Consider the following 144,179-nt stretch of genomic DNA (forward strand, 5'->3'; position numbering starts at 1 on the left):
ATGTGAGAGGGAAATGGGGCACCTCGATGCTCCTCCAGGTGCTCCTTCCCCTCAAGGAGCCAGGCCGGAGCCCTTGGGCACCCAAAGGGAGAAGGAGTGGTAGCTGGACACCCCGGGTCATCCACTCAGGAATCTGAGACTGTCCTCTCCCTTCGAGCCCTCTTTGCCGTAACCCCCTCAACCTCATCCTCTGTCACCACAGAGGGAGCAGCTGAACCACAGGAGGGCAGCCAAAGCAAGCCAGGGCCCCCAAGGTCTCGGCTCTCCAGAGGACCCACATGAAAGTCATCAGAGGCACTAGGGTCAACCAGTGCACAGGCTGTCTCCACCCCTGCTGTGGATGTCAGGGCAGCACCTAAAAAAATTAAGAAATTCTGATTACAGTTGGTTGCAAGGATGAACACATGTCACTTAATAATCTGAAAATATATTCACTTTCACTGAAATAATGTGTAATGTCTTTCAGCTTCATTTACAGGCTTTGCGAGTCACTTGGCTGCATCCACCTCTCCCCCCACCCTAGCAGTTCAGCTGCATGCAGCTGGCTCACAAGTGATTCTGGAGGGAGAAGTGTATGTGTGGTAGGGCCTTTTAGAGCCTCTTGCAAACACTCACACACATGCGGATCCTCCCCCCCATCACACTCACCTCAATGTTCTGAGCATTTTCTATGATGCCTACTGGGGTTCACTTTGTTGTCTGCCTGAGCTGACCTGCATCTCCACCCACCCACTGATCATACTCCCATGCAGCACTGATCTTGCCCACCACAAGCTTCCTTTCACTTTCAGATTTGTTCTTTAGGTCTCCCATCCTTTGCCCTCCCCCAGTCACCCATGTCCCCCCCCCCACCCCACCACCCGACCCTGGCATCACATTCCACCTCTCCACAGCCCTTTTCTTTCAGGAATGCCCAGGTGAATGTGTACATTCCCTACATTCTCAAATCCCACCCCCTTCCACATTTACCTCCCCCACTACCTCCTTCCTATCCCCAGCTGAAGACAGCTATCCCCAGACAGCTCATGTCTGCCTCCACGTCCTCACTATTGCACCCTCACCCTCCTACCCTACCACCTCACCCTGCTGTCATTTTCACCATTTTCTTTTACTATGCCCACCCTCATTTTGCTCCCCAGGAGGCAGTCATTGACTCCACAGACCATTCCCTTGCGTGTTTACCTGGACGTTGCTCCCCCGCTCCAGATTCCTTCACCCTTGCTCTGCAGTCCTCCACCCTCCCTGCTCCCGGTACGGACTCCTTCTCCTCCCCCTCCCGCCGCATTCGGACTCTTCCTCCTTCCTCCCCAACCCCCATGCTCCAGACTCCTTCCCCCTCCCCCCACCCACTATTCAATCTGCACTCTTTCCTCCCCCTGGTGCCTGACTCTCCTCCCATCCCCCTCCCCCTCCCCCTCCCTTTGGAACTCCTTCCTGCAACCTTGCTTCTTTTCCCTTACTCCTTCCCCCATTTAGGTCTCCTTTGTCCAACCTTAGTTCTTCCTCCGGCCTTACTCCTTTCCCCTTTCTTCTCCACCACCCCCCACCCCTTACACTTACCTCCCTGTTATGACACAGCAGTCGGTAAAGGCTGAGTTATTTAAAATCCCAGAAGGAAACTTTAAACAACTGTCATAACCTATATTTTCAATTGGTATATTTGAGATGCAGCTCTGAATTCAGAAATGAAACCGCCAAGTGTCCAGAGGTTTTTATATAAATTAAACATTTATTAATTCAACAAGGAGTTAAACACACACACATGTCTACAAATTACTACCATAATAACTATTAAACAAATCCCCAAATTAATCACTCCTAGGTAAATCTTCACCAAGGCAACAATAACCCACAGACTTAAACAGGCACCTGGCAAAGCACATTTTATCTTACAAATTCAAAATGACGTTCTTTTCAATTTGGTTCCTTTTCCGACTGTTGTAGGCTTGCAGGCGGCATACCTCTAAACCCCACACAACATTTTTCTGTACATACTAGCCTTCCCTTACAATGAAAATTTACATTCAATCACCCCAGGCCCTTTGAACTCCATCTCTACTAATACTAAAAGCCCTTTCATAGTACCAATTTTATCACTAATATAAACGTATTGCTTGGTGTCTCCTCGCAAGGTGCAAAATTTCACCCCTAGTCTTTGAATGGTTTATTCAACAAAATGTAAATATACCCTCTACCTTACTGTTTAACACCTCAAAATGACTGTACATCAAAGCATCCAGACTATCTGGCTTTAATCCAATTAAGACACACACACACTCACACCCACAGACACAGACCTTACTACAAGTCCAAATTAAAAAATTTCCATTACCATATATACTTTAATATCTTCATGAAATTCCCCAGTTGCTGTATTCTCTCCCATTACCCTCACCCCATCCCAACATTTTTGTTCCCCCCCCCCAACCTCACACCGTCCACCGCCCTCAACTCCCCCAACACCGACAACACACCTTCCTCTCCCAGCCAACCCTAGATCTTCCTCCTGCCACCTGATACATCTTCCTCTCCCCCTCACAGCTTAACCTTCCATTCCACCCCCTCAATGATCATTCATAACAGACCATGGCCAAGACACTGAAGTTTCAAACCAGACCCTCAATGGTGATTTTCCACCTTTTTGTGAGCAGCTTTGCAGCTGCGCCATGTCCATGAGAATCCACCCAGCATGTGATGGACATTCCTCCAGGGTCATGTTGATGACGAGCTCCAGCATTTTGTCCTCGGATGTCCATAATATGAGCAAGGCCCTAACGATAAGTCTTGACTTCTGCATGTCCCACTTTCTGGTGCAGGGACACATCTTGATGTGTTTTCCCACCAACGTGGGTGGTAAATTTGATGTAAGGGGATGATTCTGGCAAGAGGGCTTATAATATTAAAAACAAAAAAACTGCGGATGCCGGAAATTCAAAGCAAAAACAGAATTACCTGGAAAAACTCAGCAAGTCTGGCAGCATCGGCGGAGAAGAAAAGAGTTGACGTTTCGAGTCCTCATGACCCTTCGACAGAACTGATAATATTGTTATGACACAGCAGTTGGTAAGGCGGAGTTATTTAAAATCCCAGAGGGAAACTTTAAACAACTGTCATAACCTATATTTTCAATTGGTATGTTTGAGATGCAGCTCTGAATTCAGGAATAAAAACCACCAGGCCTCGAGAGGTTTTCTCATATACATTATTAATTTAACAAGGTATTAAACACATACACATATTTCTAAATTACTATCATTACAACTATTAAACAAATCCCCAAATTTCACTCCCAGGTAAATCTTCAAGGCAACAATAACCCAGAGACTTAAACAGACACCAGGCAAAGCACATTTCATCTTACAAATTTTAAATGTGGTTCCTTTCAATTTGGTTCTTTTTCAGACCATTGTAGGCCTACAGGCCTTTGACCTCCCCCACCCCCCCACCCCATAACATTTTTCTGTCTATACCCAGCATTACAATGAGAATTTACATTCAAAGGTATCACCAGGCCCTTTGAACTCTACCACTTCCAACAATAAAGCTCCTTTCGTCATACCAATTTTATTAGTAACATAACACCTCAAAACTACTGTACATCAAATCACCCAGACTAGCTGGCTTTAATCCAATTAAGACACACACACCCACAGACACAGACCCTACTAGAAGTCTAATTTAAAATAATTTCCAATAACATTAAAGACATTAATATCTTCATGACAGATATGCAGATGTATTAAAATGAAGTTCCTGACATCTGGCGGTGGGAAACGTGGCCCACCATTGATGGGCAGAGTGTACAATTGCAAATGTGTTTCATGACGGTGTGAAACTGATTTTTGGCCTTCCTGCCATGTTGCCCACTCATGCTCACCATGACACCTGCTGCCAATGGGAACAGATGATGCTGCCCATTATAACAATCGGGTCTGTTCGGATTTTTTGGAGGTTATAAACAAACAATAAATAAGATGATTGGGAATGATACTTAGCCACTGCTTACCAGTGAGGATTTGTTTTCTAATTTAACCAATGGGAAGGTTTTCAGCAAGATAGATTTGTCAAATGCATACCTGCAATTAAAATTAACTGCCAAGAACAACGAACCACTAACCATTCATATAAAGGGTTTTACCAGGATTTAGATTACCATTTGGGATGTCTACTCCCACAGTTTTCGAGGGTATCACAGATCAGGTCCCAAGTGGGATGAAAGGAGTTTCTTAGATGACATTCTAATTAGCAGTAAGACAGAGAAAGAACACATTTTAAGGTTGAATGAGGTCCTAGTTCAACTTCAGGAGTATGCCATCAAAGCCAAAGAATACAAGTGTTGCTTCTTGGTATCAAGTATAACACACCTGGATCACTAAATAGATCGTGAAGGATCTACCCAATGCAGGAGAAGGTTGAGAGGATTTTGAAAACAAAGAGAAAGAGAACAAAGAAGAACTTACAGAACAATCCCTATGAATGTTCTATCATTCCAAGTTCATCCCTAACTTATGTAACGGATGGGGAGAGGTGGCGAGATAACATTTATACTTTCTCTTCATCTCTTGGTTGTCTACAACAAGATGTATTTCAGAGAGACTGTTTTAAGCCTTTTTGTGTCGTGATTTTTAATAACAAACACAAAGAGTCTTTTGGGCAAGTTTAAATCAAAAGAAAGGATGATGTTTATTCACACAACTACCCAAAATGTAAACACAATGGAACACACTCACTGCCTCAGGCGCACTGATATACAAGTAAAGATGGATTCTAGAGACAAAGCATGCGTGAGGTTATTAGCAAAAGAAAATACAAGAAGTAAATCACGTGTTCAAATTTCATTCCTTTAAAAGATGCACTCATAGCAGGCCTGGACGTGTTCTCTCTCATGGTTCTTGGATTAATGGAATTTGGAAGCCTCTGGCTTGCCAGATGAAGTCATAGTCAAGGTTTGTGGAGGCAAAGTCTTGCAGGTGAAAATGAATTAGTCCCTCTCTCTCACTGTCTGAGTTGACTGGTTGTTCTGTTTTTCTTGCTCGAGAATGATCTCTCTTGCCCTGTTTGTTTGCAGGCTGATCTGCTCCCTGGTTCTTGGATTAAGATAATTTGTGATCTGATGTCAGTTTAAGTCATGTGTCCCCACCCCCCCCCATCTTAACATTATCAATATTGTCCACATAACTGATTCAAGGCCATAAGCCACAGCTACGCAATATGGTTTTGATGGTAGCTGTTCACATCTGCTTGAGATGAATTAGTTTCTTCGCATCTTCTTTAAGAGTCAAGTTCGCAGACACTGCTTCTGGCAGCACTTCTGACTTGGTGTTTTGGTATATATCCAGTTAATAGGAGGTGTAAATGTACAAGGATGGCGACGACACACTCATTTCATGGTGAATGGTATCATTTATCTTGCCATTCATGTACCTGCTGTCGACCTCATAGCTCCAACCCTGCTGGTTGCTTGCTCAAAAGTTAAATCAAGTCCTGTGAAATTAAGTGAGGTGTATCCCATGTAGTGGTGGGGGGGTGGATGGGGTGGGTGGGGTAAGAGGCTGTACATTTCAAATTGGGAAAACAGAATATGCAAATTTTACAATGGCTTGATTCTTAAATGTGGCCATGGACTTCTTTACATATCTGACACCAACTAATCAAACAATTTTTAATTAAAGTTGATATGAATAGTAATCATGGAAAAAATGTCTGCTATATTCTTTTCAGCTTTATAGGTGGATTGATAATACTTGTTAAATGTATTTATTCCTACTCCAAAATATTGGAAGCTATTTTTAAGACAGAGATCTTGTGGTATAGTGGGTAGTGTCCCTCCCTCTAAACCAGAAGCTCTGGGTTCAAGTCCCACTCCAGACCTTGATGAAGGAATGTGCATTCATAATGTGGCCAAACAGGTTGTGTATCAACTTGTAAATCCTTCCAACATATCCCAATGCCAGCTGGTAAGGGTGGGGGATATTCTTTGTCAACCATGTGATGAAAAGAAAATTGAAGCCTTTACCATTTCAGCTGGGGTGGACCTGCCTCCTAGCCCTATTCATGGTGGAGGTTGTGGCACTGGAGGTTGGACCTGCCTTTGGGCAGGGAACTGAAAAAGATGATAATTTTTAAGGAGATTGTGGTGAATTGAATACATTTTTAAAAGCATAATATAGTCAAAATGCTATGCTGATGACTCAAAAGACAGAAAATAGATTTCCTGGACCACCTGGAATAGTGTGATCGATATATTTTGATTCCTGAATTGCTTATATTGGCCAAAAATAATCACAGTTCTAAAGAAATGAAACAGTAAACCTAGGGTCAAATGCACAGCTCACATTTAATGTTTTTCAAAAAGAACCTTGCTGGTAAGTCAAATAGGAGATGTCCATGCTCCCTGGGGCCTGTCCAACGCTTGGCTGAACTCTGAGGATTCCTTTCATTTTATACCTCCGCCGTACAAAAGGTTTGACAATTAAACTTTTGGTGTCTGTGGTTTTGATAGAGAGGCTCAGACTTTACAGAAAACAGTTTCTCACACTCATTATCTGAAATGGCTTTGTGACAATCTTTCTCCCACTTATTTTTTGAGCTTCACAGTGATCACTGGATACATGCCAACAGAATTGTGAAGCTGCCTTAATCTCCATGTGATTATTATTCTAAAAAGAATCCAGAACAGTGAGTCAGTATGAAATGAAAGATGACAAAACAGCAGTAAATATTTTGCTTGTCCAGGTTTCATGATTAAAGCAGAGTCCAACTCCTGGAAATAAAAGATGATGAATTAAAGACAAAAGGTCATTGGAGAGATGCCAAAAGAGCAAGAGCTTCAACATTATGACCAGATTTTTCATGCAGCTCCCTGTATTATTATACCTACTTTACTCAAGTACAAAAATAACATAGACATTCCAGGAATAACCATAGAACTGTATCCCCATATTGGTAATGTAACAGGCCATTTGTCCCAACTGTTTTTTTTAATTGTTCATGGGATGTGGGTGTCATTGGCTAGGCCAGCATTTATTACCCATCCCTAATTCGGAGGGTGTTTAAGAGTCAATCACATTACTGTGGGTCTGATGTCACATAGGCCAGATTAGGTAAGGAAGGTGGATTTCCTTCCCTAAAGGATATTAGTGAACCAGCTGGGTTTTTTTTTTACAACAATTGACAATGGCTTCATGGTCATCATTAGACTTTTAATTCCAGATTTTTATTGAATTCAAATTCCACCATCTGCAGGATTCAAACCTGGGTCCACAGATCATTACTCTGGGTCTCTAGATTACTAGTGCAGTGACAATACCACTACGCCAATGCCTCCCCCTATGCCAGTGTTTACGCTCCACAGGTGTCTCTACACACCACATCAGCATATTCTTATATTCTTTTCTCCCTCGTGCTTATCTAGCTTTCCCTTACATGCATCCATGCTATTTGCCAAAACCACTTCATGATGTAATGATTTTCACAGTCACAGGATTCACTGCATAATGAAGTTGCTCCTGAATCCCTTATAAGAATAAATTAAATATAACAGGAAGGTTTATTAAATGGGTTGAATTATTCTTCCCTAGTATAAAATCCATTGCACCATACCCCCAACAAAGAATAACAGGGGCATATTTCTGCATTCTGTCAGTTGACTCTTCCTATGTTCCCAGATGAAGCCAGCAGAGACTGGAGACTGATCTTGAGAGGCACATATTTGAATGATATTGTTCTCTGGCCTAATCTGCTAAGATGCCAACTCACTGTTCCACCTTGCTGATTTAACATCATGGCCCAGATTTGTGGTCAGTGACAAAGCAGCTATAAAATGTGTACTTATCCAGCTCATCTGGGGCAAGAACTTTAAGTTGTTCCTGTGACATGACCTGCAACCTGAGCTATGGCGAGGCCCTTCAGTGAAGCAAATCCTGGCAAAGCTACACCGACTGATGATTTCAAGCCCCGAAGACATGACCATTAAGGCCAGGCGGAAGCTGAAAGGTAGGCGAGTGTTTTCTGTTGATCTCTTAATTTTTAAAAAACACTTTAAAGTTTTTCTAAAAGCTTGTGAAACCTTTGAAATAATACAATAAGCATGCAAAACTTTTCTTTAAATAAATGGGAAAGCGCACCATTTTGTCTATAAAAAGACAAGCTAAGTACAATTAACAGTTTTCTAAAAAATCACTCACTCACTTGCCTACTGAAAAGAAGGTGGCAGTGCAAAAGGCAGATGAGAGGAAGAGGTGTCATAACTTTACAGATGAAGACCTCAACACATTTGTCAATGAGTTTGAGGCAAAGTGTTCCCGGCTTATCAGTAAGGATAAGTGTAGGGTGCCTAGAAAAATTAGCATCTTGGTGTGGAAGGAGGTCACTGAGACTATGACTGCCAACAGCAGCGTTCCAAAGACCACTGAGCAATGTCGCAAAAAAACCCAAATCATTTAATGTAATCTGCCAGCACTTGTAGAGCTGGTGGGAATCTTTTTTCTTTGAAGCTCCATTTTATACTTAAAAGGTTATGATGCAGAGATTGTTTGTGGATGAGATGTTTGTGGTTAGATGAAGTCAAGTGGTCATAACGTTTATGTAAGCGGAATTTTAAAATGTCATACAAGTTTTTAAAAAGTCACTTCAATCTTGTCTGAGTCTTTCATATTCAATATCAAGGAAGAACAATCTCCTTTGGTGGAAGGATCGACAATTGGAGGACACTAATTTAAGGTGCTTGGCAAAAGAAGCAGCAGCTTCATGAGGAAAAACGTTTTTATGCAGCAAGCTCTTAGGGCCTGGAATGTTCTGTCTTTGATTTTCCTTATTTTACTTCTAAATCTTTTTTCCGCTTTTCACCCGCTCTTAACTATTTCTCTCTATCTCATTCAGCCATTGTGCCCATCACCATTTTTTCTAGTTATAAAATGTGATTATTGTGCAGTTTAAAGATGGACAGGTCGCACCTTAGCAGGACCAAGACTGATATCCTTGCAGGGAAATTCGCTAGTGCTGCTGGGGAGGTTTTAAACCGGCTTGACAGGGGGACGGGAAATTGCGAGGGGGTTCAGAGTGGAGAGGAGCAAAACTACTAACAAGAAGTAGAAAAGTAGCAAGTGAAATCAGAAGGCAGATAAAGCAAAGGCTCGTATCAAATAGGATCAACATACAAAATAATGTTAAAAAGACAAAGTTAAGGGCACTCTACCTGAATGCATGCAGCATTAACAGCAAGGTTGCTGATTTGAAGGCACAAATAGAAGTAAATGGGTATGATTTATTTGTCATTATGGAGACATGGCTACAGGGTGACCAAGACTGGGAAATGATATTCAAGGATGTTCAACATTTAAGAAGGATGGGCCAAAAGGAAAAGGAGGTGGGGTTAATAAAGGAAGAAATCTGTACATTAGTGAGAGGGGATTCTAGATCAAGATGTAGAATCAGTTTGGGTGGAGCTAAGAAACAGCAAGGAGCTCTAAACATTGCTGGGAGTTGGTTATAGGGCATCAAACAGTATTGGTAATGTTGGATAGGAAATTAGAGGTGCATATAACATGGATAATATAGTAATCATAGAATCACAGAATTGTTATCGCACAGGAGGCGCCAGCTGGCTTGTTATATCTGCATTGGCCCTCTGAGCGGATCACTTAGTGTCATCCCCTGCCTTCTCCCTATACCTTGTACATTGTTCCATTTCAGATAACAGCCTAGTTCGCTCTTGAACCTGGTGAATCCACCACGCTTTCAGGTAGGACATTCCAAACCCTAAGCACTTGCTGCATAAAAAAAATTCTTCTTATATCACTTTAGCTCCTTTTACTGATTACTTTAAATCTGAATCCTCGTCCCCGATCCTTTCATGAGTGGGAACAGTTTTTCCCTATCTACTCTGTCCACACCCCTCACGATTTTGAATATCTCCATCAAATATCCTCTCTGCCTTCTCTTTTCCAAGGAAAACAGTCCTAACTTCCCCAATCTATCTTCATAACTGAAGTTCCTCATCTCTGGAACATTCTCGTGAATCTTTTCTGCACTCTCTCTGATGCCTTCAAATCATTTCTCAAGTTCAGCACCCAGAACTGGATGCAATACCCGAGCTGAGATCAAAGTAGTGTCTTATACAAGTTCAACATAACCTCCTTATTGTACATGATGTCCCTATAAATAAAGCCCAGGATACTGTATGACTTTTTAACTGCTCTCTCAACCTGTTCTGCCACCTTCAATGATTTATGCACATATACACCCAGGTCCCTCTGTCCTGCACCTTCTTTAGAGTTGTACCCTTGTTTTAGATTGTCTCTCCATCTTCTTCCTATCAAAGTGAATCAGTTCACGTTTCTCTGCTTGAACTTCATCTGCCACCTCTCCACCCTTCCAACAACTTGTCTATGTCCCTTTGAAGCTACACTATCCTCCTCACGGTTCACAATGCTCCCAAGTTTTTTAAAATGCACAAACTTTGAAATTGTGCATTGTATACCAAGGGCTAGGTAATTAATATATATCAGGAAAAGCAAGGGTCCCAACACTGTCCACTGGGGAACTTCAAACTACAGGAAGACTAGGTAAACCTAATTAGCATTAATGCTGTGGAAGATAAATTCCTGGGGTGTGTTCAAGATGGGTTTCTGGAGCAGCACATTGAAGAATCAACTAGGGATCAGGCTTTTTTAGATTTAATATTGTGTAATGAGAAAGGGCTAACTAATAACCTTGTTGTAAAGGAACCTTTGGGAAATAGTGATACTAATGTGATAGAATTTAACATTAAGTTTGAAAGTGATATAGCTCATTCCGAAACTAGAGTATTAAATCTGAACAAAGGAAACTATAAAGGCATGAGGGGCAAGTTGGCTATGGTGGATTGGGAAAATACATTAAAAGATTTGATGGCAGACAGACAATGGCTAGTATTTAAATACATTTTTTATTATTATTCTTTCTTGGGATGTGGATGAGACCAGCATTTGTTTTCCATTCCTAATTGTCCCTGACCTGAATGCTTTCTCAGCCATTTCAGAGGGCAGTTAAGAGTCAACTACATTGCTGTGGGTCTGGAGTCACACAAATGGGTAAGTATGACAGATTTCTTTCCCTAAAGAACATTAGTGAACCAGAACATTTTACGACAATTAACAACAGTTTTGTGGTCACCATTACTGAGACTAGCTTTTGAATTCCAGATCTTTGCTTAATTCACCAGATGTCATGGTGGGATTTGAACCCATGTCCTCAGAACATTAGCCTAGCCTCTGAAGTAATAGTCCAGTGGCATTACCACTACACCACCATCTTCCCCTGATATTATATTGTCTACAACAAATATATATTCTTCTAAGGCACAAAAATCAAACAGGAAAGGTGAATCAGCCATGGCTGACAAAAGAAGTTAGAGTTTGCATAAGATCAAACAAAGAGGCTTATAAGGTTGCCAGAAAAAGAAACATAAAAGTGGACTGTAAAATCTTCTTTATGTGAAAAGGAAAAAAATTAGCAAAGACAAGTGTGGGTCTACTGCAGTTGGAAACAGGAGAATTTATAATAGAGAATAGGGAAATGGTACAGAAACTAAACAATAACTTTGCATCTGTCTTCACAGAGGAAGATACAGAAAATACCAGAAATACCAGGGAACCAAGGGACTTGTGAAAATGAGGAACCAAAAGAAATTAATATTAATAAAGAGGTAGTACTCAAAAAATGGGATTGAAGGTCGATAAATCCCCTGGAACAAATGAGCCAAATACCAATGTGTTGAAGGAGGTGGCTATAGAGATAAAGAAGCTTCTTTCATTGTTTTGCCCTTTAATATTTTTCAATCCCACTTTTGTTTTACTATACTAAAGTAAACTGATAACAGAGAAGTGTTTTATGTAAAATTAGGGGAAGAGAACCAAATAACTAGATTATAATCCAATGAAACCGTTGGGTAAATGTAAAGAATAATTTTTTCACATCTAATCTGATTATCCAAATAACTATCACCAAAATATTAGGTGCTAGCTGAGTTGAAGCATTTCAAGAGGAACCAGATCAAAAGTGGAGTTATATGGATTACAGATTAGGAAACACATGAAAAAGTAAGGCATAGCTTGGAAACAGGAATGGATATCGGAGCAAACTTGGTCTAGCTGTACCTTAGTTGGTAGCATCCCTTACTTCTCAGGAAGATCATAGGTTTAAGTCTCATGCACTCCAGGACTTGAACACAAAAATCAAGCTGACACTCCATTGCAGTATTGAAGGTGTACTACCATGTTGGTGGTGTCACCATTCAAGTCAGATGTTAAACTAAGGCCCTGTCTGCCCCCTCAGGTGGTTGCAACAGATCTCATGGCATTATTTCAAAGAAGAGCAGGGAGTTATCCCTGGTGTCCTGACCTGTGCCCTTTTCCTAGTACTTGCCACTGCATTTGTGCTTTGGGCAGAATGGTTAAAACATCTGCCTCCAGTTCTTTATATATGATTTCAATAATGTTTGCAAGATACTGGATGTTATTTTCTTTGGAGTTAAATTCTACTTGTACAAAAATATTTTCGATGACTCAACAAAGTACTTGTAATTTTTTAATCATTTATATTTCTAATAATAGATTTAGAATGTGTAATATTACAATTTCCCAATGTTAAAATTAATTAATTGTTGAAAATTGTTTTTGCCCATTGATCTTTTAAAATTTTATCCTTTGAAAACGTTCCATTTTCCTACACAACTTGGAATTGCCCTCATTTCTATCGATGCTTTGCAAAAGCTGGATTAAAATGGAAACTGTCTTTCCTAAGCAAATTTCAAAATGGAGGACGAATCCTTCTCATGTAAGAAGACTTAGATTTATATAGCTGCTTATAACTCTGAGAAATCGTTAAAAGCAGCTCACACAAATTACTTCCCAGGTGCAGTTGCTATTATGTTGGCAATAGGTGACGTGGCTGTTGGAAATCAAAACAAAGCAACTATTAAATGTTTGCTGGAACATAGCGTCACCTAAACATTAACACCCAAGGTGTGATGGTGGCATTCAAAGGTCTGACTGTAACATGAAAGAATTGTCATGATGTAAATCATTGCACAGATTGCTCAAATCATTAATTTTGGATGAGAGAATTTGAACTCTCCAAAATGGCTGAGAAACACATTGGCATTTTATTACACAATGTTATAAAGGGCACAAAAGGCTGCTCCACCTAAAAGTAAGTCCTAGCAATTATATTGTTGTGTAAGGAATAAATTTAAATATGCACTTTAACCCCCATAAAGATTAATTCTCTCTTTTTTGCATATTGTATTTCCAGTATCTCATTGTGTACTTGTGCTTATGTGTATTAAATAAATCCGGTGGAAAACATTGTCTGAATATATGCCGTTCACTGCTGTTTCAAGAAAAGAGGAGATTTCAGTGGACAAGGAAGTAGGTTATAGTTCAGTATGCTCTGAAAACTGCTATTCTTCTCCAGGTATAACACAAAACTATTGGAAGAAAGTCTAACTTGTAACAATAGGATCTGTACTGCCTGCCCAATTGTAAGGCTCTGAAATCCTGGTAATCAACTTTATAATATTAATGGAATGAGTCACCAATTGAGACTTAATAGAATTTTGTCTCATCATCTTACCTCATTGCTTCTCAACTCCATGATGTATGGCTATGACAATTGCAGATTATAAATTCCATGGACTTGAAGTGATGTGAAGTGGAAGACTGATTCACTCTGATTGGACCTTTATTGACAGACATCCCAGCTGCCACCAGTTTTAATTGGTCTATTATCATGTCAATCTTCTTGTACATTTTTGGCAGACCACTTGAACTCTTCTTGCAGATCCCTAGGGGACTGCAGACCCCAGGTAGGGAACTCCTGCTCTTTACAGCAACCCTGCCACTGAAGTCAGTGCTGCACCCAGAAACAGCGTTAAAGGGTTCAACATGCCATTCATTCTGTTTTCTTTAATTCCTCTAGCTAAACTGCTATAATATATTTAGATGAGCTTTCTTTGATGCAGAATTCCTTGAATTCCTCTATAATATTGTGTAAGTAAATCCTTTGTTATGAAAATTCTTTACTAATGCCAGCACCAGCTTTTGATAAGGTTTCTTCTATCCTGGTCAACAAGGAAACTACTAAACACTGAATAGGGAACAGCCACACATCCACTGATCCTTTCCATTAGTCATAACAGTGCTGGGTAATGAATCTGATCCAACAAGAAATCAAACCATCGAATGAATTTCACTAGTAGAATCAGATCCACTACAATTTGCAATTGCTTGTTTCTTGTTCCTTGGATCCATGTATCTTCCCAGATTGCTTGACCATTCTGATCCAGGCAGAAACTACAACCAGGCTTTCTAATGCTGACTGATTTTCCTGGTAAACAATGACTAGGTTTAGATACTTTGGCAGATTGTGAATTTGAAGCTAACTAATTTGATTTTATTCAAGATAAATTCATGAAATTATGGTCCCACTTTACTTTAGAATATTTCTCTGATGGCACTAGTTTGGAACTCTCATGATGCATTAAGTGTGTTGGGAAAATCTCCATATGTTGCATTTTTTTTCTAACAGTAGGACAATAACAAGAAATGGATGTGTTGTATAGGTTACTTTAGCTTTTCCAATGGAAGCGAGGAATTGCAAATTTTTAACCCACTTTGGACTTCGTAAGCTGTCAGAATGGAAAAAGAATATTAATCTTGTTAAATAGAGTGGAGGAAGGGCGGGGTTGAGGGGGGTGGATGGAAATAAACCAATTCAATGGATAGTATTGCAGCACCTAAGGTGCCAGTTGACCTATTATACGTAAGATAAACTCTGATTTCAAACAACAAAAAAGGAAGTTTTTGCCAAACTTAGCACCAAGACTGCAAGCTAAGTTTGTGTAACGGAAACTACCATCGACTCTTCATTTAAGCATAGAGGAGCAGAAGGTTCAGGAAAGCATTTGAGGCGGGGGTGAGGGAAGTTCATGATAGATTAATCATGAATGGCTAAAGTGTGTTTAATGACTAAATGGCCTTTTCTTACTCCAAATTTTATATTCCAATGGCTTTTCCTCCTGCCATGCGCCATTATCTCTGGAAACCCCAAAGATCCATCCTAGGCCCCTTCCTCGACAAGCATCTTCCTCACCAGGCCTCTTTCTTGACCTGCCCCTTAGCAACACTATCCAAGATGGGTGATCAACTTTCACGTTTCTGACACTTGGCTCCAGCACCTCGTTCAACCCCTCCACTGTCTCTGTGCTGTGACACTGCTTTTCTAACATCCAGTCTTGCTGAGCTACTTCCTCCAATTAAACTTTGGAAAGACCAAATCATTTGTCCTTGGCCCCCGCCACGTGATATCAAGAAATGGCCAAAGGCACTGGATACTGTAAGGGCTTTGGGCCCTGACAATATTCCGAAAGAGTTGTGCTACAGAACTTGCCATGCCCCTAACTAAGCTGTTCCGGTACAGTGACAATACTGGCATCTACCTGGCAATGTGGAAAATTGCTCAGGTATGTCCTTGTCACAAAAAGCAGGACAAATCCAACCCAGCCAATTATCACTCCATCAGTCTTTTTTTAATTATTCATTCACAGAATGTAGGCTTCACTGGCTGGGCCAGCATTTATTGCCCATCCCTAGTTGCCCTTGAGAAGGTGGTGGTGACAACTGAGTGGCTTGCTAGGCCTTTCAGAGGGCATTTTTAAGAGTCAACCACATTGCTGTGGGTCTGGAGTCACATGTGGGCCAGACCCGGTAAGGATGGCAGATTTCCTTCTCTAAAGGGCATTAGTGAACCAGATGGGTTTTTACAACAATTGACTGCTTTCACAGTCATCATTAGACTTTTAATTCCAGGTTTTTTTTATTAAATTCGAAGTTCACTCTCTGCCATGGTGGGATTCAAATCCAGGTCCCCAGAGCCTACTCTACTCTCAATCATCAGAAAAGTGATGCAAGGGGTCATCAACAGTGCTATCAAGCTGCACTTTCTTAGCGATAACCTGCTCACTGACACTCAGTTTGGGTTCCGCCGGGGCCACTCATCTTCTGACCTCATTACAGTCTTGGTTCAAACATGGATAAAAGAGCTGAACCCCCAAGGTGAGGCGAGAGTGACTGCCCTTGACATCAAGGCAGAATTTGACCATATGTGGCATCAAGGAGCCCCAGCAAAACTGGAGTCAATGGAAATCAGGGGGAAAACTCTCCGCTGGTTGGAGTCATACCTAGCACAAAGGAGGATGGTTGTGGTTGTTGGAGGTCAATCATCTCAGTTCCAGGGCATCACTGCAGGAGTTCCTAAAGGTAGTGGCCTAGGCACAACCATCTTTAGCTGCTTCATCAATGACCTTCCTTCCACCATAAGGTCAGAAGTGGGGACGTTCACTGATTATTGCACAATGTTCAGCACTATTCACAACTCCTCGGATACTGAAGCAGTCCATGTCCAAATGCAGCAAGACCTGGACAATATCCAGGCTTGGGCTGACAAATGACAAGTAACATTCATGCCACACAAGTGCCAGGCAATGACCATCTCCAACAAGAGAGAATCCAACCATTGCCCCTTGACATTCAATGGTATTACCATCACTGAATCCCCCATTATCAACATCCTGGGAGTTACATTGATCAGAAACTGAACTGGACTAGCCATATAAATACTGTGGCTACAAGAGCAGGTCAGAGGCTAGGAATTCTGTGGTGAGGAACTCACCTCCTGACTCCCCAAAGCCTGTCCCCCATCTACAAGGCCGGTCAGGAGTGTAATGGATACTGTCCACTTGCTGGATAAGTATACGTCCAACAACACTCAAAAAGCTTGACACCATCCTGGACAAAGCAGCCCACTTTATTGGCATTCCATCCACAAACATTCACTCCCTCAACCACCGATGAACATTGGCAGCAGTGTGTACCATCTACAAGGTACAATGCAGGAACTCACCAAGCTCCCTTAGTGCCTTCCAGACCATGACCACCACCATCTAGAACGACAAGGGCAGCAGATAGATGGGAACACCAACACCTAGAATTTCCGCTCCAAGCCACACACCATCCTGACTAGGAAATAAATCCCTGTTCTTTCACTGTCGCTGGCTCAAAATCCCTCCCTAACAGCACTATGGGTGTACCTACACCACATGGACTGCAGTGGTTTAAGAAGGCAGCTCACCCCCACCTTCTCGAGGGCAATTAGGGAGGGCAATAAATACTGGCCTAGCCAGCAATGCCCACATCCTGTGAACAAATATAAAAAAAACATTGATTCCATTTCGCTCTCATGCTACTGTCTCAAGCTGAACTAGACTGCTCACATTTTCAGTGCCCTATTTCACCCCAAGCTGAACTTCTGATCCCATATCCTTTTCGTTACAAAGATCACCTCCTTCAATTTCTGTAACATTACATACCTGCAAACCTGACTCAGTCCATCTGCTGCTGATACTCTCCTATATGCTTTTGTCAATTTCATACTTGACAATTGCAATGCTCTTCTGACTATCCCCATATTATCTATGCTTTGTAAATCTTAGCTGATCCAAAACTCTGCTGACTTTATCCCATCCTGCAACAAGTCGCACTCATCCATGCTGACCTACATTGACTCTATCCTCTAATGTTTCCAACTTAAAATTGTAATCCTTGTGTATAAATTATTTAATGGCCTTGCCTCTCCTTATTTCTTTAACCACCTAGAGCTTGGCAATCCCCAGATTCTTAACTCGTCTCTCTGGCCTTTATGCATCCCTCCCTTCTCCCTATCATTGAGGACGTGCCTTCGGATGTCTCAACCCACCATACTAAAATTAGTTTCCTAAATCCCTTGCTTCCTCACTCTCTCCTCCTAAGACCCTCCTTAAAACCCACCTCTTTGATAAAGCTTTTATCACCCCTCTTTAAAATCTGCTTCTTCAGCTTGGTGTCCATTCTTTGTTTGATGGCTCCTCTTTGAGGCGCCTTGGGGTGTTTTTCTACATTTAAGGGCATTATACTCTGTAGGGAAAGAAATCTGCCGTCCTTACCTGGTCAGGCCTACATGTGACTCCAGAACAACTGCAATGTGGTTGACTCTTAACTGCCCTCTGAAGTGGCCTAGCAAGCCATCAGTTCAAGGGCAATTAGGGAATGGGCAACAAACGCTGGTGTTGCCAGTGACGCTCACACCCCACGAAAGAACAAATTTTAAAAATATATATAAATGCAAGCTGTCATTATGAAATACTATTTTCTATCTATGTTGGATTAACAAATCTCCTATGCCAGGCAGATAACTTGAGATACAAAAGCAGAAAGCGCTGGCGAAACTCAGAAGGTCTGGCAGCAACTGTGGAGAGAGAAACAGAGTTAAGGTTTTGAGTCGAACATGACTCTACTTCAGGACTTCTTTGGAACTTCGTTCTGAAGATGAGTCATACTGGACTCCAAGCATTGGCTCTGTTTCTCTCTCCACAAATGCTGCCAGACCTGCTGAGCTTTTCCAGCATTTTCTGTTTATATTTCAGATTTCCTGCATCTGTCATATTTTGCTTCTATTTTAGTAGATAATTTCAGATTGATCTGGCTGCATGTTCGATCACATATACTTAGCTATCAAAAAAATAATCTAACAATTTAAACGCTTGAGCTTTGCAAGAAAGGATACACCAATAGAATTGATGCCTTTCCATAGTTGAAGGGTCTCGGATGAGGGGGCCATAGTTGCAAGATTTAATGTAACAGATTTAGAACAAAAGGCAGGGGAAATTTTTCCACATAGTGTTGAGTGTTTGTGAAATTAATTTTTAGGGTTAGTACTTGAGGCAGAAACTATGTTAACATTCAAGTTTTGATTGATAGGTGGACGGAGTAAAAAGTGATGAAAGGATATGGTAAAAAGACAAGCAGCTGTGATTAGGATTAGTTGCTCACGTGGAGGGTAAACACCAATATGGACTGATTGGGCTATATGGCCTGCTCAAGTTTTTTAACTTCTATGAGGGTGACCAGCTTTCTGTATTTTAAGGATTTTCACTTATTTTAACTCTTATCACCCCTCCCATAAAGTATGCCCTTTTGTGCCATATTTCTAGGACAGTACCCATGGGAAATTGAGCCTGAGATTCTCAGTTGAGTGAGTTGAGCAGGACTACATGTCTGTGAGTCTGCTAGCCAACAGATGATAATGTTGTGGCTCCTCAAGATAAGTTGTAAGTTTTGGTTGCTTTCAAGACCACCCCTCACTGCTCTCCTGGTCACAAGAACCCTGCCACATATTCACCTCACACCGCCTTTGATCTCACATTCACCAGTAACCCACACCAACTCTTCTGGCCACCAGCAATCCCCACCCTCCCAGTCCCTTATTTTATTTTGTAAGAGTTGGTCACCATTACTTCTATGTATTTCTGTGTAGTAATCTTTTGACACTCTATGATTCACTGCTTATGCTACTGTTCAGTATGCATTTCATTCTGCCTGTGCTCATATGCTCAGAACAGAATAATGTGTATCAAGAAGATGCACAAAACCCTCCCTTATGGCAGACAGTGTCCTTTTCCCAAGCCTGTTTTTTTTCAAACATGTAACAAATGTTACCTTCAAAAAAAAACAAATAATTTTTTCTTCCTGTCTTGAAGTTGTTGTTGAACAGGCATATGCTAGATATCTTGTACAATGCTGCCCTTTGACATATCCAAATGCAGTACTTCATGTGTAAACCTGGATAGTGAGCAAGTGAAGACCATTTGTTCATCTGGGACCAGTTTTGGGCTGTTAGTTAAACTCAGTAGGGGCTGCAGTTAGGGGCCTAAGTGCCCCTGAACTAGGAAGTGGAGAAAGCAGTCAGTAAACCAGAAATTATTCGTCAGTAACCCATGCTGGGAAGTGTACTGGTATTGTTATTGCATGAGGTCTGACTCAGGCTCTGCCCTTCATCTATACTCACAAAGGAAGCCACATGGAGCTGTGCCCGTATAGCAGGAGCCAAGGTACTCTGGAGAAAAGGTAAGAAAATCACAGGCTTTATAAAGAAATTTGATTAGAAGGATGACTAAGTGGTATATTTAATTTAACATGTTGTCATACGTAAGTCTGAAACTCTTTCCATGATATATCAATCCACAGTATTCTTTAAACTTGGGTAATAGTTGTCATGCTTTTAGAACACTAGATTTATAAAAGGAAGAATATAGTTTTGGGCTTTTCTAAGTAAGCAAACTTATAAAGTCAAAGGCAAATTGCCATACTGATTAAAGTGTTTTCCTAGTAGCCTTGCAGTTGTAGATCTTGTCCAAATTTTCTGAATTATCAATGTTATAATTACATCACTTTTATAGCACTTTTATTGTACTTTGCCCAGTTACACATGTGGCATAATAAAAAATCATAAAATCTCTGTACTCTGTACTGTGTTGTTGCAGAGAAATCCGGAACGATCTTTGATTGTCACATTTAGGGTTATAAGTGGAGAGTGTTGATCTAATTTCACCTTTATTTCAATAAAAAAGTTTACTGACCATTATTTCTCTCTTTAATGGGTATTTGTGCCTGTATTCATCAACTTGAAGGGTGACAATGTTTGGAAATTGAACAGGCTTTTCTGAGATATTTCTGGCAATATCCATATATCTCCCAAGCACATGATAGTATCGTCTTTCTGAGGAAGATTGCCAAATCAGTGCAGATTGTTGCTGTGTGAGCAGGAGACATGCTGCTAAATAACAGCAGGTCAATATTAGCCATAACAGAGGAAGCTTTGATTCTGTTTTCTGTCTGGTGAAAATCAGTTTGTTATGCAGAAGTATGACTTGGGCTATTTGTTTCCCTCAAAAGTTTCTGTCACTTCAAAAGGTCACTGTGAACTGAACACTGTCCATTGGACAGAGTGAACTCAGTGGCTTAGTTTAATCCAGTACATCTGTGTTTAAAACAAAGAGCTCCTGAGGAACAACGCTTCAATCAGACCTCTGTCTAGTTTAAAATTTATTTAAGGTTGATGTATTTGCTTTTCTTTTGTAATTAAAATGTTTAAAAGGCTTTATCATAAAGATTGGTGGCCATGGTGGTCAACTCTGTGTTAAGCATTGCCTGGTGTGACTCAGGAATCCAACTGTGGCATGGCAGTCTCTGCTGCATTTGCTGTAGATGAAGACAGTGGGCTGATAAGGTGCACGATTCGCTAGCTTCTGTTTTCTCTGGGACCTCTTCTTGGGCAGCTGAGCCATGCCTCATGATCCATGCCCACTATTGTGTTGAAGTCCTTCAGTAGGTAAAGATATTCTGTTTTAGGGATTCTGCTGGTAGCAGTGTCAAGCTCCTGACAGAACAAATCTTTTACCTCTATGATGGAGCACACTGTTGGAGCATAGATACTCATGAGATTAACCAGTCCTGTTTGAGTTGAGAGGCAGATGAGAGAACAAGGTCTGAACCATTGTTGGGGGTCGGTGGTTCTATCATCAAGAGTAGTGAGAGATCCTTACAATGAAGCCTACACCTTGCTCACACATTAACCGCTGAACTCTTCCCCTGCCAGATGTAGAGTGATGTTTTCTTATAGTGACCCACTCTTGGAGAGCCTGTGCTTTTGTAGGGAAGCTATTTCAGTGTTTGGTCTTTTACTATCTTTCACACATTGATGACCAGCTGCAAGTCATCTCTCAATCCTGTGCAAATGGTTCTGATGTTGCAGCTTGCCAATCAAAGAGTTGGCGTCTTCTTTCTCTTTGTTTGTTTTGTTTGTTTACCCGGTGCGATGGATTCTATCCACTTGTTGAGTGGAAATTCTAAGCTCCAAGCTCCCAGTGCAGCACATGGTGGGTCAGCACCTTACTAATTGGGACCTAACGGTTATTTTAAAAATTTGTTCTCGGGATATAGTTGCCCTGCGAAAGCATTTTCCTCAAATCACTGAAGACTTTGTGGTAAAAGTTCCCACATGATAGTGTTAGGTAGGGAATTCAAGCAATTCAATGGATTGAGCAATGATGAAGGAATGGCGATATATGTCTAATTCAGGATGCTGTGTGACTTGGAGAGGAATTTGGTGGTTGATGAATGTTCCCGCAATATTGATGCTCATATGTTCTCATCATTATAAAGGGCATGGATTAGAGAGGTGCTTTTGAAGTAAGCTTGATAAGCTGCTGAAGCTGCATCCTGCAGACCGTACATATTGCAGCCATAATGGAGGAGGAGGATATGGAGTCCAGTGGTAGGGACACACATCAAGCAAATGACTCTGTGCTGCATGGTTTCAACCTTCTTAAGTGTTGGAAAGGATAGATCCTTTATGTGTCCCAAGGATTCTTTCTATCCCCTGCCCCTAGACCATGTTATTGAAAAACTGGATGTCAGGTTTCACATGTCCATTGATTGCACCCAGCTTTACCTTAACATCATCTGTTTCTACCCCTCCAATGCCTCTAGATTATCAGACTGCTTGTCCCATATCTAGTACAGGATGGACTGAAATTTCCTCCCAACTAACTACTGGGAAGACTCAAGCTACTCTCTTCGGTTTCTGCCACAAATTCTCTCCCCTAACCATCGAGTCCATCCCTTTCCATGGCAACTGACTGTACTGAACAGGATGTTTGCAACCTTGGTGTCATACTTGACCCCAAGATGACCTGTCAACCATATATTCACACCATCAGACCTCCTATTTGCACCCCTATAACATTACTCAACTCCATCCAAAGTGAAGTTATTCACTTTGGCAAGAAGGTTAAAAAAGCAGGGTGTTACTTACACAGAGAACAACTGCAGAATTCCATGGTGCAGAACGACCTAGGTGTTCTAGTGCATGAGTCACAAAAAGTTAGCATGCAGGTGCAGCATGTAATCAAGAGAGCAATTTTGGTCTCCTTATTTAAGGAAGGATGTTATTGCATTGAAGGCCATTCAGAGTAGGTTTACGAGATTGAGAACTGAAATGAACATGCTGTCTTATAAGGAAAGGTTGGACAGGCTGGGTTTGTTTCCATTGGAGTTTAGAAGAGTGAGGGGTGAGTTGATTGAAGTATATAAGATCCTGAATGGCCTTGACAAGGTGTCCCTGGAAAGGACATTTCCTCCTGTGGGTGAATCCAGAGCTAGGGGGCACCGAGTTAAAATTAGGGGTTGCACTTTTAGGACAGAGATGAAGAGAGAATTTTTCTCTGAGGGTTGTGCGATTTTGCAACTCTGCCTCAGAAGGCAGTGGAAGTGGCGTCATTGAATATTTTTAAGGCAGAGGTAGATAGATTCATGTTAGGCAAGGGAATCAAAGGTTATCAAGGGTAGATGGTGATGTAGAATTTTAAACAAACAGATCAGCTATTATCTTACTGAATGGCAGAGCAGGCTCAAGGGTCTGAATTGCCTACTTCTGCTCCTATTTTGTATTTTCATATGTTCATATCCCCGCCTCAGCTCATCTGCTGCTGAAACCTTCATCCATACCTATGTTACCTCAGGACTTGACTATTCGAATGCACTTCTTCCAGCTGACCTCCCATTTTCAAACTTCCATAAACTTGAGGTCATTCAAAACACCAGCCCAGCTTACAGTCATGAGAAGTGATGATCACTGATGTCCTTGTTATTCAAGACCTCCTCCCACTTCATTGCAAGGTTTTATAGAAAACGTAAGAATAAGAAATAGGAGCAGGAGTAGGTTATTTGGCTTCTTGAGCCTACTCCACAATAAGATCATGGCTGATCTGATTGTGACTTTGACTCCACTCTCTGGCCTGCCCCTAATAACCCTTGACCCTCTTGTCAATCAAAAATCTGACTCAGCCTTGGAAATATTCAATGACCCAGCCTCCACTGCTCTCTGTGGAAGAGGATTCCAAAGACTAATGACCCAGGAAGAGAAGAAATTCCTCCTCATTTTTGTCTTAAATAGTGGAGCCCTTATTTTGAAACTGTGCCCCCTAGCTCTAGATTCCCCCTCTCGGCATCCATCCTATCAAGTGCCCTCAGATTCTTATATGTTTCAATAAGGTCATCTCTCATTCTTCTATTCTTTCTAATGAATACAGGCTCAACCTGCTCAACTTTTCCTCTATACGACAATTTCTTCATGCCAGGAATCAACCTGGTGAACCTTCTCTGAACTGACTCCAATGCATGTATATCCCACCTCAAGTGAGAAGACCAAAACTGTATTCAATACTCTAGGTATCATCTAACCAATGCTATGGTCAGCACTTGTAGCAAGACTTCACTACTTATATACTTTATTCATCTTGCAATAAAGGCTAACATTCCATTTGCCTGCTTTCTGTACCTGCATGCTAACTTTTTGAGAATCATGCACCAGGACACCCATCTATACAGCAGCATTCTGTAGTCTCTTCATGTAGTCTCTTCATTTAAATAATAGCTATGAGCTGATGCTATCCCAGCTGAGGTCTGAAAGGATGGAGGTCAAAACCTGTTCAAGAAGCTCACTGAACTCTTTCAGTCTATGTGGGAGCAAGGAACCATCCTGTAAGGATACAACAGATGCCTCCATTGTCCACCTGTACATGTGGAAAGGAACTTGCCAATCTTGTGACAATCATAGAGGAATCACATTCTCCTCCATCACCAGCAAAATCTTTGATAGAGTCCTTCTGTGACACTTAATGCAACATCTCAACCAGGATCTGCTGCCAGAGAGTCAATGGAATTTCAGAAAAGGGCAAGGAACAACTGGTATGATGTTTGCAATTAGACAGCTCCAGGAGAAATGCCAAGATCAAAACGTGATCCTCTACACCATGTTTGTTGACCTGACCAAAGCATTTGACACAGTCAGCCGTGGAAGGTAACGGAGAAATTTGGTTGCACTGAAGCATTCATCAAGATGGTTTAACAATTCCATGACTGCGTGCTCACGCATGTCCTGGATGATGATGTGTCTTCTGACTCACTCCCAGTCACTAATGGAGTTACTTAGGGCTGTGTGCTAGTGCAACCCTCTTCAGCATGTTTTTCTCTGCCTTGCTCTCTAATATCTTCCATGATAGTGATCCTGGCATTGAAATCAGGTATCGTATGGACAGGAAGCTGCTCAATCTGAGTTAACTGCAGGCACAGACCATGATCTCCAAAGACATACTTCACGATTTCCTGTTTCCCAATAATGGTGCACTATCTGCTGGCTCAGAGCTGGACATGCAGCGTAGCCCGGACTTGTTCTCCAGTGCATGTGACAACTTCGGCCTTACAATCAGCACAATGAAAACTGAAGTAATGTACCAGCCTTCCACAGGAAAGCCCAAATTTGAACCCAAGGCTTCAGTCTTTGAGCAGAACCTGTCAGCAGTGGATGAGTTCACTTATCTCAGTACTACAATCCCTTGAGCTGTCTATATTGATGACATGACACATGCAAGAATTGCCAAAACAAATGTAGCCTTCAGCAGACTTTGAACATCAATTTGGGAATGACGAGGAGTAAGTCTGCCTACCAAACTGAAAGTGTGTAGAGCAATAGTCTTACCCATTCTGCTCTATGTATGTAAGTCTTGGACTGTGTACCAGCATCATGACAAGAAGCTCAACCACTTTCACTTCAGCTGCCTTTGGAAACTTCTGAAGATCAGATGGCAGGATAGGATACCAGATGCTGAGGTGCTCACCTGAGCTGTCATGCCAAGCATCCACACCATATTGAAAAAGCCACAGCTGAGTTGGACTGGACATGTAGCCAGAATGCCTGTCACTTGCTTACCATAGCAAATCTTCTATGGAGGGCTTGAGTCTGGGGTGCACTCTCATGATGGTGAAAGGAAACGCTACAATGACACTCTGAAGGCTTCACTTAAGAGTTTTGATATCGACTTTGAGTCCTGGCAGATGCTCGCCCAGGATTGCTGCACCTCATGCAACCAAATAAAGAAACAATGCAGCCTCCTTCGAAAGCAAGTGCATAACAGAGGCAGAGGGAACATCAAGGAGAGGAAACCTGAGCCAGCAATTCATCCCAAACTCAAGCGCCTGCAGTGTCCTATTGTTACAACCAGGCGCAGAGGGATAGACTGGTTTTCCTCTTTTCCCATTCCCTGTATGTTATAGCAGAGGTTTTGGATTTTAACAGGATGTTGTATTGCCAATTCAGTGTGTATCTGAGTGTGTGCAGTTTATAAGAATTATGCCAGACAGGTATTCTTGATTTAAACACATAAGCAGTTAGTTTTATTGTGCTAAAACCCACCCAGGAAAAAAAAATTAAAGTTGTCAAAAATACACAAATACATCCTAATTCTCACTAACACATACAAACACACACTCAAACACTGACAATATGAGGTCTTAGCCTGTGGATTAATCTTTTATGTGGCACCCTATCAAAGGCCTTTTGGAAATCCAAATACACAACATCTACTGGTTCCCCTTTGTCCATCCTGCTTGTTACATCCTCAAAGAATGCTGATAAATTTGTCAAACATGATTTTCCTTTTATGAAAACATGTTGACTCCACCTAGTTGTTATGATTTTCTAAATTTCTATAATTTCCTTAATGATGGACTCCAGTATTTTCCCAGTGACAAATGTTCAGCTACCTGTGCTATACTCTCTTGCTTTCTGTCTCCTCCCTTTCCTGAACAGAGGTGTGTGTTTTCCAATCCACTGGATCTTTCCAGAATCTAGAGTTTGGAAGATTACAACCATGCATCTACTGTCTCTGCAGCCACTTCTTTTAAGACCCTAGGATGCAGGCCATCAGGTCCAGGGGACTTGTCAGTTGTTAGTCCCATTAATTTACAAAGTACTTTTTCTCTAATGGTAGTGATTGTTTTCCTTTCTCTCTCCCTTTTGGTCCTTCATTTTCTACTATTCTTGGGTGCTTTCTGTCTTTTACTATGAAGACAGATACAAGATACTTGCTTAAAATCTCTACCATTTCCTTGTTTCCATTATTAATTCCCCTAATCTCACCCTATATCAGACTAACGTTTACTTCAGCTACTCTTCCATTTTTATAAACCTGTAGAAGCTCTTACTGTCTGTCTTTATATTTCTTGTTAGTTTACTCTCATACTCTAATTTATGCCACTTTATTCCTTTTTTGTCATCCTTTGCTGGTTTCTAAAATTTTCCTAATCTTCTGGCCTACCACTAAACTTTGCAGCATTGTATGTCTTATCTGTCAATTTGATGACGCACTTAACTTTCTTGGCTAGCCATGGATGGTACATTATTCTTGCAGAGTCTTTCTTTCTTGCAATGGAATACATCTTTGTTGAGAGTTTTGAAATATTTCCTTAAATGTCGGCACGCTTATTTACCATCTTATCTTTTAACCTACTTTCCAAGTACACTGTAGCTAACTCTGCCTTCACACCATTGTAATTGTATTTATTTAAGTTTAAGATACCAGTTTCAGACTCAGGTTTCTCATGCTCAATCTGAATATGAAATTCTATCATGTTATGATCACTCTTATCTCGAGAATCCTATACTTTGACATCATTATGGTATCATTAATTACTCCTGTCTCATTATACATGACCGTTACTCATTACACATGACTAAAATAGCCTGTCCTCTGATTGGTTCCAGAAAATATTGTTCTAAATACACTATGAATTCATCTTCATAGTTACCTTTCCAATCTATTAGTCCGATCTATACGAAGATTAAAATCGCCCATGATCATAGCAGTTTCCTTCTTACAAGCCCCCATTATTTATTGATGTATACTTTGTCCTACATTGTGGCCACTATTAGTGTGTGGGGCGGGTGGGCAGGCGGAGTGGGGAGTTCCAGCAGATTGGAAAAAATACACGTCTGTTCAGGAAAGGGAGGAGACAGAAAGCAGGAGAGTATAGCACAGTTAGCTTAATATTTGTCACTGGGAAAATGCTGGAGTCCATCATTAAGGGAATTATAGAAATTTAGAAAATCATAATACAACCAGGCAGAGTCAGTACTACTACCTGCTCCCACCAGTGACTGTTTCCCTTGCTATTTCTTATCTCTATCCAAACCTATTCTACATATTGATCTTCTGAGCCAAGAGCACAGCAGTCCCCCAGGACTTATAATGCCCTTGCTGGGGCACACAGATGTGTTCCACCTGAGTGATCTAGGTACCTGAATTATATCTTCAGCACCCAATGACCAGTTTGATTGTCACTTGGCTGGACCTATGGCAGGTATTATTCCTCTCTTCTGCTACAGTGTGCTGGTTCCTCACAGGCCATGAGCAACTATGTCTTCAGTGGGTATCCCTTGTCCCTGAGAATCCATCCCTGAAGCTCAAACAGCTCTGGAATACTAGAGAATTTGTGTGCTGTGGCTGCTACCATGGAGCTTTGCACACACCTGAAATATCCAGTTTTGTTGGTCAGAGACAAGCTGGACACTGTTGCAATGGAAGTTCTTCATAATAATGAAGGCCATTGGCTGGTCCTGGGAAGTCATGATGGCCACATGCATGGAGTTGATGACAGCCTGCATCTGGGGAAATCCAATGATGGCCCTGAACCCAATGGACCTCTCTTCCAGACTGTTTGAGTTGGAGTGGTAGCATACATAGTCACCTGCCCTCTTGAATAGGTCATTGGTTGCCTGATGCATCAATAGACTGCAGCCTGTAGTGGATCCTTGGAAAGACCCAGAGGCATAGAAGTTGAAAGCCACTGTAGTGTTCAGAGATACTGGCACTGCGCTGACACTACTGCTTGGCCATCTGCAGATAGTATGGTTGGCTCACTCAGGGATAGACCTGTCTTTACACAGGAGGCAGATGGTGCCCCTCTCTGTGCACTTCTTCAGCGTACCCAATTAGCAGCTTCTAATGTTCTAGATGTTCCCCTACTGGTGCCTGAACCTCCCTCCCTCTGAGCTGCTTCTCCTGTTCAGTCAGTGACCACAAAGACTGGGTGGATTAGGCCCATGAAAGGTGGGCTGTCTCATAGACCTGTCTGTTCTGTTCAGCCCATCTCCACCCACACCTTTCCCTGACTAGTCCCTTGGGAGCAAGTGCCTCTGCCCCTCTGTGACCCCGACAGCATGTCTCCTCCATCATCACTGGCAGCTTTATCCCCTTCTGCCGATACCCAGCAATTCCATCCATTCACTGCCCTCTCTTGCACATCACGTTGGCCCTCTGGATGTCTGGCTGATGCAGGGAGCACTGAATGTTTGTCTGCTTACTGTTTCCTTTAACCAGGCAATGCTCTGAAACCCCATGATTCACGTGAGCCATTGATAATATTTAAAATTCACCACAAAGTTTGGGTTAATTGACATTTTAAATACTTTAATTGATGTCCCACCACATCAATGTGAGAAGTCTGCCCTCCATGATTCCCACTGCTCATAACATCTGTCACAGTGTTCGACTTCTGGCTGAATGAGTCCCGGCCACACTTTACAGCACACCCCACCTCCCCAACTGCCTTAGAACTTGCTATTAATACCCCAGCCTATGAGTGTGCAGTTGATATGCAACAATAGAAATAGAGTTATGCACATCCATACTTCTTATCCTACAGCTCTAATGATTCTTTTATTCTCAGAAAGACAATGGCATCAGCATTATCTGAGGAGGTGGGAAGATTGCAGAGATGGTTTTGAGGAAATCAAATGAGAAGTACAAACCAGCTATAATTAGGATCCTAGCAGTATAGAGCTTTGGTTATTTGGCCAAAGCAGAGATGTACTACAGTACATCTTAACCTAGCCAAGGTCTCCAAGAATATAGTAGACCACAAGTTCCTGTTCCTTAGCCATTGACTCCATCACCCTCCTTGTCCTGGTCAGAGGCTGAACTATATCATTCACAACCTTGGCATCCTATTTGATCCTAAGCTGAGCTTCTGACTCCATATCCCCTTCAGTACCAAAACTGGCTACTTCCTACCTCTGTACTTTCTCTGCAGTGTTGCTCTTCTCCTCCCCTGCATGAGCTGATTTGCTGCAGAAACCCTCATCTATGACTATGTTATCACTAGACTCAACTATTTCAATGTTCTCCTTGCTAGCCTCCGTAAACTTAAACATCTCCAAAGCTCTGTTGCCCTTATCCTAACCTGCACTAACTCCTCTTCACCTAGTATTCCTGTGCTCGCTGACCTATATTGGCTTCCAGCTTGGCAATACTTCTATTTAAATATTCTTATCCTTGTTTCAAATCCATCCATGCCTCATCCTCCTTATCCCTGTAAATTGCTCCAGCCCAACAACATTCCAAGATCTCTGCACTTCTCCGATTCTAGACTCTTATGCATTCCTGATTTTAACCACTCCACCATCGTGACCATGCCTTCAGCTGTTAAGGTCCTAAGCTCAACACCATCTCTACAGTCTTCCCACCCCTTCAGATAATGCTGATGCCATTGTCTTTCTACGTCCCTCTCTACCTCCCTCCTCCTTTATGATGCTATTTAAAACCTATCTCTTTCATAAAAGATTTGGTCACCTTTCCTATCATCTGCTTATGAGACTCAGTATTAAGTTTTGTTTAATAATGCTCTTGTGTAGCATTTAGGGACATTTTACTATATTAAAGCCCTATATGAATACAAGTTATTGTTGTTGCTCGCTTTGTCCAGCAAATGGGATTAAACCTATGGAAAAATCAAGATGAAGGAAGACATCAACAGGCATAAAAAAGGGTCATTGCTGGATAAAAATCAATGGTAGCAGAAGTTTTCCACCTGGAGTTATTCTGCTGTCATATGTAGCACAGAGAACCTTGTGGAATATATCATGTGTGGTATAGCAGGTATAAATACAAGACTTGAACCATATATGAACATTGTTGGCATTTTTCATTATATATATATATTGTATAAAATGGCAGCAAATGTTGAACTGGTACTTAACAGATTAAAAACAGTGCTTCCAAAATCACCATCAGACTCCTCCAGACATCAGGTTGTCTAAAAGATCTGGAAGCCAACTCACTTTAGTTAAAAGGGCTATAGATGCAAGATTAAATATAAGAAATTTAGACCAGACAGCATGAGAACTGTGTCTCACGAGTTGTAAGGATGTGAAATTCACTTCCAGTTTGGTGGTTGAGGAAGAAACTATGTCAACATTCAAAATCAGATTTTATATGTGGATTGAAGGAATGTAGGAGAAGGATGGACAATTGTTATTATAACTATTTGTCCATGCTAAGTGTAAATGTTGACAAAAGCTGGCAGGTTGACTGGCCTGTTTCTCTGTTGTACCTTCTATATATTCCTATGTATAACCCATGGTTCTGCTAATGTCAATTACTTCAGACTTGTTGATTCATGCCTAGTTAATTTTTTGGTTTGGTATTAAACACATTCTTATTGAATCTCTTTCCAATTTCTTACAGGTCATTTTTATTCCCGGAGTTAACTACCAAGAAATTCCTGAGTTGCTCCAACACCACCAATGTGACTTCATTGGAGGTGCAGCAGAAAACCCACATGTGCCAAAACAAAGGCCCAGTTATTAATGGGGATGTGGGTAGGGTATTGGGAAGCCAAAAACGGATGAAGAATATAACAAGGCAAAGGATGTGAAGGATGTGCTGAACTTAGCAGCAATGCCTCATTTAAATTAATCAGTGACAATCTGAAACATTGATAGGAGCAGAAATTTAGTGGCAGGGGGCTGCAGTCAAGAAGGCTGAGACTACAGTTGGGAGCAAGAGGGCGAGGGGAGGAAGGCTGCTGGCTACAATTTGGAGGAAAGATCCTGTTGATGATAGCAATCAGGAAGATTGGGGAGGCCAAAGACTACCTTTGGAGGCCTGGGGGAGCAGCCCTGCTCCTCGTGGCCCACAAAGAGCTCATAAATATGCACAATTCTAAAATGTATTTTTTGGCTCCTTACATCATGCTGCCATTGCCAGGCAACAGCAGACTGCTGAGTTGAGATTAAGAATAATTTGCCATGCTGATATTCCCACTAAAAGGCTTTAAGCCTCGGCTTGCTCTTAGCAAAAGCCTCATCCAGAGCACAAATTGCCACGGAAGTATTGCGCTGATTGTGTTGGTGTCAGTTTACACAATTATTGATACCTTAATCTACTCCCTGACCCTCCCTGCAGGGTTGGGGAGGTAGAGGGTTAAGTTAATATTGAGGTCAAGGTTGCCACTGTACCATGTAATGCAAGCAGAGTTGGAGCAGTTCTAAGAATCTCTTTGACTACCTTTCTTCACAGCAATCCTGGGATTGGGTAGATCTTCCTTCTGGGTTGCTATATTCTACACTATGACCTGTTCCACTTTTACCTTTACATTCTAGCAATGACTTTTAGGATTTAGTTTGATATGACATTTACTGATGTTGTGTTACCACCCAGATACTCTTGGATTCAAAAACCTTGCTTCTTGCTTCTGGACATACATAATGATGATTGTTGTTGGTCTGTAGTAATTGGATGATTTAATAAGTTCGGTGTGTTAAAAATTCATGAAATCTAAAAGGTAGTACTATTGCCTCAGAGATGACTGCAAAAATATTTAAAATGCCTTAATCTGACAATCAATACAGAGCACTATTGATCCCTGCACCTTCCTGTTTATATTTCTGAACAGCTTATTTTCAAAAAATCTGTTATCTTTTTAACATTGTTAGTTAACATTAAAATTTTAACACTGCTGGCACTGTGATACTGCAATTAGGACTCTGAACAGCTTGGCTGCTCCATTTATCAGAGCACTCATATACGAACATATGAATTTTGAGCAGGAGTAGGCCACTTAGCCCCTTGAGCCTGCTCCACCATTCAATAAGATCATGGCTAAACTGATTTTAACCTCATTCCTACCTATCTCCAATAACCTTTAACCTCCTTGCTTACCAAAAATCTATCTAACTCTGTCTTAAAGATATTCAAGGGCTCTGCTTCAACCATCTTTTAAGGAGAGAATTCCAAAGTCCCTCAACCATCAGAATTTTTTTTTCCTCATCTCTGTTTTAAATGGGCAATCCCTTATTTTGAAACAGTGACCCCAAGTTCTAGATTCTCCCACAAGAGGAAACATCCTTTCCACGTTCACCCTGTCAAGTGCCCTCGGGATCTTATATGTTTCAATCAAGTCACCTCTTACTCCTCTAAACTCCAGCAGATACAAGCCTAGCCTGTCTAACCTTTCCTCATAAGACAGCCTGCCCATTCCTGGTATTAGTCTAGTAAACCTTCTCTGAACTGCTCATGCATTTACGTCTTTCCTTAAATAAGGAGGCCAATACTGTACACAGTACTCCAGATGTGGTCTCACCAATGCCCTATATAAATGAAGCATAACCTCCCCACACTTGTATTTAATTCCCCTTGTAATAAATGATCACATTCTATTAGCTTTAGTAATTACTTGCTAAGTAATAGCAGCATACTAACCTTATGAGATTCATGCACTAGGATACCCAGATCCCTCTGCATCTCAAGCTCTGCAATCTCTAACCGTTTAGATAATATGTTTTTTTATTCATCCTGCCAAATTTGGCCTCAGCAAATTTAGCAACTATACCATCGGTCCCTTCATATAAATCATTGATATAGATTGTAAAGAGTTGAGGCCCCAGCACTGAGCCCTGTGGCATACCACTTGTCACATCGAGCTAACCAAAAAATAACCCATTTATGCTTACACTCTGTTTCCTGTTAGCTAGCCAGTCTTCTATCCATGTCAATATGTTACCCTCTATATAATAAGCTTTTATTTTCCGCAATAACCTTTGATGAGGCACTTTATCAAATGCCTTCTGAAAATCTAAGTAAAGTACATCCACCGGTTCTCCTTTATCCACAGCACCTGTTAATTCTTCAAAGAACTCCAACAAATTGGTTAAACATGATTTCCCTTCCACAAAGCCATGTTGACCCTGCTTGATTACCTTGACTTTATCTGAGTGAAAAAAACAAAAAAACTGCGGATGCTGGAAATCCAAAACAAAAACAAAAACAGAATTACCTGGAAAAACTCAGCAGGTCTGGCAGCATCGGCGGAGAAGAAAAGAGTTGACGTTTCGAGTCCTCATGAGGACTCGAAACGTCAACTCTTTTCTTTATCTGAGTGCCCTGTTGTAACATCTTTTAGCTTCTTATTCTCTATGACAGATGTTAATTAAACTGGCCTGTAGCTTCCTGTTTTCTGTCTCCTTTCCTTTTTGGAGAAAAGGAATTGCACTAACTATCTTCCAATCTAATGGAACCTTCCTGAATCTAGTTTATTTTGGAAAATTAAAACCAACGCATCGACAATCTCACTAGCCACTTCTTTTAAGAGGATGAAATCTATCAAGATCCAGGGACTTGGCAGCCCGCAGTTCCAATAATTTACTAAGTATCATTTCCCTTGTGATTGTAATTTTTCGGAGTTCCTCCCTCCCTTCCAATTCCTGATGTATAACTATTTCTGGGATATTACTTACATCCTCAATAGTGAAGGCTGATGCAATATATCGATTCATCTGCCAACTCCTTATTTTCCATTATTAATTCCACAGACTTACTTTCTCCAGGACCAATGCTCACTTTGTTAACTCTTTCCTTTTTTAATTATCTATAGAAACTCTTACTATCTGTCTTTATATTTCTAGCTAGCTTTCTCTTGTACGCTAATTTTTCCCTCCTTTTTAATCTTATAGTCATTCTTTGTTTTTTTTATATTCTGTCCAATCTTCTGACCTGCCACCCATCTTTGTACAATTATATGCTTTTTCTTTAAGTTTGATATTATGTTCAACGTTTTTAGTTAACTACGGATGGTGGATCCTCCCTTGGAATTTTTCTTTTTCTTAAAGATGGAAAAATGTTACAAAAAGCAGCACGTCCTCTAGCATCAGCATTAAGTAACATTTTAAACGTAAACGATCAGTCCTAACCGACTCTACATCATAAACCTGTCTTTTCTCTTCACAATTGCCAACGGACCTGCTATGCTTTTCCAGCATTTGGATTCCAAATGCAGACTTTTCATTTTTTTTACTGTAATCACCCAAAAGCCAGTTTTGTAAACCAAAACACTTAAAAACACCTTTGCTGTTGGGGAATGCTGGATTAAACTCTGTGGGCCTCCGGTAGGGGAAAGGGCAATGAGCCAGTGCCGTTTAGAGCATCTTTTTAAGAAATGGTTGGCGAATGAAGCCTTGCGTAAAATAGATGACTAGTAATAGTACGAGTGTTTTGAACTGAGGGCGTTATTGAACCGAAGGCTCTGTTGCCATTGGATGGCATGGGGGCGGAGGCAAGCTGGGTTTCCAATCACATTCTTTATGCTTATTGGTAAAGACGTCACGAATGTCATATATTTACCGCACATCCTCTAGCTGCGCACAGAGTTCCGTTTTTGAGAGCTGTTAGTTGGGGCTTTTAAACAGGAAGAAAATTACTATTACTGTTTTGCTGCAATTAACTGTAGGAAATCATTGACAAATTAATCTTCTCAAGATCTGTAGATTTCTTTTATCTGCTGACGTTTACATTTAATTATATATATTAAAGTTGTATTTTTTGACATAGTTCGAAAGAAATAATTTTAAATTATTGATTTTTTTCTCCCGCAGAGATACTAGCTTTTAGGTGTGGTTGTTTTAGTAGACTTTGATTTTCTTTCTTTCCCTCCCTTTGTCTTCCAGCTTTGAGAACCTTTGTTGCTGGAGTAATAGTGAGGGAGATTTATTCCAACCGTTAGGTGGGGTTTTTTCCGCGTTAAGTGATAATTGCAATTTTATTCTTTCCGTCAATATAAATGAAAACCAAATTCTCCAGCGCAGTGGACACTCTTGGGATGGGGCTGCTAATCGCACAGAATGGGATCCGCGTTCAGCATGAAGAAACCACAGAATACAAAGCGGGAAGACAAGACGCACCAGATTCGCAAACCAAGCATAAAGCTTATCTTTGGTGCAAAGAGTTTCTTCGAGGTGCTTGGAAAACCTTGTCAGAGGACGAATTTCAAATTAGCATCATAAGGTTGGTGTGTGTATGTATGCTTAAAATATATTATTTTCTTCATTATTGCATTTTAGACATTTTGTGTTGTGGCTGATTGTTATTTCTTTAAAAAAAAACTGAGTAGCCTTGAATCTAATGACTGAATTCATGACGGGGCATGAAAAGGAGAAAAAAATTAAACGACTTGATTAAAAATGGAGGCTATGCGACATCCTTCGGAAGGGGCGAACGATCCCAGATGAGCTGCAGTATAATCCAGACCAATAATTTTTGTTCAATATCCAAATTTGCACAGTTACGATTTTCAAACGGAGCTATCAGTAAAAAAAAAACCGGGAAAACTGAGTGGTTGGGAAGGCTTCCGATAGCTCCATGGTAACACGATCAACGTTTTACCTTGTTTAAATGGTGAAAGAAATGAGTAAATATCTTGGTTGGGGGGAGGGGGGGGGGAAGAGATAACATTTTTTTTGAAAGTTAAGTGGTGTAGTGGAGGAGAGGGTTTGAAATAATATAGAATTAATTAAATGCAGATTTACCAAGAAAGGATATCTTTTGAGGAGAATTTGAACCATCATTGTTCTATCTCAGAATCTCAGAATTGGTACGGAGCAGCAGGAGGCCATTTGGCCCATCGTGTCTGCACCGGTTTCCGAAAGAGCCGCCCACCTGCATCCGTTCTCCCGCCTTCTCCCTCTAACCTTGCAAATTCTTCCATTTCAGATAATTGTACAATTCCCCGTTGAATGCTTCAGTTGCCTCCACCACACTGTCAAACAGAGCATTCCAGACCCTACCCACTTGCTGCATAAAAAAGTTTTACCTCATGTCACTATTAACTAAAGCTGACACTGAACTAGTGACTTTTAAAAGTTCAACATCATCACCTCCTTGCTCTTGTACTCTATGCCCCTGTTAATAAAACCCGGGATACTCTATGCCCCTATTAATAAAATCCAGCATAACTGCGCTGTCAACCTGTCTTGCCACCTTCAATGCCTTATGTCCATATACATCCAGATTCCTCTGTTCCTGCATCTCCTTAAAAATTATACTCACTATTTTGTACGGCCTCTCCCTGTTCTTATTACTAAAATGAACCATTTCACATTTATCTACATTGAACTTAATGTGCCACCTGTCTGCCCATTCCACCAACTTGCCTATGTCCTTTTGAAGTTCTACGCTATCCTCCTCACTGTTCACAATGCTTCCGAGTTTTGTATCATCCCGCAACTTTGAAATTGTGCCTAGGATCTAGGTCATTACTATATATCAGGGAAAGGAAGGATCCCATCGCTGACCCCTGGGGAACTCCACTACAAACCTTCCTCCAGCCTGAAAAACATCTCTTAACCATGACACTCTTTCCTGCCACTCAGCCAATTTCATATCCATACTGTCCCTTTTATTTCATGAGCTGTAACTTTACTCAAGTCTATTGTGTGGTACTGTATGAAATGCCTTTTGGAAGTCCATGTACACTACATCAACAGCATTGCCCTCATCAACTCTCTCTATTGTCCCTTCAAAAAACTCCCAACAAGTTAGTTACATGAGATTTTCCCTTAAGAAATCCATGTTGGCTTTCCTTAGTTAACCTGCATTTGTCCATGTGATTGTTAACTTTGCCCTGAAATACTGATTTTAGAAGTTTCCCCACCATTGAATTTAAACTGACTGGCCAGTAGTTGCTTGGCTTATCCTTGCATTTTTTTTTGAACAAGGGTGTAACATTTCCAATTCTCCAGTCCTCTGGCACCACCTTGGACTCTAAGAAGGACTGAAAAATTATGGCCAGTGCCTCAGCAATTTCCACACTCACTTCTTGCAGTATCCTTGGGTGCATCTCATCTGGCTCTGACGCCTTATCAAAAGTGCAAATAACCTATCCAATACCTCTTTTTCAATTTCAAACTCCTCAAGTGTCTGAATTACCTTCTCTTTACCATGGCCTGGATAGCAACTTCTTCCTCGGTAAAGACAGATGCAAAGTATTCACATAATACCTCAGCTACGCTCTCTGTCTCCATGTGTAAATTCTATTTTTGGTCACTCATTAGCCCTACTCCTCCTCTTATCACTCTTCTACTACTTATCTGCCTATAAAAGACTTTGAGATTCCCATTTATGTTAGCTGCCAGTCTCTTTTCATACTACCTCTTTGCTTCTCTTACTTGCTCATTCACCTCTCCTCTGAACCTTCTGTATTAAGCCTGGTTCTTAGTTGTAGTTTCTACTTGACACCTGTCATAAGCACACCTTTTCTTCTTTATGTTAATTTCCATCTCTCTTGTCAGCCAGGGGGACTCTGGATTTGTTTGCCCTACCTTTCCCTTTTGAGAGAATATACATTTATTGTGCTCAAATTCTTTGTAGGTAGCCCATTGATCAGCACCTGCATTTCCTGCCAACATTTGACTCCAGTTTATTTGGCCCAGATCCTTTCTCGTCCTATTGAAGTTGGTTTTCTTACTCCGCACTGATTTTTGTCCTTTTCTATAGTTGGCCTGAACCTTATGATACAATGATCACTGTCCTCGAAATGCTCTCCACCTGACGCCCCTTATTTCCAGGAACCAGGTCTATTAGTGCCTCCTTTCTTGTTGCATTGGAAACATAGTGCTGAAGAAAATTTTCCTGAATGCACTCTAGGAACCCTTGATGGTCTCTGCCTATTACCCTAACACTATATCCCAGTCTATATTTGGATAATTAAAGTCCCCCATTATAAGTACTCTATATTTTTTGCACCTCTGTAATTTCCTTGCAAATTTGTTCCTCTACATCCTTCTCACTAGTTGGTGGCCTGTAGACTACACCAAGCAATATAATTGCACCTTTATGTTGCTTATCTCTAGCCAAATAAATTCTGTCCTTGATTCCTCTGGGTCATCCTTTTTCTCCAGCACTGCAATGCCCTCCTTAATTAATATCTCCACCCCTCTTCCTTTTTGTCCTTTGCTATCTTTCTTGAACACCTTGTATTCTGGAGTATTTAACATCCAGTCCTGCCCTTCGTTGAGCCAGGTCACTGTTATAGCCACAACATAATGGGCAGGATTTTCACGTTGGTGTTGGCGTCCAGCACACCAATGTGTAAAATGACGCGCAGTGATGTCGGGCGTGTGTCCCGATGTCATCGTGCGTCATTCAGATCTTTCGTTCAGCGGATGCGCTTGCTGAACTGACAAAGGCCTGTTAAGGCCATTAAAAATCCAATTACAGTAATTATCAACACTGCCCATCTAACCTTAAGTTTGGTGGGCAGGCAAAGAGTCCAAGAGGCCTTCGCATTTTTCAGGAAACCTTATCCATGAGCGGGATGGGGTTTCCTGAAAGTTTTATTGAATAAATAAATAGTTTTTTTCCACAATTCATAAACATGTCCCAGCTCATGTGACACTGTCACATGAGGGGAGATATCTAAATATTTTTTATCTTTCTTTATTTGAAACCTTCAATTTTAACTTAATCTTCCTGAGACAGCTCTGTGCCTCGTATACTTCTGCTGAAAAGAGCGCAGGCCCTGACTTGCTCTCCCTCCCCCTGGCCTGTACAGGTAGTGCAGAGCACTATCGACCATGCATCACGCTAGTTGGGCCTTAATTGGCCCGCCCACATAAAATGGCAGCGCACAGCCAATCACGGGCGGTGATCGGCTCCGCCTGCATCCGCTCCTGACCAGCCCATCCAAAAGGCAGAAAATTCTGCCCACTGTTTCCACACGCGTCTGTAACTTACCAATCTTATTCAGCACACTCCGTGCATTCATATACATGCAGAGTAACCCTGATTTCAACTCGACAATCTTCCCTTTTTCTCTGACCCCGCCTATGAATTTACTATTCTCTACTCTGGTGCTATCTATCTTTTCCAATATTCTGTGCACCTTGGTATTCCTCTATTATATTATCTCCTGGTTCCCACAACCCTGCCAAGTTAATTTAAAACCTCTCTGACAGCACTAGCAAAATGCCCAAGAAGAAACTTATTCCCAGCTCTGTTCAGGTGCAACCCATCCGGCAAGAATGCTGAATGTTCAGTATGCATTCCATTTGAAGCCAATTTCCATTAGACTTGCAGATACTTATTTGATGGGCACTTAAAGCTTATCTGTTTAAGTCAATTCTAAATACAAATGTTGTGGAGTTAATTAGTCTCATTCTAATTTGGAATGAAAAGTTCCACACAGGTTTGGGCTAGATAGTATTACCAAGTAATGATTTGGGGTGTAAGTAGAATAAATATATTGTATAAATCTCATTTGATTGTCTTTGCAGCAAGTAAAAACTTAACAGATATATCAGCCTGGTTACAGGAGCAGGAGTGGACCATTCAGCTCCTTGGCCTTTTTCTACTTTTCAACCAGATCATGCAAATTGGCTCCATTTTACAACCTTTATTTCATATCCCATAAACACCCTTACCAAAAAAAAGGCTAACTGTCTCAGTCTTGAAAGCTCCAATTTGTTCTAGCATTCACATCAATTTTGGGGAAGAAGTTCCAAATTTCTACTCCCTTTGAGAGGAACTTCCTGATTTTGCTGTTGCATTGGCCTAGCTCTAATGTTAAGCTTGATTCCACCATCAGAGGAAATGGTTTCTCCACATCTATCCTGTGAAATCCTTTTAATATTATAAACATCTCAATCACATATCAGCCCTAAATCTGCTATACTCAAGGGAATACATCCCAAGTTCATGCAATCTGTTTTCATAATTTAATCCTCTAAGTCCCACTAATTTTCTGCCATTGACATAAAAAACACTACTTAGGTAAGTGGAAATGCTTAACATTCCGCTCTAGAAAATTACCTGGCATGGTTATGGAGCATTTAACATGCATGCTATGGAGAATATATTGTAGCAACATGCACTTGGGAATATTTGCAGGGTTAAATTACTCAGTATGGATGGCTCAAAGCTTGGTATGCTGACTATAGTCTGTTGTATATGTTGTAAAACATCAATTGTGTTAATGCATACTTCATATTGCCAGGTTGACAGATCACAAAAAAATGCATCAAGTTGTGACTTCACCAGAGTTGTTTTTTCAGTAGCAGAGCATTCACTTTTAACATGCTCAAGCTTGAAACAGGAGTTCTTTTAGAGAAGGTCAGAAACCATGTTTGAACATTGTAACAGTTCAGGTTTTCTCCCAGTGCTTTTTTCTTACAACCACAATAGAGAGACTTTCCATAAGAATGCCAAGTCTCTTTTGAATTGAGACCTGCAATCTTATCCATGTTGTGTGCCAGAGAACCACCAATTATTTCTGAATTCTGTTAAAACATTATGTGGACACCAGTTATATTCTCTTACATAATAAAGCAAAATACTCCAAATGCTTTAAATCTGAAATAAAAACAGAAAGTGCTGAAAAAACTCAGCAGGTCTGGCAGCATCTGTGGACAGAGAAACAATTAACATTTTGAGTCCAATATGAGTCTTATTTGGTGACAAAAGGAGATAAATACCATAATAATATAAATATTATCGGTCTGCCATATCCATCTTTACAAGCAAGGTTTTACACAGAAGTAGTAAGAAACTAAAATAATACAATATTAGACTTAAATACTATATAAACTATTTAAAAAGAAGAGAGTCCCAAAGCTGCTTAGTGTTTTTTTTTGAGTCTCCAGCTTGTTACATGGGATATAACCCCAGTGATTCCCTCTTAGCTTTTCCAAATGGTATAAGCAGTGGGAAAATGCAGACCACACGGCTGCTCCCTAATGATATGTCCATTGTTTTGATGCTGAAGCAGATGCACTGGACTGTCCAAATTAATTATCCTCAATGGTAAGGGTGATTGGGATATTAATTTCTACACTGAAGTAAATAAGGTGTGATGAGCAGTCTCCTGCCACACGTGGTCCATTTGTTTTAACAGCTGTCAACATGTCAAATTTCGCCTTATCTAGTTTTTGCATATCTGTCACTTCCCTTGGAATGAAATTTTCCTGATAGTTCAATAACTAAAGATAATAAACTTTGTCTATGTCCCTAGTCTTTCGATTTGCATCTGTTAGCATTTCAAACAAGGGTTGTGCAGCCAATAGGCTAATTTTAATTCACTTTAGTTGTTAAGCAGTGCTGAGGTGCCAAAAAAGAATATTCATTCCTGGTTCCAAAGGAATTAGCTCAAATAATTGCTGTTCCTCTTATGAACATTTTAAAGAGTCCCTTTCGCTCAGGCCAAATTCTAGTGACTTCAGAGGTAGCAAATGTCACCCTCCTGTTCAAAAAGTGGCAAGGGATCAAGCATCAAATTGTTAGCTTTATTCTCCTGTTGGAAAAGTATCAAGCGGGAGCACCTTGAGGAGCATGGGCTGATCATGGTCATAGGAGTGGGAGGTCCGAGCCAACTCATTGCATTTCTTTGAGGAGATGATGGACTTAGTAGATAGGGAAGAGGCAGTTGATGTTATCTACCCTGATTTCAAAAGGTATTTGACACTATACTAAAAAATAGGTTTGAACCCATGAGACAGATGGAAGTGTATTAAAATGGTTGCTGGACCACGACAATAGTCCCAGGCTACATTTTTTAAAGCAGCAGATGGAATGCATTGCAAGGGGTATAAATCCTAAGAGGCCATTTTACGAATAAATTTGGCCCTGGTGAGACTGAATTTGGAGTCATGCATGCAATTTTTCTATTTCAAGTTATTTGAGGGTTTACGTAGTTGAATCCATAATTTAAGGGAATAACATATGAGGAAAGATGAACAATCCTCAAAGAGAAGACTGAGAGGAAATATGAAAGATTTGTTTTAAAAAAAAAATAAGAATGGTTTGGACCAATTTGATTGAATTAAGAATTTAAGAACAAAGTTTTTTTACACTTATTTACAAATTCAGGACAGTTTAAAAAAAAAAGGAAATACAGGATTAATCATTTTATTAAAAGAATGGTAACTGGTGGTGGAACAACAAAGAGGAGACAGTGGTGTCGTGGTATTATCACTGTACTGGTAATCCAGAGACCCAGAGTAATTCTCTGGGGACCCGGGTTTGAATCCTGCCATGGTAGATGGTGGAATTTGAATTCAATAAAAATCTAGAGTTACAAGTTCAATGTCCACAAGTACAAGGCTATGTTACCATTGTCGATTGCTGTAAAAACCCATCTGATACACTAATGTCTTTTAGGGATGGAATCTGCTGTCCTTACCTGTTCTGGACTACAGACCCACAGCAATGCGGTTTACTCTTAAATGCCCTCTGAAATGTCCTAGCAAGCCCCTCAGTTTTATCAAACTGCTACAGATCCTCAAAAAAAGGAATGAAACTGGATGGACCACCCAGTGTCGACCTAGGCATCAGAAATGACAACGGCAAACTCAGCCCTGTCAACCCTGCAAAGTCCTTCTTACTAACATCTGGGAGCTAATCTCAAAATTGGGAGAGCTGTCTCACAGGCTAGTCAAGCAACAGCCTGACATAGTCATTCTCATGGAATTATATCTTACAGATAATGTCCCAGACACCACCATCACCATTCTTGCAAAGGTTGTGGCACAGTGGTATACAGGCAGGAGGGAGTCCTCAACATTGAGTCCGGATCCCATAAAGTCTCGTGGCATCAGATCAAACATGGACAAGGAAACCACCTGCTGATTACCACGTCCTGCCCTCCCTCAACTGATGAATCACTGCTGCTCCATGTTGAACACCACTTGGAGGAAGCACTGAGGATGGCAAGGACGCAGACTGTACTCTGGATAGGGGACTTCAATGTCCAACACCAAGAGTGGCTCAGTAGCACCACTCCTGATGGAGCTGGTTGAGTCCTAAAGGACATAGCTGCTAGATTGGGTCTGCAGCAGATGGTGAGGGAACCAATAAGAGGGAAAAACATACTTGACCTCACCCTCACCAACCTGCCTGCCACAGATGCATCTGTCCATGACACTATCGGTAGGAGTGACCACCGCGCAGTCCTTGTGGAAACGAAGTCCCGCCTTCACATTGAGGATACCCTTCATTGGGTTGTATGGCACTATCACCGAGCTAAATGGGATAGATTTCCAACAGATCTAGCAAGTCAAGACTGGGCATCCATGAGGCACTGTGGGCCATCAGCAGCAGCAGCAGAATTGTACTCAAAACACAATCTGTAACCTCATGGTCCGGCATATCCCCCACTCTACCATTACCATCAAGCCAGGGGATCAACCCTGGCTTAATGAAGAGCACAGGACGGCATGCGAGGAGCAGCACCAGGCATACCCAAAAATGAGGTGTCAACCTGGTGAAGCTATAACACAGGACTACTTGCATCCTAAACAGCATAAGCAGCAAGTGATAGACAAAGCTAAGCAATCCCACAGCCAATGGATTAGATCTAAACTCTGCAGTGCTGCCACATCCAGTCATGAATGGTGGTGGACAATTAAACAATTCACTGGAGAAGGAGGCTCCACAAATATCCCCATCCTCAATGATGGAGGAGCCCAGCTACAATCTTCAGCCAGAAGTGCCGAGTGGATCATCCATCTTGGCCTCCTCTGGAGGTCCCAGCATCACAGATGCCAGTCTTCAGCCAGTTTGATTCACGTCACGTGATATCAAGAAATGGCTGAAGACACTGGATACTGCAAAAGCTATGGGGCCTGACAATATTCCAGCAATATTACTGAAGACTTGTGCTCCAGAACTTGCTGCGCCCCTAGCCAAGCTGTTCCATTACAGCTACAACACTGGCATCTAAAATTGCCCAGGTATGTCCTGTACACACAAAGCAGGAAAAATCTAACCCAGCCAATTACCGCCACATCAGTCTACTCTTTATCATCAGTAAAGTAATGGAAGGGGTTATCAACAGTGCTATGAAGAGGCATTTGCTCAGCAATAACCTGCTCACTGATGTCCATTTTGCCAGGGCCACTCAGCTCCTGACCTCATTACAGCCTTGGTTCAAACATTGACAAAAGTGCTGATCTCCTGAGGTGAGAGTGACAGCCCTTGACATCAAGGCTGCATTTGATTGAGTGTGGCATCAAGGAGCCCTAGCAAAACTGGAGTCAATTGGAATCAGGGAGAAACTCTTCACAGGCTGGAGTTATACCTAGCACAAAGGAAGATGGCTGTGGTTGTTGGAGGTCCATCATCTCAGCTCCAGGACATCACTGCAGGAGTTCCTCAGGATAGTGTACTAGGTCCAACTATCTTCAGCTGCTTCATCAATGACTTTCCTTCAATTATAAGGTCAGAAATGGGGATGTTCGCTGATGATTGTACAATGTTCAGCACCATTCATGACTCCTCAGATACTAAAACAGTCCATGTCCAAATGCAGCAAGACCTAGACAATATCCAGAGTTCGGATGACAAGTGGCAAGTAACATTCGCGCCACAAGTGCCAGGCAATGACCATCTCCAACAAGAGAGAATCTCACCATCACCCCTTGATGTTCAATGGCATTACCTTCACTGGAGCCCCCACTATCAATATCCTGGGGGCTATCATTGACTAGAAACTGAACTGGACTAGTTGTATAAATACTGTGGCTACAAGAGCAGGTCAGAGGCTGGGAATCCTGCGATGAGTAACTCACCACCTGACTCCCCAAAGCCTGTCCACCATCTACAAGGCACAAATCAGGAATGTGATGGAATACTCACCACTTGCCAGGATGAGTGCAGCTCCCATAACATTCAAGAAGCTTGACACTGTCCAGGACAAATCAGCCCGCTTGACTGGTACCACATCCATACCGACGCAGAGTAGCAGCAGTGTGTACCATCTACAAGATACACTGCAAGAATTCACCAAGGTTCCTTAGACAGCACCTTCCAAACCCACAATCACTACCATCGAGAAGGACAAGGGCAGCAGACAGATGGGAACACCCCACTTGGAAGTTCCCCTCCAAGTCACTCACCATCCTGACTTGGAAATATATTGCTGTTTCTTCACCGTCGCTGGGTCAAAATCCTGGAACTCCCTTCATAACAGCACTGTAGGTGTACCTACACCACATGGACTGCAGTGGTTCAATAAGGCAGCTCACCACCACCTTCTCAAGTGCAACTAGGGATGGGCAATGAATGCTGGCCCTGCAGTGAAGCCCACATCCCATGAATGAATAAAAAAAAATGTTAATAAATTTCGGGAAGGAACTAAGAAGGTTCTAGCCTTGGAGACACTCCGTGCTGATTTACCTGCATACCAATAGGTAAACAACACCTTCAGGAGGGGTTGGAGGCCAGAAAATTGATAAGAAAAGAAAGTCTTTAAAAATGAACCAGAGCAATCATAGTAAAAAAAAAAGTAAGTTTAAATATATTGATTCAATATAAATTTATAATTTTGTGATTATTCGTGTGGGTTAAGCTGATTTTTGGTCAAATTGCACTGAAAAAAACCAGAGCAACTGTGGAGAAACTCTACCCCAAGATACTTAGACCATGTACAGGAAGTGACTACTTCCACAGCTAGTGTTGCTGTGCCTATGAGAATATCTGAGGCAAGATCTGAATTTGTAACAACTAAATAATGTTTCTTGGCCTAGCATATGATTTTGTAACTAACTTGGCTCCAAATCTTGAACCATTCCATTTTTGACTTTGTGTTTGTATTATTTGTAATATTATCTTTGTTCTTATTATTTTGCAGGGGTGGTCTTAGTAATCTACTTTTTCAATGCTCATTGCCTGATACTAAAAGCTGTGTAAAGGATGAACCACGGTGTGTTCTCCTTCGATTGTATGGTGCAATTCTTCAGGTGAGACTGTGTTTCCGGAGGTGGGATGTTCATTTATGATGTATGTCTGTCTGTGAGAGCTAAAGATGTTTCCATTAAGTATTAGAAATTAGTGAGAAATTATAATGGAATAAATGATTTGTTTGAATAATCAATTTTCATTTTGAGCACCATTTTTATAAACTAAGATTGTTTATTAATGTGTCTCCATGTGAATTAAAACCATTCTGCATCATCAATAAAGCTTTAAAATGTTGCGGTGTTAAAATTGCACTAATCTTGCTTTGTTCTGAGCAAGAGTAAATGACTTTTACCCAATAAATTGATACAAATGTTTCTTGTTGTTGAAATTCCTTGTAAAAGAACATACTGAGCTCCAGTTCTTGTTTAATCTACAATGTAAGCAGAAACAGATGTAATACATTGAGATGCTCAAAATAGCTTTATAATTAAAGATTTTAATGTTCTAGTTTGCAGATAAGTGCGTAGAAAAGTAATGCAGATTAGTCATTTTGTGTGATATGGAATATATTAATATCTAGTAACTGGTGAAAGTGTAGAATAGAGTAAATGGCAATCTAGGTTAATGTAAAGCTTAATGAAACATTTAATAGTTAACTGGAATTGAGAAATATAGTAGCTAATAAGAAATTTGCTTCTTTTCAGAAAATGTGCAACTGAAAATGACCACTTTCCCAGCAGATTACTGAAACATTAATCATGAAAATGCATATAAAGGAAAATCATTTTTTTAACATTTTATTTTGAATACTGTAAACTGCTAGACATGTCACTGATTGGCATTGCAAACTTCAGGTCATTATGATAGAACTGTTTGGTTTAGTTCATGTTCTTTAGAACAGACTCGTAAACAAATGCTTAAGAATTTAGAAGAAACACCTGTTACAAATGGTCAAAAGGTAGGACTCTACATTTATACGTCACACTGTGTTAAACTTTATGCTGAGTGTTCTAAAAATTTATGGTAGTCATGCGCTTATTATTGGATATGTGAAGATTGAAAACATCAAGGACAATGCAATCTTCTAAGTTCCTTCCACCTGATGACCTTCGTGTATGACTATGGTAGTTAATCATTACAAGGAGTGCAAATTGCCTTTAACTTGCAGTCTATTACAGTAAGCAACTAATGAGAAAAGATGAAATTTGACGTGATTTTGAATGTTCTCCTTGTAGGGTAAAATTATCTGCAGACCACCAAGCATGCAATCCTTAAAACCCTAACAATAATGCGCACAGATCCTATTTATCCCTATATATTACTGATGGAAACAATGATAACAGAATGATTGTATTGTTTATACACACAAATATAATACATTGAAGTTAATTGTTAACTGTTAATTACAACTGTTTGTAGCTGTTGTAATTGACCAAATTAAAGCACTGATTGCTGAGTGATAAAACAAATTATTTTCAAGTAGAGATTGGATGAACTTTGTACTAATCATTATAAAAATTATCTTCTTGCAATATACAATCATCTTTTTCCTCAAATTTTCTCTCTTATCCCTCTTTTCCTGAACTTAAAAAAAGAATTATATGGAATATGCAATACATAAGCAGGCCATTCAGCCTAACTAATTCAGGCTGGCGTTTATGCTCTGCATGAGCTTCCTCTCATCTTTTCTCATTTAACTCTATTAGAATGGCCTGCTATTTCCTTCTCCCTCATATGCATATCTACCCTCCCCTTAAATGTATTTAACTATTCACCTCCAACACTTTATGTGGTAGGGTATTCCATGTTCGCATCAATCTCCAAGTAAAGAAGTTTCTTCTGAATGCTCTATTTGATGTCTTGGCAACCTATGGTGATGGCCTCTAGGTTTGCTCTTCCCCTTCAGCCTTCTGTTTTCAAGATAGGATGTCTGTTCATCCTTCCTTGATATGTATATCCATGCATTTCTGGTATCATCCTTGTAAATCTTTTTTGCATCCTCTTCAATGCCTTTATATACTTTCCACATTATGGTGGCTAGAACTATACACAGTACTCTAACAAGTGTAGTCTAACCAAAGTTTGATAAAGGTTTAGCATAAATTTTCTACTTTTTCAATTCTGTCCCTCTAGAAATAACCTCTGTGCTTGGTTTGCTTTTTTTTGGACTTATTGACCCTAATCAGAATTTAGTGATTTGTATATTTGTACTCCCAGATCCCTTTGCTTTTCTACCCCGTTTAGATTCTTATTTTACTAGTAATATGTGATTTCCTTATTTTTCTTACCAGAATGTTGATATTCATTTGATAGGTATATTATTGATGTCTGCTTCTAATTGATTGCAGTCCTCTTCAGTATTGACCATCCCTTCCATTTAGTGTTGTCCATTTAGTGTTAATCCAAAGTCTGAATTGTGAGTATAAGTAGTGAACAAGAGGTCCCAACATTGATCCTTGTATGATCCACTTTCTGTCTTTTGCCACTGTAACCATTACCCTCTTCTTTGCTTCCTGTCTTGCAGCCAAGTAGCTATACTTCCAATTTGTTGACTCATGCTGAGATGCAAGCATAAATTCAGTGACACTCCACTCGAGCCTCACTTGACAGAAATGCAGGTTGGAAATCTGGTGTAGAGTCCACTGTGCCCAAGTCATGTCACTCCTGATTGATGATTTGATGTAATACAGAGGTGGTCTTGCTGAGTATGGCTGAGACCTATGTTACTTGGTAAATTTTCACCTTTTAATGTCCTGGGGTGGAGTGTCCATGTTGGAGTACATAAATGAGAATTTAGATTCCTGTAGTGTACGTTCAGCATGCACGTGTTCCAAGGTGAAAATATAAACTTTGTCATATAAGGCTGATCATCAAAGGAGCTCTCTATTCACATTTATCCTCATTTCTATTGCATCTAACTTTGGTGGACTGCAAAAATAACTATCTGTTACTTTCACAAGACTTTTCTCATATGAGTCACAGAAATAGAAGTTATATTTTACATGATCCCAAAATTATAGTTTCATAATTTGATTACTGCAGTCCACATTAAGCCTAAATATCACAATTACTTTGGTAGTAACTCTGTTAGTAATAGAAGCAGGATTAGGTCATTCAGACTCCTGAGCCTGTTCTGCTATTCAGTTTGATCGAGGCTGATCTGTACCTCAACTACATTCAGCAATCTTTGCTCCATATTCCTTGACACCTTTGCCTAGCAAAAATCTGTCAATCTCAGTCATGAAAATTTCAATTAACTCAGCACCTACAGCCACTTGGGGGGCAGAATTCCAAATTTCCCCTTGCAGCAAAGAGATCTTTATTTATGGCAAATTATTGAAAAAGTAGCTGCTTTGCTTCATATTAGCAAATTAACATTACCTATGAAAGCATACATACCTATATAAATTGAACGATATGTACTTTTGCTGATGTGGATGATTTTTGGTAATGGCTTATGTTTTGGTGGCTATATGCATTGAGGTGTTAAAAATTATGACCTACATAGATGAAATTAATTATTTCAAAGAAATGGAGAAACAGTCAATGGATAAACTCTTCAAAATATTGAATGGCAATGTACACATTATCAAAAAATTGAGTCATCCAGTCAGAAGATAAAATCATCAACCACATCATCCATTTTGTAGCAGAAAAATATTGGAAACAGCTATTTCACATACAATTGCAATATGATTCATCAAATGGAGTGTTTCAAATATAAGCAGGATCAGTTTTAAAAGTTAAACTTCACTTCTTGAAGCGATTGGGCTAGTACACCCATCATGTAAGATAGTGTGGCTTATTTAAATTGTAGAGCACTAAATATTATAAAAGCAAAGTTACCAAATCATGCAAAATAGATAACACTGGGGACTGGGTGGAGGGGAAGGAAAGCTGCTTAGTTTCAACCTTTGAATAAAGCAGTGGGACTTGGAATATGCCTAAGGGTACACAACTGCACCTGCACTTTTGATAAACAAATCTTGTCTTTAAAAACATTTGTGGCAACACAATACTTATTGCAGTAGAATGAAGGTAAGAATTCTATATTCAAATTATAGAGCAGAAAAATATTTTTGTGGGACATACTGAAATGTAGTAATCTTCACAAAACTTTCTTCAGTAATTTAGAAGGAAGAACATTTAATCCTTATAGAACTGTGCAGAACAGTCTTATTAATCATAAGCACAGTTGTCTTTCAAACTTTTAACAATCTATTTACTGATGTAAGTGGAAAGTTTATTTCTGTAAATTGTTATCATTTTAATGTGATGATATGGATTCAGAATAGAATGTTTTCAATTAATGCTTAATGACATTGGGAAATGTTTAAATCCACATTTTATCTACATGAGGTTCAAAACTATGATCCTCTCCAACCCCGTTATCTTTAGCGTGATCAAAATAATTAACATGCTGATGATTTTCCCCACAGTTTATGAAGAATTTTGATTTTGATATTGATTATTAGTAAGCCAGTGTGTTTGTGTGTGTAAATTTACTGTGACTTTTGTTTATCTATTAGCAAAAACACTGTGCTGAATGTTTACATAGCAATGACAGTACAAACCTTCCCTGAATGACCTAACTTATGCCCCCTTGTTCTGGATTCCCCACCAGAGGAAATAGTTCTGCTCTATCTGCATAGTGAATCTTTTAATCACCTTAAATACTTCAATTAGATCCCTTACCCTGTTGTAATTAAATGAATACAGGCCTATCCGAAGCAACCTGTCTTCATAATTTTACCCTTTTAACCCATTATCATTCCGGTGAATCTGTGGCACCCACATCCCAAGACCAATATATTCTTCCTGAGGTGCAATGCCAGAACTGAATGCAGTTTATTATAAACTTGTGGAAGTTCGGTACTGCTTGGATTCAGGTTTGGGGTTAACTTACTAATATTTTGTTTTGAAGGCAATTAAAACTAAAGGCAGACCTTTAATTGATTCTCTGTGCCTAGTTTTTTCACTGCCATCTACCAACTTTATTTTCATTTGTACATGATGAACAGTAGACTGCAATGCTTACAAGAATTGTGTACAACAAAATGTCAAACAGAGGTAATTAACTAATTGGTTAGCACTTTTCAGTAAGATTTTGGATTTTTAAGTAAATGATCATTTTTATTTAAGAGAGCTGAGTCCTGTATTTCTATCTTTCTATCTATCGTTGCCTAAGTGTGTAAAGCACAATAAATTGAACAAACTTTGTTTCCCTGCTCAAATATTATACAGAATAAAGCAAAGTCTTTGCTGACAATTCTTATTTCCCCTGATAGTTTGAAAAAACTGAATATTAACGGGTGATTGTAATTTATTGCCGCCTGTTCATACTGATTTTTCAAATGGGCTACAGAGTTTTCATTCTCTGATTCTAACCAGTGCCTTATTTAGTTCACTAAGAATTAAGTAGACAGTGAAACCAAAAGGTAAAGTAACTTAGACATTCTTGTTGTAAATTACAATTTATAAGTGAAACAATTGTATCAGTGCATATGTGAGGCAGTGAAACCAAAAGGTAAAGTAACTTAGACATTCTTGTTGTAAATTACAATTTATAAGTGAAACAATTGTATCTTAAAATTCTTACATGTTCCATCTAAAAGAATGCATGGGGTTTAATAATTAGCTTGGAAGAAATGCCTATGGCATTTACTTGCTTAATTGTTTCACTTCATTCTCTCTAGGTGAAGATTTGCACAGTTCACAAACATTGCCCACATTAGAAATCTGTGGTTCTTTTCTTGTATTTCAGTATGCTTTAACAGTTTAAATCTTTACTACCAATTATCTTTTAATACAGTTTTTGATAAAATTTTAAAATGTGAGTTGGATGAAGTGCCAAGTTTCTGATTGTCCCTGTCAAAGTACCAGATCTGTATGACCATTGCCACTTATTTATTCATTCTGTATCTTTGTAGAAATTTTGCTGTTAATTTCCTTCAAACACATTCCAAGTGATGTATATGAACCATGTTCAAGCATGTTTGTTGGAAAGCTTAATTTGTTCAGCATCTTCACACCCACAGAAAAGCTGCATAAGCACTGAACTTTTTATTGGGACCTAAAATTAATTTGTGAGACTGCTGCAGCTTAGTTCTTCCGAACACAGAGCTCCTGTTCACCATTTAGACTGGACCTTGCCAACAAAAACAGATATGCACTAGAGAAAACACTTCCTCTGTGGGGGAGGAGGCAGGGAGAGAACATCATATGACCAAGTGAAGGTGCCATAACCTGAAGCTTTATTATAAGTAGATTATATTATTGTGCAAGATAGTACTAATAAGAAAGATGAAATGAACTAATGTACAACATACGTCCAAAAATCTTAACAGACCTTTTTAGTTGTCATGAATGTACTGATCCATTTTAAATTTACTCAAACTTGCTACAAAAACTTGACAGTTGTGCCCTAGCCAAAGTGTGAGGTAGTCCAGATAGCAACACAAATTGTTCCTGTGCAGTAGTCCAAAACAGTTAGCTGACAATTCATATGATAGGGCTACTGAATGAACAGTTATATTTGAGTCATATTTGTGGAAACTTTAAGAAGATTATCTTGGTTAACTGACAGCTATTAGAAATTCCATAGAAATTAAATACAAAATTGGTGACAATGATATACTGAAGCTGTGTCATTGGAGTGAATCATATTTGGTAAATTTACAATCATTGAGTAGATGCAAAAGACAGTTTTGTAATGGTAAACTTCTCAAAACCAACATTCAGTTTTTCAATTTGTTTACAGATCCATTTTCAGTTTTGCTCATGTTTCTTGTAATCAAACGAAACATTGACAGTAAAATAAAAACAAGTCAGCATGCCCCAACTTTGTAAATGCTGCTCTAGATTCTATTTTATGTTGATACTTCTGATTGCATTCTCTACAGAATGATGCAGTAAGTATTTAACAATATGTCTTTTTTCTTTTTTTTAATCATTTTACAGAAATTCTGGATATTATCAGAACCTCATGTGCCAAAGCTGACATGACATGTCTCATGCATGCTTGCAGTTCCAATTGCACATTTCTTTTGATTTGTCTAATGCACTTGAAAACAAGTTGAATGCAGTGTGATGCAGGCTTTATTTTTTTAAAGATGTATACTTTCCCCATATTCCTTTTCAGTAAATGTCTGATCTTAGTTGCTGTGTTTAGGGAGGTGTACATTGAAAACAAGATGGTTGTCCAGAGGAATGGAAAATGTTAGGGTCTGTGACCAAGCCTTTGCCTCCCACTCCTGGCCTCACCATCCATTATTGTGCACCCAATTTTGAGTATTGAGGAAGCATAGGAGCGAAGTGCCTACCAGTCCTTTTACTCATTAATTGTGTTGATTGGTATGAGAATGTAAAGAAAGAGACCTTTTTTATATTTTGAAAAAAGTACCAAGATGACAATTTTTTCCCAAATATAAATGGTAAATTATACATACTACACGCTTACAATGTTGGAGCACGTACTGAATAGAATGATGCATAACGTACTATAACTTATTTCAAATTGGGCTTGGAAGGTTCAAATTATATAGAAACATTGGAAATTTATGGCACAGAAGGTGGCCGTTCAGCCAATTGTGTCTGTGCTAGCCAAAAGGAACGGTCCTTCTAATCCTACTTTCCAGCTATTGGTCAATAGCCTTGTAGGTTACAGCCTTTGAATTGCATTTCAAAGTATTTTTTAAATGTGATGAGGGGTTCTTCCTCTACCCCCACTTTCAGGCAATGAGTTTCAGACCCACAACAACCTCTGAATGAAAACAATTTTCCTCAGTTCCCCTCTAATCCTGCTAATTATTTTAAATTTATGCCAGCCTGGTTATGATCTCTCTGTCAAAGGATATAGGTTCTTCCTACACACTCTATCTAGGTCCCTTAGAATCTTATACACCAATGGAATCTCTCTTCAGCATCTTCTGTGCCAAAAGAAACATATGCAGCCTATACAGCCTTTTCTTATAAACAAATTCCTCATTCCTGCCAACATCCTCTTAAATCTCCTCTGTATCCTCTCCATTGCAATAATCAGACCCTTGCTGTAATTTGATGACCAGAACTGTACTCAGTAGGCTAGCTGTGGTCTAGCTAGTGCTTTATACAATTTTAGCATAACTTTCCTGCCCTATATTTTACGTCTTGACTAATAACAATGACAACAAGTATTTATATAACACCTTTTAAGATAATGAATCATCTCAAGGTGGTTCATAGGGGCATTAGAAAACAAAATATGATACCAAGCCACATAAGGCAAAAGGTCAAATGACCAAAAGCTTGGTCAAGGAGGTAGGCTTTAAGGTGTGTCTCAAAGGAGGAAAGTAAGGTCTAGGGAGGGTATTGCAGAGCTTAGGGTCAAGGCAGCTGAAGATGCAACTACCAGTGGCGGTGTGATTAAAATTTGGGATGCCCAAGGGGCCAGAATTAGAGGAGCACAGATATCGGAAGGTTGTGAGCATGGAGGAGATTACAGAAATATGGAACGGTGAGACCATGGAGAAATTTGAAAATAACACTCTCAATTTTAAAACCAAGTTGTTGCTTGACTGCTAGCCAGCATTAGGTCAGTGAGCACAGGGTGCTAGGTGAATGGGACTTAGTGTAAACTAGGGCAGCAGCATTTTGGATGACCTCAAGTTTATGGAGGATATAATGTGGGAGGCCAGGCAGAATTGCCTTGGAATAGTGAATTTTTGAAGTAATAAAGACATGAATGAGGGTTTCATTAGCAGATGAGCTGAGTTGTTGAAGTTATGGGCATGGAAATAGGCAGTATTATTGAAGGCACGAATATGGAATTGGCAGCTCATCTCTGGGTCAAATATGACACACAGATTGTGAACAGGCAAAGTCTAAGACTGTTGCCAAGGAGAGGAATGGAGTCGGTAGCTAGGGAATGTAGTTTTAAGTGGGGACCACAAACAATGGCTTCAGTCTTCCCAACATTTAATTGGAGAAATTTCTGTTCATCCAGTACTGGATGGTGGAAAGATGAGGTAAAGAGAAAAGAAGTTTTTAAAAAAGCAAAAGTGGAAATCGAGTGAAAAGTATGCCTTATGTATGCCTAGCCACCTTTACTTACCTGTCCAGCTATCTTCCGGGATCTTTTGGACTTGCCCTCCAAGATCCCTCTGTCCTTTACATTTCTCAGTATGCTATGATTTATTGTTTATTCCCTTGCTTTGTTTGCCCTCACCAAATGCATTACCTCACACTTGTTTGGATTGTGTTCCATTTGTCACTTTTCTGCCCACCTGGCCAGTTCAGGGTCATGAGGACTCGAAACGTCAACTCTTTTCTTCTCCGCCGATGCTGCCAGATCTGCTGAGTTTTTCCAGGTAATTCTGTTTTTGTTTTGGCCAGTTCATTGTTATCTTCCTGGAGCCTATAGCTTTCTTCCTCGCTATCAACCACACAACCAACTTTTGCATCAACTGCAAACTTCTTAACTATTCTGCACCACCACCCCCCCCCCCCCCCCCCCCCCCACCACCCCCACCACCCCCACCTACATTGAAGGAAATATCAATGATTTAGACTTAATATTCCTCCTTAACTACAATGTCTGCATCGTCTGTCTTTTTTTTTCTGTTTGCAGATGTAAAGCATTCATTAAGAACCATGCTCACATCATCTGTCTCCGCATACAGGTTACCTTTTGGTCTCTAATAAGTCCTAGCCCTGAATTTTTGCTTCCAATTTGGGTTTGCAGAATCGGGACAGTTCCTGGCTCCACAAACCCAATCCAAGAGAAAATGCCCCAGAACATTGGATTTTTGGTTTGGGGTGGGGGGTTACGTGAAAATGGGAGTTCTGGCAGGCAATCTCGGAAACAGTATAGAGGCTGCTGGATGGAAAGCCTCCCTCGGTGTACTGGCACTTTGTTTTATTTCTTTTTTAAAAAATCTTGCACAAAAAACAGCCCTCAACCCCTCACTCCCCAACACACTTCCAATGCCCCATCCATGCCACCACATGTCCTCTACCCACCCCATGGCCCCTTATATCTTCCATGCCAACCTATGCCCCTCTACCTACCCCACATAGCCCTTTATAGTCCTATGCCAACTCATGCCAAATCCCATGTTCCCCCACCAACCATCACTTATACCGTTCTTTTCCCCTGCTCCCTCCATGCCAACTCACCTAGTATCCGCCGTAGGCAGACCTTGCAGCCCATGCTGAGATTAAATAACATAAAGTTCTAAGTGGTTAATGCCGACTATTTCTTTTTAAAAATCACTCTCATTCATAAAAAAGCATTTACTACATTTACATTCCTTCAACTACATATTCCCTTATTAAAACAAACATTTCATTTAAGTACTTAATCCCTCATAAAAACAAACATTGGAATTCATAGTAAAAACAAAAATACATGGAAAAACTCAGCAGGTCTGGCAGCATCTGTGGATAGGAGCATAGTTAACATTTCGAGTCCAAATGACCCTTCAACAGAACTGTTCTGTTGAAGGGTCATTCGGAATTGAAATGTTAACTGTGCACCTATCCACAGATGCTGCCAGACTTGCTGAGTTTTTCCAGGTATTTTTGTTTTTGTTTTGGATTTCCAGCATCTGCAGTTTTTTGCTTTTATATTATATTGGAATTCATAGTCCCACTTCAAAGAATCTATAACCGCTTGTTGCTGTTAATCACACTCTGAAATGGAAGGCACCCCACTGTGAAAATTTAAAGTTGTGAAATCAGTCATGCAGCACAAATTCAGTAATGAAAGCCCTCAGGTTTATGCCAACATATAGAGTGAAATAGCAATGTTTTTTTTAACACCGCATTTTCTTTTCAATGATTTGAAACATAGAAACTAGGAGCAGGAGTAGGCCATTCAGCCCTTTGAGCCTGCTCCACCATTCATTATGATCATGGCTGATCATCCAACTCAGCCTTCTCCCGCTTTCTCCCCATATCTTTTGATCCCTTTTGTCCCAAGAGCTATATCTAACTCCTTCTTGAAAACATACAATGTTTTGGCCTCAGCTGCTTACTGTGGTAACAAATTCCACAGGCTCACCACTCTCTGGGTGAAGAAATTTCTCCTCTTCTCAGTCCTAAATGGTTTACCCTGTATCCTCAGACTGTGACCCTGGTTCTAGACTTCCCCACCATCGGGAACATCCTTCCTACATCTACCCTGTCTAGTCCTGTCAGAATTTTATAGGTTTCTATGAGATTTCCACTCATTCTTCTGAACTCCAGAGAATATAATCCTAAAAGACTCAATCTATCCTCATATGTTAGTCTCGCCATCCCAGGAATCAGTCGGTAAACCTTCACTGCACTCCATCTATAGCAAGTATAGAGACCTCAGATAAAGAGACCAAAACTGCACACAGTATTCCAGGTGTGGTCTCACCAAGGCCCTGTACAATTGCAGCAAGACATCCCTGTTCCTGTACTCAAATCCTCTCGGCAGGAGTTTCAAATACCTTGACAACTGCTTTTGACACTTTTGATAGTTGCTTTTGACATTTTTGACAGTTTTTTTTTGACCTTTAACACACATTCATATCCACTTTTAACAATTCCAAAAGGCACCTGACCTCCCCCCAAAGCTGTCCCAGGACCTTATCCAAAGGGGTACACTACCTCACCAATAGGCTCTGCAAACTTTACATTTGTTCCTATCAGGTTTAATCTGTATATGTCATGTTTTCCAGTCCTGACTAATGAAAATCAGAGGCAGCTGCTGTTTTATTTGGGCAGCTGACTCTGTGAAGCAGGCATGTGCAAATCCTGATCCAGCCCTATTTGTGCCCCTGCGAGAATGGTAGGTACCATGTTCAGTGGTGGGGGTTTCCAGATTTTGGGCTCGTCTACCATTTTTGTAATGATGGAGAGGCTTCTTGCCATTGTGAAAATCCAGGCCCTACTTTTATCCTCTTGCTCTTTCTGTACCCATAAAACATCTTTGGATTTTCTTAGCTTTTACTTGCCGATATTCTTTACTTTCCTAATTTCCTTTCTAATTTCGTCCCTGCATTATCCATGTTTTTTTTTGCAGTATTGAGCTTTCAGTTTCTGACACAAGCTTTTTTTTTGCCTTATCTTGATCTCTGTGCTCTTTGACATCCAGGAGAGCTATATTTAGGAGTCCTACCCTGATCCTTTGTGGGGACTCTGTGTCATCACCTTGAATGCTTCCCACTGCTCTGACATTGATTTACTTTCAAGTGGCTATTTCCAATCAACTTTTGCCAAATCGCATCTCAGCTTAGTAAAATTGGTTGGCTTATCCTGCATTGAAAATTTTTACTCCTGGTATGTTGTTGCCCTTTTCTATGACTGTGCTAAATCAACTGAATTACAATCACCATCATCAAAATGCTGAGATAAAAACAAAAAACTGTGAATACTGGAAATCCAAAACAAAAACAGAATTACCTGGAAAAACTGAGCATGTCTGGCAGCATCGGCGGAGAAGAACAAAGTTGACGTTTCGAGTCCTCATGACCCTTCAACAGAACTGAGTAAAATTAGGAGAGGTGTGAAATATAAACTGGTTTAAGGTGGGGTGGGGGGAGAGAAATGGGGGGGGTGGTGGTTCTAGGGACAAGCAAGCAGTGATAGGAGCAGATAATCACATCAGATAATCAGATAGTGACATCTTTTGATTATCTGCTCCTATCACTACTTGCTTGTCCCTACAACCACCCCCCCCACCTTAAACCAGTTTATATTTCACCCCTCTCGTAATTTTACTCAGTTCTGTTGAAAGGTCATGAGGACTCAAAACGTCAACTTTGTTCTTCTCTGCCGATGCTGCCAGACCTGCTCAGTTTTTCCAGGTAATTTTGTTTTTATCATCAAAATGCTTACCACGGATCCCCATTCCCATCTTCATTCCCTAAAACTAAGTCCAGAACTGTTGTGCTTACAACATAATGGCTACAAAAGTGCTCCTGAATATATGTTAAGAATTCTGCACTCTCTATAGCTTTACACTGATTTTATCCCAGTTAATATTAGGGCAATTGAAATCCTCTACTTTTACTGCCCTATTGTTTCAGTGCTTCTCAGCAATTTGCATACATCTTCTATCTTCCGCTGACTGAGATCTATTGTATTGTCCCAGCAGTGTGATTTCCCCCTGTTTTGTCCCTTAGTTCAACTCATTTTTTAAATGTTTTCCTCTGACCTCATTTTATGCTTCTTTGAGCACATGATCCCTCCTCACAGCTGTAATTGTTTCTTCAACCAGTATTGCATTCTGCCCTTTTTTTAGGCTCCTCTTGAACCCTTCTCATTCCTGTAACCAAGAATCTTGAGCTACCATCCCTGTTCTTTAAATCATGTCAGTGCAAAGTCAATGGACTTTTGGCTAGGCTGCTGTATCTCCCGCGGAGGAACCATCATAGCAGGGCTGGAAAATCCCAGCTCATGTTTCACTAATAGCTACAATCTCATACTTGAGGTGCCAGTGCCCTCAGCTTATCTGCTTTATTCACTAGACTTCTTTAGCGAGGTATATACCATTAATAACTAAACAATTCCTTTTTGTTTGTTTTCCAGCATTTGTTTCCTAGGCCTTCCATATTTGCTCCCTATTTTTCTGTCTTCCATTTCCAGCTTTGCTTCTCTCTCTCTGAATCTACATTCAGGTTCCCAACCCTCTGCCATTCTAATTTAAACAATCGAGATGCTAATTATTTTGTCAGGAGTAGATATTCCTCTGTCTTGCATTATAAATGTAAAGGCAGAGTTGACTGATGTCAGATTAATGTCACCTGATCACCTCTACAAACCTAATAATCATATTCTTCCTTTCCCGATTTGAAGCCAATAAAAATATGATCCATTATTGGACTCTTAAAATGAGCTTTAGAATTCATCTTATACTTGTTTCACAGTCAAACTTGGACTTTTTTTCTATTAGGAAAGAATTGTTCTATTGAATTATTAAAAGTTTTTTTTCTTTCTATTACTTGTGTTGTGAAAATGTCAGCATTGAGATTACTAAATACTGGGGTTTCAGGATTACAGGTGCAAGTTTCTTCACCAGTTTCATACCCACCTCCTGAAAATGATTCAGACAGGTGGCACAATGGGCGCTGGCAGCCCTCATTCAGGTATGCCTCTAAGCAGTTAATGTTCCAGGTTGTTTGCTCTGGGTTTGACACTCAGCTTCATCATTGCCCAAATGCATGATTTCCAAAAGGATTTCTGGGTAGTGACTAAGAGCAGGATCCTTGCTTGATTTTTGCCCCTCTTTCCATTATCACCCCATTTCTAAGTGCTGTTGCCATTCAGGATTAGGGTAACTAACTCGACAAAAAGTTGGATTTAACCTGGAATCAACCTTGACTGTTGGACTTAAATGCACCTGAAGTTGCATATGCCATTTAATCTTCAATGCAATGTTTCAGTTTTATTATTAAAATAGAATATCAATTGTTTTTGTTTTTATAAATATTGTGTTTATACCTTTTATAAGGGAAAATTAATCTTCAAAACTCCACTAGAGCAAATAATACTTTTTTTTGTCGAAGGAATATAATTGACTGTGACTTGTGAAGAATTTCAATTCTGGCTGCTTATAAGAATCTGTTTTCTAACAACCAAGTTTGATTCAAGATGTATTTTGTTTGCTATGTACATGATTTTTGTAGGTTTTGAATAATACTTAAAAGTTCCAATACCTCCAGTAACAATAATAAAGGTTTGAAACTAAATTGAAAAAAAAGCACTGTGAAAAATTGTGATAATAGTCACCTAAACATCATAGTACATTATTCATTCAACTAGCAACCAAACATGGTCAACTGATTAGTGAAAATATTGCCGTTTACTTTATGTATAATGCTACAGGACAAGTTGGTATTGAAATATATGACCTCACAGTATGAAAGATGATCATCAGTTCTATTGTGTGCTGTGCCTGGTTGAGTTATTGTTAGAGCTCAAAACAAATAAATAGTAAATATATTCTATTGAGTTTCTCATCATAAATGTTACATATATTTGTACAACTTGTCAGTGTCTTTGCATAATTCCTTGTTCCTCTGTTTAATGCTTTATGACTGCTGGCTAGAAGCCACTTGAAAGCAGACAGTTAGTTTGTATAGAACTACTCCACCTGTTGTACAGTGGATAGAGATCAATGTTCCTGATTTTACTGAAGCAGAATTTTATAATTTTGCATGAGGAATATTTCTGTACGGATTGTTTCCTTCCAGGTTGCCTTAAAACATAAAATGTGGTAACAAGCTCTGAGTCATGGAGAAGCATATAGTTAGCTCCCTTGATAGTATTTGGATTTGTCAGGCAACGTAACACTTTACTTTTAAGAAGAATATCCTAGTGCTGGTATGTAGCAAACATTGTAGTCATGATCAATTTTACCTTTTTATTTAATTGCTGAAATCTAAAATGGGGATAGTTGTAGAAATTTTGTGCAAGCTGTCAGTGCTTACAGTCTTTGTTTAGGATGAAAAGTCATGTTTTTGTTGAGCACTTGCAGAAGATTTCTGATTGGGGAAGAGGTGTGGTGTGCTGAGACTTAATCAACATTCCCAAAGGGTGAGTGAGTTATGTCATTCCTGAGGTCATGAGATAAATTTGTTTCCAGTAGATCTCAACTCTCAATTGGTAATTTTATTTTTAACTGCATAAAATTCTGTACAGGTAAATAACATTACAATTGCTAAAACAAGTAACACCTCTAAAAGCTCAGCAAGTTAATCCAGTGAAGAACAAGCTATACAAAGCAGAAGATCATAGGTTCAATCTCAAATCTATGCATTGTTAGCTGATTTCAGGTAGAGAATGACACCTCTGAGTTAGGTTGAGGAAATTTTACATGGTTCCTGCTCCTGACATAGTTTGGTCTTCAAAGTTGGACGTTGAATTTCAACATCAAATGATGACTGGGCCATCTCAACCGTTATGTTCCCACACACTTAATAGCCAGCCAACACTTATGGCTAGGTTCACAGACGATGAATGGCCATTTGGGCAAAGATATCTGAGGGAGCCCAGTGCCTGCGGAAACATATTTAGGAGAAAAATTGGCAAGCCAAAATATTAGAATAAAAATGCACGTGGTGGTTATATGATCTGAAATCATGTGATCAACTTTTGCTTCTGAGTTGCATAATCTATGCAAAGAATTTAGGATGTTTGTGATAACAAATATTTTGAATTCTAGCACAAGTTTAAAACCTAATTATGCTTATGGTGTAGGAAAAAACTAGCATTCAATTTCTAGAATGCATTAATTGGCCAAGTGTACTAAAATTTGAAGTATAATTATAACTTCAAAAACTCCGGTAAGTAAATCTATCCTCTTTTGATGACCAGCAGTTAAAATAGCTTGCCAAATTAATTTTATGATAGATTTTTAACTAATAGAAACTTATGGAACATGATTAAAAGCATAATTCCATATCATATAATGTCACCTGGTCAATGTTTGAGTTGTGGTGGCTTGTAAGAAGTTTCATGTCCAAATAGCATAACATGGTAGTGTTGCTGAACATAAAGACATTTGATAGGAAAATGGAAGATGTGTAAATTGCTGTTTGGATAGTGAGTTAAAAGACTGAAGCACAATGGAGAAGCTGGGATGACTCAGTAAATCTTTTGCTGTTGCCGCATCTCTTTTATAGCTTTGAACCTTGTGTTCCACTATTCAAACCAACTGTAGTGTCTAGTAGCGGACTTTTTTCCAGTTTTTCAGGTTAAGTAGAAAAAGTACTTGAAAAAAATTAATTAAATCTGCTTAGAAAATGAGAGAAAATATAAAGAAGAACAATACTACAACAACAAGGTTGTAATTCTTTGCATTCGATGGTAAATATTTTATATTTTTACAAACTTGAAGTTTTTCAAATAAATTTCATGATGTCCAGAATTATACTTGCTTTATCTGCTTATGTTAGTAATACATTTTTAAACCAACTTGGATTTAGTTAATTTGCCAGAGAAAAGCCATCTGGACTTGTGAATAAAGGCTGAAGTAGCCCTATCTAATGTGATGGGCCATCCTTCAAGAATTGATATATGACCAGGTGAAATCTGATTAGGCAAAATCAGCTGGTTTATTTATTGATGATAGTTTTTAATATATCTTGTAAAATGATATAATCATTTAAAATTATCTTTGTGAAAGAAACCAGATCTCAATCTGTGACAAGTCTTTGCCGTAATGTCCGATGTGTGGAGTTGCGTATGTTGTGGGGGTTCTATACCACCTTGGCTGTACTTGCATATGTTCTCTGCTGCAGGCTTGCCCATGCGATCGTGCCTTTGCGATCGTGCCTTGAGCACTCTGGTTTCCAGGTGACAGACACGATTCACGGTACAGTATCTGATCTCTGACGTTGCAGCATCTTCTACAGTTGTAAACAAATCCTACTATATTAATTTTTGTCTCTATTTAAATTGGACCTTTAAGTTCACTGTAAAATATTTTGCTCAACTGTAATGATATTTTTTATTTTGGAAGTAATTTCTACTTAGGCTTTTGTATAACTGGTTTACATAATGGTTTTGGAATGTGCTCGATAGCAGACAGTGCCTTTCTGCTTTGAAACTTCAAAAGTCCAATGGCCATGTAGAAGAATGCATCGACTTAAGGAGAATGTCACAGAGTGGTCAGACACCAGGCCCTAACCTGTGATTCCTCACATCGTGAGTTCTCAATCTCAAGGGAGGAGAACTGCCAAGTGAAAGTGTAGCACTTCCTTTAAGGGGAAATAAAATTGGAGAGCAAGTCAGCTTGGGTTGCTCTCATATGGCTCCTTTAGCTGACCCAAGAGTGGCATTGGTAGAGCCCTGGGAGCAGGGTGCTTGATTGCCCTCAGTCAGAGAATAATGCAGGGTGACAGAAAGTTAGACCTGTTGCAAGGAAAAGAGAAGAATGTTTGAATTAAAGATATTTTTTGGATAAAAAGCTATGTGCCACCTAGGGAAAAGCTAAATATGGTAAAACATTACATATGTAAATAATAATGGGTGACTGGTTACATTAACTATAGCTTTATTTGTACATCTTGGAAAACCAAATAAAGCCCACATTTCATTAGAGCTGAATGTTTGGCAAAAAATTAACCATAAATATGCTTCCAGTGAGTCATGCATTTAAATGCCTTTCCACCTATATGAATCTGTATTGCTAGTGAGGTTAAAGGGGTCTACAGAAACTGCTGTTTACAATTGCTTACACTGACAATTATGTGAATTGACTCAATTCTGACATTGAATCTGCTGTAAAGCATCTAAATATCTTGCACCCATTATAATAGTTTTTTAGTTTCTATTTTAATCCCATAACTTTCTCCTCATGAGGTGATAAATGAATAAGAATTTTTGTGGCTTTTCACTGACGTTTGAATAAATCTCAACTACTTAACTAAAATGCTCACATTCATTCACAAAAACTTTGTTCCTGTGGATGACAGCACAAAGAATTTTTGTGTAATCTTTTGTTTTTCTAATTTCCATTAAAGAGATTTGAAGAATTCTTACTATTTGAAATGCAAAGACCCCGATTTTTGCTGCCGGATCGGGAGTGCAGAGACGGGAGAATCTTCAGCTCTGTGAACTGACTTTTAAAATTGGCAGCCTTCAGTTCCTATTTTTATTCCGGGGCGGGCTGGATTAGAATTTGGGCCCGCTGCCCCTGAAACAAGTGCAGAGATTTCCAGATGCGGCACTTTGTTGAATTTAATTTTAAAAGATTATTAAAACAAATAACAGCCCTCCGTTCATTCCCCCCCCCCCCCCCCCCCCCCCCCCCCCCCCACCCCTGTCACACTCCCCATGCCAATCTATGCCACCTCATTCCCCTCACCCACTCCCCCTTGGCCACTCATGCCCCTTTATCTACCCCCTTGACCCATCATACCCCCATGCCAACACATGTCCCTCTGCCCAACACTACAGCTCTTCTATATCCCTTACGTCACCCCACGGGGGGGAATTTTCTCCCTGTTGGAGGGGGGGGTCGTGTGGGGGCAGAGGTGAGCGGGCACGCAGCCGATTGGCTGGGCGCTGCCATTTTACGAGGGCAGGCCAATTAATGCCCGCCCAGAGGTGCTGAGTGCTCCCTGTGCAGGCGTGGGTGGGGTTGCCTGATTTGGGGAGTGCGCTCTGTTGCACAGAAATCTCCGAGGTATCACATATAAATCATTGATTAAAGGTAAAAAAAAATTTAAGGACATGTCCCCTCATGTGAAACTGTCACATGAGCTGGGACACTTACATTAATTTTATTAATTTTTCAAACACTTTAAAAACGTTCATGAAACCTCATCCCGCCTGTGGATGAGGTTTCACGAAAAATGCGAGGGCCGCCTGGGCTCTTCGCCTGCCCACCAACTTTAAGGTTGGATGGGCAGCTCAGCTAATTGCTTTATTGGCTGAGCCGAAGATTCTGCCCTGCGTCTCCCACTCATCCCCATGGCCCTTTTATAGCCCCTATGCCAACTTAGTCCCAATCCATGTCCCCCATCCACCACCCTTTGTCCTTACCCCCCTCCATGTCAACTCAACACCATGGGCAGACCTCCGGACCCATGCTGACGTAAAATAGTTATGTGTCTATTGATGAAGTCACTGTTATAAGCCTAACACACTCATTGATTTTTTTAAAAATTACATGGAATTTCCTTCAACAAACCGCTTATGAAAACATGCTTTAATTCTGTAGCCACTTGGGAGCTGTCAATCAAACTATTCACTTAACAGGCATATCACTGTAATGTTAGTTGTAAAATCAGCCATTGATCACGATAATAGCCTTCAAGTTAAGGTCAACACAGTGAAATAGCCAGCACTGGTTTTTGTTGTTAACTCCACACTTCTTTTAAAATTTAAAGCTCAGCAGTGTTAAATCCCTTGATAATTCCAATGGGCAGAATTTTGTCCTTGATGGGTGGGCGGGCTTCAATGGCTCGGCAGCAGGCGGGCAGCCAATTGCCGCTGAAATGGGCCCTGCCGCCATTTTAAGTGGGCAGGCTAATTAAGGCCTGCCCAGCGGGTCGCCCGTTATGCACTTCCTGTGCGGCGGGACTCCCCAACTGTCAGAGTGTGCTCTTTCAGGTATGTACGCGAAAGAGCGCCCATCTCCCTGAGGCAAAGTGCTGCCTCAGGAAAATCACTGAAAGGCTGGCAAATATAAAAAGTAGAACAATAAAAAAATCCATTAACATGTCCCCCTCATGTGAAAATGTCACACATGATGGAAAATGTTAATGAAATAAACAAAATAAACAAAAACCTACCACTGGATGAGGTTTGTAAAAATAAATAAATAAATCACCTACCCGCCTGCTCATTGGGCCCATGCGCCAAGCCGACATTTGCATGGGCCCTTCAAAATCGTCAACAATTGGCAAGTTAAGGACCTTAACGAGGCCTTTAATGGCGGGCGCCCGTCCCGCTGCATAGTGTGCCTGCCGACTGAAATATCACGATGCCGTGCACTGAGTTTCGGGTGCTTGCGCGACATTTTAAGTGCTGGCGTGTGGGCTCCACCACCTGCACGCCAGCCAGAAGATTCTGCCCAATGAGTTTTGATAGTTCCTTGACAGCTTTGACAATTCTTTGACAGCTTGACAGTTCCAATGAGTTTATGCACTTTTTACTCATAATCATGTTTACTTTTAACAATTCCAAAGAGTGTCTAGCCTCTCCCAAATGCATCCCAGGACCAGATCCAAATGGGTACCTTACCTCTCCCTATCCAAACTAAACACTAAGTTCAGACCTGCTCTAATCTGCACACACACAGTTTCACACTCCCAACCTACCGAAGTCCCACCTCAGTGGAGGGAGTTGATGATTTATATGGCCAGCTGCCTCCATAAAACATGCATGAATAAACCTGAGCCCAACACCAATACTGCCCCTGCGAAAATAGGAATTGCATGTTCAAGGTGAAATTTAGGATTTCTGTTATTTTCGCCATGACAGAGAGCCCCTCCATCGTGGAGAAAATTTGGGCCAAATTGTTCCACCCATCATTTCAAAAACCTCCATGGTTACTTTAAAAAAAAGTCTGATTTTTTTTTGAAATGATTGTAATCCATATATAAAAACATTAAAATGTTACTATAAATTAGCAGTACGATTCCCTGTCTGTATGCATGTTTATCTCCTTGTGTCTTGCCCTGTTATGTCCCAGTCTTTACCGCCCACTTGCCTATCTCTCTTTAGGTAGTTTGTTTGTCTATTTTGCTGTAATACAGATTTTATATGGATGTCTAGTTTATTTTATTGTTTCAAATTCAGAAATTTAAAAACCCGTAACTTACCAAATGGGTGTCTGTGTATGTGTCATTCTGTGCTTGTAACAGTATTATTTTTGCCAAAGATTCAATTTTTCATAGCAAATACTACTTTAAGATTTTAGAGGAGTATAACATTAATCAAGTAGTATGACAATAAAATGGTTAATGTACTACTTTCTGCAAAGGACCCAGCTGAAACCCAGATGGCACTACTTTTTACAAAATTTGTAGTAACTGATGTCTGTATGTTTGATGGCACAGAATTGTATTTGTGCCCTAGCATTAAAATTTTAGATGTTGGATCTCAGATCAGTTTTTAGTAACTATATTAGTTGGGGGGGGGGGGGGAAGGAGAGGAGCAGCTAATGTAAATGGAACGTAGGCTTGCTTTACACTTTATTTTTTTTAAAAATGAGTTGCTTTCTGTCTTGTTGATAGATGACCTGTAATAAAGGGGAGTCCAAACAGACTAACCAGGACACATATGATATTCGGGTAAGTTTGTCTTAATTTGAAATTATCTTCAGAAATTAATAAATCTTTATACCCGTTTTCGAGGGAGGTTCCTTTTCCCCCAAACCTTTATCAAGTTGGACAGATGCTTGTTCAGCTGTCTCTGCCACGTCCCTTCCGCTAGCTTCCTGGGCCATACTTCCTGTAAGGTACCGCCTGCCTTAGCCCTAAACATGCATCCTCTAGTTTGTCTCCCATCATGCCCTCACTGAGCTCACCTTGTTCATAAGACCTATCTCCTGCCCACTCGATCCTATTCCCACCAAATTGCTGACCACCCAACTTCCTTTCTTGACTCCATTTTAGCTAATGTTGTTAATGGTTCTCAAACCTTGGGTATTGTCCTCTTTCCTTCAAAACTGCCATCATCCCACCTCTCCTCAAATAATCAATATTTGACGCCTCCTTCCTTGTAAACTGCTGCCCCGTTTTCAACCTCCCTTTCCTCTCCAAAGTCTTTGAAAATGCTGCTGCCTTCCAAGTCTGTGTCCATCTTTCCTGTGTCTGTCTTTGAATCTCTCCAGTCAGGTTTCCACCCCTGCCACAATCCCATATTGGCTGTTATTGGGAAGAAGGCTGGAGAATTGGGTTGAGAAACTTATCAGCCATGATTGAATGGCAGAGCAGACTCGATGGGCTGATTTGCCTAATTTCTGCTCCTATGTCTTATGGTCTTATGATTATCAAAGTCACATACGATATCCTATGTGATCATGACCACGGTAAACTATTTCTCCCTGTCTACTTGACTGGTCTTCTACCCTTGACATGTTCTCCACTCCATTCTCCTCCAACATCGCTCCTCAATCCTCCACTTGCCTGGTCTCACTCCTATCTATCCAGTTGTCCAGGAATCACTGACAAAGGTTTCACTTTCTGCTCATACAGTTACCTCTGGCATCCCCCAAGGATCTATCCTTGGCCCTTCCTACTTCTCTTCTGCATGCTGTCTTCGGCGACATTATTCAAAAACACGACAGATTCCACTATATACTGATGACACCCAACTCTGCCTCAACGTCACCTCACTTGACTGCTCTACTGGCTCTGAATTGTCAGACTGCTTATCTGATACTAGATGAGCATAAATGTCTTCATAATTAAATATTAGGAAGACATAAGTTACTGCCTTTGGTTTTCAACACAGACTTCATTCCCTAGCCACTGACTCCATCTCTCTCTCTGGCAACTATCTGAGGCTGAACCAGATTGTTCTCAACCTTGGTGTTATATTTGACACCAAGAGCATCCTACCACATATCCATGCCATCACTAAGACCACCTACTTACATCTCCGTTTCATTGCCTGACTGCTCCTGCCTCAGCTCAGCTGCTGCTGAAACCCTCATCCATGCCTTTTATTACCTCTAGAGTTGATTATTTCAATGCACTCCTGGTCAGATTCCTTTCGCTCATCCTTTAACTTGTATCAAGTTCTGTTCACACCTCACCCCTTTACTCACTGACCTACACTGGCCCCTGGTTGAGCTATGCTTGAATTTTAAAACTCTCATCCTTTAAAATGACCTCTCCCCACCTTATCTCTAACCACTTGCAGCCCCACGAAACTCAGATATTTGAGCTCCTCCAATTCTGATCTCTTGTGCATTCCCAATTTTAATCGATTCTCCATTGGCGGCCATGCCTTTAGCTGCCAAGGATCCAAGCTCTGGAATTCCCTCCCTTAAACCTTTCTGCTGCTCTCTCTTTTCATCTTTTTAAGACACTCCTTTGCACCTACCTTTTTGATCAAGCTTTTGGTCACCTGCCGTAATATCCCCTTATGTGACTTGGTGTCACATTTTGTTTGATAATGCTCCAGTGAAGTGCCTTGGAACGTTTTATTACGTTAGAGGTGCTGTATAAGTGCAAATTGTTGTTACAACCAATGATATCCAATTATAGTTTGTATGCTTATAAAGTATTGAAATTAGGATGACCATTTCATCTGTCTGATTGTAAGGGATTTATGTGCAATAAGTTATACAGCCTCAGTTCCTAGTGGACATTGGTATACAGCATAAAATTACACCTAATTTGCATTAAATTGACCATTTCTCTGACTGTTGTCAGAAAGTAAAACTGATGAAGTGGCAGGTGGCCTGGAGGTCCAAGTTGAGGCATCTGTTGAGACAGAGCAGAGGGAGCGTAACATGCTTGATGTGGAGACTGAATACTTGAAATAAATGTTTCATTCCTTAGCATTAATGTGCCTCATGTTGATGAGCACATAATCCAGGATCAAAAAGAAAAAAAACTCCAAATATTTTTGCTGCATTTCTTTACAGACTATACACAATGACTATTTATAACTGCTACATTTGACTAAAATTTCTAGCAGTCATGAACCTTCAATATTGATCTGCCATCTCTTACGTAAGGACTAGGAGCAGGAGTAGGCAATTCAGCCCCTCGAGCCTGCCCTGCCATTTAATTTGATCATGGCTGATCTCGTTTCGGCCTCAACTCCAATTTCCCACCCTCTCCCCATAACCTTTCAACCCATTACTAATTAAAAATCTGTCTATCTCCTTAAATTTGCTCAGCATCCCGACATCCACTGCACTCTGAGGTAGCGAATTCCACAGATTCACGACCCTTTGAAAAAAGTAATTGCTCCTCATCTCTGATTTAAACCTACCACCCCTTAGCCTAAAACTATGGCCTCTCGTTCCAGAATGCCCCACAAGGGAAAACATCTGCTCCACGTCTATTTTAGCTATACCCTTTAGCATCTTATATACCACAATTAGATCTCCTCTCATCCTTCTAAACTCTAGCGAGTATAGGCCTAAACTGCTCAATCTCTCCTCATAAGACAAGCCCTGCATCTCGAATCAATCTAGTGAACCTCTTCTGAACCGCCTTCAACGCAACTCCATTCTTCCTCAATTAAGAGGACCAAAACTGCGCAGTACTCCAGGTGTCATCTCACCAATGCCTTGTACAGTTGCAACAACACTTTCCTATTTTTATACTCTATTCCTTTAGCAATAAATGCCAAAATTCCATTTGCCTTCCTTATTACCTGCTGTACCTGCATACTAGCTTTCAGTGATTCATGCACGAGGACACCCAGATCCCTCTGCACTGAAGCATTCTGAAGTTTTTCTCCTTTTAAATAATACTTAGCCTTTTTATTCTTCCGACCAAAGTGGATAACCTCACATTTATCCACGTTAAACTCCATCTGCCAAATTTTGGCCCATTCATCTAACCTGTCCATATCCATTTGTAAATTTCTTATATCTTCATTGCAACTTACTTTCCCACTATTTTGCAAATTTAGCTATAGTACCTTCTATCCCTGAATCCAAGTCATTAATATAGATTGTAAATAGTTGGGGCCCAAGGACCGAACCCTGTGGCACCCCACTAATTACAGCTTGCCACCCAGAAAAAGACCCACTTATCCCGACACTCTGCTTTTACAGTATGAAGCAATTAATATTTCTGAAAATGAAAAAACCCTTTAATTTTAAGTCATGCATTTCACAATCTCAGGATGTCCCAAAGAACTTCATAGCCAAAAAATTATTTTTGAAGTATAGTCATTGTCAGGTATGCAAACATGGCAGCCAATTTGTGCACATCAGGGATCCACAAACAACAATGGCATGGAGACCAGTTAATCCATTTTGGTAATACTAAAGGCTAAGTGCTGACCACATTGTGGATGAGATAAAAACATCATTTTATGACAGCTATATCAGAAATTGTAGGTATTTCAACTGGGTTGTGAAAGGAAAGAGGCAGTGTTAATATTGATGTGGTAACACAACGGAATAGGCTAAGGTTTTGTCACAGTAACACTATCTCCTGAGGTCATCAGTAATTCTAAATACAGGAACTATGCTTAGCTCTTTTTATTTCTCCTGACAATAGCAACATAGTCTGCAGGCTTACACATTTAGCTGTATGTTGTTAAATATAGAATCTTAGAATGGTTACAGCACAGAATCATGTTGGCACAATTAAGATGGTTCGGTTTTATTACCTGATATACATTCAAGATGGTTGGTGATAGAAAGTAGCTGTCTTACTCCATGGTCTTTTCAGTTTTATGACTCTATTCCTTGTACATCTGTTGCTGAATTTGCTTCCAGTTGCTTATATTAGAAATTTTGAAACCTGTAAACCAAAATATTCTACTGTAATTGCTTTTGTATCTGATTTAAAGAAAATCTTAAAAATGTTGTGTTAATAAGGTTGAAACTACCACTGCTATTTGTTTATTCCACATTTCCAGTTAGAGCAGCATTTATGCCAACCTACAGAAGTCAGAGAAAAGCTGACAAACAGTTTCTAAACAGCTAATCTGGCATGCTAAAAAGCTGACAGCCCACAAAGCAATGTATAACTGAGAAGTATCCCTGAATAAAGGTTTGTGACCAGGGTCACTGTTTCAAGTTCATTGAATAAATTAAATTACAGCACTTTATTGGATTTCAGGATTTTTATTAGTGCTTTGCGACAATTAAGTTTGCTTTTCTTTTCTGCAAAAAACAAAACCCTATGGCCTTGTGCACGATATACGAAAGGAAGTGGTTACAATGGGAGTGCAGTGAGACATGAAATTGTGACCTTTTAGAACACAGTGTATAGCTATATCTATCAGGTGAACTGTTTGGGAATGTAAACATAAAGTATGAATAAGTTTGTTTTTGCTGTGATGTATTTAAGTCTTTTTTGAAAAAAAGAACATATCTGGCAGAAGACGTTTTCCTGTGGCAGTCTGGAGTCCGATTTCCTCCAGAAATTTTGATTTTGACACTTCTGCATTTTGAAGCGTATTGTGATTAAGCATTTGAAGCCAATAATTTATCCTGTAATAGTTAGGTTAAATGTTAGATTAAAATTAGCTGTTACAATTTGCAATTAATTCTTGGTAGTTGCACCATCAGAAAATAATGCTCAAGCTCATCCAAATGACTGAAACTGTTAAAAACTGAACAGGGCAGATTTCTGTCTTATGTTGGAAAAGTAAAGCCATTGCCTTTGGCCTTGCCTCTAAATCTATTCGCGAGCCTCCAGTTCCAAAGCACCCTCTCGGGCCGATGTCTATGGCTGAACCAGAGTATTCAGGATCTCGGCATCCTACTTGACTCTGACCTGAGGTTCTGACCCTACGGGCAGAAATTTGTGCCTAGTGGGCAGGCATGCACCCAAACAGCTCAAGCATAAAATGATGCACGATGATGCCAGGTGAATGTCCCAATGTCATCGTGCGATATTTTGGTTGGCAGTACCCGCACTGACGATTAACAGGCCTATTAAGGCCATCAGAGTAATAATTGACTGAAATTTTTTGCTGCCCATCCAACCTTTACAGTTGGGCAGGTGAAAAGGCCAAGCGGCCTTTGGATATTTTGGAAACCTCATCCACAGGGCGGGATGAGGTTTCCAACGGCAATTAAAGATTAAAAATTTCAAAATATTATTTATAACATGTCCCTGCTCACGTGACCGAGTCACACGAGGGAACCTGTTTTTAACAGTGATAAATTTTTTATTTTTGTGTTTGTAAATCTTCATGATGCTTTCATTGCACGCACTCGTGCGCATGTGTGAACTTCCATGCTCACCGCCCTCCCGCCCCCCCCCCCAACACGGCAGTGCTGCAGCATGAGTTTCATACAAGCTGGCCAATTAGCGGCCAGACAGTGTGAAATTGATGCCAGTGCCCATTTGCGGGCAGCGGTTGACTTCGCGACTGCTCCTGGGCCTGCCTGCTGCGCCTGCCTGACAAGATAAAAATCCTAACCCATATCTACTCTCATCACCAAGACCATCATTTCCACCTCCTTAATATCGCCCGACTCTGTCTCAACTTATTTGCTTCTGAAATCCTCATCCAAATTCAACTATCCCACTGCTCCCCTAGCCAGCCTCCCATTTTCAACCCTCAATAAACTTCAATTCATCTAAAACTCTGCTACTCATATATCCTAGCTCGCACTAACTCCCATTCACCCATCATCCCTGTGCTCACTGGTCCAAATAGACTTTCAGTTGCTGAGTGCCTCAGTTTTAAAATTCTCATCCTCTTGTTCAAATCTCTCCCTTCCGAATCTCTGTAAGCTTCCCAGGCCTCCAATCCTCTGAAAAGTCTTACTTGCTCCAACACTGACCTCTTACCCTTCTCTCACTTCCTTCGCCCGTCATTTGCCGCTGTGCATTCAACAGTCTCAGCTCTAAGCTCTGGAATTCCCTCCCTAAATATCCCCACCTCTGTCTCCTTTAAGTCCCTCTTTAAAACCTTTCTTTTTAGCCATGTTTATTGGTTACCTACCATAATGTCTCCTCCTTCAGTTTGGTGTCAACTTTTATCAGATTACACTTTTTTATGAAGCAAAAATAATCATATAAATACAAGTTTCTGCGATTGTAAAGTCAGGTTAATACAAAATAACACTGGCCCTTGCAATTGTTGGGGCAAAATTCACTAGCCTCCAAAAACAGGTATGGGGATTGCGAAGTGGGATTGACCCATGCCGATTTCTTCAAATACAGACAGCCTGCAAAGTTTGTCCTGCCTGCTCATTTACATGATTTCTGTATGCAGCCCAGTGCTAAATGTGCTGTTGTATGGTTGCACGCCTCAGCTAGGGGCCAGATTCATGCTAGGCTACCACCACTTAAAGCTTGCCTGCATCACTTCAAGCCAGCCTGTACTTCTTAAAGGACACACTTCCCTATTTTTTTCAGGACAATGTGCCATACATTGGAAGCATAATGTCAGTCATCTCCCTTATGCAGTGCTGGCAGCAAGCTGGGAGATGTTGCCTGTTCCAGCAAGGAAAGATCCCAACTTGCCCTGCTGGAATTGTGCACATATGCCACAGATGGCATTTGGAACCAAAATGGCACCTGTAGCACTGAAGCCACAAAGCCAAAATTTGTGGCTAACATTTTAAAGAAATTTAATGAAGTTGTGCAAACTTTGAGGGTTAGGTGCTATAAATTTTGAGTACATTTGTTTGAGGTTCATCCATTATTTTGTATGCATATCAGTAACAACTTGTTGCCGCATATTGTTGGCATTTGTTCTGATCTTCATGACTGTGCAGGAATTAAACCACTATCTGCCATCACATTGCATGGCATGACCCAGTGAATAAGTTAATGAGGCAAGAAACTGAAATTCATTGCCAGCAAGTTTAGAATGCAAAGGACTTAGGTAAATAAGGCCATAGAGTCAGTAATTCTAACATGCAGAATTATGGCTAATACTTGCATTAATATTTAATATATTGTTCCTTTCTGACTGGCAATAGCCACTTGTCCATTTACACTGAAATTTGCAAAACACCTAAGATTAGCATAATTGGTCTCTGCCTGGCAATTCTATGTTACCCTATCTCTGGGTTCTAACCATACCCTGATGACATTTGTAGCCTGCCTTCATGCAAGCAATTGGCAACTATGCATTTGCTGTATTGAATGAATATTGTCCAAACAACTCACTTCTCCAAATAGTACCATAGGATCTTTTACATCTCCTGAGAAGCAGATGGGGTCTTATATTACCATTTGGTCTGAATGATGGGCATACTCTTGTCAGTGTCAGCATAGAATAAGGACTTGAGTCCTGGAGTGGGCTTAAACTCAAGGACTTCTGACTCAGCTAAAGTACCACTACTGAGCGAAGTCTGTGATAACAGACATAACCATTATATGATATGTGCACATTATCATAACTCGTATTGTTATGACGTGGCAGACAATGTGTGCCACGCAGACCAAACCCACAAGGAAAACTTGGCCACGTCATCACAATGGTTTTGCAATTGTATTTATTATAAGATGTGTGCACTGAATTCAGAAGTAATGAGTCCACTAAGACCTTTAGAGATTTAAAAAATTAAATTAAAATATTTATTAACAAAATAAAATATTTCAAGCACATGCACAAGATTATAATTACTTAATACTATAACAACTCCTAAAATCCCTAATTAACCTGACTCCCAATTACACACCCCCTTTTAAGGCAATGGTCCAAAATAGATTTTAGATTTAAAAAAAACCAGCAAGTTAACACAGTACCCACTTGATAGTGGAATTCCAAATAGCTTTCTCCAACTTTAGTTACTGGACACAACAGATTTGTGCACAAATGGCTGGAGGCTTCTCCAAGGCTGTTCCTGTTAGATCTTACATGGCCCCCAACATAGCCTTTCATTCTGCTTTATATATGTTTCTCTCTTTAATATGTAAATTCCATTGTTCCATATATCTTTGGAAATGTACTTTCCCATAATATATGCCAATATTGTCAGTTATCTTTGAAAAAAATAAACACACTGCTTAGCCTTGCTTATCTGGCTAATTGTAAACATACTAACATCCCTTTGAAATCCAAACAATCCCTTCACTTATCTAAAAATGCAAATTCCCTTCACAACTTACATGCTGAGACAGCATCCATGTTTATTCATTAGCATTTCAAGTACATTTCTACACCTAGCTTATTTTGATAAATACAAGCTTGCAATCTACCTGATTCCAAATGTAATTAAATCACAGACAAAACCACATACACCGCAAACCTACTTTACAATATTATGAAAATTATCATACTTTAGTAACAGTATGAATATCTAAATTTCCAGTTTTTCTTCCCATTTCTGCTGTCACTGACTGCTGCAGTGATATAAGTCAAATGGGTATTTTTCATGCACGAGTTATTCAACTACAGAGGACAATGCAGCAAAGTACAAACCTGCTCTCATCCAGTATCCACATATATGAACTTTCAGCAATGGTGATGAGGATTGACTTCTTTAAAATTTAATTCCCCACTCCCCCAAACCCAGCAACCCACCCTAGCTGAAATCAGTTTAGTCAACCTAGACTAGGGTTTGATCCTGGAACTTTGCAGGTTGTACATTTTGCTGCTACAAGTTATAGTTACTTTACTCACTGACCCATCAAGGCTAAATAATTTTAAACTAAAATACAGAAAATAATAAAACTATTTAGGAAGGGCATCTACTTTGGCCTGTATCTTCCGAGGAGCAGCAATCACCGTTGGATTGTCACTCAGCTCTTGCTTTGCTGCGTCACGCTGGAGTTCCGCGTTTCTGAACAGGTCTTCTGATCTCGGCTTCTTCAGAAATGCAGAGTGTACCTTCAATCCAATTGCTTCCTTGTAGCACTAGATTTTCAGGGGAAGGCAAGCCATGCCCCATTTTTACGGCACCAGCTGCCATGTTCTGGTAGGTGTTCACTAACACACTGAAAATCTGTTTGTGTGGGTGAATAGGAGAATGAATGGGTGAATGTGTAGGTGTATAAGTGGGTAGGATGGGGGAAGTAAGTGGATAGGGTGGTAGGTGGGAAGGGTGGCAGCTGGGCGAGCTGAGTTAGGTGTGTAGATAGGTCGGGAGAAGTCGATTTGGGGGAGGCCATCAAGTCGGGGGTTAGTCGGGTCAGGCTGGAGTTCAGGGCAGCTAAAGAGTTTGGTTCATGGGGCGGGGGGCACAGGGAAGGAGTTGAATGGTGGGGGCCAGTCAGGTTGGGTTAGCTGGGGATCTCAGGGTGGGGCTTGGAGTTGGGGAGTGGTTGGATCAGAGGGAAGTCACCAAGGCTCTGTATAATTTGTAATAAGACATCTTTACCCCTAAAATCACATCCTCATGTAATAATGGCCAACAGACTATTTGCCACCTTAGTTGCTGTACCTACATGTTAGCTTTCAGTGACTCATGAACAAGGACACCAAAGTCCTTTTGAAGTTCAACACTTTAGAATAACTCTGTTTCTGTTTAATTTACAAGGCTGTCACTTTTTCAATTCAATTTCCCAGCCTCTCATCATTTAAGAAGTACTCTGTATTTCTATTCAATTTACAAGGCTGGCAGTTTTTCCAGGATTATGACCAAAGTACCTGAGGACAGAAAATGAGCAAAGATTAGTGAAATGACTTGTCACAAAAACATTTCTAGTTCCAAGACTTAGATTGGAATTTTCCCTGCCTGCTAGCATTAGATGTGCTTGGCAGCATGAGTGGACAATATGGTGAGAAGACCAAAATTGGGTTTCAGGATGTTGTGAAACCAGTTTGCGATGTCCACTCAGCCCCTCGATGGTGGGCCACGTTTGCCGCCATTGAATGTCAAAAACCTCATTGTAATACATCTGCATATCATTATAAGGCTGGCCCACTGGACTTATCACTCCCATGCTGGATCATCCACCCATGTCGGCATGATTGCACGCTGACACTTTTCACAACTGCACATAAGTGACATGCACCTGGCGGGCTGCACTTCGCTCTAGACTTATATGTTTGTTTGCCTAATATGTTTGTTTGCCTAATTTGCTTCAGGCAGAACTCGCAGTCATCAGCACCAGGCTTCACAGACAGCACTGTATCATTTTTAGGGGGGCTCATGGGCAGGTCTCTACCTACCAGACCAGCCATAAAGGCTTTCAACAGCTGCAGGGCAAGGGCATGTTTGGGGAAGGGGGGAGAAGTGGCCTCAGGCAAGGGAAGAGACTGCAGGGTGAGGGCTGTACTGAGGAAGGGGGGTATCCCAGGGTTTGTGTGGGGGCACAAGTTGATGTGTGCAAGTTGCCTCAAGATGGTGTTGGAGGAGGCAGTCTCCACAGCAGATGAGACCAGATGGAGATGTGAGGGTATGTGTGAAAGAATGAGTGGTGATGTCCCTTGAGCTGGCAGTGAGTGTGATGCCAGTGAATGTGTGATGGCCTTGAGTGTGAGAGTTTAGAGTGATAAGATGGTTGCCTTACTCTAGCAGCACGGATGAAATCATGTATCTTCTATCTGCATTGGATGGCCAACCTCTTCTGTGCAACATTGGCACTCATCACCACTGCCACCACCTCCCAAGACAGTGGTAATGTAGCTGCCCCTCCTGCGGCCAGAGCAGGGGTAGAGGACATCACAGGCCTCCAAGGCATCCAAAAGGCGCTCAAGGGATGTCCCACTAAACCGGGGGGCTGCAGTCTTCTTGCCTTTCAGGGCCATGTCTTATTTGCAGCAGTCTTGGGCTGGAAGCACTGAAGTGTGCACGTGGCTGTACTTTAAATGTGGCGCCCAGTGTGATGAAGTTCACACCAGTTCCCTTGGTGTGGTAGACGAACTGGAGCCTGCCCACCATCGAAACAGCAGGTTTCCCAGGAATGTATAATTAATGCAGTGGGTTCAGGACAATACGGTGTGAGAAGCTGCCGTTTTACCTGCCCACTACTGCACTTCATGCAAATCTGGAACAATTCCACCCTTCGGGAAAAATCAGTCTGAAAGAAACTTGGACTGAACAAAATGATTGTGAATGAATCTAAATGTTCAGAGATGTAAGCATATTTATGAAATCCTGGATGGATAATTTGAGGATTACTAACACTATTCAAATCCTTTCCACTTGTTTGCTAGTTACTATGGCTACAAGTTTGACCTGATAAATTAAGCATTACTAAGATCAAAATACTTCACACCACAGGCTGGATTTTTATCATTGAGCTGGGAATTTTCCCAACCTCGAAATTCCTTTTGCATTGTGGAGGTGCCCACCCATCATATTTTCATGGCATGGAGGCGGGTTTTTTTCCAGAGATGGACCCTCACACTCTGAAGGCTGCAGATGCAGGCCAATCACCTTAGCTAGCCCAAAATAAGGCGAGCCTCTGACGCCAACTTCCACAGGATGAAGGCATCGTGACATCTGTCTGAAAATCAAGCGCACAGATGCAGGAGTCTCTTTTTGTGGTTGCACACCATCTGTACATTAATAGAATGGAACCCTTCTGAATTATATATCTCTCAGGCCTGTTGGTGAGGGCCCTGATGGCCATGTGTGCAGTCGATTACTCCTTGCACCTAGGGGGACGTCAGCTATTGCGATGAAGCCTGTTGCCTTCTGCACCTGGGAGTCCGTATCCGTGAGGCCGGTGCTGAATTCCGTCACTCACACAAACAGGGCATCTGTAACTGGCTATGCAACAGTGGACTGCCACTGGTAAAATGCCTCAAGTCAGCAACAGAACCCTGGAATGAACCAGCTTCAAAAAGACTTAGGGTTACCGTAACCCTTTACTACTACCAGCAAGGCCTGTCAGCTGTTGGTTCGAGGTGCCAGTTCTTCCTGCATGATTCCATAGATGCCTGTGACCATCCATCCAGATATTCTCTGCCTTCTCCTACACTGGCATTCTAACATATCCAGATAGCTGTGCTTAACGCAATTTTATAATTGGAGCCCTCCTTCAGGGAGATACGGCTTCTATGACAGCCTGGTAGGAATGCCTGGTGCCCATTTTGCTGCCAGGTATCTTTGCAGCTCCTGAGGTGACTCAGCACTATTCCCACCCTCTTCATCCCCCACCTCCTGACTGTAACACCAGCACTTTGAAACAAAATGTCCAGATGACTTAAATAAACTATTAACAGTTTGGATAACTTTGTATAAAGTTTCACCAATATCATTCTGCCCTCCAACAGCATTCACAACATTTTAATAAGGATGTGTTTCTGAAGTCCTTCACTACAGCAATGAGAACAATGAAAATGGGGTCTGAAATCTTTTACTACTACAAGTAATGGCTCCTCCAACCTCCAAACTCATGTGCAAGTTTTCCGATGTAGATGAAAATATGTATAACTGAAGATGGGAGCAGTATTTCCGCATCTGCATCCCGTCTGCATTTTCTTCTTCAACCTGCCCCCAGCCCGATACAGTGGCAGGTATGAAAATCCAGGCCCATGGCTATTCCATAATATTGAAGCATTATGCACAAGAGCTAGCAAGATCTTTCGTACCGGTGCCACTATCTTAAATTAAAGAACTTATTTTAAAAAACAGAATTCAAAATACGTTGACATTTGTCAAACAGGTGGGAGGGTCCATTTCATAATCAAGCACCACAGGGAGTTATGGTCTTGATGAGCTAAGCAGTTCATTTTGTAAAAGAATACCAGTTCCTAAAGTGTACCCTATCTAAACAAACAAAAAAAATCACATCTGTTGTACAGAGTTGAAATTCGATCAGGCATGGAAAGGCTGCCACATTATGTGTGTGGTGGTGTTGAGTGAAGAGGACTATGTTTTTGGTGTGCATTGGGAGAAGTAAAAAGAAAACAGATGTTTCAACTAACTCAAATAGTGTACAACTCTAGGGAAGTTCTTCGAAGAAAAATGTAATCATTATGTTAATGGTTTTTGCCTTAGTAATATTGCATAAACAGCTTGGTAGAAATGTTGGGCTGAATTTTCAGACCCTGGTGACATCGGGAACGGAGGCCAATCAGCATGCAGCTTTCACACCCTGTTCTCGATGTCAGCCATTTTGGCTGACATGGGTTTTGAGGCCCAGGAAGGCCCCTTGCCTGCATGAGATGGGCAGGAAATTAATTTTGTTAAGGAATCTTGTTGAGCAAGAATTGAAGAAGCGAACTAGGATTTTCCGGTTGACCTCCAGTTTCCCAATGATGGGGGGGGCTGTTGCGGGGGAAGCAGATTAATTGCCTGAAGACAAGCACCCAGTGGCAGGCTAGGGTGCCAGCACTCCAGGGAAGCCTAGAGGCCCTCCTTTTCTGCCTGGTTGAGAGTACAGTCAAAGTACGCCACGCACACATCCATCCATGCATATACACATGCACCCATGCATGCATGTTGCCTGGCCCTCCAGCTTCAAGAGCTTGCCCCACTGCCCCTAATTGGACCAGGAACCTGTGTCCATGACATTTAAAGGCTCACCCATGTTCAATATCTCGACTTTTATCAGTTTCCCACTGGAAGTGGCTTTGGGACTCAAAAGTTGTCCTGATTCCTGTTTCCCACCTTCATGGGGAAAATTCAGCCCATTCGTGTTTAACTTGATCTGTGGAGAGTTTAATCTTCCATTGGTTATCAATGTACCTCTTGTGTGATCACATTGTAGTTAATAGAACTTAGTCTGAATAGGTATCTCTTTTTGTTTGAAGCAGGATGTGTACTTGAAGCTTATTTGCAGCAGGGAATAAATTAGATTGATAAACATTCACTAATTCTGCCAGGATGATGGGGAAAGTGGGTGTTTTTAGGGCAGATTGATTGATATATATATATATATATATATATATATATACACATACACTTGAGACAACTGCTTTTGTGATGTCTTACTATCAGTCTGTAAGTAACAACTGCAGTGAACAATTTGTATGAGATGTTAAGCAACATCTGGTCTCAGTTCCTTATTGCAGAGAGATTTGTTCCAACATTTTGTTGACTGGATCAGAAGTCCAGGATGCACTCCATTTTCTACTGCATTGTAGTCTAAAGTCCATCATACTCTATTTTTTATGTACTGTTTTGCACTTAGTCTGATTTCTATAAGAAACATTTTGATAACGCAGAAGGATTATAATTGTTAGACTCAACTTTAAGCTCACAGTTGGTTCAAACATCAATTGCTTACATTTTAATTTTGTTTCTGTAGAATATGTTGACATTGAAAATTTACCACAGCAGCACAAAAACTTTTCAAATGTAAAATATGCATATTTTACTCATTGATGAAGTCCCTGCCCTAAGCAGCCTCTATAGAGAATAGTAGGTTTGAGTGGAAGAATCTGCAAAAGATCTACACTAACTTTCTTTAGACAACTATCATCAAAAGCTGTTAAGTCATGGATTATGTTAAAAAGCACATCGTTCCCAGAAATTATTTGAAAGAGGTCTGAATTACTATGGGCTGACTTCCGCCCCACCCCCCAGTTGGGGGGTGCTGTGCAGGGGGTGGGCAGGAGCAAGCACGAACCCGATCGGCACCCCCGATCAGGTGCGTGCTGCCATTTTATGTGGGTGGGCCAATTAAGGCCTGTCCAGCATGACGTGCACCTGGAAGTGCTGTGCACTCCCTGTGAGGGCAGGGGGTGGTCCCTGAGTCGAGCCTACACGCGCGAAAGAGCACAGAGGAAATTAGTTTAAGTTCTGAAAAACATAATAAATTGGGAAAAAAAAAATTTTTAAGGACCTGTCCCCTCATGTGAAACTGGGACATTTCCATTAACTTTTGCTATTTTTTTAAAAATTTAATTAATAAACCCTTCATGAAACCTCACCCCAGCAGTGAAAGAGGTTTCATGAAAAATGTGAAGGCCACCTGGGCTCTTCGCCTGCCCGCCAACCTTAAGGTTGGATGGGCAGCTTTCTAAATGACTTTAATTACTTTCTTAATGGCCTTAATAGGTCTTTGACAGTTTGGCAGGTGTGCAGCCGAGTTGGCTGCGCGCCCACCGAACTGACAATCTAAATGGTGTGTGGTGACATCGGGGGACACGCCCGACGTCACCGCGTGTCATGTTACGCATCGGGGAGCAGGCCTTGCCCCCTGCCACAGCTCGCCATCATGAAAGTTCTGCCCTGTGGCTAGTTTCGACTGGCAGTTAGAAAACTGGGTCACTTGCAATCCTTCTGCACCAAAGCTGGCTGAGATGTTAAAATATGACTAAGATTTCTCTACATCAGGCCCAACGTGCTAACAGTGTTTTTGTTGTATTTTTCAACAAGGCCATACTCAGACCTTGGCAACAGATGTTGGAATTCAGCGTTCAGCCACATCTCTGGATTACATCCAGACTATATGCTGTTACTGTGAGATTTGTGTCATATCTGTGTTAGGGCTAGGGTAAAACCTGGAATATTTAAATCAAGAATTTATCAGTTCAAGTGCTTCAGGGTAGCAGTGTTATGTGGAACAGTTCAGGTCCTATTTACATCAATGGCTTGTGCCACCCTGGGGAGTGAATAATGTTTGCACAGAATCTCATTTAGTCTGCTTCAATAAACCACAGTGGAAAAACACTGCATGTGAGTAGACTATGTGAAAAGAAGTAGGCGCAGATAAATGGATCAAAGCGGAACACTGGCTGTCGATGGAAACTAAATTATTGGAAAAGAATTGATGTTTTGTTAAGTGTATAATCCTGCAGCAGCTGTCAATAATACTAAAATTCCCAGTTTTAACCTTTATCAATTGTTTAATGTAATGCCAGTACATACAAAAAAAGAGTCAGTTAGCAAGCAATTTGGGTTAGGCTTTCAGAGGGTGGCATCGTGCCATTGCATTGCTTTATGCATTCCCTGCTGTAACGTGGTATTTTTAGTGCTCTTTCACGAGATAACGCTGTTGTAGGAAATTATAATAATGAGAATGGCACATTGATATGCTATTTGTGGCTCTTCCACTGCCTGCAGTATTGCTTAATGATGTTCAGTGAAGCTGAATCTTGCCGACAATGGAAAACAGAAGCGCAAATTTAAATTACCACTCTGAATTTTAGGTTAGGTGAAATGTGATCAATATATTATTATTCTCATTTAATTTTTTAAAAATTGGCGCAGATTTTTTGTGCTCCTAACTTGGGCACATTGAAGCATCCAGGTACAGAGCATCGAGGAAAAATCAGATGAGTAGGATCACACACTTATAGGGACGCCAGTTTCCCAGCCATTTATTTAAATGAGCAGAAAATTGGGCTGATTCCATATGGGGTGTGCGGTCCTCACAGTCTAATTTTAACCTTTTGCGGCTGCGTCCAGATTTTTCAGTACCTTCAGAAACAGGAACTGGAAAATCTGGCCTATTGAATTTTAAAGGTTGTTTGAATTTTCTAACCCCTATGTACATGCTCACTTGTTTGAAATGGGTGACTGGTGATTTCCATACTGTTCGCGTGAGATCATCCAATTTTAAAAGCAAAATTGATTTTTTTTTTGCCTCTTGGACCTGCCACATCGATCCTTCTGCATTATTACTTTCATAATAATTATTTCAGCTGTTTGCTTCCGAACTTTTGCAATACAAGGCTCCCTTTGAACAAACCCCCAGCCTCAGCATTGTTGCTGCCACATGCTGTCAACCTCAGCTCCAACCACAATATTCAGTGTTTGTATTCCGTTCCTCCTGCTAAAAGGCTATCATGGATGTAGGAAAGGAAGAGGTAAGTAAGAAAAATGCTAGCACCTCTAATTGCATTTGGCCCAGGAGCTACACATTCAGACACTAGCACACCAGCTGGTCATCTTGGCATCACAAGAAACATGGTCACAGCTATGGGGCAGGCGTGCGGGCAAGCACCCGACCCACTCGCATGTAAAATAGTGTGATATTTCAGTTAGCGAACGGGTGAATCTGCCAGGCGGATATTACATTTCTGATGAAACCTCATCCAAGGGCGGGATGAGGTTTCCGTTATTAAATGAAAACAAATAAAAATGTATGGACACAATTTTCATCATGAATATGTTTGGGTGGCTGATTCTGATGCGTGGACAATTTTTCCCAGTTTTTAAAATCTTTATGTCTCGGTTTTAAATTCTTCAGCTCCCTGAGGCAGCTTTCCGCCTTCAGGGAGCCTTTGTTCCATGCCCCCCCCCCCCCCGGCTTACTTCAGCGCCTGCCCTCCTCCCGCCCCCACCCTGGCAGTGCTGAGCTTTTCAGCACGTTTCACGCTAGCTGGCTGTTAATTGGCCAGCCGGCGTGAAATCCCGATCGGGGCCGATCATGGGCGACAGTCTGTTCCGCGTCACTCCTGGGCCCGCTGATCACGCCCACACACCAACCTAAAAATCCTGCCTGTGCTGTCAGCTGGAACTTGATTGGCAGGTGAAATCTCATGCATGGATAGCTGTTTCTGTGAAAGTTATTAAAAGATAGAACTTCTATTACACTGGATCCTTCTAGTGATTAGTAGCTACATTAGCCAGACTTCGGTCCACTCATGCGTCGAGCAAGCAACAGAAATGTTTTTGTTTGCCCATGGAAAGGAGGTCATGGTATTACAGGATGCTTGACTTTTTACCAAGTGCCTGCCTTCCCCATAGTACAGAGATTTCACTGCTACATGTAGTCATCAAAGCCACACCCTCTCTGGCCTCCATCCACTAATTTGATAGGTGAAGCATTACAGGTTGGCAAACACTGGTGTGATAATTTTGATCAGACTTCTAAAAATGGACAAAACAAATGCATTCAGCATTAAAAATGACAGAGTTGCACCTCAATTGCTAGTCTAGTAAAGATGTGAAAGAATAATTACTGATCATGAAAGAAGTTTGAGAAGCCATAGGCACTTTCTGGCAAAACATGCAGCAATTCGATAAGACAAAGCATGACTTTTTCCTTGGAACCCACACTTCACAGATGTGATAACTGAACCAACATGAGAGACAGGGTGAATGACTTATAGGCAATGTTGATATGGCAGCATGGTGGATGCTCAATCCATGCATAAGTCAAAGCATTACTTTCATTTTGAACGGGCATACTTCAAAAAAACCACAACTTGAAACTTTGTCAGACCAGTGAATTGATTTCCTATTTTTCCCCACAACTGGTGGACATGGAAACTTCAAGTTACATGGTTCTCCCCCTCTTGTCATGCTGGCTGTACATTGAATTAGGTGGGAGAGTTCCTCTCAGCCATATAAATGGACAACTTCTGTTTCCTGTCCTTTAGCTTATCTAGAGTTTCTTTACTGAAGGGACTGTTCTTCCATTGGCTCCACACAACCGGCTTTATGTCTAGTCAGTCAGGTTCCATACAATAAGGCCAACAACCCTTTAAGGACCGCTGGACACTCATTTTCTTCTCTCATGTTGCCATAGCACTCCCTGCATACTTGGGAAATGTACAGATGCCATTCAAAATGTTTAAATTAAATTACCTTGACTATTGTCAGCTGTGGCTCAATTGGTAGCACACTTGCCTCTAAACCTGTAAGATTCTGTTTTCAAGTCCTACTCCAGGGCTTCAGCACAAAAATCAGGGCTGACGCTACAGTGCATTACCGAGGGAGTGCTACACTGTTGGTGCCGTCTTTCAGCTGAAATATTAAACTGAGGCCCACTTGCCTGCTTGGGTGGATGTAAAAGATCCCATGGCATATTTTTCAAAGAAAGCAGGGGAGTTATCTCCCCATGTCCTGGCCAATATTTATCCCCCAATCAACTTCACAAAAAACAGGTTATCATGTTGCTGTTTGTGGAAGTTTGCTGAGCACAGATTAGCTGCTGTGTGTCCTGCATTACAAAAATGACCACACTTCTAAAAGTACCCCATTGGCTTAAACTGCTTTGAGGTGTCTGGTAGTCATGAAAAGCACGATATAAATGGAAGTCCTTCTTTCTTTACTACACTGAGGTATGCACATCAAGAGCATGGAGCACATCCAAAACCAACGATCGTGGATGCTTTTCCTAAAATGAAGGAATCGGCACTAAGGCCTGCATTATGATCAATACCTTGCTTTAGGTCCAAACTTTCTTATTGAGAAAATAAACATGACCAAAAGCTATGTGTCACATGTCGCCATATCCTTGTTTGTAGGATACGCTTTGTTTCAAACCAGTGCCAAAAGTCACGTTGACCCATTGGAAAATTATTTGAAGTTCACTGTGCAATTCTGTGTCCTTGTGCATGTGCATTTTGTTACATTTTAGCAGTAGGCATTTTAACCCTAATTTTTTTAATATTTTCTTGAAAGTCAATGTATCATTTGTATTTGTGATTGGCTTAAATTCAGATAGCTGGAGCTGCATTAGACATACTGATGCCATAGTTCCATAAAATTTAATGGTGTATATAAAGCTTACATTGAATAAATGGCACACGTTGCGATTATTTCAATGTAGTTCTGGTTAATAATATTTATGAACTTGAATGGTGGGAAATAGAAATGCTTTTGCATTGATGTAACAGTGTCATTACAGATACAGATGACTCTTAGTTTGTATGAAAAGCATTTTCTTTTTACTATCTTATTATGTTTAACTGCTCTGCTAAACTAAGGTAGTATATTGGAGAAAACAGTCAAGTACCTACCAAAGAAATTATAATATCCGTAAATGAGCAATATAATGGTAGATTAAACAGAATTTTTGCTGAAATTGCACCAGTTTTACAGCAGCGGAGAGGGTGTAGCTGTAAGGAAATTACCAGCAGTGTTATTTTAAATATAGTTTTGTTAATGAACCACAAATTCCCATATTTTTTACTTGGAATTGTATCTGATATCTACCTAGATATTTATGCATTGAAATTATGTTTTCAGCGATATGTAGGTATCACCCTCTGCCATTTTAATGGAGCATTAACTCATTTACGCTGTCTTATAATTTCATCTTTATATTAATCAGCAAGATTTCATGTTTGTAGGCTATTTAAAAAATATCCTAATATTTTAGTGCATCCATTTGTATACCGTTTCATGCTGGCTGAAACTTGAATATTCTATTAAGGCCATTAAGAAAAAATGAGAATAGCTGAGGTACCTTGATCTTTGTGAGATTCTGTTTATGATAAATTGCCAATTTTAGTAGTCATTACTTATTAGTACTGTCTGATTTCTGTAAGCCTACTTTGTATTCATTTTGCTAATTCTTTTTATGTCTTGAGATTTCACTTACCTTTAATCATTTTATTTGTTGGGGCCCCTGTGAAAAAATGTCGTTATATAACGGTGGCTTTGTTTTCCTTCATTAATTATTACTTAATCATCTGAATTATTGTCAAACATGACCCCACTTTCACAGACCTACGTTGGCAGCCATTTCTTCTGACATATTTACGTGTGTAGCAAGAAGGATTCCAGTCAACAGTAAGGGGAGTTTTTGTCGTTAGTGTTTGATGTTTGAGTCTTCAAATCAAACTATTGAGAAATTCATGTGGATAGAGTTTCTGTGTGGCTGATAAGTTGTGCACACTTCGACGGAATCTTATGCCCTCCCTCATGGTGAGTGGGGATCATTTACACAGGCGGGAGGATGGCGGGTGGGGATCCTACTACCTTCCCGCCTCTGCCCTAACTAAGTCCATGGCAGATATGCCCTTGGACAGCCTTCCCACCCTGCTGCTAATTGAGCCCTTATCCTGCCACCACTGATGTTCACTAGCCGGGGTGGGGGGGACTTGCCATGCAGTGAGCACAACAAGCAAAGCCTGGTGTTTTTGGTTCTGGGCTCCCAGGGGAGGTCCCTTATTTAAAGGCACTAATTGGGGGGCCCATTGAGGGAGACCCCTTGACTCTTGCTGCTGACCCCCGCAATTCCCACCCTGCTAACCCCCTTCCACCATTGCTTACCTGTGCCTGGGTTCTTCCTTGATCCTAGGCTTCGAATGGGTGTTGTACCAACAGCAGCCATGCCTCCCTGGTGGAGTCTGATTGGCAGGCTGCTCTCTCTGGGCAGAATTTCCACCCCTGGGATCTTTGATTCTGGGGGAAGCCCCCGTTGCTGGCATGTCAAGTGCCTGAGTAGCATTTAATTCAGTGGGCCTTCCCAAATAGAGGCGACGTGGAGCTTTCACCGGCTCTGCAGCTGGTGGGAAAGACCCTGGAACCTCCATTAAATCCAGTCCTTTGTCAATCTGGGGAAGTTCTCTAGTAGCCTAAAATTAGGCACAGGTTAGCAAGTGCCAAAGTTTAGGAATCACCAAATTTGCACATGAATATTGTTGGAGTTTAATTTGCTAAAACATGCATTCCACAAGTGTAGAGTACTGAGAAATCTCTTGCAATATTTCTAGTTAGGACCATCCTAAGCGGGAAATATTCCAATGCCACAGCATTTGTCCATTTCTCACTCACTGTCAGTGAGCTAAACCAACTGCTCATTATCAGCAATGTTTTGGAGTTTGAGGACATGCCTGGCTCAGGTATTGGGTTGCCAAGTCTGACACAAACATCAACATGGTCCCAATTACCTATCGCAGTTTACCTTCGTAAGAGTTTAGGTTCCCCCTCAAAGGGTGTACATCGTTCAGAGAACTTGAAATAATGAGTGGCAATGTCCCAGTGATGTGGTAAAACAGGTTGTTCTCGAGATTGGGATTGTAAAAGTGTTCAAGTTACTGAAAGAGGTTATACCCTGCAATTTCAACTCATGTTTTATTCAACTTGCTGAATGTAAAGATTCCCAAATTTAGTTGAATGAACAGTTTAGTTAGATCGACCATCCATTTCAAAATATCTGATACCTACTCTTTTTTAAATTCATTCACGGGATGTGGGCTTCGCTGGCTGGGCCAGCATTTATTGCCCATCCCTAGTTGCCCTTAAGAAGGTGGTGGTGAGCTGCTGCCTTGAACCACTGCAGTCCATGTGGTGTAGGTACACCCACAATGCTGTTAGGAAGGGAGTTTAGGATTTTGACCCAACGACAGTGAAGGAACAGTGATATATTTCCAAGTCAGAATGGTGAGTGACTTGGAAGGGAACTTCTAGGTGGTGATGTTCCCATCTATCTGCTGCCCTTGTCCTTTTGGATGATAGCGGTTGTGGGTTTGGAAGGTGCTGTCTAAGGAGCCTTGATGAATTCCCACAGTGCATCTTGTAGATGGTACACACTGCTACTACTGTGTGCAGTTGGTGGAGGGCGTGAATGTTTGTGGATGTGGTGCCAATCAAGTGGGCTGTTTTGTCCTGGTCGGTGTCAAGCTTCTTAAGTGTTGTGGGAGCTGCACTCATCCAGGCAAGTGGAGAGGTTCTTTCACACTCCTGACTTGTGCCTTGTAGATGATGGACAGGCTTTGGGGAGTCAGGAGGTGAATTACTCATCACAGGATTCCTAGCCTGTACGTTAATAATACCTAATGTACATTAATAGATGTAATTTTTTAAGTAACAAAATATTATATTATGTGGTGTTCATTTGTGTCTTTCACATAGGGAGCTGATGCCATGGTGTTGGAAAGCGTTATGTTTGCTATCTTGGCAGAACGATCACTTGGTCCGAAGCTATATGGAATCTTTCCTCAGGGTCGTTTGGAACAGTTCATTGCAGTAAGTCTGATTATCTCTGGCAGTGTGAATCATTGATTGTGTTCCATTGCCTTTGAGCTTTTGCTAGGCTCCTGCTGCTTGTGGAAAATGAAAGACGTGGGAAAAAATATTTTGGCAACAAGCCATTAGTTGTATGCCGTTAGTGTTGCTATTATTAAATGTTTCACGGTAAAAATTCTGCATCTCTTCCAAATGAACAATCTTAATTGAGCACATTTTTTAAAAAGTTGCATTTTACTAGGTAGTCACATCCTAAAATACATAAATAGTGAAAAGCCAGTGAGCAACTTTTAGATTAGAAAATAATTTGTAGTCAACAAGATATTTAGATAGCTACTGAGTGAAATTTCTTGGGACTTGCATAAGAACTTCCATTCTAGTTAGATCTCCTTAGTGCAAATAACTAGAATTTCATAGGTTTGTCAGTGTACTGCATGTGTTCCAAAATACCAACATAAATTATGTTCACTTATTTGGCCTTGCAATTGATTCAGGATTCGTAGTCTCCTGATTTGTATATCCCATGTTAATACACATCAACAAATTGATTGCAGACAATGTTTGGTAACATTCAATATACAGTATATAATAATCGCATAACATATGCCAGAGGCATCAGTATTTAAATGAACATGAAGAAACAGTAAATATACTTGCCCTTCTCTCCAGGTTTGAGACTACACTTTCCAGTATTTTATCTATAGGTACATTAGTAGGTATACAAGCACGATTAACAAAGGAAGCAAAGACTAACATTATTTTATGAAAGACACTTGCAGTTAAATGTAAGGAAGAGTGTGGATTTGAAAATATATGAAATGTGTTCAGACTGCACACAAGCAATTTGTATAGCTGGGCATTTATCGCATATAAATCTTGTATATTGGTGTAAAATAACAGCTTGCATCCAGCAATATTGTATGTATTTGACTTATCCCATGAATGTTGTATCACTTTACTTTAGAGTCGGAAATTGGAGACCAGAGAATTGGCCATTCCAAGCATTTCAGCAGAAATAGCAAAAAAAATGGCCACATTCCATAGAATGACGATGCCATTTAACAAAGAACCAACATGGTTGTTTTGTACTATGGAAAAGTGAGTACTTAACTGACACATTTAACTTAGGGAAAACCTATAAACAATATTTGAGCATTACCTTATATACACTTGTTTTAACTTGATTTTGGCTGCGTTTTTCCAGCTCCGCTGCGGCAGGTTCCCCCGCGGCGGAGGCAACGAGCCATTCAAATGTCCATCGACTTCAGCGGGATCAGAAGATCCTGCATCCGGCGGGGGGATGCTGAAAAATTCCAGCCTGTATTTTACAGGTAAAGAAATGGCATTTTTGAAGGAAAATTTGGATGGATTTGGTTGATAGAATTTGTACAAATTCTACCTTGTGAATTTAAAGTAGAAAGTTGCTCTGAATGTGATTACAGTTCCCACCACTTACACTGCATTCATTTATCACCAGCAATTAACAATAACTATTTCCATCACATATTACAAAGGCTCTGCTATTTCCAGCAATTCATTAAGCTCTTCGCACCATTGAAGTGCGATTACTTAATCTTTTGTACCTACTGTGTAATGACTCTAATCATTATGGGTTGAAAGGAATAAATTAACGTTGAAAACACTGACAGATTTCCATGTTAATTGAAACCCTCTAAAATATCCTGGCATTTCAGTAGTAATGCCACCCAGACAGGGGAGGGAGGATTAAACAAATCAAAAGAAACAATTACTTATTTCACAGAAATCTCAATAAAAGGGTTCCTAAATTACAATAACCATCCATATCTGCACTTAAAGCAAAAAGAACATTTTGACTGCATGGATTAGTTAATTCTACAACTTTTTTATATTTGTCAGGTATCTTATTTGTACTGTGAACTAGGTCAAAATACCAACAACATAGAAGTTCAAATTGCAGGAAGAGATATTAAACACCCAAAATAGATATTTTATGTTGTCATAATCAGGTTTATTCGTGTTTTTTCTGCTTTGCTGAATTATGTACTTTGGGCACTTGCCCACTACAGCCTTGTGTATATTTGTTCCATTGTGTAAGCTTAGAAATTACATTTTATCATCTACCACTTATAGCAGAGCAATTTAACACCATTACATCTGTAATAAGTGGCTGGAACTGTATTGCCATTGACATTTGTGGAATTGTTGTGCAGAAGTTGCATCCTAGGTTTGGCAGTCATAAAAGCGTCTTTAAGATATGGCTTAGACATTAGATTTAACAGTACTTGCCTCCAGAGTTTTCTTCTTCCCTTTTCATCACCAAGTTTCTTCCCAATCCTCCTCCTCCTGGAAACAGTGGTTAATGGTTTCATGTAGGCTTCTGTAAGTGGATATTATTTATGTGAGAACCAGGAAAATCATTCTTGCTGGGCCATTTGCCTGGAGACATCATCAAAGCCAAGTCTAATCATATCTGAATCCTCTTTCACACAAATTCAGCTTTGATCAGTGAACACTAATCAGGAGAGGGAACTGTGTCACAATTATTTCTGCACCCCCACCATCCCAACCTGGAGGTTCTGTAACCAGGGATTTGACCTTCTCCTTCAACAAATTGTGGCAATATTTGGTTGAGATTTATTGTATAAAACAGTGAATTTGGACATATTCTCGTTCGCGATTTGACAGTTTGATCATCTAGATATTTTAATTACATTTAACAAATATAAAGGGTTAAGAATTCTTCAGGATAGTCAATAGTAATTATGTATGTTTGTGAAGAATTCAGCTGCTTAATATTTCTAATAGATTTTGCATAAATATGGAACAGAGATCCTAACACATTTACAACTGTGCTATAAATAGCAGCCAGAGGAATTCTTATCTCAGAAAACAACCCACATCAAGAGAACATTCAAACTATTTGTGCAATCCTGTTTGAGCAAATTAAATATTGCAATCTTTAAACCTTCAAAATGCTTCATAGTTTCACTCTTTTGATGCATATTTTAAGGATTATGGATCTATATTTTAGAATTATATACTGTAAAGCTCAATGATTACATTGTTTCCTGCATTTCAAGCTTAAATGTACATCTGTCAAAACAAGGCATTTGCATGTCTATGTACAATTGACTTTTATCACAACATTGTGCTTATTTATCATTAATGACAGGTACTTACAGCAAGTGATGCGAATAAGTTTTACAAGAGAGTCTCACGTTAGAGTGTTCCACAAACTTCTCAGTTACAACCTGCCACAGGAAATGGAGAAGCTGAGGTAGGGCTAGATTGGCTTAATAATATTTACATTTGTGCTTTTAAAAGCAAAAGTGATAAACTTTACATTTTAACGAATTAAACTCTGATAAATTCATATTGAGTGGAACTTGTCTGTTATAAACAGGCTGTATGAATTTCACAGTCCTTACAACTTAACAGTCCTGACACAATATGTTCTTTTAGGTTTAGTGTCTGCAGTCACTCACCGCACGCCCAAGTGCGAAATAGCACACGATGATGTTAGGTGAGCGTCCCAACGTCTGCGCGCAGTCATGCGATATTTCATTCGGCGGGTGTGCGTGAGAGTCAGCAGCGCGCCCGCCGACAATTAAGAGACCTATTAAGGCCATTAAAGTATTAATTAAGTGCTCTTTGTCACTGCCTGACCAACCTTGTGGTTGGTTGTTGGGGGAATCAACCAGGTGGCCTTTGGATTTTTTAGGAGACCTCACCCCTTGAGTGGGATGAGGTTTCATAATTCATGAAAAAAAAATTTTGGGTGGAATTTTTCAAATATACATGTTAAGGTGAGTGAGTCCACTGTGTGTACATTTTTTCCTGATTTTTAAAACAATTCTTCAGCCCCCTGATGCAGGTCCCTTCCTTCAGGGAGCTTTCAGTGCGCGCTCCCCCGCGCATACACAGACTTTTGTGCTCGCACTCCTCCTACCCCCACCTGGTAGTGCCAGGCTTCTCAGTGCACCTTTCACACTGGCTAGCTGTTAATTGGCCAGCCAGTGTAAAATCGTGGTTCACGGCCGATCATGGGCAGCGAGCAGTTTTCCGGCCACTCTTAGGTCTGCCCGCCGCGCCTGCTCAACAATCCGAAAACCCTGCCTTTTGTGTGTCTCCTGTGATCTACCGTGCACCTTTACTGACCAATATTTAGTTTTAAAAAAGTAGTGTGAGCCCGAGATCGTAATAGACCCCTTATTGTGTATAGTGGCTATGGTAATATTGCTTATGTTGCTACATGTGATCTCCTAATTTTATGGAAGGCAAACTGAAAGATGCTTTAGTGAAGTGAAGCATGATTGTAAACCAATAAACCTGTTTATTTTATATGAATACACAAATGAACACAGAAGAATACAGTTTTCAGTGTGATTCGCCCGTTTCCCATGCTTGTTATACCAGAAAATAATAAAGCACATAACTCTACCACTATTCTCAGAAAACACTAATTTTCATACTAACTATTCTTAAACTAATTAGTCATGAGTTTGGTCTCCTACTGTGTCACCTTGGAGGTGAAATTGGTTTTTGACGAAAGTACAAAACAGCTGATACCTAATCAGCAGCCGGTTTTACACCAGACCTGATTTTCTTCTCCAAAATGGAAACATGGGGTAAAACAGGCTGCCACCTAATGGTTTCATAATAAATTTTACCTATGATGAAATCTTACAGGAGACAATGTGAATAACTATTGCAGTACAACAAAGGTAACATTATATATCATTAACTAAAAAGAAGAAAACTTAAAATTCCAAAGTTGTGACTGAAGCTTTTTGCCAGTTAGGGTCAGTAGAGGGTGCTTCTTAGGGAGACTAAACTAATGATGCCCAAGCTGTTGCTTCCCTTCCCATATAAGCATGTATTCACTCCAGAAATAGACTGCCTTCTTTTCAAAACCAAAGGCAGCAGCCAGATGGAAGCTCCCCTCCAAGCCATTTGCCATCCTGGCTTGGAAACATTTCACCATTCCTTCACTGTCGCTGGGTCAAAATCCTGGAACTCTCTCCCTGACAGCACTATGGGTGTATCTACATCACATGGTCTGCAACGGTTCAAGAAAGCAGCTCACGACCACCTTCTCAAGGGCAATTAAGTATGGGCAATAAATGCTGGCCTAGCCAGTGACGCTCACACCCCGTGAACCAATAATAAAGACTCCATTACATACCTGCAGCCTTAGGTGTTTAATGCTATCTTAGTTTAATTTCCGAAGCCTTGTAACTCTACCTTCTGGGGTTAGCCTAAGCCAACCCAAACTGTGAAACATTATGCATCACCTGGCTTGGTACAATAGGGCAAATGTTCCAAATGCACGCTGCTGGCATTGAGCCTTGATCATCGAGAATAATCACAGACAAGTTCCACAGAATTTTTCATCTATCAAATCAATGGCCAATTATGGGGGGGGTGGTGTGTATACCTGTTATTTGTTCAGCTGCATCCCCTCCCCCTCACCCCCAACAGTTGAGACCCCACAGTAGGGACAGAATTTTATGACAGCGGAATTTTACGTTCCCTTTGTCGTCAATAGGATTTATGATGGCTCACCGCATTTTACGGCCCCATCCCCACCGAAACGTGGCAGTAAAATTCTGCCCCTAGGAGTGCATGCTTGTGAAATTGGAGTATACCTTAATAGCTATAAAACACAGAAAGCCATGAATAAATTCCCAATGTTTCCCAATACTAAAAATGGCAAGAATGGGGAAGGTCCCAGTAATCTTTCATTTCAGGTCAAAGAAATCTATAATAACATTACTCAGCTTATGTCTGTCTGGACTGATATGATTGGTCAGTTTAAGGGATACGTCTGTTGGGTTTATTTGGTGGGCAGTGCCTGGCATGCACGGACGCACTAAGGACACGCGGCGGACTGAAATGCATGATGCACGTTAAACTGTCAACAGTTGATGGTGGCAGGGTAGGGAATTTGGTGAGAGAAGAACATTGCAGAAGGTAGGGGAGGGAGCCCAACAACAAAGTTATCCTGGCTGGAGAGAATGTTTCCGTGAGGGACGGGATGGAATTGATGGGAGGGATGGGAATTGCATTCGAGAGATGGAATGACATGGGATGGGGACAGCATTGGTGGATGAGATGATGGAATTAATTAATGACAAAATTACAACTTATCATTCAAAAGCTAAAATAAAGATTCATGAGATTAGAATGAAAATGCTTTGGAAAAGCTGTCAGATGAATTTTAAGAGACATCAGCATTCTATAGACGGAGATGATGATAATAGTTTATACTTTCCAGAGTTTCTACACAGTCTAACTCCAATGGGCGTGCTATTGCACAAACTTAAACTCATTGAAGGAGCAGTTATAATGTTGCTGCAGAACTTGAATCCTAAGCAAGAACTTTGTCATGGAACAAGATTGATAGTTAGGAAGCTGTCTTCTTTAATGATTGATGCTGAAATTACATTGGGCAGATTTCAAGCAAATAGTATGTTTATTCATTGAATAATAGAGTTTGTTAGATGTAAACCTCCCTTTTCAAATTAGTTTCAAAACAATTAGACCAATTAGACTTTCAAATTCTATGACCATAAACAGGCCACAAGGCCTAACTCTTACAAAATATGTATTTATATTCCTAGGCTTATTTTTACACGTGCAAAATTTTATGTAGCTTTTTTCAAAATGAGATGTTTTAATTCTGACATCTTTGGTGAAAGAATAACTAGAAATACTGTATTTAAAGAAGTACTGTTGTAATAAAGATACTAATGTGACTGCAAATGTTTTGTGGATCTCTGTTAGTTACCAATTAAAGCTCCATTCATAAATATGCAATATTGTTATTTACTGCGAATGAAGTAATACATTTTTATCTAATTCATAGGAAGATAGCTTAAATGTTTTAAATAGCACAAATATTTCTAATTAACACAACTTTTAAATAGCAAGATTTGCACCTATTTTATTATCATGCCCTCAAATGAATAGGTATGTCAGTACATTCTCTCCAATACCCAAAGTAAAATGTAGTTCCTTTTAAACAGAACAGTAAGTGTTCTGAGGGAGTGGTATCTGTTGTTTTTGAGAACCCAGCATTGGAAGCACAAGCCATATCATTTAATGTCACTCTCTCATTCTGCTCAGGTCTTTGCTTCAAGCAACTCCTTCACCAATTGTTTTCTGTCACAATGACTGTCAGGAAGGTAAGATGGTTTATATTTTATACATAAAAATGAAAGTTGTTTAATTTGCTTTACCATAATATTTAATCTATTTTTGGAAGATAATTTTAATTTGGAAATACTTGCAGTGCCCAATTAGACCAAAGTGTAAATTCCTCACTTTAAAGCCATATCTCAGCATCATGACGAAAACTGGTCTGTAAAATGGCAGATGGTTGGTGCAGGTACAGCCTGAATCTAATACATCATTTGATTTTTACTTTTTATCCCAGGTAATCTACTGCTGTTGGATAACAATGAGAACTCTGATGATCAGAAACTGATGCTCATTGACTTTGAATACAGCAGCTATAACTTCAGGTAATTGTAGTACTGTTTGAAATGCAGATGAGGTTAATGGAAAGCAGCTGTACTCATATGTGATTGGAGTCTTCCTGTAGTGTCAGATGATAACCAGCCATCCCTGTTTATACATAATGTCATTTCATGAAATCTTAACTATTAGAATGATTTGCACAAGCTATTCTAATGAATCCTTAACCCTTGAAATTTGTGAGCATTTATGGCATTTTGGATAGAGTACTAAAGGATTGACTGGACCTTTCATCAGTTCAGGTAATTGGGTTGAAAATATTACTTCAAGGAACATTGTGGACCTTGAGGTAGTGTTCACTTCAGTATTATGACTTTCATTTTATATGACTAACTCAAAGATGTGCCTTATCCTTATGAAATTTGGGGATAAGGTCAGCGGGTCTATATAATCTCTTTAGGTTGCTTGAAAGCTAGAAATAAAAGCAGAAAATTCTGAAGGTGCACATCACATTTGTCATCATCTGCAAAGACAAAAGATTGTAATGTTTCAGCATACTGAAGCTCAAGAGATAAATTGGCATTTTAATGAGGTTGGAAGAACAGAGAAGGAGCAAATGGGTGATGGGGAGAATCCAGTGTATATACCAACTTGGCTTAGAGGAGACACAACGAAGGCTCACTAAATTGATCCTTGGAAATAAAGTTTGTCTTATAGAGGAGAGATTAAGTAGAATGAATCTACATTCTTTGGAGTTTAGAAAAATGAAAATTGATCTTAATGAAACTTATAAAATCCTTAGAATATTTTATGTTTTTTTTCTTATTTTTCATGGGATTTGGACATTACTGGCTAGACCAGCATTTGTTGCCCATCACTAATTGCACAGGAGAAGGTGGTGGTGAGCTGCCTTCTTGAATCACTGCAGTTCATGATGGTCTAGGTACATTCTGTGCTGTTATGAATTGAGTTCCAGGATTTTGATCCAGCAACAGTGAAGGAACAGAGATATAGCGCCAAGTCAGGGTGGTGTGTAGTTTGGAGGGGAACTTGTAGGTGGTGTTCCCATTCCTCTGCTGCCCTTCTTAGTGGTAGCGGTCGCAAGTTTGGAATGTGCTGTTGAAGGAGTCTTGATGAATTGCTGCAATGCATCTTGTATATAGCACACACTGCTGCTACTGTGCGTTTATGGTGAAGGGAGAGAATGCTTAGGTTGGTGGATGGGATGCCAATCAAGTGGGCTGCTTTGTCCTGCATGGTGGCGACCTTCTTGATTGTTGTTGGAGCCATACTCATCCAGGCTCCTAACCTGTGCTGTGTAGATGGTGGACAGGTTTTGGGGAGTTGGGAGGTGAGTTATTTACCTCAGAATACCCAGCCTGTGATGTGTTCTTGTAGCCACTGTATTTATATGACTGGTCCATTTCATACTCATCCAGGCTCCTAACCTGTGCTGTGTAGATGGTGGACAGGTTTTGGGGAGTTGGGAGGTGAGTTATTTACCTCAGAATACCCAGCCTGTGATGTGTTCTTGTAGCCACTGTATTTATATGACTGGTCCGTTTCAGTTTCTGGTCAATGGTAACCCCCAGGATGTTGATAGTGGGGGATTCAACCAATGGTAATGCCATTGAATGTTAAGGGGAGATGATTAGATTCTCTCATTGGAGATGGTCATTGCCTAACACTTATGTAGCGCCAATGTCACTTGCCAGTTATCAGCCCAAGCCTAAATGTTGTCCACGTCTTGCTGCGTATGGATGCAGACTGCTTCATTAATCGGAGGAGTTGCAAATGGTACTGAACGTTGTGCAATCATCCCCACTTCTGACTTTATGATGGAAGGAAGGTCATTGATGAAACAGCTGAAGATGATTGAGCCTAGAACGTTACCCTGAGGAACTCCTACAGTGATGTTCTGGGACTGAGATGATTGGCCTCCAATAACTGCAACCTTTGTGCTGGGTGTGACTCTAATCACTGGAGAGTTTTCCCCCTTATTCCTATTGATTTCAATTTTGCCAGGGCTCCTTTATGCCACCGTTGATCAAATGCTGCCTTGATGTCAAGGGCAGTCACTCTCACCTCACCTCTGGAATTCAGTTCCTTTGTACATGTTTGGACCAAGGCTGTAATGAGTTCAGGGGCTGAGTGGCCCTGGCAGAACCCAAACTGAATATCAGTGAGCAGGTTATTGTTTTGTGAGTGCCGCTTGATAGCACTGTCAATGATACCATCCATCACTGTACTTATGATCAAGAGGAAGCTGATGGTGTGGGATGTGGCCAGATTGCAATTGTCCTGCTTTTTGTGGACAGGAAATACCTGGGCAATTTTCCACAATGTCAGGTTGCTTCCAGTATTGTTGCTGTACTGGAACAGCTTGGCTAAGGGCACAACTAGTTCTGGAGCACAAGTGTTCAGTACTATTGCTGGGATGTTGTCAGGACCCATGTCCTTCGCAGTATCCAGTTGCCAGGGTAGCTGCTGAGAGGCTGTTTTTTTAACTGGAGAGTCCAGACCGATGAAGCATAATCTCGGAATAAGTGATCATCCATTTAGAACAGGGATGAGGAGGAATTTCTTCACTGAGAGTTGTAAATCTTTGAAATTCTCATCAGTTGTAATGTAGCACAAGAGGGTGACCCAAAAATGAAACTATTGAAGGTAAAGCTGAGGCTATAGTATGGAACAATGCTCACCCAAAGAGGACAACTAAGCTGAGAGCCAAGTGCAACAGGAAGAAAGAAGATCTGCAGTTCCAAATGGTAGACTCTAAGCAAAATTCACCCATCTCAGCTGAAACAAGTCAAAAGCTTGGACTGGTAGCCCTCCATGTACCAGAAGAGATTTGCAGTGTTTGCCTGGGACCAAGTCATTGACTGCTAACAGATCCTGACAAATTACAAAGATGTTTTCACAGGTCCTGGATGTCTTCCTGATGAATATCATCTTGAAGTAGATGAGAGTGTGAGACCAAGTCAGCATTTCCTTCTGAGGAGGGTTCTAGTTGCTCTCAGGTCCAGTCTGAAAGACAAGATAGAGAAGATTTAAAAGATAGGAGGAATCAAGAAAGTGACAGCTCCTACAGACTGCATTAGCAGCATGGTAACGGTGAAAAAACCTGGAAAGCTGAGAGAGTGCATTGATCCAAGGGACCTCGATAAAGCTTTGAAGAGATCTCACTACCCCATGCCAACCATTGAAGAAGTTTTGCCGCAACTTGCCAAGGCAAAGGTCTTTACTACCTTAGACGTAAAGGATGGATACTGGTAAGTAAGTTGGATGAAAGCAGTAGTTTTCTGACTACGTTCTGGACACCATTTTGGAGGTGCAGATTGTTTGTGTATTGACATTTCAACTCCTCCTGAAGACTATCATTGAAGACAGAATGAGAGTCAGTGATCCTCCAGGAGTAAAAACTACCCTGGATGGTCTGCTAGCCTATAGATGTGGAGATACAATGGAAGAAGCCATTGCAGGCCTTGAGCAGAATCTAGTGAGAGTGCTAGAGATAACTTCTGGTTCATCTGGTGAGCTGAACAAGAAAAAATTGCAACTGAACATGATTTGCATGAAGGAACTGGAGTCATCATTCCTAAGGAGATGAGAAAAGAGGTGCTGAAATGCATCCATGCAAGCCATCAAGGAATCGTGCCCAATCTGAGGAAGGCAAGAGGAGTGTTCTCCTGGTCAAAAATGAGCAATGAGATTAAGGACCACATCAGCCAGTACAATGATTGTAAGGAACATCAAGCTAAGTAAGCTAAAGAGCTGCTCATGATATCCCAGAAAAGATGTTTTGGCTATGCATGATGACCTTCTTCATAGACTGTGGATGTGGGTAATTTGTTAATGCAAATGGTAGTGCATGCAATTTGCTTTTTCTGCTTATGAAAAGGGGGATGTTTGGAGAAATGCAGTGTTGCCTTTTGAGTACTGTGGCTTGCCATAGTCATGCGACCTCTGAGCTCTGCCTTAGTAAAACAAAGTGCAGGGTTTTCTGTTCATTGGGCGGGTGCCATGGGCGGGCCTGGGAACGGCTGCGAAACGTACTGCCACCCGCGATTGGGTTCTAACCGCAATTTCATGCTGGCTGGCCAATTAACAGCCAGCCAGCGTGAAATGCGTGCTGAGAGCCTCAGCGCTGCCGGGGTGGGGGTGGGAGGAGTGCGAGCACTGAAGTTTGCGCATGCGCGGGGGGTACACGCACTCAAAGCTCCCTGAAGGCACAGAGCTACCTCAAAAGCTTAAGAGTTTTAAAATGAAAAATAAAGATTTTAAAAATAAGGAAAACATGTCCCTACATGTGACTCAGTCACATGAGCAGGGACATATTAAAAATTATGTTTCAAAATTTTGATTTTTAAAAAAATCAATGTTGGAAACCTCATCCTGCCTGCGGATGAGGTTTCCTCAAAAATGCAAAGACCATCTGGCCTATTCGCCTGCCCGCGAACCATAAGATTGGACAGGCGGCAAAAAACAGGATTAAATTAATTGATTAATTGCCTTAATAGGCTTCTTAATTGTCGGCGGGCTGGCTGCCTACTCTTGTGCATGCCCGCCGACCAAAATATCACGCGAGTGCTATTTTATTCCCGATCGGGTCAGGCATACACCCTCCCACAGGACGTAAAATTCTGCCCAAATGATTCTGGCAGAAGCCATTTTCACACACCACATTGAACAAACAGCTCTGTCTCTATGTGACTCGACGTCAAATTTTGTTTGATAGCGCTCCTATGAAATGCCTCTACATTAAAGGCAATATGTAAGTGAAAGCTGTTGTTGTTTAACCTACTCAGCTCAACAACTTGTTTTTATAGCATCTTTTATGCAATAAGAAATCCCAAGGTTCTTCACAGAAGCATGATAAGATAAAATATGACACCGGGCCATATAAGGAGATATTAAGCCAGATGCTTAGTCAAAGGGGCAGGTGTTAAGGAGTGCCTATAAGTGGGAAAGTGAGTTAGAAAGGCGGGAAAATGTAGGAGGGAAATCCCAGAGCTTAGGGCCTAGGCAGCTGAAAGCATAGCCACCATTGGCAGACCAATTAAAATTGGGGATGTTCAAGATGCCAGAATTAGATGAGCACATATATCTTAGAGGTTGTGAGCCTAGAGGAGATTACAGAGATGGGGAGTTAAGATAATGCAGGGATTTGAAAACCAGAATGAAACTTTTAACATCGAGACCATATTTGACCAACTTAAATAAAAACAAACCTAAACTGTATTGTATCTTTCACTATAACTGTAACTTTCTTTCTTGGTACTATGCTAGCAAATCTGTGCTGCATCTCTTCCATTGCTTTTATACCCTTTTGAGCATGATGTGCCCAAAACCACATACCATTAAATTCAGTCTAAGGCCTTACACAAATTCAACACCACCACTGTGTCTATACATTCTATGCCTCTTCTTACAAAACTAAATGTTCAGTTTTTCTTTGTGTCCTTATTTACTTGCATTGCCACCTTTTAGTAACCTGTGTACCTACCCACCATGGTCCTTCTACGCTATATAAGATCTTGCCATTTTATGCACACTTTCTTTGCCTATTAATACATGCAAAATGATTAACTTCATATGTTTTTATCTTGAACTTCATCTATTTGGCCACCTGCTAGAATATCTATATCCTCCTACAGTGTTGCACTGTTTGCTATACTCTGCCTCCAACCAATTTAATATCTTGATAATTGTGCCCTTCAATTCATTAAGTATATATTGGTGAGATATAACTGTGGCTTTCAAAAGGGAATTGGATAAGCACCTGAAGATAAAAAAAAATTCAGGATTAAGGGGAAAGGGCAGAGGAGTGGAACTAGCTGAATAGTATTGCAGAGAGCCACTGTGGACTAGACACAATGCATGGCCTCCCCTTGTGCTGTAACCATTCTGTGATTCTATATTGTAAATATGAACACACACCTTATGGAACACTTCTCATCACTTCTTTCCAAATCAGAATCATAAGTATTTCACAGAAGAGTGAGCTATGTATAAAGTAATTATAAGAAGTTGCTAATAGACTAATTTATAAAAACAGGAAACTGCTCACAGAAGAGATAACCTAACATTATTACGTTATCACCATAAATATTTGGCTGTGACAATTCTTGATTCTTTGTTGCATGCTTTGTTGTAATAACTGAGTTGTGGAATAAATAAATTGCACTCCAGTTACCAAAAGTTTTCTTTTCTATTCTAGAGGGTTTGATTTTGGAAATCACTTCTGTGAATGGATATATGACTACAATTGTGATGAGTATCCATTTTTCAAGGCTGATATCAAGAATTACCCCACCAAAATGCAGCAGGTATGTTCTTTGAGACCTAGAATTTTGGGTCCTTTTTTAATCCAGTTAGAAGTGCACAAACCATTGAATCCCAAAGCACAATCTGCAATGATTCTACATCTTAGCCTAAAGTTTTCAATCATGATGCTGATAGTAAATCATTCACTTTTATGGATTACTGATGTTATGACAATCTCAATCCCTCAACCCTTGTGTTTTATTTTAGATTGTCACATTTACCAGTTTAAAAAATAAAAGTAAGATCTCTTCAAATGCAGTTTTAAGATAATTAATTATATTGCATTTTCTGGGACCCATCTGGAGCCTATTGATGTTGTGCATTGATCACTGTACAATGCAAGTCTCATCAAATAGACCCTGCTCTCCGAAATGTATCTAGCATGCTTGAGCAAGATACCAGCCAATCAGTGAAAACAGGCACTGCAAGGTGTTGGGGTTATATTGAAGTGGCCCTAACTGTCCATAAGCAGACTGGCCTAAAAAGGTTGACATGGAGACATCATCACCATCTACAACACCAAAAAATGGTGGTCAAGGGACCAGCAGATTTCTGAAGGTTGCTGATGCAGGAGATGCTCCCTCATAACCTCAGTGATATCCCTGCCTGCTATGAACAATGTGCTGGGAACAATATTTAAATATTATCAAGGTCAGCTCATTTATGAGAAGATACATACAACAGCTCTGGAACAATGGCCTGGCATAGTACATCTGAGATTGAGGTTAAGCATGGGTTTCCATGTAGGAAGTATTTATGGAATTGGGAAGATGAGTTCCAGCAATTTTAACACTGAATTCCCAATTTCAAAGGAGGACAGGCTTCTTAAATGTATTGAGGCCTTTTAGGAGAACTGGTCTTATTACTGCTACAATATCATTTTAAATAATGCAAATTGATCCCCCGTGAATTGTACATGGCCCTTTGCAATTTCTTGTTCATTGAGCAGTTGTATTAAACAAATGCTGGAGACTTCCAAGCCAAAGTGAGTACTTCAATGTTTTTAAAGCCATCAAGCACTCCTTCAACCACTTCCACAATTCTCTCCACAGCATTTATTCAGAGGAATTGCTCCACATCAGTTGAAGTGGTGGTGGTTCAACTCCAATACAGGTTTTCATCTGAAAGTTAATGGCAACATTCTCCTACAAAAGCAAACTAAACAGATGGGTCTGAATATGTTGGTCATCGGGCCTGCGCGATTGACGGGCCCGGGAGCAGAGGGGAAATGGGCCACCAGCTGCGATCGACACTCCCCCCCCCACCCCCCAACTGTGATTTCACGCTGACTGACCAATTAATGGCCAATCAGCATGAAATGCGCGCAGAAATGCTCAGTGCTGACGGGATGGGGGCAGGAAGAGGGCGGGCACCGACATAACTGAGGGTGCTGGTGAGCGCTTCAAGAGAGTTCCCTGAAGGCAGACAGCTGCCCCAGGGAGCTGCAGGCCTCCACAGAATAAAGGACACAACAAAAATGCTGCAAAATAAGTCCATGTAACACAATCAAGCACCTGAAAGCATACCTCATATAAAAAAAACAGTACCCAGATATCTCTTATATTTTATTTCCCCACGCCCTGAGTCAAGGTTTGAGCAAAAATGTGAATGCTGCCTGGGAGAACGGCCCATCCGCCAACTGTAAATGTGGATGGGCCATGTAAAATTGCTGTTGATTGCATCATTAATGAGTTTAACTGCCCGCTAAATTGTTGGTGGGTGCACTTCCGACTGCTGTGCGTGCCTGCCGAGCGAAGTATCGTGGCAGCGCATGATGATATTGGGGCACTCGCCTGACGTCATCTCACACTAATTCACATCTGTTTGGGTTGGGCATGCGCCATGATTTCAGCATTAGAATGAAAAATGAGATTTCTTTCCCTACTAAAGAGCAACAGAAGCATGACCTGTCACTGCTTTTTTTTTTTTCAAATACATACTCTCATTGAATTCAGCCATGTGGATATCTGAGCATCAGATTCATGCAATTCCTCAACACAGACACAGTGGGCCAAATGGCCTCCTATACTGTATGATCCTCTACCAGCTCCACTTGTTCCTTGCCTGGTTCCTGTGATTCACCCTATACTACCTCCTCAACTCCACTATAGAGATCCTGGAATGTGTGGAGCTGTGATGTTGCTTGGTGCTGAGAGAGAGTATGTCAGTAAGGTGGTTTTACAGTGACATCGGGTGAAATTTTCCCAAGTTAGCCCCTGGCCAAATGGTGGGAGCAGTAGTGGGCCAGAAGCACAAAGGGTGAATGAGCAGCCTTGGCAGAGGCTCTTTAACACAGAACCATGCATTAGCAACCCTAGTCTGGGTTGACCAATCGGAGGGCAGGAAGGATGACATGTTGACTCAGTCAAAGAATTAATTTCCAATTATAGGAAACCCCTGGTATGGGTTAAAAGTGCTCACCAGCACTTGGATTTTTGAGGCTTCAGCAACCACAGGAACAGAGAGGAGACTTGGGAAGGCTGCTTCCTGGGTCTCTCTCTCTCTCTCTCTTTCTTACCTGGAGGTCCTGCTGTGAGACCTGAGGGGCTGCAGTGAGGTGAGCTCTTCTAAATAGCGTAGATAGAAGTGGCTGCAGAAGTCAGCAGCAAAAGTGTGCTCCCTCCAATCAGAAGAGAGTGCACCAAGAGAATCCAAAATTTTGCGAGGACATGACAAGTGGCATAATTCCTTCAGATGTCAAACCTCATACTCTGACCTGCGCGACATTCTCCTGCACGGCATTCCTCGGGACAACACACCTTGCAGCTTCACTCGTTCTTCTCTCTCCAGGCACATCATATCCACATCTAAGCAATCAACATTCTCACTTGCGCTCATCCTATTGCCTTCTTGTCCAGTGCCTCACAGCGACCCCCCACAAATGTTGCCCTTCTCTGCTGTCAACACAAGCTATTACACTTGCTATTTTTTCTCACCTGCAGCGGAGCAGAGCATACAACCTAAGGGAGAGACAGAGACCCAGAAAGAGGTGGGATGTTAGTCCTCGAGTGACAGGCATCTTGGAGGCCGCCAACAGTGTGTGTCCACCAGACCCACTGGAAAGAGGAGGTCTTGCTCCAGGAGGCTGCAGATGTCAGTGACCTGTTTTGAAAACCTGAGCCTCCTCAGGCACTGGTACTTATACATGCAAAGAGTTGATCCTCTGCCTGTAGACCCTGTGTTAGGGGTCTTGCCTCCTCCTACCTGGACCTCTACCTTGTGTATGAGCATGTGGCTGAGGAAAAAGCAGTTGATGCTGCTACTTTTGCTGTTGGCAGCGGTTTTGCTTCTGTTCTTGTTCCTCATCAGAAGTCCAAGGTGCAGCTGCATAACCTGCTCCTCATGCCATGGTGAAGGCTGACAAGGAAGTACAGCTGGAGTTAAGTGAAGTGCAAGATAGGTGAAATGCCTTCTAAGAAGTTGGCAGTCACCTTCCAAGCCAGTGATGGCACTGTCTCAGGGAAGAAGAGCATTGAAAAACAGCCTGTCACCTGGCCATGGCAGGAGCTCGCCATTTCATTGATTTTAAAGCCTTCCCAGCTTGTCAGTTTCACTGAAGAAGTTCTCCCCATTGTGCACTCACCTGATCCACCCTGGCAAATTGCTAACAGGTTGGGAAACAGGTGCCTGGCTATTGAAGCCAGAATACTAAGTTAAAACAGTTGTTCAATCGATTATAATATTTAAATACCTTACCTGATAGTGGCACGAGAGTTCCCGCTCACCTTCAAACCTACCCAGGTGAAACCAGTAAGTGGATGGGATGATTTTGGGATCCTGACCCAGTGCCACTTTTAGGGGATTTAACTCCCCATGTGCACCCAACCTTGCCTCCCCTTGCCTGAGAAAAATCCACCCGTAGGGTGGAATCTTGTGCTGTTGTTGTGACGAGCTTGGAGACAAGAAGGGCATGTACTTAGGCAGGATGGTGGCGTATTCTGGATGCCACCTGCTGTAAAGCATGATGCACAATTGTCCTCTGAGGAGGATGCTGAACAGTATTACTACCCTCTGTGCATCAACATTAGTAGCACCTCCACATTGTAAGCAAGGGTTTAATATAATCAAGGATTTTTATGCAGCACCATGATGTAATTTGCTCACAGACTCAGTTTCCTGCCTCTACATTCATTCTACCCACCACTGCTTTTTTTTAGCTAGTCAATTCTTTTGCTCCATACACCCTTTGGAAAGAAGAATTGAGGTGCACAGTCCTTTAAGGACTGATGAGGCACATTATGTTTTGTCCTCTCAATTTTCAGCCACGTAAGTAGGGAATTAATTGGCAATCAGCCTAGATTGAGTCTGTAGGTGGGAGTCTGCCTTTCCAATTAAGTGAGTTTTGATTTTGGAAGTTCTTGCAAGGTTAGCTCTGCTCAATTTGTTTGAGTGGCACTTTATTGATGGAAAATACCTCTCATTGTATTACACTATTTTAATGATGTTAGACTTCATCAAAATTGCAATTTCAGAAAAGCTTTTACTTATAGGATCCAGAAATTCTGTTGAAATACCTATGGTTAATATAAAGCAATGCAGATTGCATGTTTTATTCCACAAAGTTCAGAAGGTGAGTATAGATGAGGAAGGCAATTGGCCTATCTCCTTCATCTCCATTTATAACCTACAATTCCATATGTCAAAACATCCAATTCTTGTTTAAGTATTCAACTCGAGTTTTTACCTCTATCTTTCCACTTGGAAAACCATTCTGGGTAATAATTATGCAGTCTGAAAAAATGCCTCCTAACATCATTCCTGAACTTGCTTTTTGCCAGTTTGTACCCATGATCTCTCGGTCTTACAGTAGTCGTTTAATGTAAAATAGTGTTCAGAATTAATCTTTTCTATTCTGCCTAATTTGCACATATCTCAAGCTGCAATTACTAACAGTTAGGTGTTCCGATATAGACTATGTCAATCAATGGGGTCAAACCAGCAAATAGAAAAATGAAAATATAGCAGTTGTTTTGTTTAATTTGGATATCTTTGTTCCAGACCATATAATAATCTGTACCAGACTGATTTCTCACCAAAAAATCTATTTTATTATTGTCCTATGACAGCTCCACTTTATCAGAGTTTACAATGCTGAGTGCCAGAATGAATTTGACGCCTTAGATGACAAACAGATGGCAAAAATGGAGGACCAAATGCTAGAAGAAATAAATAGGTAATTATTATTACTTTGCTTAAAAATAACCCATATTTATTTATCCTCTGTACAGTTCAGTATACACATGTATGGTTAAAAAGTGCAACCTGCTTATCATGAAATTTTATGGTAAAACCAAATTTCTAAGTGGGAAAACATTCCAATGAATCAGGTTACTTAACAAATAACTGCGTGCAATAACATTTCTGTAAACTTACTACCCGTTACTTGAAATTTTTATGCCGACCTAGGTCGGGAGCACCAGCATTGGGAAATTGAACACAACTGTATTATTTCCTGATTAATTGTGCTAAATGAATGGGCACAAGGAGCCTGTAACTGAAATATGGGGAGAAAGTTGCTACACCAGATTTCAGGCTTTTTAATGATAGAAGAATATTTAGTAAGCTAGCTGTGATGGAAAATGGGTGCCCAGACTCGGGTATCAGTTTTAAAGAAGTGTATTTGAAGTGCCCTTTTTTAAGATTTGTAGCACCATTTTAAAGGTATTTTTGATGGGGTAATGTTTCCCAGGTTACTTCCCACCCTAAAGTTGTCTGATTTGAAATGTTAAGCTGCTTATCTGAGCAGACAGAAGGGATGCCCACCCATAGCCAGCAGGGTGGTATTTTTCATCTGCATCAGTATTTAACTCAGCAGCCTGAGCAGAAAGTGGCAGTGGGTTTCCTGCTAGACCACCTAGCAGTATATGTTTTACCTTTAGTTTCCCCTTTCCTTGTGAGGCCAGGAGGAACAGGAGTATTGTTCCAGGGTTCACAGTGAAAGGTAAGGCCTGCCCAGCCATGGACCAGTGCCACACTTGCTGATCAAGATCTTCACAGGACAGCCCAACTGCCATCCTCATCATGTATCTGATCCCCAGGCTCACAGTGTCGAGGTCCAGACAGTTTGCTGTCCAGCTGGCCTTCCCTCTCCAACTGCTGAACACCTGCCTGAATTAAAATTCGCTCCTCTTTGTTAATAATGGTACAATGGATTTCCAAATCCAATGCCTATTTGCTCACTTTTTTGGAACAAGAGTTAGGAAAATGTTAGACAGATCAGACTGCACTAAAGATTGACTGTGGCTACCTAAGTTTGCAAGGACAGATTTAACCGGTAATGACCATGGACCTTATTGAAGTATGTCAGCACCATTAGAATCAGTTACACCCTTTCAACCTTATCTTTCACTTCCTTCCATGTATGTTTCAAAACCAAGCCCTGAGAGGCAAGCAGAACTCCCTTCATTGACAGCAATCTGCATTATCTCTATTTTGCAAACCATCAAACAGGGGATTTGAGTGTTGTCCCACCACACACAAATCATTCTTGTGGCCCAAAGTTGATTTACATCCCATTAGATCCAGCTGGATTCAGACACAGCTTCTAGTGCTGTAAGGAGAGTATTTGAACCCAATATACAGTAATCTCAATTTCTCTGTCACTCAGAGTATATAAAATTTAGCTATTTTCTCCTGAGTAAAAATTTCTATAAATTCTGTTGCTTCCATTTGGTTTTAAAATATAAAATCTGTCCAATGCTGTAAGTGAAGCACAAGGAAAATGGGCGATAAGGAGATAAATCAATAGGCAGCAAAGGCAATATAGACATTGCTGCATTTTACAAGCTTCCATCTTCTCAACTGCAGAATAGAAATGATAATTTTCAGCAATTTAAATTGTGATTTTATTTTCATTATAATACATTTAACTATTTTAATCAAGTAATTAACAAATAAGTTGTATCTGGAAATCTTGTGGTGTATTGTTCTTTTAAAATATTTAAATGCACACCTGCTTTTGAAATAACCTTGTGGAGATGGATAGTGTTGTCAGACTACGATAGCTTTTTCTTAAAAAAAAATACAAATGAGGGTAATAAGAGAGTGTATAAAGCAAAATATATTTTGAACTTTGGGACTGGTGAAATAGTATGTCATGGTCTTTTCTATTCCTGTATATTCCTACATTACTGTGTTAAGCAAAGTTATTCCTTTGTGATCTATTAATTCAACTGTGCATATGTATTGATATATGTATTTAAAATTTTTAGATATGCACTTGCATCACATTTCTTTTGGGGTCTGTGGTCCATTATTCAGGCTCGGATTTCAGCAATTGAATTTGGATATTTGGTGAGTGCAACATAATGGTTAAAAGTTTGGAAAGAAGGCACATGTGGCTCTAATTTACTTTTACACACTTATTGGACAAAATGTTAGTATTGTTCTTGAAGTAAAACATTTTCTCAATAATAGGAGACAAAATATAAGTAAAACATGAATTTCCATTCTGAAATTTTTAATTGTTTATTGTAAATTATTTCTTTCACAGGATTATGCTTTAGCCAGATTTGAAACATATTTTGAACAGAAGAAGCAGCTAGATGTTTGATCATTGGAAAACGTGGAAGGAGTCAATGATGTGAAGTAAAGACGAAGTCATGAGCAAAATTAACAGTGTCAGAGCCAACTATGGAGAACCACAGCAGTGTTCAGCAGAGATACGGACTGTGTGTGGATTTGTTTCACGTGGTAGAAGTTTAGAAAATGGATCTGTAGAATTAAAGATAAATAATATAAATTTATGGTCTGCACAAATGGTGACCTGTTTACTCTTTCAGAATTTGCTTTGTATAGAACTTTGAAAAGTGCAGTAATGTAACATTAATCCAGGACAAAATTGCTAATTAATTCTCTGGAATAGCTTCATTTATTAAAGTAGATGTTTAGTGAACAATTAGGTAGTGTACATCAAAATCTTCCTCCAGCTGGAAAATGTGACTTTTCCTGTCTGTTTTAATGCTTTTTACATGTTCATTTTTTGTTTTTTGGCAAAACAACTTTTAGGTCAAGTAAGAAAGAAAAGTTGATTTAAACTCTGAAGTACTTGCCTGGAAATCTATATTATAAGACAGGTTAATTGCTAAATGTAGTAAAATGTGAAAATCAGTAAAGCTGCTGAAGCTAACTTTGGATACACAATACAGTATAATTTTGCTTTATTAATAATGATACACCTAGTGAAAGAATATTGGAACCAAGCTGTTCTAATACAACAGACTGATACCTGAGCCAGACAGGGCAGTAGTACCCATGGCCCTGTTTATGATGGGCCAGTTAGCATAGCTGACTGATGGGATCCAAAGGGATAGACCTGTCATTGGGGGGCTGGAATCTTCCCATTTGTCTCCAGATAACTTTTCAATAAGTTGATCCTTGCTGCTTAAGCACTAGAATGTTTTTCATTGATCTGAGCTGGTATCTGGACATTTTTCTGTTAAACTCCAGGAGTACCGCTAGATACACTTGGGTAATCTCTAGTTCTTAGCTGGTGCCAACCTGTGCCTACATTTAAATCTTATATGGAGTATGCCGTTATGGGGAGAAAGTGTGCACTCTACACCTGTCAATAGAAAGTCTAATAATGTGCATTTCTTGGTAGTTTGATATGGAAAGTTAAGTATGGTGATGATAATTTCTGACACGTCATAGTTTAGAAAACGAGTTTAGAAAAAAATCATAGTTTAGGATATCAAGTTGTGGTTTTATTTTTTTTCTTGTTTGTTGTGTCATTACATAGTTAAGCCTCTGTTTTTGAAAAGTTATGACTGCATTAGTGTTGTTATTCCCTCATACTGAATAACAAATGTAGAATAAACAAGGTAATATACTTTTAATTGTTGGTAAAAAGAATTGCAAGTTTGGAACCTGTATTACTTGCAGCCAAATTTCTGAAATGAATTGGCGTAAGTAGCCTTCTGCTTCAAAACTACAGTCAACAAAGATGAAATTTGGTTTCAGCAAGAACCCAAAATACATAATGGAAGATCAGTTACCGATTATATGCCCTGCCCGATTTTCCTTTCCATTCAAGTCAAAGTGAGCAAGGCAGGAAGTATAACGGGCAGCCAGTTTGCTACCACACATTCTAATCTCTTGCTGAAACTGAATTTCTGCTCCAGTATGTCACTTTAACTTTTTATGAGGTGGCCTATTCTGTAGTTTAATTCGCAACTTTTAATTTCCAGGAAAATTGTATTGTGAACTTAGAGTACTACTGTTGTCAGTTTGCTGTGCATGAGGTAGAATAACAGTGATCAATATTTATTCGTAATTTTTTACTCTATTGCTTATTGTCTGTAACTCAATTGATGTGCCCACATGGAGGCATTTAAGCTAACACCTGAGCCTTTGTCTTGTTGAACATGGTATACTGTGTAAATAGTATGGTTGAGTTCTGACGTTAAGACCAAAGCCAAAACTGATTTAGAACGAGGTACTTTGCACATTAGTTAAAGTTTCTGACGATATGTCTGCCTTGACACTACTTCTTGAAATATCTTGAGCATAATATTATTAATGAAGCTGCCACTAACATACAAATTAATACATACAAATAGGTTTGTACATTTTTTTGCAGTAAGTGATGCACAGTAAATGAGTAGATTTTAACTCATCATAGTAATTAAATTTCTTGCTGAATGCAGACATAGTAAAAGCCCAACGTCCAGTGAAGTTCCAAATCCTATAGTAATAATTTGATTGTTTAAAGTACTGTTTAATGAGCTGTTTTCAAGTCAGACTAAGCTAATAACACCCTGTTTATTGCGTAAAATTTCAGTGTAGTATTATATTTGGGTAGCACTGAATAATTCTTGGTGCAACATTGCATTGTTTCTGACAATACCCAACATTATTACTTTTGTGCAGTACTTCTGTTTTACTGGGAAGATGCATGGGCATCTTAAATGGTGATCTTTTCTGTAAGACAGAGTAATTGCACTTGTAGAATTGCAGTATAAGCAATCAGAATTTACCTTGTATGTTGGAGAATTGATTTGTTACTGTAAAGAAAATATGATGAATGCTTTTACATTTTTAATGCAGTGATGTGGTTGTTTATTATGTTGATGCCAAATCAGTTGTATTTTTGTAAAATGTCACTATGTACTGACATCAAATCTTTAATTAAAGCTTTTTTTCCTGGTGGCATAAGGAAATAATAGTTGAAGAATATTCTCTTTACTGTCTCAAAATGGCCATAAGTTCCTATCAAATTAATAGAAACTTCTAAATGTAAATAATTCATTCTTCTGCTGTGAATACAATGAATGCAGAGCATTGAAACCAAAATCTCCAAGTGAATACGATCTCATTGTCCTTTCCTACCTTTTTAAAGATTCTCACGATTCGATGCAAGATATCATATTTCTGGCATCTGGGTACAGGAAATTCAGGGCTTGTTGCTGAAGCTCTGTGAAATAGGAAATGTGCACAAAGCTAATACAATAGAAATGATGGGTAATATAATTCCTTTCCAAGACAATGGCAAAGTTCAGAATGGAAAAACCATAATGTACTTTTACCAGCTTTGAAAATGCTAACTTTCAGAGATTTCTGTTCCTCCTGGTAACTTTATTTTCACTATCAAATGCACCTGTTATATTAGGGAAGCATGAAGAAGTTTGGCTTGTGACTACTGGGCTGGTTCAAATATTTTGCCAAGGCTGAAGGACAATTGGTTAAGGAGTGAAAGTCCAAAATCGAGGATCAGCAGACAAGTAATGGAGCAGCAATTTCCTTTTGTTCCCTCCCTGAGGTAGTTACTCCAATAGTGCTCTTAATGGCATAGAACACACCCAAAATATATGAATGTCTTTGATTTCAGAAAATGGAGCTTACAAGCTCACAAGATGTTTGTGGTAGACTGGAAATTCAGTCCCATTATCGTAACTGTGGATAAATTTTTTATTACCGTTTATTCCCATTAGAATTTGTAGGGCAAGGAGATTTATAGGACATTTTTGCATTGCCATCCACAGTGTCCAAATGAAGCAAGACCTGGACAATATCCAGACGTGGGCTGACAAATGGCAAGTAACATTCACGTCACACAAGTGCCAGGCAATGACCATCTCCAACAAGAGAGAATCAAAACATCTCCCCTTGACATTCAATGGCATTACCAACACTAAATCCCCCACTATCAACATCCTGGGGGTTACCATTGACCAGAAACTGAACTGGGCTAGCCATATAAATACTGTGGCTACAACAGGTCTGAGGCTAGGAATTCTGTGATGAGTAACTTGCCTCCTGACTCCCCAAAACCTGTCCACCATCTACAAGGCACAAGTCAGGACTGTGATAAAATAGTCCCCACTTGTCTGGATGAGTGCAGCTCCTACAACACTCAAGAAGCTTGACACCATCCAGGACAAACAGCTCACTTGATTGGCACCACATCCACATATATTTACTCCCTCCAACACCAACGCAGAGTAGTAGCAGTGCGTACCATCTACAAGATGCAATGCAGGAATTCACTAAGGCTCCTTGAACAGCATCTTCCAAACCCATGACCACTACTATCTAGAAGAACAAGGAAAACAGATAGATGGGAACACCACCACCTAGAAGTTGCCCTCCAAGTCACTCACCATCCTGACTTGGAAATATGTCGCCTTTCCTTCACCATCACTGGGTCAAAATCCAGGAACTCCCTAACAGCACTGTGGTTGCACCTACACCACATGGACTGCAGTGGTTCAAGAAGGCAGCTCCACCACCACCTTCTCAAGGGCAACTAGGGATGGGTAATAAATGCCCAGCCAGCAAAGCCCACATTGGGTGAATTAATATTTTTTTAAAAAGTTGCAACTTTTTGCACTTATTTCAAGTGCCACTCCAGAGAGAGGGTAATGGACAGGGAGCTCCAACTGGAAGGAGACAATACCCTCCCCCAGCAGAGGGTGTATAGGTTGAGGGTGAGCTTGCTTAACATGTCAAAGCAACAGTTCCTCAGGAAATTCAGGCTTCTGGAAGCAGATTTTCATCCAAGAGGACTAGATGGCCATACATTGCCAGTGGCTATTACAATTACCAAAGCCCTGAGTTTCTTCACCTGTAGCTCCTTACAGGGACCTCACAGAAGACAACGGATCACTCAGGTCACCTTGTTTGCCAAAGTAATTATATCAATTTTTCCACGGATGAGGCCACTCAAACCCTAAGGCTGTTGGCCGCTATCAAAAGCTGCATTGGCTGGCTTTCCACAGGTCCAGGGGGTGAATGATGGTATGCATGTGACAATCAAGGCACCCTTAGATTAACAGGCATCTTCCTGAATCCGAAGGACTTCCACTCACTTAATGTCTAATTATTAGAATTTAGCATTCAGTTTGAGATTGACAAACAACTGTGCGAAATATAAATAAGGGTAATTACAATAGAATGAGGGCAGAGTTGGTTGGAATGGACTGGGAAAGCAGTTTAGCAGAAAAGACGGTTGATGAACAATGGTAGATATTTAAGAAAATAGAAAATAGTTCATGACTCTCAACAAAGATCCATCCGGTGAGGAAGAAGGATTCAAGGAAGGCGATAAACCAACCATGGTTAACCAAGGAAGTTAAGGACAGTATCAAATTGAAAGAAAAAACATACACTGTGGCAAAGATTAGTGGTAAGCCAGAGGATTGGGAAAGTTTTAAAAAACAACAAAAGATAACCAAAAAATAAAGAGTGAGAAAATAAACTTTGAGAGTAAGCTAGCAAGTAATATAAAAATGGACAGTAACAGCTTCATTAAATATATAAAAAGGAAGAGAGAGGCCAAAGTGATCATCAGCCCATTAGGGAATGAAGCTGGGGAAATAATAATGGGGAATCAGGAAATGGCAGAGGAGTTGAATAACTACTTTGCTTCAATCTTCACAGTAGAAGATACTATTAGCATTCCAAAAAATTCTAAATAATCAAGGGGCAAAAGTGGGGAAGGCAATAAATACAATAACTATCACCAGAGAAAAAGTACTAAAGGAACTAATGGAGCTAAAGGCCAATAAGTTCCCTGGACCTGATGAGTTGCATCCTAGGATATTAAAGTAAGCAGCTGCAGAGAAAGTGGAAGCACTGGTAGTAATCTTCCAAGAATCCTTAGATTCTGGAAAAGTCCCAGAGGATTGGAGGATAGCCAATGTAACACTTTTATTCAAAAAGGGAGGGAGACAAAAAAATAGATAGCTATAGGCCTGTTAGCTTAACATCTGTCATTGGGAAAATGTTGGAGAATATTATAAAGGATGTGATAGCAGAGCATTTGGAAACACATCATCTAATCAAGCAGAGTCAGCATAGCTTCATGAAGGGGAAATCATGCTGAACAAATTCATTAGAATTCTTTGAGGAGGTAACAAGCAGGATAGATAAAGGGGAACCAGTAGACATAATATACTAGGATTTCCAAAAGGTGTTCGATAAGATACTACACATAAGGCTACTTAAGAGCCCATAGTGTTGGGAGTAGTATGTTAGCATGGATAGAGGATTGGCTAATGAACAGAACACAGAGATTTGGGATAATGGGGGCATTTTCAGGATGGCAACCTGTAACTTGTGGAGTGCCACAGGGATCAGTGCTGGGGCCTCAATTATTTACAATATATATATTAATGACTTAGATGAGGGAAGTGAATGGACTATCACCAAGTTTGCGGATGACATAAAAATAGGTGGGAAGGCAAGTGGTGAGGATGACACAAGGAGTCTACAGAGGGATATGGACAGGTTAAGTGAGTGGGCAAAAACTTGGCAGATGGAATATAATGTGGGAAAATGTGAGGTTATGCATTTTGGTAGGAAGAATACTGGAGCTGAATACTACTTAAATGGAGAAAGACTACAGAAAGCTGCAGCACAGAGGGATTTGGGGGTCCTCATGCATGAATCCCAAAAAGCTAACATACAAGTTAAACAGGTAACAGGAAAGGCAAGTGGAATGTTGGCCTTTATTTCAAAGGGAGTGGAGTATAAAAATAGGGAAGTCTTGCTAAAACTACACAAGGCACTAATTAGATCACACCTAGAATACTGTGTACAGTTTTGGTCCCTTTATCTAACACAGGATGCAGCCTAGAGAAGGTTCACTAGGTTGATCCTGGGTATGCAGGGATTTTCTTATAAGGAGAGGTTGAGTAGGTTGGGTCTGTACTCATTGGAGTTTAGAAGAAGGAGAGGTGACCTTATTGAAACATATAAGATTCTTAGGGGGCTTGACAGAATAGATGCTGAGATGTTGTTTCCCCTTGTGGAAGAGTCTAGGACCAGAGAGCCTAATCTCAGAGTGAGGGGGTGCCCATTTAAAACAGAGATGAGGAGAAATTTCTTCTCTCAGAGGGTAGTGTATCTGTGGAATTCTTTACCGCAGAGGGCTCTAGAGGTTGGGTCATTAAGTATATTCAACGTTGAGATAGACAGATTTTTCATTATTACTGAGGATTACGGGGAAAAGACAGGAAAGTGGAGTTGAGAATTATCAGATCAGCCATGACTCATTGAATGGCAGAGCAGATTCGATGGGCTGAATGGCCTACTTCTGCTCCTACGTCTTATGGTCTTATTTTGGTCATCATGCATGTCTGCACCAGGTATCCACGAGCTGCTGTGACTCATAGAAACATAGAAAATAGGAGCAGGAGGAGGTTCTTCACAGCTTGCTCCGCCATTCAATTTGATCATGACTGATCCTCTATCTCAATACCATATCCCACTCTCCCCATATTCCTCGGTGCCTTTGGAGTGTAGAAATCTATCGATTTCCTTCTTAAATATATTCAGTGACTTGACCTCCAGAGAATCCCACAGGTTCACCACCCTCTGAGTGAAGAAGTTTCTCCTCATCTCAGTCCTAAATGGCCTACCCAGTATCCTGAGATTTTGACCCCTTGTTCTAGATCCCCAGCCAAAGGAACCCTGTCAGAATTTTATACATTTCAATGAGATTCCCTCTCATTCTTCTAAACTCCAGTGAATACGGACCTAGTTGACCCAATTTCTCCTCATACAACAATTCTGCCATTCCAGGAATCAGTCTGGTGAACATTTGCTGCACTCCCTCGATGTCAAGTATACGCTTTCTTAGGTATGGAGACAAACTGCACACAATACTCCAGCTGTGGTCTCACCAAGGCTATACAGCTTCAGCAGGACATCCTTGTTCCTGTACTCAAGTCCTCTCACAATGAAGGCCAACATACCATTTGCCTTCTTAACTGCTTGCTGCACCTGCATGCTTGCTTTCAGTGACTGGTGTACAAGGACACCCAGGTCCCTTTGTACATCAACATTTCCCAATCTATCACCATTTAAATGATACTCTGCCATTCTGTTTTTCCTACCAAAGTGGATAACTTAACACTTATCCATGTTATACTGCCATATATTCTCCCACTCACTCACCTTGTCTAAATCACCTCAAAGCTTCTTAGCATCCTCCTCACCACTCACATTCCCACCAAGTTTTGTGTCATCAGAAAACTTGGTTCCCTCATCCGCTGATATATATTGTGAATAGCTGGGGCCCAAGCACTGATCCCTGCAGTATCTAACTAGTCACCGGCTGTCACTCTGAAAAAAAACCATTTAGTTCTACTCTTTGTTTCTTGTGTGCTAACCAATTCTCAATCCATGCCAAAATGTTACCCCAAATTCCATGTGCTTTAATTTTGCACACTAACCTCTTATGTGGGACTTTATTAAAAGCTTTCTGAAAATCCAAATACACCACATCCACTGATTCTCCCTCATCTATTTTTCTAGTTATGTCCTCTAAAACTCCAGTAGGTTTATCAAACATGATTTCCCTTTCATGTATCCATGTTGACTTTTTCTAATCCCACTGATATTTTTTAAGTGTCCTGTTATCACACCCTTTATAAGAAACTCGAAAGGCAGAATTTTGCCCTTGTTGAGCGGGCATGGCAGGTGGGCCCGGGAGTGGTTGGGAAGTTGACAGCTGCCTGCGATTGGGCCCCAACCGTGATTTCACGCTGGCTGGCCAATTAATGACCAGCCAGCATGAAACACACGCTGGAAGCGGGAGGAGCGTGAGTGCTAAAGTTTGTGCAAGCATGTGGGTGTGTGTAGTAAAAGCTCAGAGTAAAAGTACAGAGGTGCCTCAGCGAACTGAAGATTTTCAGCACTCAAAATTAAGAAATGAAAAATAATGAAAACATGTCCCCTCATGTGACTCTGTCACATGAGCAGGGACATGTTAAATAGAAGTGCAAAAAGTTTTTTTTTTAATCACTGGTCGAAACCTCATCCTGCCCGTGGATGAGATTTCACCAAAAATGCAAAGGCCGCTTGGTCTTTTCACCTGCCCGCCAACCGAACAGTTGGAAGGGCAGTGAAAATTTGTACTTAATTAATTGATTAAGGGCCTTAATAGACTTTTTAATTGTCTGTGGATGCACTGCCAACTCCTGTGCCCGCCCGCTGACTGAAATATTGCGTGTCATTTTATGTTCGAGCATGTCAGGCGCACACCTGCACACCGAGCGAAAAACTCCGGCCCAGCATTTCCCCCACTACTGATGTTAGGCTCACCAGTTTGTAATCCCCTGTTTTTTCCTTCCTTCCTTTTTTAAATAGTGGAGTTACATTTGCCACCTTCCAATTTGCCACCCTCCAATTTGCCAGGATTGTTGCAGAATCTACAGAATTTTGGAAGATGACAACCAATGCATCCACTATTTCAATAGCCACCTCCTTTAGTACCCTGAGATATAGATTATCGGGCCCTGGGGTTTTATTGGTTTTCAGTCTCATTAATTTCTCCAGCACTATTTTTGTAGTGGTACTAATTTCCTTCAATTCCTCTTTCTCGCTAGGCTCTTGATTCCATAGAACCCCTGAGAAATTATTTGTCTTCCTTTGTGAAGACAGAACTAAAGTAGTTGTTTAATTGGTCTGCCATTTCCTTGTTTTCTATTATAAATTCTCCTGTTTTGGACTGTAAGGGACCTACATTTGTCTTCATAAACCATTCTCTTTTTGCACATTTAGAGAAGCTTTTACAGTCTGCTTTTATACTCCTTGCAAGTTTACTCTCATAGTCTATTTTTCCTCTCATAATCAATCTCTTGGTCCTCCTTTGCTGAATTCTAAACTGCTCCTAATTCTCAGACTTGCTTCTTTTTCTAGCGTCTTTATTTGACACTTCTTTGGATCTAGTACTATTCTTAATTTCTTGTGTTAGCCATGGTTGGGCTGCTTTTCCTGCTGTGTTTCACTGCCAGAAAGGAATATATAACTATTGCAATGCATATCTTTGTTCCTTAAATATTAGCCATTTTCTATCCACCATTATGCCTTTTAATGAAGTTTCCCAATCTATTTTAGTCAGCTCAGGGCTCATACCTCCAGATTCCTTTGTTTAGATTTAGGACCCTAGTTTCAGATCGGACTACTTCACTTTCCATCTTAATGAAGGATTCTATCATGTTATGATTATTGTTTCCCAAAGGACCCCGCACAACAAGATTATTAATTAATTCCTTCTCATTGCACAATACCAAATCAAGCATAGCCTGTTCCCTAGTTGGTTCCTCGACATGCTGGTCTAAAAAAGCTATCCCGCACACATCTTTTCATTCTTTACTAATTATATCTGCTGCAGGTGTTCTCTCCACAAAAGGTTGACTTGTAGGAGACGAGCTACACACTGAAGACTTGGCTGCTGACCCCAGTAAGGAATGCTAACTATGAGCCACAGGAGAGATATAACAGGAGCCATTTCATCACCAGGGCAACAACAGAGCAAACCATTAACTTGCTCTCAAGATGAGGCTCCGGTGACTGACATCTGAGAAGGAAAAATAGGAAAAACTTGCATTTATATAGCACTTTTCATGACTCAAAGTGGTTTACAGCCAATGGAATACTTTTTGAAGCATAGTCACTGATGTAATGTAGGAAATGCGGCAACCAATTACCACACAGCAAGCTCTCACAAATAACAATGTGATAATAACCAGATAATTTGTATTTCTGATGTTGATTAAGGGATAAATATTGTCCAGGACACCAGAGATATATCTTTGCACATCTTTAAGATAGTGCCATGGGGCAGATGGGGCCTCGGTTTAATGTCTCACCCAAAAGACAATGTGCTGAAGAGGAAACAGAAGTCCAATCACTGGTGCTGAAAGCAGGGGATGATCCCATTTCAGTGGGTGGTGTGACCTGGGGCTGAATTATGCCAGCGACAGCCAATTAAGTGGCTAATACCTGGTCTACCACCCCTATAAGGGACTGAGGCCTTCCTCAAAAGCCCAATTGGAGGGCCATGTGTCCTCAAAGTCAGGTAAGTGGGATTTGGGGGAGCCAGAGCCGGCCAGGCAGGCCCTAATGAGGACAGGGGTGTGGGCGGGGGGGTGGTTAGCGCAAGATGCTGAGGGCGGATGATGTCGTTGTCACAAGGGCAGTCATTGTCACCGCAGGCCCCTACATGGCCCACTCATCAAACCCCACCCCCCCACTCCCGCCCCACTCCCTCCCTAAAGCAGGAAGGAACACTGCCAGGGTTTATCTCATGGTCTCTCCACGGCAGTGGGCCCTCCCAATGTAGGCAAAATTCCCACACAAGTGGAAGAGGCCTTTAATTGGTCATTTAAGTAGCCCAGTTAGAGCAGTTGGGTTGTCTACCACCTTACCTGCCACTGGCAAAATGGCATTCCAGAGCAAGATGATGAACATGTCACCTAACACTATCCCATGCTATTTTGTCAGCCTTCCAACCTCTGAACCCAACACCAAAGAACTGGTACAATTCAGCTCAGCACCTCCAACAATGCAGCACTCACTCAGCACTGCACTGAAGTGGCAGGCCTGATTTTTGGTCCTCAAAACCTGAAGTGGGACTTGAACCCAGAACCTTGTTATTCGGAAGTGATTGCTACCAACTGAGTCACAGCTCACACTCTGAGGAATGACTAAGGAGCAGGTGCCTGCAGCTGAACATCTAGCTTCCAGAGAAGCCTGCAACAGATTCACCATGTGCCTGAATTTAATATGTGGAGGTGCATCTGAAAGTTCCAAAGCATCAGGTCAAACATGGGCAAGGAAACCACCTGCTGATTACCACGTACCACCCTCCATCAGCCGATGAGTGCTCCTCCGTGTTGAACATCACTTGGAGGAAGCACTGACAGTGGCAAAGACACAGAAAGACAGATAGATTTCGAACAGATCTAGCAACTCAAGACTGCGCATCCATGAGGCACTGTGAGCCGTCAGCAGCAGCAGAATTGTACTCGAACATAATCTGGAACCTCATGGGCTGGCATATCCCCCACTCTACCATTACCATCAAGCCAGGGTATCAAACCTGGTTCAATGAAGAATGCCAGGAGCAGCACTAGGCATACCTAAAAATGAGGTGTCACCCTGGTAAAAATAATGGAAATAGGTGGCATCATCAGTGTTCTGATAATGCCACTTTCCAAAACAGTTCCTCTGACATGTCTTCCTTCTTCCTTAACCGAGGTTTTCCACCCACGGTGGTTGACAGGACCCTCAAACGTGTCCGGCCCATCTCCCACGCATCCACCCTCACACCTTCCTCTCCCTCCCGGAAGCATGATAGGGTCCCCCTTGTCCTCACTTATCACCCCACCAGCCTCCGCATTCAAAGGATCATCCTCCACCATTTCCACCAACTCCAGCATGATGCCACCACCAAACACATCTTCCCTTCACCCCCCTGGCGGCATTCCGCAGTGATCGTTCCCTCTGGGACACCCTGGCCCACTCCTCCATCACCCCCTACACCTCAACCCCCTCCCACAGCACCTTCCCAAGCAACCACAGAAGGAGGATCAGCTGTCCTTTACTCCCCCTCTCCTCACCATCCAAGGGCCCAAACACTCCTTTCAAGTGAAGCAGCATTTCACTTGCACTTCCCTCAATTTAGTCTACTGCATTCGTTGCTCCCAATACGGTTTCCTCTACATTGGAGAGACCAAACACAGACTGGGTGACCGCTTTGCAGAACACCTTCGGTCTGTCTGCAAGCATTACCCAGATCTCCCTGTCGCTTGCCATTTCAACACTCCACCCTGCTCTCATGCCCACATGTCCGTTCTTGGCCTGCTGCATTGTTCCAGTGAAGCTCAACACAAACTGGAGGAACAGCACCTCATCTTCTGACTAGGCACTTCACAGCCTTCCGGACTGAATATTGAGTTCAGCAATTTTAGATCATGAACTCTCTCCTCCATCCTCAACCCCTTTCCAATCCCCCCATTTTTTCCAATAATTTAACAGATTTTTCTTTTCCCACCGATTTCCATTATTTTTAAATGTATTTCCATACATTGTTTTATCTCTAGCTTTTAGCCTATTTTGATCCCTTCCCTTCACCCCACCCCACCCCCACTAGGGCTATCTGTTCCTTGCTTGTCTTGCACTCTACCCTTAATTAGCACATTCCTTAGATAATATCACCACCTTCAACATTTCTTTGTCCTTTCGTCTATGACATCTTTTGGCTATCTCCACCCTCTATCCAGCTCTAGCTGTCCCACCACAACTCACCCCCCCCCCCCTTAAACCAGCTTATATTTCACCTCTTTCCTATTTTTACTTAATTCTGTTGAAGAGTCATACAGACTCGAAACGTTAACTGTGCTCCTCTCCACAGATGCTGCCAGACCTGCTGAGTTTTTCCAGGTATTTTTATTTTTGTTTTGGATTTCCAGCATCCGCAGTTTTTTGCTTTTATCAAGGTGTGTGTGTATCTCTGTTCGTGGAGAATGCATAGGAGTCATGTGACATTGCATCCTCAGTGCGCTCATCTTCTCTGAGGACTCCTCAGGCTGGTTCCTCATCATCACCTCTATCATCAGTAAAGGACCTGTGGGAGATGAAAGACATGAGTTGAAGCTGAGAATGAGAGGTAGTACAAATTCAGAATCTACATTTCACTTACTGGTGACTTCAGTTGAACATGGCTCAGAGTTAAGTGCCAACCGGCAGTACGCTATGTAATGCTGTCACTAGATATCTGGGCCACCCTAATCACCCCATCACTGGTGCCCAGTAGATATGCCATCCTGCCAATCTCAAGGGCACCCTTTAACTTGTTCACCCCTGTTTCTCTGTCTCTCCCTTGGAATTTTGAAATCTCTTCTCCTGCAATGAGAAAAGACCGGGTTGAATGTGAGGAGTGGAATGAGTGTTGAGAATGGAATAAGGATATTTGAGGAGGGGTGAGGAGTGGGTGTGGGAGGGCAATAGAATGAGGACGAGTCTGAGTGCTGACTGTTGAGGTGGAAATTTAAGGAGAAGGTTGGATAGAAAGGAATTTGTGTAGCAGCAAGGTGTGCCGGCTGGAGGAGCACTGTGCAGGAGAATGCAAGGGAGGTCAGAGAGTGATGGTTTCCAGCTGAGAGTAGTATGACACTCACCCTTCCTGACCTAACAAGGTCCAGGGCATCACACTCCTGCTGCTGACAGCCTCTGTCACTTCCAACTGCGCCTGGTTTCTGAGGCTGGCTGGCCTTTCCCTCCCATCCTTGGAGAAGTGGACTTTTTACCGGGCTCTTACCTCCTTCAGCATGCCCTCCAGCGATAAGTCAGAGAGTTGGGATGGGTGGGAGGCAGCCTTCCCATGTGTTCCTTCCATTTTGTATCTTTCTGGATGCTTCCCCAGCAAGATTTCCTGGAGCCATTCAGACCCCTGATGGGATCCCTTTAAATAGAGAGCCTTCATTGACCAATCTAGCACAGGATCCTGCCCACCCTCTCTTAATAGCCTGGAAACAGCCACAGCAAAGCCCACTCCAGCAGCAAGCCCACAGGTTCTGCCATTTTCCCAGGGACTAATAGCACAATATATGCACAAACTTAGAGTTAGCAAGGAATTGGTGGCAAAAATATGCTGCATGCTCCAAGATGGCTGATGCATAACTCCAAGACAGACCTGACAGGCCATTTCTGCTCTGAACTTTTCACCTTTGACTCTCTTCAAGCTGACATTGTGTGGACCTATAATGTCAGTCAATCCACTGCTTATAACCAGCTGATTGACACACTGTTGCCAGAGCAGGCAGCTTTATTCATTCCCCATAGGCAATTGGCGTAAGCTTCACCTTGGATCCTCCAAAATGTAGTGCAAAAAAATTGACAAACAACCTATGAAAAGTCTGTCTAAAAGAAACACAGCAGATTCCAGCATTAACCTTCCTTGGCTGCAGTTCCCAGCCTTTTTAATAGCTGAACAAGTTAAACGGGTGGATCCTAGGGCAGATCCAACAAAAGTTAGGATTAATGATATATTTTTTACCTAAGTTGCACCCTTGCTACGGAGGACACATATCGTCCCTTACTCCTGATGGAACTCAGGGCAAAATTTAATTGTTATAAAGCTGATTAATCCTTTCCCCACCCCAAATTCCAATCCCTTCATACCACCACGCCTTGCATTCCACCTCTCCCCCGCCCACACTCCCATAGTCTTGCTGAGTTTACACCTTAATAAATCATCAGAGTTTGATGCTCGGATAATCCTATGAGACCTCACAACATTTTATTTGAATCACAGGATGATACAGCACAGAAGTAGGCCATTTGATCCATCATGTCTGTGCTGGGCTTGAAAGAGCTTCCCAATTAGTCCACAACCCCTGGATTTTTCCTGTGGCCCTGCAAAATATGCCCCTTCATGCATTTATCCAATCCTCTTTTGAAAGTTGTTATTGTCACTGATTTTCCTTCTACTCCATTCAGGCAACTATGCATTACAGATCACAACATGCTGTGTAAAAAGAATTCTCATCTCCTCTCTGGTTCTTTTGACAATTATCTTAAATCTCTGTGCTCTGATTACTGACCCTGCTGCCTCTGGAAACAGTTTCTCTTTATTTAACTCTATCAAAGCACCTCATGATTTTGAACACTTCTTTCAAATCTCCTCATACTTATCTGCTCAAAGGAGAACAACCCCAATATCTCTAATCTCCCCATATAACTGATCTAGTATCCCTGGTACCCATCTTGTAAATGTCAACTGCACCCTCCTTAAGGCCTTAACATCCTAAAACGTGGTGCCAAGAAGTGGACACAATACTGCAGCTGAGGCCTAGCCAGTATTGCCCGTTTGATGGTTTTCGGTAGTGAAGAATATCATTTGGTTAGCTTGCTACCATTTCCTGGTTACTTTAATGTTATCATTAGGATTAGAACAGGCTTAAAGGTGAAAAAGGCTTAAATCTTCTAAGGTTTTTGTGGCCATGTTGAAAAATCTTCAGTTGGTAAGCAAATTGAATGCACCGCCACCTGTCATTATCTAATACTTAAATGCATTTTGATCACTTTTTTGGGATTAGTATGGCAGCAGCAATTGCTGGAAATTTCACTCATTAGAAGTTAATACTCCTATCTTGGATACAGCAAAACAAGAATAGTGAACTACACAAGAGCTGGCTCACTATGATATTGATACTATCACATGGGACTGGGAAGGGTTAAATGGCAGTAATGGTGTTGACAATAATTTCTGGTGTGGCCAAGCAAATGAGGTGCTGGGGTAGGATTTGTGATTCACAATGACATCACTACACATTTTGATTGCCTACCAAAGCCACAATGTCTCTCTGATGCCTCTGAGACTGCCATTGAGACAAAATCACGATGATCGTTAGTACCTATGTAACAGCAATGCCAACAATGCAAAGGTGAGGCAACAGAGATATGGGTGATGTGAATACTTCATCACCATTCACATGCAAACCAGTCATTGCGGGAGACTTCAATGTTGGGTTTGAAAGGGATGCCAGCAGCTAGGGTTTGTTGCTGATTGTATTAATGGTATCACTATGGTCAATGGTAATGACTTTTTTTAAGAACAAAATATGTTGAGTATGGACAGTCATCACCAGTATAATTTTCTTTCAGTTAGGTACCCTGGGCAAGATTTTCTGCTGGAATTGTGTCAGCTCCAGCCTACACCTCCAAGAATTTCTACTGAAGGTGTTAGAAGATTAGACTATGTCCACACAACCATGGGCAGGCATATTCTAATAACAAAATCACTGTCCTGCCAGTGCAATATGGCCATGCAAGATGGCTGCTGATACTCATCTGTGCATGCACGCTGGTGCATGCTGCTGGACCTGCTGGAGCCTGCAGCCTGGAACTCAGAGTGGCAGAAGGGGGAAAAATGAGGAGAGGCAATATAGCCTAACACTCACAGCAACCTACAATCCACTTTAATTATCGGGATAGTGTAATGACCCAGCAGTTGGTAAAACTGAGTTATTTAAAAATCTCAGAGGGAAACTTTAAACAACTGTCATGACCTACATTTTAAGTGGTATGTTTGAGCTGCAGCTCTAAATTCACAAATCAGACCACCAGTTCTTGAGAGGTTTTTATTTCAAATTACAAGAGACATTTCTTAATTTACACAAGTTAAACATATACACATGGCTACAAATTACTACTTTCATAACTTTTGACAAATACCCGAACTAATCTCCACTAAGGCAATGGCAACCCATAGACCTTAAGCAGATACCAGGCAAAGCATTTTCACCATACAAATGCAAAATGAAGTTCCTTTCACTTTGGTTCCTTTGCAGACACAGTGGTAGACTTAAAGGCTTTGATGTTACATTTACCAATTTTATTTGTAATATAAACATTGCTTGGTCTCTGCTAGCTAGGTGCGAGATTTCACTCCCGTTCTTGAGTGCTTTATTCAACAAAATGCACTCTACATTTCCACATATCAAAACTAGTACACATCAAAACACCGAGACTAGCTGGCTTTAATCCAATTAAGACACACCCTCAGGCTAACCCTCTATTTAAAAAAAAAAATTCCAATAACGTTATATACATTAATAGCTTCATGACGATAGTGAGATGCAGTTTAGAACACTAACCAACATGACTGAAGTAATATCCCACAAGGAAAAGATTTTACTTTCCTTTCTGCAAATCCTTCCCTTCTACCCTCTTGTAAAAGGAGTTTCCAAAATCCATCAGTCAGCCCAGGATAGAAATTCACAAGATTCTCTCTTCCTGCTGCCAGGGACAGTGATGACTGCGAATGAGTCCTGCTGCACATTGCCCCTATAAAGATGGCAGCTGCTAACCTGGGTCTCCAAGTAGCATACAACTGCACAGGCACGGCTTTGGCAGCAAACGTAGCCTAACAAAATACATTGAACAATATTTCCCATCATTTGCACCCTCGTAATTCTATGCACTAAGAGTGCTCATGTGGCCCTGGCATTTGCAGTTGCTCTGCAGCAAGAGAGGGGAGTTTAAAATTTAATGGCCTGTCATAGTCAATGTAAAAGGTTCCAGCTCAATGCTCCTGATCTAGAGATCTGTCTAGATTCAGACTTGGCCCCAGTCAAAATTTCAGAGGTTATGGCTCTGGCTACTAAACATTTCTATGCCTTCTCTATTTGAGCCCTTTTAAATAAAGTACAAGTGTGCACGCTATGTCCATTAATTTGCCATTGTTTTTTATGTTGAACCTCAAATGCATTTTTGTAAATCCACATATGCTGCATTTTCTTCAAAAAATTCAGTTGAGAAAATCAGCCTCACTACATCCATAAAAGTTATTTAATTTTTTGTACTTCAAAAAAATAAAATGTGATTAACTGATAATTGTGTAAAATAAATAGAAATTAGAATAGTATATAATTGATGGTACCAGTGACATATGAATCATTGAAACTTGCTAATTAGAACAAAATAATCTTTTAAAACCACATGATAATTTATTTATTAAATTATTAAATATTTATTTCATAATTTATTAAAGCAACCATAAGAATATTCCAACATAAATAGAAGGAATGATTTTCATTTCCTTTAATTTTCCATGTAGAGAGATCACAGGAAGAATGTAGAATATGACACGTGTATTCAATTTAAAAAGCATTAATGGATTTTAGTTCTGATCCATTGATGTGGACAGTACACTCATAGGCTATAGATCACTGACAAGGAAGTACAAGATGATTGCTTTGAATTCAGTCCAAGATGCAGTTACTTAGTTTAATGAGCACTATGGATTTCAATAATTTAAACTGTGGGTTAGCGGAATGTTTGATTTGTCCCTCCAATCATCTCACTTTTCTCTTACCAAGGTGGTGAGTCTCACTGGATAGAGAACCTCCGATGTTGTGCCAATACTCTGACTTTTATAACAGTCTACCAATTTCAGGTACATTTTTGATGTTCGGAGGAACCCAACTGCTATTTAAGATAGCACTTTCTGGAGCTTGTCTTTTGCACTCTGACCAGTTTTATTGGCGTTAAAGCTTGTGAGGCCCAAAAAGTTTTTTTTTTTGAGACCAGGAGCTGGAATGCTGATTTGGGTTGCACAGGATGTGCCCCTGAAATTAGCATTAGGTCAACAGTATGTGCAACTTGGTTTGCCAACTTTGGTTGGATGTATTCTTGGATGTAAAAACATTTTCTGCATTTGCCAGAGCCCCCCTCCCCCCACAATAAAGTGTCAATGTAACATTGGCACCAATTCTTCACAGAATTTTTGCAATATCTGGGAAAGGCCAGGAACCCACTGTGGGCGAGGTGGCGCCCCAGCCAGAGGTCCATTGACTTGTCGCGGGACTCGACATTCCCGGCGGCAATATTTCATAAGAAAGGTTTCATTACAGACTTGCCATCTCCCACTGCTCACCTCCATGTTCCCTCCATTGATTGTCCAATATGCCCAGCCTCATGGAATACTGCCTTCCCACGCCAATTTGAAATTCTTGACTCATTTCAATGATTCCATACTGTCAAATAGACTTTTTTGCCAACTCCTATAACTAATAAACAAAAGTCGTCAAAAAAAGTTTCTTTAATGCCCCTTTGATTTTACTGCTGTTTTGCTTCCAGCAGATCCTGAAGATCTGAAGATTGATTTTCAATTCCTGGGGACTTCAGGATAATCCCGGAGGATTCACACACCCAGCCTAATGCATCTCTAGTAAAATGGATTGTGAATAACCACAGCATGTACCGTAAATGCTGCGGTTGGTTTCTGCACATAAACCAGGCCAGCACTTCCATACAGTACTGAGGAAGTGCTGCATTGTTGGAGGTGCCATCTTCCTGAAGAGTCTTTAAGCTGATGCCCGCTCTGCCTTTTCAGGTGGACATAAAATGTCACAACACTACATGAAGAAGAGCAGGGGAGTTCTCCTGGTGTCCAGGCCAACACTTCTTTCAATTAGCACCTAAAACAGATGACCTAGTTAATTTACTCCATTGTTTTTTTGTGGCATGTGGCTGTGCACAAATTGGCTGCCATGTTTGCTACATTACAGCAGTGACTACACTTCCATAATACTTAATTCGCTGTAAGGCACTTTTGGGATGACCTGAGATTGTGAAAGGCACCATGTAAATGTAAGTTTTTTGCTTTTTTTTGGGAGGTGTGCGCAGTGAAATGAATAGTTCTTAAAAGGGCTGCTAAAGGATGGCATCCAGAAGGTAATTTTCTAGCATTTTATTTATCATTATGTGGAACCGGGAGAAACAACCTGCTCCTCCACATTGAAGAGAAAGCTGCTGTTAGCATTGCTCACCCATTCTGATTGTCTACTCTCCCTTGACCGGTGTCCGAGCTGGCCGATCTTGCTGACTCCTTGCACCAGCGAGTGGTCTCTGGAGCATGAAATGGTACCCCTAGCACCCTGTCTTGAGGCCATTGGGAAATCTGCTGCCTCCTTCCTCAGTGCATGTACAGTGTGCTTCATCAGGATTGTGCCCTGATTCAGGTGCAATCCAATTTCTAGGCCAACTGCTTTGCAGACTGTCTCACTGAATGTACACCAGCTTAAGTGTCAAGTGTTTTTGGCATGTTATGCTCCAGCCTTCCAAATCTGAATAGTTGCATTTTTCACTTTTTTGATACTAAAAACCTTTTCTGCATTTGACAGGGCCTCCCAGTAAAGTGTAAATGTAACTTTGGCACCAATTCTTCACATAATCTTTGCAATATCTGAAATAAATCAACAACGTAACATTTTATATGAAAGTCATGCCTTGTGCTGATATAGATACTGGTATACTTAAATTAAATTATTGCATTTTATTACTGTCCTGACTTAAACAAACTACATACCTTGGTTCTGGCAATCGTTCCATTCTCATTAGTTCTTGATTACTTCAAAAAACAGAAAATATTTTATCATATGAAATGGAGATTTGTTTCTGCAAGTTTCTTTACTTATTCATGTATGGGATGTGGACATTGCTGGCAAGGCCAACAATGTCCCTCCCTAATTTCCCTTCAGATGATGATGGATTTGCCTTCTTGAACAGCTGCAGTCAGTATTGTGAATCATTGTGCGGTTATGTAGGAAGTTTCAGGGTTTTGACCTAGCGACACTGAAGGAGTCACAGAATCACAGAATTTTAATAGCACAGAAGGAGGCTATTCGGCCCATCATGTCTGTACCAGCTCTCCAAATAAGCATTATGACCTAGTGCCATTGTCCGGCATTTTCCTTGCACCCCTGCACATTGTTTCTATTCAAATAATCATCTAATGCCTCGATAGAGCCTACCTTCAGCATACTTCCAGGCATTGCAGTGCTGACCCGAACCACTCGTTGTATGAAAAAGTGTTTTCTCAAATCACATTTGCTTCTTTTGAAAAACACTTTAAATCTGTGTCCTCTCGTTCTTGATCCTTTGATGAGCCAGAACAGCTTCTCCCTATCTTATCTGTCCAGCCCCCTCATGATTTTGAATATCTCTATCAAATCTCCTCTTATCCTTCTTCTCTCCAAGGAGAACAGTCCCAACCTCTCCAATCTATCCTCATAACTGAAGTTTCTCATCCCTGGAACCATTCTTGTAAACTTCTTCTGCACTCTCTCCACTGTGTTCACATCCTCCTATAATGTGGCACCTAGAACTTTACATAATACTCCAGCTGAGGTCTAACTAGTGTCTTATATAAATACAGCATAACCTCCTTTTTCTTGTACCCTATGATCCTAGTAATAAGCCTAGGATACTATGTACTTTACTAACTGCTCTTTCCACCTGTCCTGCCACCTTCAATGATCTATGCACATATATACCCAGGCCTTTCTGCTCCTGCACTCCCTTCAAAATTTCACCCCTTATGTTATATTGTCTCTCCATGTTCTTCCTACCAAAATGCATCACCTCACACTTCTCCACATTGAACTTCATCTGCCACCTATCTGCCCAATCCACCAACTTGCTATGTCCTTTTGAAGTTCTACACTGTCCTCCTCGCAGGTTACAACACTCCCAAGCTACGTATCATCCGCAAACTTTGAAATTGTCCCCTGCACACCAAGATCTAGAACATTAATATATATCAGGAAAAGCAAGGGTCCCAATACCGACCCCAGGAAAGTCTACTATAAACCTTCCTCCAGCCCGAAAAATATCCATTGACCATTACTCTCTGCTTCCTATTTTTCAGCCAATTTTGTATTCACATTGCTACTGTCCCTTTTATTCCATGAGCAATAACTTTTCTCACAAGTCTGTTGTGTGGCACTCTATCGAATGCCTTTTGAAAGTCCATGTACACCATATCAACATCATTGCCTTCATTGACCTTTTCTGTTACCTCTTCAAAAAACTCCAGCAAATTAGTTAAACACGAAATGGTGGTGCATTTGCAAGTCTGGATAGTACGTGATTTGGAGGCTTCAGATACTGGCGTTCCCACATGCCTGCTGCCCTTGCCCTAAGTGGTAGAGGTGTGGAATTGGGAGGTGCTGTTGAAGAAGCTTTGGTGAGCTGCTGCAGTGCATCTTGTAGAATGTACACACTACAGCTGTGGTGCTTCAGTGGTTGTGGCAGAAAGTGTTTAAGGTAGTAGAAGGTACCATTCAAACAGGCTGCTTTGTCATGGAAGATATTGAGCTTTTCAAGCATTGTTGGAGCTGCTCTCATCCAGGCAAGTAGAGAGCGTTCCTGACATGTGCCATGTAGTTTGATAAAAGGCTTTCAGGAGTCAGATGCTGAGTCAGTAGCTGTGGAATTCCCAGCCTCTGACTCACTTTTGTGGCCACATTATTTATGTGGCTGGTCCAGTTAAGTTTCTAGTCAATAGTGACCCCTTCTAGATGTTGAGGGTGGGGGATTCGATGATGGCTTTGACACTAAAGTCATGGAGAGATTGGTAGGCTAGTTTGAATAGACTGATGGGGCAATAATTGGCTGAAGATGATTGCGAACATTTCAGCCTTGTCTTTTGTGCTATGTACTGTGCTTCACTATTATGGAGGATGAGATTGTTCATGCAGCCTCCTCCTGTTAGTTGTTTAATTCATAAATGGACTGCAGGACTGCAGAGCTTTGACCTGATCCATTAGTTATGAGACCACTTAGCTCTGTTCATTGTTTATTAACATACATGTTATGTCTCCCGCCCAGTGTGCACTTGATCAGTTGTCTTCTGTGCCCTTGCTCAGTGCTTCTTCCAAGTTATATTCAACATGGAGAAGTACTGATTCATCAGTTGAGGATTGGGAGATGGCAGTAGGTGATGACGAGCAGGAGGCTTCCATGTCTACGTTGGACCTGATACCTTGAGACTTCAGAGTCCAGAGTCAATGCTGGGGACTCCAGACTGAGTACCATGATGCAGTCGTGTGGCTCTGTACATATCCAGGAATAGTGATGGCGGGGTCTGGGACATTGATTGATAGGAATGATTCTGTGAGTATGACTGCACCAGGCTGTTGTTGACGAGTCTGTGGGACAGTTATCCTAATTTTGGCATAAGTCCTTAGATGTTAGCGAGCAGGGCTTTGCAGAATTGACTGGCTGGGTATGCTTTTGTCATGTCTGATGCCTAGGCCGATGTCGAATAGTCCATTCGGTTTTATTCTTATTTGATATTTTGGTAGCAAACCAAGTGGTTTGCTACCAATTATACAACCAAATGGCTTGTAGGCCATTTCAGAGAACAATTAAAAGTCAACCACATTGCTGTGGGTCTGCAGTCACATGCAGGGCAGACTGATTAATGATGGTAGATTCCCTTCCCTGAAGAGAGTCCATGGCACTAGCTTTTTAATCTAAGTTTGTTTAATTAACCAAATTCAAATTCACAAACTGTCATGGAGGGATTGAACACATATCGCTGGATTATCAGTCCAATCCCTTGGAGTACTAGTTCAGTAACAACTACAATGCCACCCTAATATCAGTATGATGTCTGCAGGCTATATGTAGCTAGGTGATTTAAGAGATTAACTAGGTGGTTTAAGTAAAAGACTAATTCACTCTATGGGTTCATGTGAGTCATTTAACAGGTTGATTATAAATGTCATCCATACTTGCTTTCTACATTCCATAACTGTTTTTAATATGCCATTTCAATGATAATGGTTAAAATAGAACTGAAAGGACATTGATGAGATAAAGGCATTAAAAATCTACAAGGCTTCCACGGGTAACTCCAGTGGGAATGGTGTAAACAGCTATTTACACCGTTTCATGGGGTCAGGGAGGGGCGAATGGGTCTGCCAGTTTGCACTAGTTAGGATATGAAGCTGAATTTCAGCCCTAAAAAGATAAAACTGGAAATCTAAAACAAAATCACAAAAATATTGGAAATAGCTGGATTTAACGCTACCCTGCTAGGGGGTTTGAAGGTGGGGCCATGTTAATTCCAGCAGGTGCCATGCCTGCCACCTACCCACTTGCCCCTGCTCTGCTGTAATTTTACCAGTGGCAGGTGGATGTCTTGTGTCCCTCCCCTGCCCCCTGTCCATGGGCCAATTGAAGCCTCTAAGTAGACAATTAATGTCCAGACAAGGGGCTCATCCTGCCACCGTTGGGATTTAACCGGTGGCAGGCAAGGTCCACACCAAGATGTCAGCTCAGCAGCTTTCCCTGCGTGGGCTGGTGGCAGGCAGCGGGGCCCCTCCTTATTAGGTCTCTGGGTACATCAGAGGTCCTCCCAGCTCCTCTCAAGGTGTAACCACACCCCTCCAGATTCCCCTACCCTTGGCCATTCTATCTGCTCCCCACATCCTTTATCTCCTTGCCAGAGGCTGAGGTGCACCTGTTAGGCTGGATCCAGCACTGCATGCCTCCTCTTGGATTTGCTGCAATATTGGCAGTGGCCATTGCTCCTGGTGGCACTGCAGGTACTGGAGAGCTGCTGGCCTCTGATTGGCCAGCAGCTCTTTGAAGCGGGACCTCTTGTTTTTGAAAGGCAGAAGTCCTGCCTCCACTCAATTAATTACCAAAGCAGGGCACCCATGGTGGGTGGGGTGGCAGGCTCCACCCCTGGCTTTTTAGCCAGGGACAGGGAATATGGAGCCCCATTAAATCCCGCAAAGAATAAATTCATCCCAGTCTAAAAGATGATAAAGGTTAATCCCTCACTTGTGGATTCTTTGCTCATAGAATAGAACCCATAAACCTTTGCCCCTGTTACATGTGACTGACAATTTGGGGTCACTAGTCCAAACTACTATTGACCCAACACATGATAATTAATTCAATCCAGAAGGCTGTCTGGCAGTTAGCCAAGATCAAGGCAGAATATTTGCTAAATAAGGTACACCATCCGATATAAGTGGCAGGGGAGGTGGGGGAAGGGTAAATCAGCTCTAAAAAGTCAGCTGCTTACCAACAATTTATGGGAGCGAGGAAAATGGTGGAGAGAAGATCAACACTGTGATTACAGAGCAGGCCAGAGGCTGAGAATTCTGCAGCAAGTAATTCTTGACTCCCCAAATCCTGTCCACCATCTACAGGGCACTAGACAGAAATGATGGAATACCCTCCACTTGCCTGGATGAGTGCAGCTCCAACAACTGAAACTCAACAGCATCTAGGTTAAAGCAGCCCGCTTGATCAATACTTCATACACCATCTTAAATATTCACTCCCTCCACCACTGATGCACAATGGCAGCAATGTGTACTATACACTGCGGCAACTCACCAAAGGCTCTTTCAACAGAACCTTCTAAATCCATGACCTCTGCCATCTAGAAGAACAAGGACATGCATGGAAACACCATCAGCTGCCCCTCCAAGCCACACACCACACTGACTAGGGATTAAATTGCCATCTTTCACAGTCACTACTGGGTTAAAATCCTGGAACTCCTTCCTAATAGCACTCTGGGTGTACCCACATCTCAGGGACTGCAGCAGTTCAAGAAGGCAAATCACCTTCTCAAGGGCATTTAAGGATGGGCAACAAATCCTGGCCTTGCCATATGGACCGCCTTCAGAAGGGACTCATAAGAAAACTAAAATCCTCACACAGGTGGTGAATGCATCTTCACATGAATCTCCTACTCATCAGCCCAACAGCCTCTCACTCTGCTCAATGGGCCATACTCCCATCACTCATCCATCAGCAGCCCCCAGCACTCAGAGCTCAGCCTAACATCCAGATACTCCACCTCACCCTCACTCACAACCCAATGATGCCAGCCTCAAATCCAGCTCCGGCTAATTCCATATAACTCCAGCTATTCAGCCCATGCAGGTACATCACCCAACCACAATGCAACAGAATCAAAATCGATCTTGAAGAACAAAGTGGCAGAGAAAAGAACAGAGCAAAGCTGGTGGGAAGGACGCCTGCAATCCATAAGCTCTTCAGAGGAGATGGTTCTCTGCACCAAGGGGTGACAGTGACAGAGCCTGTAGCATCTAGCATTGCTGAGAACATTAAGGCTGACATCTTGCTCCTGCCTTATGCCCTTTTTCAACTCACAGCTCAACCACCATCCTGCTATCTACAATTATGTGCAAGTTGCAGATACTGTCTCCACGGACCTCTTGCATACTATCTCCACCCCCACTTCCTTCACCCCAACCTTCCCCTTCCATTTTTCTGATTTCAGACACTAAAGAGAACCCGGCCACTGCACTTCCAGTAGGAGAGAAAATAACTGCACAGCACTGATGAAGAGGGTGTGCCAATTGATCTGACACTTGTGTCCCCAGCTCAGACATTGTCACTGTATGTACCTGAGGTCAGTATAGAGTTGAAATTATCATATAGTAAGTTATTGTTCTTGAGTGGGCTGCGGTCAGGCCAGGGGTAAGGAGCCAGTTCAGCAGAATGCAAGGTCACAGACAAGTTCTGCTAATGTGGCCTCAGATGTCGATGTCCAAGGGGCAGCACAAAGGAGAATGCTGGGTGCATTGGCTATACTGCCAAACAGCCTCCTGTCACTGTCAAGGAGCAGGGGGCAGTCTGGCTCCAAGTTGGCAGAGGATATCGCACAGAACTTGCTCCCTCTGCAGCCTCTGCTCCATTGCCCTGTCCTGCTGCAGACCCAGAGGCTCTGCCACTACAGCCTTCATAGCTATTGCAGCCTTGTGTGGATGGGCCGTCAGATCCTATACCCTCTCTGTGAAGATGCAGCAGCACTCCCTGCCAAATCCAGCAACTCATCACAACACTCACAAACACACTCCCAGTACTTCTAGAAAATTTGCAATGGCAATGGCTATTCAAAATCACCTTTCCTGCACGTTAGGTGCCTGGGCCTTTGAGTAACACTTGTGCTGGGTCCCTCCTGAAGCTGAATACTTAATCTTTGCTGAGTAAAGAGGCAAATTTGTTGAATGTACCTGGGGCTTCCAGGTTTGCAAAATGGACACCAGATCAGCCCTTCTGCTGCTTCTGGCACCCGGAGAGATGCCTGTGCAAGAACCCTTCTCAGCGTGGTATGCTGCGTGGGCCGTGCCAGAAGTGACTGGGATCGTGGTGTGTTCCCCCAGACAGCAAGCAGCTTACACAGCATAATCTCCAGCAGTGCTACAGATTCGCATTTTGCTCCCAAGATTTTTTTTGAAAATTATAACCACAGCAGTTTTAAGGTACACATTTATGTTATATTTACACAATTGGCACATTTAAAAATAACATTCCCACTCTGTGTGTAAAAATAAAAATTCCTAAGACTGCATTTCCTTGTGGGTGAAATGGGCTACAATTCTGTAAAATCACCTTCCATTCTCTGTTATTAGTGCATTCTTTTATTTACCCTGATCAGAATAGTATTTAATATTCTCCTCTTTTGCCCTCTAAAAGCTTGCATTCACCATGAATTCTTCCACTTCCCAGAATCTATAGTAGATACCCAAGCTAAGTTTAGTACATGGGATGACATAGAATTTACAGCAGAGAAATAAGCCATTCAGCCCAATATAACTTACCCTATCAACAGATTCTTCCATTCCTTTTTCTTTCAAATACTTATCCAGCTTCCCCTTAAATGCATCAGTGCTATTCGCCTCGGCTACTCCTTGTAGCAAGTTCACCATTCTCACCAATCTCTGAATAAAAAATATTTCTTCTGAATTCCTCGTTGAATTTACTAATGACTATCATAGAGTCATAGAGGTCTACAGCACAGATAAAGGCCCTTTGGCCCATCGAGTCTGCACCGGTCAAATAAGTACCTAACTATTCTAATCCCATTTTCCAGCACTAGGCCCATAGCCTTGTATGCCATGGCATTGCAAGTGCACATCCAAATACTTCTTAAGTGCTATGAGGGTTTCTGCCTCTACCACCCTTTCAGGTAGTAAGTTCTAGATTCCCACCATCCTCTGGGTGAAAAAATTCTTCCTCATCCCCTCTAAACCTCCTGCCACTTACCTTAAATCTATGCCCCCTGGTTATTGATCCCTCCACCAAGGGAAAAAGTTCCTTCCTGTCTACCTTATCTATGCCCCTCATAATTTTATACACCTCAATCATGTCCCCCCTCAATCTCCTCTGCTCCAGGGAAAATAACCCCAGTCTATCCAATCTCTCCTCATAACTAAAACTATCCAGCCCAGGCAACATCCTGGTAAATCTCCTCTGCACTCTCTCTAGTGCAATCACATCCTTCCTATAATGCGGATTCCAGAACTGCACGCAATACTCTAGCTGTGGCCTAACCAGCATTTTATACAGTTCCAGCATAACTTCCCTGCTCTTATATTCTATGCCTCGGCTAATAAAGGCAAGTATCCCATATGCCTTTTTAACCATCCTACTTACCTGTCCCGCTACCTTAAGGGACCGGTGGACATGCACACCAAGGTCCCTCTGATCCTTGATAATTCCCAGAGTCCTACCATTCAGTATGTATTCTGTATTCCCGTGCCTTGTTTGTCCTGCCCAAGTGCATCACCTCACACTTATCTGGGTTAAACTCCATTTGCCGCTGATCAGCCCATCTGACCAGCCTGTCTATATCCTTCTGTAATCTAAGGCTATCTCCTCGCTATTTACCACATCACCAATTCTTGTTTCATCCGCAAACTTACTGATCAACACTCCTCCATTCAAGTCTAAATTGTTTATGTATACCACAATCAACAAGGGACCCAACACCGATCCTTGTGGAACCCCACTGGACACAGGCATCCAGTAACAAAAACACCCCTCGACCATCACCCACGGCTTCCTGCCACGTAGCCAATTCTGGATCCAATTTGCCACGATCTTGTGTTCATGATCCTTGGTTTTGGATTTCCCACAAATAAAAGCATCTCCTCTACATCTACCCCACTGAACCTCTTCATAATTTTAAAGATTTCAATCAAATCATGTGTCAGTCATCTCTTTTTTAAAGGAAAGAGCCCCAGCCTATTCAGCCATTACTGACAGTTATAATCTCTCAGTCCTACCATCATTTTTGTAAATCATTTTTGCACTTTCTCCGGTGGTTTCTATATCCTTTTTGTAATCTAATAACTTTACACACATAGGTGGAAAGTTAAGTGTCCGCAGCTCCATTTTGCTTTTTGCAAATGTTTGGAAAGTAACCTCCTGTTGGACTGTGCTTTTGTGTTTAATTAGAGTTGAAGTACTTGCAATTTCTGGAATGCTTTTTTTGAATGAGCAAGTGAGAAATAAAAGATCAGAGGCTCACTTGTTTCCTCTTTTTGGCAATCCTCTTTACCTGCTTTCTGTGTGAGGTAGGAGGGGAAGAGGGTTAGGAGGGGAGGAAGGTGGAAGAGGGAGAAAGAATGGAGTGAGTGGGGAGAGGAGGAAGGATCAAGGAGGGGAGAATGATGTGGAGGAAAGAGTTGAGAAGGGAGAAAGGAGTAAATGAAGTGATGGAAGGAGCAGGGGAGGAGGATGGAAGGAAGGGGCAAGGACAATGGACAAGAAAACAATGATGAAAGGGGGGTCAGGAGGAGGAAGTGTAAGGAGGAATTGGGGGAAGAAGCACCTGTTATTTAATACCCTTCAACAAATTTTAAAAATTTTTTATTTTAATCCTTTGTCGTACAATTTTGAACCTAAACAATAGTTCTGGTTAAGAACTTTATTGAATTCTTTTCGGAAGTCTTGGTACACCACATCATAAGACTTTCCACACTCAACTCAGGATTTCCTTCCTTTTCTATTATCTATGCTGATGCTTCTCAAAAACGCTTGGGAGAACTTCCTCGTATCTGCAGGTACTGCCTTCTGCTAAGTGCAGTTTTTCCTTGTGAGCGGATGTAAAAGAAACATGTGTTGGAAAAGGAATGTAAGAGTAGATAGGTACCATCCAAGAGTCCAGATCAATAGCTACTTTGTATGATTGTGTCAACATAAAACATCAAAGAACTTCATTCAGAAAGGCCTGTTATACTGAATTCCCACCCACTTCTGGATCTGTCATGATTTTCACTCCAATTTTTCATCTGTGCAGGAAGCATCTGGCAGCTTGTGGCCAGATGCATGCAGATTAAGCTAAAATTATATCAAGACATTCTACAAATGATTTTCTGTTACTTCCAGCAGATTAGCATTACTCATATAAACTGGGCTGCTAGACACTGAGTTTATAAAGAAATAAGTATAAGGAGCATAGTTAAACAATTGCCGAGTTGTAAAGCAATTTATCAACAGCTTTGTTTGTTTATTTCTCCTATATTTATTTCATTTTTAGAAGCCTTGTGTCAATTACATTGCTGGCTATTCCAGCCCTTCGGCCCTCCCCCACCACTCACCAACAGCTCCAAGGTCACAACTGTAGGCTTCCCAATGACAATCCCCTTATATCTTTGCTCCCTGAAGGAATACCAAAAGAACCAATGGAAGGATGCCATGCAGGTCAGAAGCACTCTGTACACATGCACACATGCCACCAGAATCTACAGACTAAGCCACATGTACATCAGCGGAGCATTGCTTGCTTGGGTGCAAATTACGAAGGTACCTATTAGTTTGCTTACGCCAATCCAAACTGCAGCAAAATTACTACAGAGGGTCACGCTGCAAGTAATAAGGTCACAACTGCCCTGGAACATTTGTATTTTAGGCTTCCGTTGGAGACATCAGCAATATAAGCCAATCGATAGATGTGACAAATAATGATCCATGCCTTGTTTGATTGAGCAAAACATTTTATCTCCTTCCCAATGAACAAGAGTTCTGATCAAGAATCTCACTCAACTTTACAGAGTGGCAGGACTCCCAAAGGTTAGAGGGTTTAAAGATTGGGCTCATTTGGCCCGATATGTTGCAGTGACTTAATCTGAAGACAGTCCACTGCCCCAGAGTTATTTTCTCAACAAAGGCAAGTTTCTTGGTGATCACGATCAGCCTCATCTAAAGCTGCAACTTTGCAATGTCCCAGGACACCAGTTGAGCACAAGGATAATGAGGTTCTGATATAATGATCATCGTGTATACAAATTAGCTCATTCAAGCAGTGCTTCAAATCTAGGAACATTCTCCAATACAGTCTTGGCAAGGGTTTCAAGGATTGTTGGTACAAGCTGCACAATTTTGTCCTGCAAAAAAGTATCATCGTGAAGAATCAGGAGGAGAAGGCACATTAGGGAGATGGCAAAACAAAAACATGAAGAATAAGAGGAGGGCACAGAGCAGAAACCAATATTGCTTACTGGAGTCACTTGACAAGATATCTGAGGTTGGACTTACCTTATTTTTAATACCCTTTTCCTGCAGTGTTTGAGAGCAAAATCAGTAAATTGTGATGCTACGGAGTACCACCCTGAAAAAAGCTTACACTAAGATTTTCTTTCTTAAAATACACTAGTTTTCAGTATTGGCACCCAGAGCTCTGTTGTTTGTGAGCATCGGCCCAGTGAGTCCCTTAATTATAGGTCAACCTGACCTCTGAGAATAACGCTGTTGTATAAGTGACGATCTGAGCAGCACTATCGTGCTTCTGAAAAAGATCGCATGGAGGATTTTTTGCAGAATCTTTACCTTTTTGTTCTAACAGTTTGTCTGAGTACTTGAGAAAGCTGCACTAGACACTGGATTTCCCATTGGAAATCAATATATTCCTGTGCTATGAACAGAAGGAGGACA

At 41.0% G+C, this 144,179-nt stretch overlaps 1 protein-coding gene across 3 annotated transcripts; it reads left to right on the top strand.

Annotated features, from left to right (window-relative positions):
- Positions 1-35,225: 35,225 nt before the first annotated feature.
- chka (choline kinase alpha) lies at positions 35,226-115,053 on the top strand. Of its 3 annotated transcripts, none has more exons than XM_041198012.1 (12): positions 35,226-35,869; positions 46,482-46,590; positions 68,230-68,286; positions 90,984-91,097; positions 92,062-92,195; positions 94,252-94,356; positions 98,208-98,266; positions 98,518-98,605; positions 104,779-104,887; positions 109,952-110,058; positions 112,097-112,178; positions 112,378-115,053. In XM_041198012.1, exons 1-12 carry the CDS (start codon positions 35,646-35,648, stop codon positions 112,435-112,437), a joined length of 1,248 nt encoding a protein of 415 aa, XP_041053946.1. In that variant the 5' UTR covers positions 35,226-35,645; the 3' UTR covers positions 112,438-115,053. The 3 variants fall into 3 exon arrangements, with proteins under 3 accessions (XP_041053946.1, XP_041053948.1, XP_041053947.1); XM_041198014.1 differs by having other exon boundaries at positions 112,146-112,178; XM_041198013.1 differs by lacking the exon at positions 68,230-68,286.
- Positions 115,054-144,179: the final 29,126 nt, after the last annotated feature.

This window comes from Carcharodon carcharias, chromosome 10 (genome assembly GCF_017639515.1).
Source record: "Carcharodon carcharias isolate sCarCar2 chromosome 10, sCarCar2.pri, whole genome shotgun sequence".
Taxonomy (NCBI): Eukaryota; Metazoa; Chordata; class Chondrichthyes; order Lamniformes; family Lamnidae; genus Carcharodon; species Carcharodon carcharias.

Bases quoted from the DNA above. Each gene is read 5' to 3' on its own strand.
- chka (XM_041198012.1), top strand. From the start codon at position 35,646: ATGAAAACCAAATTCTCCAGCGCAGTGGACACTCTTGGGATGGGGCTG. The intron at 68,287-90,983 runs GTAAGTTTGTCT...TCTTTCACATAG, and splicing joins AGGACACATATGATATTCGG to GGAGCTGATGCCATGGTGTT. The intron at 104,888-109,951 runs GTATGTTCTTTG...GTCCTATGACAG, and splicing joins ACCCCACCAAAATGCAGCAG to CTCCACTTTATCAGAGTTTA.